This window comes from Papio anubis, chromosome 5 (assembly GCF_008728515.1).
Source record: "Papio anubis isolate 15944 chromosome 5, Panubis1.0, whole genome shotgun sequence".
Taxonomy (NCBI): Eukaryota; Metazoa; Chordata; class Mammalia; order Primates; family Cercopithecidae; genus Papio; species Papio anubis.
Window position 1 is genome coordinate 152,649,013 of NC_044980.1, and position 144,179 is coordinate 152,793,191.

The 144,179-nt window shown below is 42.9% G+C and overlaps 2 protein-coding genes and 1 non-coding gene across 27 annotated transcripts; 2 read left to right on the forward strand and 1 right to left on the reverse strand.

Moving 5' to 3' along the window:
* The first annotated feature begins 1,547 nt into the window (after positions 1 to 1,547).
* On the forward strand, positions 1,548 to 58,180 carry TTC1 (tetratricopeptide repeat domain 1). Of its 3 annotated transcripts, none has more exons than XM_003900456.4 (8): positions 1,548 to 1,655; positions 3,073 to 3,431; positions 27,502 to 27,562; positions 29,041 to 29,153; positions 35,441 to 35,477; positions 41,999 to 42,147; positions 43,588 to 43,642; positions 57,568 to 58,180. In XM_003900456.4, the coding sequence occupies exons 2-8, from the start codon at positions 3,102 to 3,104 to the stop codon at positions 57,699 to 57,701; spliced, it is 879 nt and encodes a 292-aa protein (XP_003900505.1). In that variant the 5' UTR covers positions 1,548 to 1,655; positions 3,073 to 3,101; the 3' UTR covers positions 57,702 to 58,180. The 3 variants fall into 3 exon arrangements, with proteins under 3 accessions (XP_003900505.1, XP_009207767.1, XP_009207766.1); XM_009209503.2 differs by having other exon boundaries at positions 1,562 to 1,652; XM_009209502.4 differs by lacking the exon at positions 1,548 to 1,655 and adding an exon at positions 1,665 to 1,835.
* PWWP2A (PWWP domain containing 2A) lies at positions 53,979 to 118,656 on the reverse strand. 23 transcript variants are annotated; one of them, XR_004183872.1, is made up of 6 exons: positions 117,997 to 118,655; positions 88,282 to 89,246; positions 75,913 to 76,032; positions 72,966 to 73,076; positions 69,932 to 70,286; positions 53,979 to 56,287 (listed from the first exon to the last, which is right to left on the reverse strand). XR_004183872.1 is itself a non-coding variant. In XM_021939933.2 (4 exons), the coding sequence occupies exons 1-4, from the start codon at positions 118,578 to 118,580 to the stop codon at positions 56,235 to 56,237; spliced, it is 1,722 nt and encodes a 573-aa protein (XP_021795625.1). In that variant the 5' UTR covers positions 118,581 to 118,656; the 3' UTR covers positions 53,979 to 56,234. The 23 variants fall into 23 exon arrangements, 6 of the variants coding, with proteins under 6 accessions (XP_021795625.1, XP_021795622.1, XP_021795614.1 ...); XR_002522850.2 differs by adding an exon at positions 84,732 to 84,838 and having other exon boundaries at positions 54,226 to 56,287; positions 69,932 to 73,076; positions 117,997 to 118,654; XR_004183881.1 differs by adding an exon at positions 107,704 to 107,773 and having other exon boundaries at positions 54,226 to 56,287; positions 69,932 to 73,076; positions 117,997 to 118,645.
* Positions 64,886 to 64,987, forward strand: LOC116275098. Its single transcript, XR_004184063.1, has one exon. It is a non-coding gene; the product is annotated as a U6 spliceosomal RNA (small nuclear RNA).
* Positions 118,657 to 144,179: the final 25,523 nt, after the last annotated feature.

Below are 144,179 nucleotides of genomic sequence, written 5' to 3' on the forward strand. Positions count from 1 at the left end.
CACCTCAGCCTCCTGAGCAGCTGATACTACAGATATGCGCCACTGTGCCCAGCTAATTTGTATACACACACACACACATATGTATACATAGAGATGGGTTTTTGCCATGTTGCTCAGGCTGGTCTCGAACTCCTGGCCTCAAGAGATCCTCCCATGTCCACCTTCCAAAGTGCTGGGATTACAGGCATGAGCCACCACACTCAGCCTCCATTTATACTTTTTAGATTCTGGGTGTATTTTTTAAAATTCAGAAATATTAAAACCAAAAATATGATATTTTTTATGTTTTCTTTTAGTATATAAAGCTTTCAACTTACAAAAAATATAACTGTATGCATAACCTCATTTACATGGAAATTCAAAAACCAAGTTTCATACTCTCTCTGAAAAAGTCTCTTCCAGCTATCTATCTCTGCAATAGGTTCTGTGAATTACAGAAAACGAATTAATCTGCTGTCATTGCTGGTTACCTGTCTGGCTACCTTGAGGATGGGTACTATATTTCAATTCTGTGATCCCAGCACAATGCCCAGTGTCTAATAAACATTCAATGAACATTTCTCGAATGAATGTATAAGGCAACCACTTTTGGTCTCAGGGTTCCCTTACAGTCTTAAATATTATTGGCCGGGTGCGGTGGCTCAAGCCTATAATCCCAGCACTTTGGGAGGCCGAGACGGGTGGATCACGAGGTCTGGAGATCAAGACCATCCTGGCTAACACAGTGAAACCCCGTCTCTACTAAAAAAAATACAAAAAACTAGCCGGGCGAGGGGACGGGCGCCTGTAGTCCCAGCTACTGGGGAGGCTGAGGCAGGAGAATGGCGTGAACCCGGGAGGCGGAGCTTGCAGTGAGCTGAGATCCGGCCACTGCGCTCCAGCCTGGGCGACAGAGCGAGACTCCGTCTCAAAAAAAAAATATATATATATATTATTGAGGTTAGTCTGAGTGCAGTGGTGTTTACAACTAACTGATCACAACTAGTTACAGATCTTTTTGTTTCCTCTCTACTCCCACTGTCTGACTTGGCTAGCCCTTAAAAAATAAAAAAGGGCCGGGCGCGGTGGCCTATAATCCCAGCACTCTGGGAGGCCGAGAGGGAGGATCGTTTGAGCCCAAGAGTTCAAGACCAGCCCGAGCAACATAGTGAAACTCCGTCTCTACTAAAAATACAAAAAATTAGCTAGGCGTGGTGGCGCGCACCTGTGGTCCCCGTTACTCGGAAGGCTGAGGCAAGAGAATCGCTTGAGCACAGGAGGTTGACGCTGCAGTGAGTGGAGGCTGTGATTGCACCACTGCACTCCAGCATGGGCGACAGACTGAGACTCTGTCTCAAAAATAAATTAAATAAATTAATTAATAAATAGTGAAACGAACACCACAGAGACATACTTCCTTTTGTCCTTTTGTCTCTTCTGCAGAGTAACGCGAAGTCTTGCCGTAACCCAAGATGGCAACCATCTCTCAAATGTCACGCCGTACAATGACGTCACACAGCGACCATGCCTTTCCTCCCTGAGAGTTTCGCTACATTTCCCAAGATGCTTTGCCGATAGCGACGCTATTAGTCGTCATCGACGGAAGCGCACCTGACTGAGCGGAAGTAGAAGATCTCTGAGGCTAAGAAGGTGGAGACTGGAGAAGCTGTGAGGTTGTGAGTAACCCCGTGGGTCTAAGCCTCTTGGCTGTGAGGAACGAAGCTAGGGAATAATCTGCTGGAAGCGCGAGGCGTCGCTTCCCTAACCCTAGGAGCTCAGACTCCTGTGTTCTTCCAGTAGACCTGGGAGCGAAGAGAAATAAGACATTGCTGTGGAGGCGAAGTCTCCGTATTAAGGTCTTGCTGGTTTTTAAGTTTTCTTGGAACATACTAGGGCGAATTCAGACTCTTGTCGTGACACAAGGGTCGTTGGCGTGATTTTGCTGCGACTAGAGCAATTTACATTTTTGCAAATCTCTAGCAAATTTTTGCAAATATGTGGGCTGCTGATGCTCTGACTCAGCTTCTACCGCAGTGGTTCGCAATTGGCTGCACGTCAGAATCACCTGGGATGAAAAAAAAAAAAAAACAACTCTGATGCCCTTGCTTGACGCCACACTAATAAATCAGAGTTTGGTTAGGGTCTGAGCAGTGGTATTTTCTAAATCTCTAGTGTTCTGTTGGGCAGCTAGGGTTCAGAGTCACCCTTTCTGATGCCTGACTCTGACCCCCACGGTGATTCTGATTCGGGTCACCTGCGCGAAGGTTCCCTTTCCACTGTAAGCTGCGTGGGCTCTACTACACGCATTTGGGTTAAAGTGATCACAGTTTTGGCACGGATTTTATTTTGAGGTATACTAGAAACGTATTCTTGGGTTTCCTGTGGTGGTGCTAAAAAGACGGACCATTGTTTCTTACTCGTGTCTTGGTTATTCATTCTGAATGAAAATTAGGGCTGCTTCCTTTTTCTTGTCACTGTTTTAGTTTCTGCCTAATTTTTGCTATATAAACAGAACGCGAACGGTGGAACGTGGAAGAGTCACATTAAAAACGGCTTCTTTTGTTGCTTATTAGAAGTTCTGGGCCGGGCGCGGTGGCTCACGCCTGTAATCCCAGCACTTTGGGAGGCCGAGGCGGATGGATCACGAGGTCAGGGGTTCCAGACCAGCCTGGCCAAGATAGTGAAACCCCGTCTCTACCAAAACTACAAAAATTAGCCGGTGGCGCGGTGGCAGGCGCCTGTAATCCCAGCTACTCGGGAGGCTGAGGCAGGAGAATCGCTTGAACCCGGACGCAGAGGTTGCAGTGAGCTGAGATCGTGCCACTGCATTCCAGCCTGGGTGACAGAGTGAGACTCCGTCTCAAAAAAAAAAAAAAGTCTAGTACCAGATTTGATCAGGAAAGGGGTCTCAGTTAAAATGACATTTGACATTATTTTTACTTATAATCTATATTTTTAAATAATGAATTCCAGTGAAAGGAAGTTACGGTGTGTTTTTTGGCTGTAATGCAGAGGTTTGTTTAGGTTTAAAACAGAACTTTAAAAAATATAAGCACCATTACATAGCAGTTGTTTTGTTTTGTTTACCCCCAGCTTTAGCGTCACCTCCCTCACTGGACAGCATGGGGGAGAAGTCAGAGAACTGTAGGGTTCCAGAGGATCTGTTCAATGGCTTGAAGGTTACAGATACTCAGGAAGCCGAGTGTGCTGGCCTTCCAGTTCCTGATCCCAAAAGTCAGCATTCCCCGAGTAAGCTGCTCAGGGATGATGAGGCGCATCTCCAGGAGGACCAGGCAGAAGAGGAGTGTTTTCATGATTGCAGTGCCTCATTTGAGGAGGAGCCAGGAGCGGACAAGATAGAGAACAAATCTAATGAAGATGTGAATTCCTCTGAACTAGATGAAGAATACCTAATAGAACTGGAAAAAAACATGTCGGATGAAGAGAAACAGGTAATTATTTTATTTATTGTGCAAGAGCTGCCACTTACACTGCATTTTAAAATGTGATCGATGCTGTATCGTAGACCACCTCATCTGTGGTAAAGAATAACTTGCCCTTTTGTCCTTTTATGGCTTTAGTAGTGTAGGATCTGAGATAAATCGGTGGCATGACAGGGAAACACTGAGTGTGTCTGCTTAGCAAAGAAATTTTCATTATTTTTTGTGAACCTAGAGTTATGTTCATCTTGTACTTCAGGAGTCTGTAACATAACAGTCTTTTTGTTTATTTTCAAAATGTATATATACTTTTTAGTTTTCTGTTATAACCTTTTCTGTGGTTGGCTGCTGAAATTTCTGTAATGAACATTTTTATGTTTATGCTACATTTATGTTTATGAACATTTCCTGTTTATGCTAATCCCTTGTTAGCAAAATATGACTGCCTGAATATCTTGGTGGAGTTTTGGTTGCGGAGGTCTTAAGGAACAGAATTGTGTATGATTATAGCTAGCTATCGTTTGTTGAATGCCTACAATGTGCCACCCACTGACTTAAAATGTTACTTGTGTTTTCATTAATCCTCACAACATGCCTATGAAATATGTACTGTTATTTCTCCTAAGGAAACAACTTGGAGTGGTGAAGTAATTAGCTGAAGATCAAATGCCTAATGAATTGCAAAACTAATTCTCAAATCAAATCTGTTTGATTCCAAAGCCAGAGTCTAATGTAGAATGTAATAACAAAAACATCTGTCTTCCTACAAAGCAGATAGACTAATACAATGTACAATCTCCTGTTTCTTTGCTCTGGGGCCACACCCTTAACTGAGCAAGCCTTCACTTTCGGAGACTGAAGTCCTGCTGTCCTACCTCCTTCTGATTGCACAAGCAAGGTAGTCTCTGAAGAGTTACTGTAATAGCTTCAGTTTGTCTACAAAGAACTTGAATGAGATTATAGTTTATGCCACTAACGAGCTCACTCACTGAACAGGTTGTGATACATTGGTAATGAGTTGAGATAATTAATGTGTAGCCTAAGCCTAACAGTGGGGGTGGGAAGGTAGCCTGGGGTGGGAAGGAGCATCTTCTCTTTCGCTGTCTCCTTAGACACTTTTCATTATCAAATCAGTTAGCTTTCATGTGAACGTGTTCGCTTTTGTGCTAGTGTGCGCCACCAGAACAGGAGGAAAAAGGGGCAAAACTGAGCCAAGTTCATAAACTATCACAGCAAATACAGCTCAAAAAAATTAAGTACTGCTCCATAACAGTATAGCAGGTTTCAGGCTTTTTAGAAACACTGATTATACATCTATGTTATAAAGATAGCAATGCTTTTCTGTTACCTTAATATATTTTGCCCTAAAATTATATTAATTTTCTAGTGCCCTCTGGATTTGACAGTTGAATGGTTTGGCTCAAGGTGTCACAAAGTCTGATCCCCACCTCTAATTTAGTAAAGCCTGTTTTGTGTCTCCTAGGCCAGAAAATCATACTTTCAGTTCCATAAATACTTTTGGGATTTTTTTTTTTTTTTTTTTTTTTTTAAGACAGGATCTCGCTGTGTCATCCAGGCTGGAGTGCAGTGATGTGATAACGGCTCACTGCAGTTTCAACCTCCTGGGCTCAAGTGGATCCTCCCACCTCAACCTCCTGAGTAGCTGGGACAACAGGCATGCACCACCCTACCTGGCTCATTTTTATGGGTGTTTTGGTAGAGACGGGGTCTCACCGCGTTGCCCAGGCTGGTCTCCAACTGCTGGGCTCAAGCTATCATCCCATTTTGGCCTCCCAAAGTGCTGGGATTACAGGCGTGAACCACCACACCTAGCCAGGATAATTATTTTTATTGCCTGTAAGTCATATTCTAAGTAGAACAATACTTTCTTTCACTTTTTTTGCTCCTTTTAAAAATTGAGATATAATTTAGTGAAACAGTAGATCAGTTCTCATGTGTAGAATGCAATGAGTTTGACAGTTGTATTCACCTGCATAACTCACATTTCTATCAAGATAGAGAACATTTCCATCATGTCAGAAACTCCATTTGTGTGCTGTATCAGTCGTTCCTTTCCCAACCACACCAGTCTCTGGTTAACCACTCTTCTGATTCCTGTCTCATAGGTGGTTTTTTTCCTGTTCCAGACTTTCATATAAATATAATTAGACAGTAGTATTCATGTTTAAAACATAAATATTTTCTATTTATATATCAAAGTGTTTTTATAGCTAATTTGAAAATTTGTAAGAATATCTCATAACAGTAACATACAGCAGACTAGTCCTGTTATTTAGAGAAATGTAAGCCACTAACTCTACTTTAAGGAAATAGCCGCTGCATGAAGCCTGTAATCCCAGCACTTTAGAGGCCGAAGACGGGTGTGGATCACGAGGTCAGAGATCGAGACCATCTCCCATAACACGGAGGAAACCCCGCTCTACTAAGAAATACAAAAACTAGCCGGGTGAGGTGGCGGTTTCTGTAGTCCCAGCTACCGGGAGGCTGAGGCCGTGGAGAATGGCGTGGAACTCCGAGTAATGGAGCTTTGCAGTGTGCTGAGATCCGCCACTGCACTGTCGGGCTACAGAGCCAGACTCCGCCTCAAAAAAAAAAAAGGAAATAACCTATGAGAGTACAGATTGCCTTCAGCTAACTGTGGTACTAATCTGTTAGCTGTTTTTATGCTATTTTGATAAATAAATACCTTTTCCGAATTTTCAAGAAGCCAGCAAAACAGATGAAGAAATGTCTTCTGCATATATGGTTTGGCTTTAATAGCTCATCAGGGACAGGATAGTGTTACATTTGAATCTTTTAAAATAGATAAAGTTCAGATAGTTCAACAATGATTAAAAAAAAACATAAATGGCCAAAAAGTGTGAAAAGACTTTCAGCCTCATTAATAATAATAAAATATACAAACTAAAACATTATGTCTCATCTATCGGATCAGAACATTGATCTGATGTTGACAAGGAGAGGATGCTGGAACTCATATACTCATGTTGGGAATGTAAATTGTTATGTCACTTCATGGGACACATACCAAATTTTTATGTGAACATTTCTTTAGATAGAGCTATCAATAGACTTCTACAATGATAGAAATGTTCTACATCCTGCACCGTGCAGTATGGTAGCTGCTAACTACATCAGGCTGTTGAGCACTTGAAATGTGGCTATTACGGCTGAGAAACTGAATTTTATTTTAATTAATTTAAATAGTCACACTGGGTGGCTCACACCTATAATCCCAGCACTTTGGGAGGCTGAGGCGGGCGGATCACCTGAGGTCAGGAGTTCGACCCGAGACCTGCCTGGCCAACATAGTGAAACCCCATCTCTGCCAAAAATAAAAAAAATTAGCCGGGCCTGGCGGCAGGCTCCTGTAATCACAACCACTCAGGAGGATGAGGCAGGAGAATTGCTTGAACCCAGGAGGTGGAGGTTGCGGTGAGCCGAGATTGCGCCATTGCACTCCAGCCTGGGAGACAAGAGCGAAATTCCATCTCAGAAAATAAATAGTCACACAGGCCAGGCATAGTGGCTCATTCCTATAATCGCAGCACTTGGGAGGCTAAGGCTGGAGGATCACTTGAGCCCAGGAGTTTGAGACCAACCTGGGCAACAGAGTGAGACCCTGTCTTTCCAAAAAAAAAAAAAAATTTTTAATTAAAAAATTTTTAAAAGCCTTTAAAAATAAAAATAACCACATGAGGCACAAGCCTATAGCCCTACCACTCAGGAGGCTGAGGTGGGAGGATCCCTGGAGCTTGGGAAGTTGAGGCTGCAGTGAGCCATGATCATGCCACTGCACCCCAGCCTGTGCAACAGAGTGAGAACTTGTCTCAAAATGAATAAATAAATAATTTTAAAATAAAATTGTCACTTGTGGCTAGTAACTACCATATTGGACATGACAGCATTAACCCTGATTCTCTTGTAGCCATTTATTTCAAGGAAATTATTAGAAATATATACAAAATTATATACATAGATGTGTTGCAGCATCATTCATAATTTTGGAAAGCTAGACAATGTTAAACAGGGTATTTGTAGTATAGTAAATATATTTGGTCCTTGTCCCTGGTTCCTGTTACAGAGCCCCTAAAACCCTTGGAATTTTCTGATAGTGTATCTTCTGTTATTCTTAATGTACCCCTTTTGATAACATCTGAGTTCATCCTAATGAGATAACTTTTAGGGTGTGGCCTATCAATAGCCTAAGGACGGGGCCAGTCACCAAAAAGACTAAGTGATTAGGGGTTTAGAGGGTTGGAACTTTTGGCACCACCTACCGAAATCCAGGAAAGGAGGAGGGTAAGTGCTGGAGATTAAGCTCCATTAAAACTTTTTTCTTTTTGTGTTTTGAACCAAGTCTCACTCTGTTGCCCAGACTGGATTGCAGAGGTGCGATCATAGCTCACTGCAGCCTTCAACCTCCTGGGCTCAAGCTGTCCCCCTACATCAGTGTCCCAAGTAGCTGGGACCACAGGCACCCTCCACCACACCTGGCTAAATGTTTTTGTATTTGAAATGAGGTCTCACTGTGTTGCCCAGGCTGGTCTCGAACTCCTGGACACAAGCAATATTCCCATCTCAGCCTCCCAAAGTGCTAGGATTACAGGTGTGAGCTGCTACGCCTGGCTTATAAAAACTCTTGAACAAGAAATCTGATGAGCTTCCAGGTTGATGAGCACATGGAAGTGTTAAGAGGATGGCACCCAGAGAGGGCATGGCAGCTCTGTACCCCTTCTCCCTCTGCCTTTCCCTGTGTGTCTCTTCACCTGGCTGTCCTATATCCTTCATAATATCCTTTATAATAAACTACTAAGTGTAAGTAAAGTGTTTCCCAGAGTTCTGTGACCCAGTCTAGCAAATTATTGAACCCAAGGACGGGGTGGTTAGAATCCTGTGCTAACCATTCAGTCGGAATCACAGGTCACAACCTGGGACTTGTGATTAGTGTCTGAAGTGGGGCCAGGCTTGTGAGACTGAACTCTTAACCTGTGGGATCAGACACTGTCTACCTGGAGATAGTGACAGAACCGAATTGAATTACGGGACACCCAGTTGGTGTCCGCTGGAGAACTGTTTAGTGTGGAAGAAAACTCTCATCTGTTGTCAGAACTATTGGGGGTGTATAGTAGGAGAGAAAAATATGTTCTTCCCAGAGTATTATTTAAATTTTGTTGTTACATTTATGTAGTATACAATGCAGTTGTTAAAGATAAATCTTGACTGGGCATAGTGGCTCATGTCTATAATCCCAGCACTTTGGGAGGCCAAGGTGGGCACACCACTTGAGCCCAGGAGTTCAAGACCAGCCTGGCCAACATGATGAAACTCCACCTCTACTAAAAATACAAAAATTAGCCAGGTATGGTGGCATGCACCTGTAGTCCCAGCTACTTAGAAGGCTGAGGCACAAGAATTGCTTAAACCTAGGAGGCGGAGGTTGCAGTGAGCTGAGATGACGCCACTGCGCTCCAGCCTGGGTGACAGAGTGAGTCTCTGTCTCAATAAATAAATAAATAATTTTTTTAAAAAAATTTCTAAAGGTGAATCATAGGTATTGACATGGGAAGCTGCCTGTAATATAATGTCAAATTAATTAATCATGTTATACAACAGTGATGATTTCTTTTAAGTTAAACTAAACCTATATGAAAGTATGTTTATACATACGAATTTGAAGGGTATACACCAAAGTATAAGCAGTAAGTAACTTTTGAGAGGTACGATTATTAGGGAATTTTAATTTATATATAATGCGATTTTGTAATATTTGCTTTTTTTACAGTAAGCCTATATTACATTATTCCATTTTAAGAATATAAATAAGTAAAAATTGATTCCTTTACAACCAAATGTATGCCCTACCACAAAAGCACATAAAGCCGACCCCTGAGGATTTGGGAAAGAAGTGCTATTCCGTATAGAGTCTATGTATTATTAAAGGCTTCTTGTGGACACAACCAAATAACAATAGCCAAAGTCTGTTAATCAAGCTAACCTCACTTGTCCTGTGGCTGGGAAGATAATTCAGCCTCAAGTACAGTGTCACTTCTCAGCAGAACTCATAAATCAAGAGTAATTGAGGAGGAAAGCAGTTAAGATTTGGTAAAAAGCAGGAAAAGCTCTCAATGGGAGTATAGTGTATTTGTGTGTTTATTTCAGCAGTAAATCCTAACTGTTTGTGAAAGCTTAAATGTAGACATGACTGCCCATAGGAATGGAATTTTAGATAACATTTGAGATGTACTAGGTATGTGAAGCAAATAATTGATTCCAAGAGGCTTGGCTAAGGTGAAGGACAGATGTAGCAGCAGACAAGAATTGCAATAACATTATGATACAAAAAATGCTATCTTAGTGTGTTGGAGCTGCTATAACAAAATACTTTAGACTGGATAATTTATAAATAATAGAAATTTATTGCCGGGTGCGGTGGCTCATGCCTGTAATCCCAGCACTTTGGGAGGCCGAGGCAGGCAGATCACAAGGTCAGGAGATCGAGACCATCCTGGCTGACACGGTGAAACCCAGTCTCTACTAAAAATACAAAGAATTGGCTGGGCGAGTTGGCGGGCACCTGTAGTACCAGCTACTTGGGAGGCTGAGGCAGGAGAATGGCGTGAACCCGGGAGGCGGAGCTTGCAGTGAGCCGAGATCATGCCACTGCACTCCTGGCATGCAGGAGTCGCCTCGGTGACAGAGCGAGACTCCGTCTCAAAAAAAAAAAAATTTATTGCTCGTAATTCTGGAGGCTGAGAAGTTCAAGATCAAGGTGCCAGCAATTTCAGTGTCTGGTGAGGGCCTATTCCTTACAGATGGCACCATTTGTGTTCTTACGTGGCGGAAGGGGCAGGGCAGCTCCCTTCAACCTCTTTTATTAGGACACTAATCCATTCGTGAGGATGGAGCCCTTATGACTTAATCCCATCCCAAAAGGCCCCACCTCTTAATACCAACACAATGGGGATTAGGTTTCAACATGAATTTTGGAGGGACACATTCAGACCATAGCGAGTGTTTATAGTATTAGGACCTGTGGCACATACTGCAGAATGCTGGTATTGATTCTATAAGAAAATCACCTTTTATGGACTGCTTGTCACAGTGCAGTTTCTTAGGACTCATGTGTAAATTTCCTAGGTAATTCATATGCACATGCTGAGACTTGAGGACCACTGTCATGGGCTTTGCACAGTCTTCCTCCATTAAATAGCTATTGAATGAATAGCGTCTTTATCTCCCCCATGAGCGCCAATAATTGGCCTTACAAGTTACAGAAATTTTTTTATCACATTTATTCAAGTAAGATTTGCATTTCTTCCACACACCAGGCATTGTTTGAGGCCCTGAGGGATATAGTGGTGAACAAGACAGAGGGTTTCTGTTCTCTCATTGGGGAATTAGGACAAAATCTTAAGATGAAGTGATGCAGGGTTGGGTTGGAAGGATGGTGCTATGGTTTGAATGTTTCTCCACAAAATTCATGTTAAACTTAATCCTCGATGTGTAGTATTAAGAGGTGGAGCCTTTAGAAGGTGATTAGAAGAATCAGTATCCTTATAAAGTATACCAATAAAAGACTTGAGGGAACCTTGTTGGGCCCTTCTACTCCCCTTTCACCAAGTGAGGATGCAGAAAGAAGGCACCATGTTGAATCAGAGAACAAGCCCCTTACCAGACACCAGATCTGCTGGTGCCTTGATCTTGGCGTTTCCAGCCCCTACAGCTGTGCAAAATAAATTTCTATTATTTATAAATTACCCAGTCTGTGTTATTTGGTTATAGCAACCTGAGTGGACTAAGACAGGTGGAGAGGACTGCTTTAGACTGACTGGTCAGGAAAGCCTCTCTGGAGAGGTGGCCTTTCAGCAGAGCCTGGGGGAGGGTGGCACTGGGAGCAGCCAAGTGTGTGACCATCTGAGAGGCAAGCATTGCAGACAAAGAGAGCAGTTGAATAAAACCCTAAAGTAACAACAACCTTGGTGTTTTGACATGTTCAAGGAGTGGAAGAGCCTATGGCTGAAGCATAAAGATTAAGGAAGAGAGTGGGCTGATAGTAGGCAAGGGTCTGATTATGGAACAGTTCCTAAGCCATGGTAAAGAATTTGAAGTTTGTTCCAAGTGCGGAAGGAAACAGGTGGATAATGTTAAGCCAGGGAGAGATGGGAGGTATTTACATTTTAATAAGAGAATTCAGTTCTTATACAGAGAATGGAGGGGTATGAGGATAGAGGAGGGACATGAATGGAACATTTGAGACCAGTTAGGCTCTAATGCAGTAGCCCGGGCAAAGATAATAGTAGCTTGAACTGTGGATCTGAAGAGAAATGAATGATTTCGGGATGTATTTCAGAGGTAAAGCTGACCACACATTGCAGTGGATTGGATTGGAGGGATGGAGTGAGACTTTAGAATGATTCCTTTTCTTCAGCTACTGGATGGATGGTGGTGGCCTTTATTAATATGAAGAAGATGAAGGAACTTTGAACTCATCCAGGTTCTGGTCATTTAATTCTTTCCTGCAAACAAACATTTTCATTTGTAAGCCAAAATGCAGATTTAGTCATTTCAGTAGGTTTGCTGCCTTTCACTAGTGGTTTGCAAATGGTATTCATTTACACGTACACATAAGGGATCCAAAAGTCTGTTGCATGGTGAACGTGGATTCAGAATGCATGGGATCTGGGATTTTAAAACATTAGGCTCTGAAAATTTTAAGGATTGTTCTTTAAGGTCATTTTCTCTTTAGGAACCATTATCAAAGCTTAGAAGTCTCAGTTTAGAACAGAAGTTATATTTTAGTCTCTTCCCTCTGTCATTTTTCCTAAATTCCACATTATTTAATCTTTTGGATTTCCATGTTTCTGCCACCTTATTGCATCATTTTCATAATCTAATCAATGTTGTGGCTGTGGGTGTGTTTGCAGGAAATACTCTCTTGATTGCTTCCAAAAAGTTTTCAGTAACTTCTTCCATAGTGGCCTGCATAGTCCTGTTAACTTCGTGAGCAACCTTGCTGATTTTGTTGTTTCCCTTTTCTTTCTTTTTTTTTTTTTTTTGAGACGGAGTCTCACTCTGTCACCCAAGCTGGAGTGCAGTGATGCTATCTATGCTCACTGCAACCTCTGCCTCCTGGGTTCAAGTGATTCTTCTGCCTCAGCCTCCTGAGTAGCTGGGGCTACAGGTGTGTGCCACCACGCCCAGCTAATTTTTGTATTTTTAGTAGAGACTGGGTTTCACCATATTGGCCAGGCTGGTCTCAAACTCCTGACATCATGATCCACCCACCTCGGCCTCCCAAAGTGCTGAGATTACAGGCATGAGCCACCGTGCCCTGCCTCCTGCCTCCTTTTCTTTCATTTCTTGTTTTCTTTTGGTTTTTGGTTTTGTTTTGTTTTTTGTTTCGAGATGGAGTTTCACCCTCTCGCCCAGGCTGGAGTACAGTGGCATGATCTTGGTTCACTGCAACCTCCGCCTCCTGGGTTCAAGTGATTCTCCTGCCTCAGCCTCCTGAGTAGCTGGGATTGCAGGTGCCCATCACCACACCTGGCTAATTTTTGTATTTTTAGTAGAGATGGGGTTTCACCATGTTGGCCAGGCTGGTCTCAAACTCCTGACCTCAAGTGATCCACCCGCCTCAGCCTCCTTTTCTTTCATTTCTAATGGGCATCCTTTGGAACTAAGGTGGTCATTTTTACCAACTTCTTAGAGTTACCACTGTTGAACTTAATGCTGTCTACTAACGATTAAATCAAATCCTGGAAGGAGCTTAGATTTCTGATCCCAATTTTGTTTATTTTTATTTTTGTAGAGGCCCTTTCACTTGGCCTCCCAAAGTGCTGAGATTACAGGCATGAACCTCCCTGCCTGGCCTGATCCTGAGTTTAAACCAGAGGAAATAAGGGTTGCTTGCTCTAAAACAGGGGTCGTCAACCCCCGGCCATGTACTAGTACCAGCCTGTGGCCTGTTAAGAACCCAGCCACACAGCAGGAAGTGAGCAGCAGGCTAGTGAGTGAAGCTTCATCTGTATTTACGGCCACTCCCCATCATTTGTATTACTGTCTGAGCTCCGCCTCATGTCATATCCGTGGAAGCATTAGATTCTCGTGGGCTCGTGAACCCTATTGTGAACTGCACATGCAAGGGATCTAGATTGTGGCTTCTTATGAGAATCTAATGCCTGATAGTCTATCACTGTCTCCCATCACCCTCAGGTGGGACCATCTAGTTGCAGGAAAACCAGTTCAGGGCTCCCACTGATTCTCCATTATGGGGAATTGTATAACTATTTGATTATATATTACAGTGTCATAATTATAAAAATAAAGTACACAATAAATGTAATATGCTTGAATCATTACGAACACCCCCTCCCCCACGACCCTGGTCCGTGGAAAAATGGTCCCCCACAAAAGCAGTCCCTGGTGCCAAGAAGGGTAGGGACCGCTGCTCTAAAATATTTGGAATTTAGTGAGGTATGTTTACATTATTTGCTGGTAGAAAATTAAAATGGCATTCAGTATTTCCTGTGTTTATTAAGAAAGGTCACTTTGTGTAGATCAGTGGTTTCCAGACTTTGTTGTGCCTAAGCATCACAGGAAATGTATTAACCATGCAAAGCCTGAGAAGTGTCTGATACCACACACCCACAACCAGGCATCTGCTTTGTTAGCAAGCCTCCCAGGTAATTTCAATATAGGAAGAACTGTGGCCACCCCGTGGGAAACAGATCCAGATGGACACAGATGACTAAGCTTCCAAAACAAGAAGTATTGACCTAACCCATGCATTGACTGCGTCCAACATCGGAAGAACTAAATGGGAGATTTTCTTTTACCCACATCCATTGATCAAGGTCGAAGAACAACTTGTTGGGCCGAATTTAAGCAGTCCTGACAGAAAATTTATTTCTATTAAATTGTGTTTTGGGAAATAGAATTTTCTGATTTAAGAAACAAGGGACTGTTTCCAAGATTAATTCCTCATAGATCAGTCATTTTTTCCTCAGAAGGATAATACCTATTGAGAGGCAGGTTCTAACTGTGGCTTAGATCTAAAGATTCTTCCCTCATGCCTGCCTAGAGGACACGTAAAGGTGACTCGTGGAAAGAACAGATATGTCTTTATATATGTAAAGCAAGTGATATCTGATTTCAAAGAAGACAAAACCAAAAGCTTATTTTTTTAATGATAAGGAATTCCCTTCAGAATAATTTGTAGAAGTGGTGTCCCTAGCTGTTCCAATATTTGCATTCCAAGTGTAGTTTTCTCGTCCCACCTAGATAAGACTAAAGCAGAAGGTTTTGTTGCATTTGCCTCCATTTTCCAGCAATTGAGCAAGTATGTAGCTCTCTTTACTCTCTCTTTTACTCCAGCGATTGATCTCTGGGTACTGTGATTCTTGGGTACTGTGCTTGGCATCAAGTGTATGTTTTATTTTGTAGCAATTACTTCACAAAACTGCAGAGAGCAGCAGAGAGCTGCTGATAGATTTATAATATGGACATAAGCTTGCTGGAGCGAGAGTCTTGGTTTTATCCGTTTGTCTGTTGAGCACATGCTTACCGTAGGATTATTTAAATATGAGATTATTGTTTAAATGTATTTCATGCAAGTTTTTACTATTTAATAATGATAGGTGGGATATACACTTGTAAGCTCCAAGTCAAGTGTGTTTATGTTGTATTCACTGACCTAAAGTAAAATACCCTACTCAGCCACTGCATTGTAGTCTGTTGAAGAGTGGTTTATTTATAAGAGACTAGAGGAGCACTTTCTAACATTTTGCCTTGCTACCCCAGGATTTTAAATTATATCAGTTGAAGTTCTCTAGCTTGGATTTTTGGGTTTTTTGAAGGGTGGTGTTTTTGTTGTCCATTAAAAAATTAAATTCAAGCTACTTCTAATATTTTAAGCAAGTGAATCAATCCATTTGAAGCTCTTAGCACAATGTCTGGCTACATACTAAATATTATGAGTTTTAGCTCATTGAATGAGTTACACAGCCATGGAATCAGGCATCTTTGGGTAATCTAAGCAGATAGGAGTACTATGTTAGTAAATAGGAAATGACAAGGTAAGATTATAGCCAAGTCATGGATATTTGCTTTACAGGAAGAGTCTTCACTTAGCAATATTAGTATACCATTTTTCATCCTAACTAGCATTTAAAGTAATTTGTCTTCTTTATAGAATATCTTCTTTATGCAAAGCAGTTTATGATGTTTATATCCTTGATTTGCTAATTTTATTCAGAAAGGACACTTGTAATAGTTTCCACCCTTATTTCTTTGTTAGTTAAATGAAAATTAACTCACATATGCTATAGATTCAGGGTAATTCTAGAAATTGAGTTATTCATTCAGCAGACATTTGTTAGTATCTGCAATTAATAGACAAAATTGGCCAGGTGCGGTGGCTCACACCTGTAATCCCAACACTTTGGGAGGCCGAGGCGGGCAGATCACCTGAGGCCAAGTTTAAGACCAGCCTGACCAACAAAGTGAAACCCCATCTCTACTAAAAATACAAAAAAATTAGCCGGGCGTGGTGGCATGTGCCTGTAATCCCCGCTACTCAGGAGGCTGAGGCAGGAGAATCTCTTGAACCCTATAAGCAGATGTTGCAGTGAACTGAGATTGCATCATTGCACTCTACCCTGGGCAAAAGAGCAAAACTCTGTCTAAAAAAAAAAAAAAAAAAAAAAAAAAAAAGACAAAATTGGTTTGTTTGGTTTTTTGGTTTTTTTTTTTTTTTTTTTTTTTTTTTAATTTTTTTTGAAATAGGGTTTTGCTCTTTTGCCCAGGCTGGAGTGCAGTGACGCAGTCATGGCTCATTGTAACCTCCGGAGATCAAGTGATCCTTCCGCCTCAGCTTCCCAAGTAGCTGGGACTACGCCCAGCTAATTTTTTTTTATTTTTAATAGAGGCATAGTCTTGCTATGTTGCCCAGGCTGAAGTTTTCTTGAAGAATATGGTTTTCTCTGTCAAGAAACTTATAATTCAGCCAGGAAGACATGTAACTATGCTTACGTTTTTATTTTAGGTAGTTTCGTGTTTTATCAGTATACTCTGTTTGGCATGTAAGTGTCGGGGAGCAATGGGTGGAGCCTTCTCTGTGCTGTGTACATTAGCACAGTGCCTGCACATTATGTGCCCTAAGTTTGTTGAAAAACTGTCATTACTGAGGTAGGAGTTTCAAGTCCTTACTGGAGGCTGTATTTAGCTCTTGAAAGACAAAAATTATTTCCCAGGTGAAGAGTTCTATTTTAACTTTTTATTTTTGAAATAACATTTTTTAGAAAGTAGCAAAAAACAGATTCCAGCTTCCCCTAGTTTTAACAGCTTACATAGCCATAGTGAAGTTATCAAAACCAGGAAATAAACATTATTACAACGCTATAAACTACAGACCTTATTCAGATTTCATCACATTTTCCATGAACGTCATCTTTTCTGTTCCAGGACCCATTGCATTTAGTTTTCATGTCGCCTTAGTTTTCTCTAGTTGATGATAGTTCCTGTGTCTTTTCTTTTCTTTTTCTTTTTTTTTTAAGAGAGACTAGAATAGCCCAAGCTGGAGCACAGTGGCATGATCATAGCTTACTGCAGCCTCAAACTCCTGGACTCAAGTGATCCTCCTGCCTCAGCCTCCCTCATAGCTGGGACTGCAGACACTTGCTGTCACACCCAGCTAATTTTTTTTTCTTTTTTTTTTTTTTTTTAGGACATGGGGTTTTGCTTTGTTGCCCAGGTTGATCTTGAACTCATGTGCTCAAGTGATCCTAGCACCTCAAAAGTAATAATAATAATAATAGAACAACCTAAGTCCTGTGGTCCAAGCCCTTGATTCAGTGAGGAAAGGTTTGTTTTTGTTTTGTTTTGCTTTGTTTTTTGAGACCAGGTCTTGCTCTGTCCCCCAGGCTGGAGTGCAGTGGCATGATTCCATAATCCCACTGTAGCCTCGACTTCCTGGGCTCCAGTGATATTCCCACCTCAGTCTCCAGAGTAGCTGGGACTGCAGGCATGAGCCCCCATGCCCAGCTAATTTTTGTATTTTTATTTATTTATTGTTTTGTTTTGTTTGTTTTGAGACAAAGTCTTACTGTGTCACCCAGGCTGAAGTGCAATGGTGCAATCTCAGCCCACTGCAACCTCTGCCTCCCAGGTTCAGGTGATTCTCCTGCCTCAGCCTCCCAAGTAGCTGGGATTACAGGCACCCGCCACCGCACCTGGCTAATTTTTATATTTTTTATAGAGTCGGGGTTGGATCACGTTGGCCAGGCTGGTCTCAAATTCCAGACCTCAGGCGATCCACCTGCCTTGGCCTCCCAAAGTGCTGGGATTACAGGTGTGAGCCACTGCACCCAGCCTAATTTTTGTTTTTCAATAGGGACAGGGTTTTGCCATGTTGCCCACGCTGGTCTCAAACTCTTGAGCTCAAGCAGTCCACACTCCTTGGCCTCCTGAAGTGCTGAGATTACAGGTATGGGCTACCACACCCAGTGAGATTTATTTTTAACATAGGTCTCAAAATGACTATAGATCAGAACTCTGGAACTAAATAACATGTTTTGGAGCAGTGTCATCCTCTTTTCAAATGCCCTAGTTCTTGACACCAAGGGAATTACAAGTGACTTTTTCTTTAGAACTATGAAGCATATAAGTTCTGTGTGTTCACCTTTTTGCAGCAGTTTCTGTGCGTTACTCAGTTCTATTTCCTGCAAACAATTCTTTATTTCCACACCTGTGGAAGACAGTATGGTCTTGTGGTTAAGAGCATGAACTTTGTTGTTTTGTTTTGTTTTGCTTTGTTTTGTTTAAAAGACAGGGTCTAGCTTCGTTGCCAATGCAACTCCTGGGCTCAAGCGATTCTCCCACCTCAGTCCCTCAAGTACTTGGGACTAAGGTGTGCACCACCTCACCTAAAAACATTAACTTGGAAACGTTACATCTGTCCTAGCTCTATCATTTAACTTGGCATAAAATGGGATCATAAGGATTAAATGACTAGCAGACAAGCGCAATCAGGAACTATTAACTATAGCTATTAAGTCAAAATTCAATGAACATAGACCATAAAATATTTCAGGTCTAGAATAGAACATAGAAGATCTCTTAAAAATCATTTTTAGATACTTGGTTTTCTAAAGGTTGCAAGCGTACATTCCACAATGTTATAGAAGTATGACAACCTCAATTATTTAACTCCTTCAAGTTATGAAGAAAAGTTGTTTGGCTAGGGATGTCGGGGTGAGAGAATTTAGAAAGGAGTACACTGGAAGCTTCTGAGGTTCTGGCAGTGCTCTCTATCTTAATTTGTATAGTAGTTTTGTGAATGTATATTTTGCAACAGTGTACTAAGTGGTACATTTCTGTATGTTTTTCCGTGTGTATTGTACCTCGGGTTGTTTAAGCAATTTCTGATATTGGGGTATTGAAATCTTCAACTAGTGTTGGATTGTCTGTTTCTCCTCTGAATTCAGTTTTTCCTTTATGTTTTTATGGTTCTGCTGTTAGATACGTATACACCTATAATTGTTATATTTTCCCAATTTGTTGACCTTTTTACCATTATGAAATATCCCCTTTTTTGGTCTCCAGTAATATATCTTGTCTTAAAGCCTATTTTGTCTGATAGCACTTCAGCTACTTCTCTTAAGGTTGCTGTTTACACGGTATCTTTTTTTATACTTTTACTTTCAAACTGTGTATGTCTTTGAATGTAAAGTATGCATCTTATAGTCAGCATATGATTGAATCTTGTTAAATCCAGTGTGATAATCTCTGCTCTTTGAGTTGTTTAGTCCATTCATATTTAATCTGCTTATTTATATGGTTGGATTTACATTAGTCATTTGTCTTTTACAAGTCTCATGTATTCTTTATTCCTGTTTCTTTTTTACTGCCTCTTTTTGTATTAGATAATATTTTGTGCATGCTATTATAATACTTTGGATTTTATTAACTGTTTACTTTTAGCTATTTTCTTAATGGTTGCTGTAGGAATTGTAATGCACATCTTTTTATAGTCTACTTTAGTTTTCCGGAATTTTTTTGTTTTTGTTTTTGTTTTTGAGACAGGGTCTCACTCTGTTGCCCAGGCTGGAGTACAGTGGCCGCAATCATGGATCACTGTGGCCTCCACCTCCCTGGGCTCAAGTGATCCTCCCACCTCAGCCTCCTGAGTATCTGGACTACAGGTGCACACCACCATGCCCAGCTAATTTTTGTATTTTTTGTAGAGATGGAGTTTTGCCGTTGCCTAAACTGTTCTCACACTCCTGAGTTCAAGCGATCCACCTGCCTTGGCCTCCCAAAGTGCTGAGATTACTGGCGGGAGCCACTGTGCCCAGCCCTACTTTAGTTTAATACTACTTATTTTCAGTGAACTGTATTGATAGAAGCTTTGCTTTAGCATAGCTCCATTTCCTGTCCTCCACTTTGAACTATCATTGTCATGTACATTATATCAATATATGTTGTAAACCTAACCACTGAGTGTCATTTTATAATCTTTTGTCTTTTAAAGAAATTAAAGAAGAGAGAAAATAACATTAGAGTCTTATATCTGCTTACCATTTCTGGTGTTCTTCATTTCCTCCTGTGGTTTTGAGTGACCATCTACTGTCATTTCCTCCAGCCTGAAGGACTTTAATATGTTTTGTGAGGCAGGTTTCACAGCAGTAAATTCCCTTTGTTCATTGTGAAAGTCTTTATTTTGCCTTCATCTTGAGGTAGTTTTGTTAAATGTATAATCTGTCTTGAAAATTTTTCTGGTTCACCATTTTAAATATATCATTACACTGCCTTCTGCCCTCCACTGTTTCTGGTGAGATGTCAGAAATTAATAGTCTTGTTGCCTTTTATCATTTTTCTCTTGTGGCTTTATTTTCTCTTTATCTCTCATCACTCTTGACACAGTGGTGTCCTCAGATGTAGATCTTTCTAGTCTACTTGAGGTTCACTGAGATGAGCTTCTTGGATCTTTAGATTAACATTTTTCATCAAAATTTTAAAGTTATCAGCCTTTATTTCTTCAAACATTTGTTCTGTTCTCTTTCTTCCCTTCTTCTGGGTCTTCCATTCATGTCAAGAGGGTCCTGTTCATTTTTCTTCAGTCTTTTTGTTTTCATTCTTCAGCTTGGATAATTTCTTCCAATACAATTTCAAGTTTACTTATTCTTTTTATTTTTTGAAGCAAAGCCACACTCTCTGGCCTAGGCTGTAGTGCAGTGGCACAATCATGGCCTCAACTTCCTGGGCTCAGGCGATCCTCCCACCTCAGCCTCCAGAGTAGCTGAAACCACAGGTGCGCACCACCACACATGGCTAACTTTTTTGGCTTTTTGCTAGAAACAGGGTTTCACCATGTTGCCCAGAATGGTCCAAACTCCTGATTCGGGCAGTTCACCCACCTCGACCTCCCAAAGTACTGGGATTACAGGTGTGAGCTACTGCCCCTGGCCTGTCCAGTTTTACAGTTGGCTTTAAGGAAAAGGATTTTGACAACCTCCTTACTTCACCACATCAGAAATTCCACCTATTTTTGAACTGTGTAAATAATTTTTTTTATTTTCAAAAAATAAAATTAAATCAGAAAGGATGAGAAAAAAAACAAGCCTTAAAATTGACTGTAAACAGAAACAAATTACATAACAATCATGAATTGATTATATAGAAAAGATAATTCCATTAACTTTGGACACAGACTCTGACTGCAACAAAACCTTGAACTTTACATAGTAGGTTCATTGTTGGTAATGATATTTGTATAGTAATTTTGGAACTTTTGTTTATTGTAGGATAGAGCAAATTAATAAAGTCACTCTTCTGAGAACCAGAGTTTTCACTGTGGAGGAATGTGAGGAAGAACCCTGTGTTGTTGGATTTCACTTGTATGTGTTCTTTGGACTCATAAGGGTTTCATTTTGTTTAAGATGTATTTCCTGGGTTTCTTCACTGAGAGGGCCTAAAAGCAGTAACACCCTGGTAACAGTGAACACACTGACATCAGATCTTTGTTTCTAAACACTGTTCCACACTAAAAGAATCCAGCACTCAGCTGAATGGGGTGACTCACACCTGTAATCTCAGCACCTTGTAAGGCTCTAGTGGGAGGATCACTTGAGCCCAGGAGTTTAAGACCAGTCTAGGCAACATAGTGAGACCCCCACCCCGCCATCTCTACAAAAAAAAAAAAAAGCCAGACGTGGTGGTATGCACCTATGGTCCTAGATCCTGAGGAAACTGAGGTGGGAGGATTGCTTGAGCCCAGGAGGTTGAGGCTGCAGTGAGCCATGATCTCTTTAGCCTGGGTGGCAAAGCGAGACCCTGCCTTTAAATAAGTAAGTAAGTAAGTAAAAATTGGCCTAGGACTTCTTGGAGATATGGCCAGATCTAGGGTAGGCAAAGTGCAGAATACTACACCCAGAATATTACGTAAACCTGCAACAAAGTTAAATAAACCCAGGTAAAATACCCACGCAGATTCTGGAAGTGGGCTAGGGAGGCTTGAACTTGAAATCCTAGAGAACTCAGTTACCTGGAGCATAGTTTAAAAGGGCCGTATGGGATATGGGTGGGGCCCACAAGAGGGGGCCCTTGACGAGAGACTCTTCTGCCCAGGTCTGAGGGCCAAAAAGCTTCTACAACACATGAAACCATTTAAGCATTAAGTAACACTCCAGATTTTTTGCAGTGCTTTTGTTGTGTTCATAATTTAAAACAATCTCTAAGGCAGAATTGAATTACAAAATTAAAAGCAGTGTGTATAGTATGCATTCAAAGAAAGATAATGTGGGAAAAGAAGTAAAAGGTGGCCCCAGGGAGGAGCTATGGTTTGTACTAGACTTTGAAAACTACAGAAAATTTGGTGTGAGAGAGTTGGGAGGAGAATATGAAAGAGATACTCCATGGAAGGACATGGGGGACACATAAGCAAACAAATGGGATGAGGGAAAAGCATGGTAAGCTTTGAGAGACAATAGTGAGATCAGACTGTCTAGCAAAGAGGACTTGTGTTGCATAGGTTGAGTTGGTTGGAACAGAAGCTTGATGTAGTGTGAACAAGAGATTTCTGAAACTTGATTTTTCTCATCTGTAAAATGAGTCAAGACCTCCATGTCCACCTCTCAAAATTATCTTGAAAAACAAATGAGCTAATGTATGTGACAGCAGATTTTCAGCAGTGAAGCGCTGTACTGGTGTAGGTTGTAATGAATTTTGAATACCAAGTTGAGAAGTTTACAGTTGTGGTAGTAACTTTTCAAATAAGCTCCATTCATTGAGAGCATTGTCTGTTTGGGACTTTCCTTGGCAGTTCCTGTGATCATTTACAATGCAGGATAATGTCACTATTTCCCCCTAAGTTTTCAGTGATGGAGAAGAAAGTACTGAGTAAAGGGCCTTATAAAATTTCTTTGGTTTCCATTTCTATAAAAGTATAATTCAAGATCAGATATTTCCCTGTGAGGCCTCTCTGGAATGTGTTAAGAGGCATTGTGGAGGTATGTAAGGGCTTTAACCACATTAGAAGCTTCTGTTCATAGAACAGAACCTGGAAAGACTCCCCTGATAGTGCTGCAGAATATCAGCACTGCCAGCTCACGTATGTGTGAGTGCTTCTGGCACCTAGCTCGCTAAGGAAGACCCGTACACTATTTATCATATCTAGCCTCGGATTCCAGTAATATTGTACTGTATGCCTGTCATCCTTTGGAGAAAGAATATATTCAGCAGAAAAAAACTCCAGTCTTTGTACTGGGATCATCAATTCAGTCTCGGCACAGCTGGGAAATAGTTCAACTTGCTCCTCAAAGTGCTATTTTTAGCTGTTTCCAAGGAGATGTTCAGCATGATACTGATAATTGCATTACTCTTAATTTGCACAGTCTGTGGAGAGGGAAGCAGCAGTTCTTTTTCAGTGTTTACTACTCAGTGGGCCATTGGGTTGTGAGTTATCAGTTGAAACAATGGGATACCTTACTTAGAGTAATTGACCTCAGCTCACACCTATAATCCTGGAACTTTGGGAGGCCGAGGCAGGCAAGTCACTTGAGGCCTGGAGTTTAAGACCAGCCTGGGCAACATGGAGAAACCCCATCTCTACTAAAAATATAAAAAATTAGGCAGGTGTGGTAGCACATGCCTGTAAACTCAGCTACTCAGGAGGCTGAGGCACGAGAATCACTTGAACCTGGGAGGTGGAGGTTGCAGTGAGCCAAGATCATACCACTGCATTCTAGACTGGGTGATGGAGTGAGAGTCTGTCTCAAAAAAATAATAATAATAATAACCTCAGAATTACATTCTGGAGCCTTTCGCTTGGCTAGGTCAACTTTCAGTCCTTCAAGTTAGAAAGACAAGATGAGGGCTGGGCACACTGGCTCACACCTATAATCCCAACACACTGGGAGGCTGATGTGAGAAGACTGCTTGAGCCCAGGAGTTTAAGACCAACCTGGCCAACACAGTGAGACCCCATGTCTACTAAAAACAGAAAAAAATTACCTAGGGGCAGGCAGTGGTGCTTGCTTATAGTCCCAGCTACTCAGAAGGGTTGCTTGAGCCCAGGAGTTCAAGGTCACGGTAAACTCTTATGGTGCCACTGCACTCCAGCCTGGACAACAGAAGGAGACCCTGTCTCTGAAAATAAAAATAAAGACACGGTGAGTATTTCTCAGGCTGGCTGGCTGGCCCTCAGCACTAATTCCTCTCTGAATACTTGGGTCTTGGCTTTGCCCATTGGGAACTTGATGTTATAAATTTCCCAAAGAATGATTGGTCTCCTAAAACATGAATACACACATACACACTTACTTCACAAGAGCCTGATCTGGCAGTCTGATTGATTCATCTGTGTTCATAGAAGATTCCTAATGAGTTGGCTCTGAAGAGAAGACTATAGATCAGAAAGTAGCTTAAGATTTACAGTTAATGCTAAAGAAATTGTAAACTCCTAAAGGATGGGCATTAAGCTCTAGTGACTTGATGATTTAACCCCTCTGTGAAGAATTTGTTTCTTTTTTTTTTTTTTTTTTTTGAGACGGAGTCTCGCTCTGCTGCCCAGGCTGGAGTGCAGTGGCCGGATCTCAGCTCACTGCAAGCTCCACCCTGGTTCACTTTACTCCTGTCTCAGCCTCCCTATAGTTGGGACTACATGCCTGCCCACCGCCACCGGGCTAGTTTTTGTATTTTTAGTAGAGACTGGGTTTCACCGTGTTACTACAGGATGGTCTCTACCCTGACCTCATGATCCTACTCCGCCTCGCCTCCCAAAGTGCTGGGATTACAGGCTTGAGCCACCGCCCCCGGCCAAGAATTTGTTTCTTAAATAACTGTTAACTGAATTTGTTATGTTGTCTTTGCTTGCCAACATCCAATACCCCTTCCTATTTGGAGGAATTATCTTGTGTTGTGATCTTATTGAGTGGCAGTACCCCCTGTCTCTCACTTCATGCTCTGACAACCAAGGCTTGTGATCGATGCTTGGTATATTAGATGCTTCTGACCAAGACCTTGAATCTAGATTGAGTGAAGCAAAGAAAATGGAATGGTTAGAGTTGATTTGCTACCATCGCAGCCCTGTCCTGGCAAGTCTTTCACTAAAAGACACTCATGCATTCTGTTTCTGCTTCTTAACAAAGCCTCCTTGAGTTCTACCTGCTTTCTTTTTTTTTTTTTTTTGAGACGAGTCTCACTCTGTCGCCAGGCTGGAGTGCAGTGGCACAACTTTGGCTCACTCCAACTTCCGCCTCCCAGGTTCAAGCAATTCTCCTACCTCAGCTTCCTGAGTAGCTGAGACTACAGGCACGCACCACCACACCCAGCTACTTTTTTTTTTTTTTTTTCTTTTTGGTATTTTTAGTAGAGACGGGGTTTCACCATGTTGGCCAGAATGGTCTCGACCCCTTGACCTCATGATCCGCCCACCTTAGCCTCCCAAAGTACTGGAATTACAGGCATGAGCCACCGTGCCCGGCCGAGCTCTACCTGCTTTCTAAGCCTATTCTTTAAGCCTCTCATTGATTCTGTGAACGCTGATGTCTTTCCAGTAAGCCTGCCCCCTAAAGTTTTTTGCTTAAGATAGTCTTTTGCTTGTATCCAATAACCCTAATCAATACAGTAGAGATCATTACAATCCAAGCATCTGTCTTATGGGTAGTACTAGGTAAATATGGCCATGTTCTTATATTTTATTTTTTTCTGAATTCCTTTAGAATAGCCCTTCCCTCAGATACATTATATCTTAAAATGAATTTTTATGTGTATCTGCTATGTGTCTGGCACATAGTACCTATCATAAAAATTGCATTCACTCTATACTTACCTTTTAGTTTCTTCATTGAGATTCGTCAAGTGCTGTGTTTAATCCGCAGTGTAATAATAAGACATTTGGGAAATACCCGGTCTCATCAATAGCATATTGACAAATCTTTTCCAGAGAAAGAATATTTTTACTTTGGTTCCTATATTAGTCCGTTTTCACACTGCTATTAAGAATTGCCTGAGACTGGGTGATTTATAAACAAAAGAGGTTGAATTGACTCACAGTTCCACATGTCTGCAGAGGCCTCACGAAACTTACAATCATGGAGGAAAGTGAAGGGGAAGCTGATGGTTTTAAAGTGTGGCACTTGAAAACCATCAGTTCTCATGAGAGTGAACTCACTATCATGAGAACAACATGGGAGAACCCCGCCATGATCCAGGGTCCGTCCCTCGACCGGTGGGGATATTTGGGTAGGGACACAGACCATATCAGTTCCTAATGCTAAAAAGAACAGTTGTTTAGGTTCCAGGCTTCTCTTGTGCATGAAATACCCTGCTCAAACTGTATTTCCTCCCTTTGAGATTACTTAGTCAGAAGCTTCAAGAAGGAAGAAAGAACTCAGCACAGTGGTGTGCACCTATAGTCCCACCTACTCAGGAAGCTGAGGCAGGAGGATCACTTGAGCCCAAGAGTTCAAGGTTATAGTGTGTGTTGATCACATCTGTGAATAGCCACTGTACTCTAGCCTGGGCAACATAGCGAGACCCTATCTCTTTAAAAAATAAAAAGGGGGGGACTTTGGGGGGATTCTCTCTTTTGGGGGGTTTTGTTGTTTTTATTTTAAAGCACTGTCGAAAGGTGGCAGGCAGGCAGACTCTTCTGGTTTGGCTTGTGCCAGTTATATTGTTAAGATGTCCCAGAAGAAAGTGCACACACTCAGCGGGTGTCTACTTGGCTTTGCAGGAAAATATTCTCTCAGCCTTTGTATTTGATGAGTTTTTGGCCATCTGTGCGAGTTTCTGTGTTGTTTGAATAAGCTAAGAAAAGACAGACTAATTTATTTAGGTTTCTTCACATTTTCCTGTGTTAACCTGCTAACAGTATACTGCCCTAACCCTACAGACATGGCTTGTCCCCGCAAATGTGCTCTCCTAGCATACTGTGTCTCCTTCATGACACAAACCATGAAGGGTTCTTATATCTATAAGGATTAAAGTACTTGTTTCACAGAAAATAATAGCTTATTTTTTATTGAGCCCTTATTTGCTAGTCACTGTATCAGCAGCTTTACATATATTATTACATTAATCCATTAAACAGTATTCCATAATACTATTAAAGCTTCATTTTTGAAATGAAGAGACTAATGCTCAGAAAGATTCTGAAACTTGTCCAAGGTCACATAACTAGTAAGTACTGGAAGCTAGAATTTGAATTTACACTGGTATGTACAACAGTGGGTATGTTATTTAGTTTCATTTCTGAGTAAGTAGAAATTAAGTGATACTATAATTATCATTCCATGCAAAAGCCAGAAACATAGAAAGCAAAAGACATGCCAAGAAAACCTACATTTTTTTGTTTTAAACATCAAGAATCAAATTGATAATTAGCCCGATGGTCATGTGTTTTTTTTCCTCTAACACTGTACAAGGTTTTGGTGAAACTGATCCAGTTCTCAAAAGTCAGACTGTTGCTTATTAAATAGGCTTGTGTGTAAAGAAAGCTCACCTTTTTGTTCACGTATAATAATATTGAGAAATTATGTAATTCTCCGATCTTTTTCAGAAAAGAAGAGAAGAGAGCACTAGACTAAAGGAGGAGGGAAATGAACAGTTTAAGAAAGGAGGTAAGATAACTTTCAGCACTGATAATCTGGTCATCTTGACTCCTCATCCTGTTACAGAGTCTGTGAAGAAATCCCAAAGAACATTTGAAGAAACCCCAAAACCAAACTTCACAACACAATGTTGCTTCCCAGTACCTTGGCATTTTGGATTTTTAAACAGGCCAAATTATTCATCTGATGGTGAGAAGTTACCATTTGTCTCTTGGCACATGCATGGTCTTTCTGTAATCCACTATCCGTTAATCTAGAATCAAGGGTGAAACTCTTGAGGTCTTGCTTTGAAAAACACTAACCTGGAATGTTAAAAGGTTATGTGCTGCGTTGCTGTAAAAACAGAGTCCCCACTCCTCACCTGCTGTGGGGCTGTAAAAGCAGGCCTGACTGCTCTGGTACGGCCTAGGGCTGCCTGTCCTTTGGTTGTTCCTGCTTTCTTTCTTTTTTTAAATTCTCCAGACTGCTTCAGAAGGGTTGCTCTTTTATGTGCCATTGTCTTTGGATGCCTTAAGTAGAGAGATTCTTCATGTCCTGCATTTTCTACATTTGCTTAGAAATAAGTTGGTGGGGTTCATTCTGATAATTTGGGGTAACTAGTTGATCTTAGAGCAAAAGTCTTCTGTCACATCTCAAAGTATATATCCGTCAGAAATCTAGGCGTGTTAAGATTTTTCCCCAGTTATTTTCAGGTTTTTTATTTTTTTCTTTTTTTCCCCAAAAGTTACCCTATTATCTGATTTCAGATTTTAATTTTTTTCCTTCTATTTCCTGGTTTAGTAATCATTAATATTTTTTTCTAATAGAATAAATACTTCTAATTTTGAAAGCATATTTTTTGTATGTTAATATTAAATATTTCAAACCTGAGAAAGGAGTACATAGGCAATTTTCTGTTAGTATCCTGACCATAATTCTCTTTTTCGCCATTTTCTCTTTTAAGGTCTTGATTTAAATATTGATTTTTACATTGTTCCTTTTAGCTCTATCAAATGTCTCTCTTCAAACATTTCACAGATGCCGTTTTAGCCAGGTTGACTGTATGAAAGCACAACAGATTTAATTAAAACAAATATGCTTTTTTTCTTTATCTCAGGCCATGGATCCCAGAGTTTAGTCTCTTTCCTCTCTCTAGGTCTCTAACCTCCTTTGAAAACTCCTTTCTGAATTGCCCAGCCAAATGAAAACTGAATATTGAGGGAATGCCAGGACTCCTGAGTATTGAGGGCTTGTCGCTGACAGCATGTTCAGCTGTCAGTTCACCAAGCACAGTCTGTGAAGTTGGCACAAGTGAGCACTGTTCCTTTAAAGAGAGAAGAAAGGAGGAAGTGATTTTTACTGCCCCGGACTTAATAGACTATGACCATCTTTTAACTCGAAACCTTCATCCTATGAATGGAAAACAGTGCTTCTGAGATCCTGCGGAATATAGTAGTATCAGGAATAAAATCATAATGACCACTCATCCATTATCTTATCATCCTCAGATTATATAGAAGCTGAAAGTTCTTACAGTCGAGCCCTTGAAATGTGCCCATGCTGCTTCCAAAAGGAGAGGTCGATTCTGTTTTCAAATAGAGCTGCAGCAAGGATGAAACAGGTATGTATCTTTGACCTTTTCTTTTTAAAAAGCACATGGACTTGCAGTCTTTTCATACCATAGTTTCTCTCCAAAAACTAGCATAGAGGTTGCTGCCTCCCTTTTCCTGCCCGTATATGTTCCTGATGTAAAGGCCACAGGGAGAATAGAAAATCTTTTGAAAAACTTGAGTGAGATTACTGTTAACATTCCCCGTTAAAGTAGCTGAGTGAATACTTTCATGGAAGGAGGGCTGGCAAGTTTTTTGCTAAACTAGGGCAGGTTAATGAAGCAGTGAACCAAGCAGTGCATGTCCTAGAATAGCTCTAGATCCTTATTTTAGGCCTCTGGAATTCTAGATAAACATGCAAAGGCACAGGGAAACACCAGTGAAAACTCTGGGCTCTAAAGCATCTTTAAAGATGGTTATTCCTAGGATTCTGACTTTTCTGTTCAAAGTATGGACACTTGGAGAAATCTCCAACAGTTGGGATAAAAGGTACCCCTAAATAGAAAATAGGTGTCAAGGAACTTTAAAGACATTTTGTATTTCCAAAGGATTGAGAACCTAGTATAACAAGGTGAGTGTGGAATAAGTGAGAGTACAAATATATTTGTTTTATACCGTGATGGTATTAAAAGTTAGATTTGGGCCAGGCACAGTGGCTCATGCCTGTAATCCCAGCACTTTGGGAGGCCGAGGCGGGCGAATCACGTAAGGTCAGGAGTTTGAGACCAGCCTGACCAACATGGTCAAACCACATCTCTACTAAAAATACAAAAATTAGCCAGGCATGGTGGTGAGCCTGTAATCCCATCTACTCAGGAAGCTGAGGCAGGAGAATCTCTTAAACCCTGGAGGCGGAGGTTGCAGTGCACTACACTCCAGCCTGGGCGACAAGAGTGAAACTCCGTCTCAAAAAATAAGTTAGATTTGTTTCTGATTTGTCTGATTTTCCTATTTAGTCTTCATAATCGTTGGATTGAAATGGGAGTGGTTTGTTTTTTTTTTAAACAATACCACTTTTAAAACTATGGCTACTTACATTCAGAGCGCAAAGGATAGGTTATTTAACATAGCTTTAAGCAACCATGATGCTGACTCAAGATTGGGAGTGGCAGTTTTTTCATTTGTTTAGATCAGATATCTCTTTGGATACTGTCTGAAATTCTCAAATGCCTCTACTACAGTCACTTTAGGTGACAAGGTTTTTTTGTTTGTTTGTTTGTTTTTGAAAGGCCCCAGGGCAGGGATGGGGGTGTGTGCTTGAATGCTTGGACATGCAGAAAGGTTACGGGTTTTTTTACCGGAACTTGTATAGGATTCAACAAAGCGGAGTGTTTTTGGACTATTTCATGCGGCATGAGAGAAGAAATAATTTTAGAGTATACAAACCAACATTTTGTATCAGAGAAAACAAAACAATTGGTTTAAGTTTATTTAAAACAATATTCTTTAATGTATCCCACCAGCAATCAGAATTAACATCTAACAGTTTTTACACCTACCTGGAAAATTCTCATCTTTTGGATTTGCTTCTCCATTTTGCCACATTCTTAGACTGGACATTGTCATTGTGAAATAGGATCAAGGATGCGCCTTCAGTATCGGGGAAATGCACCATACCCAGTTGGTTCCTGGGATTTGGGATTCTTTGTTTCCACAGTTGCCCAAGTTATTGATATTTCTAGGTTTGGGCTGGCATAAATAGTCTGGTTCTTGAGTTAAGAAAATATATGGTCTTGCTAGTAGTTTGTCTGTCACATCTGAGGAAAACTCAAAAGAGCATTGCTCTATGATTGCTTCCTGTTCAAAGAATAGTTTTGTTGGTGAAGTTTTCTGTTCTTTTAAGTTGCATTCTTTTTTTTTTTTTTTTTAATGAGATTGGAGTCTCGCTCTGTCACCCAGGCTTGCGTGCAGTGGCATGATCCCAGCTCATTGCAACCTCTGCCTCCCGTGTTCAAGCGATTCTCCCGCCTCAGCCTCCTAAGTAGCTGGAATTACAGGTGCCTGCCACCACACCTGGATAATTTTTGTATTTTTAGTAGAGATGGGGTTTCACCATGTCGGTCAAGCTGGTCTTGAACTCCTGACCTCATGATCCGCCCACCTTAGCTTCCCAAAGTGCTAGAAAGGCATGAGCCGCTGTGCCTGGCCTTAAGTTGCATTTTTAATACTTTATGAAGACTCTAAAGTGAGAGACTTGATAACTTCTAGGATTAGTGCCCTGACACAATTTAAGGAGCATATTCTAAGTTTTTCAAGGAAATGATGGTTTAACTGCTTTAAGAGGTAAAGACGAAGAATTTCTGAAAGGCAGGTTTGCAAGCTTAGCATCCCTGACTTAGTGCCCCCGGCCACACTTCACATTTCATATCTGGAGAGAGAAAAGGTAACCTGGAGTTAGGGCAGAGTTTCAGCTCTAGGTCTTGCTAGCTACACAAGAGCAGAGCCCTAAAAGAATAGGTTCTCTTTTTCTTTTTTTAACTACTGTCCTTATATATTATATACATTGTTTTATGTGTATAGTTAGATTTGTTTCTCCTTATATATTGTGTACATTTTTGTCCTTATGTATTATGTATATTGTTTTATATAGATAGCTACCTATATATAAAAATTATGAAAGAATGGTAAAGTTGTGATTTGTTTTTTTCCCACACTCCACTTTGGGGACTACCATTGTAAGCAGTAGACAACACCTGGGTCTTCTGAGGTATTAGTAGAGTATGAGTCTCAAGCAAAAGTTTCTGCAAGAAAATTCCGTAATTCCTTGGTTTGAAGAGGACAGTGCACTACAGCTTAATAATCACTTCTAGGCACACAAAGAATACCACCACAACAGCTGTACACATAAATTGTAAAGATTTATTTCTATTTCAGAAACTGTGAAATTATGTGTCTTTGACTTACAGAAATGTGATAAGTTGGAGAAATACTGACATATAAAGTTATACAGATTTCTTTAAAGGACTTCTTAGAGTTTTCAATACTTGAATTGGTATGCTGAACATTGGAAGAGAAATAAAAAAGTTCCCAGATGACCCTGAAACCTTTTTTGTTTTGTATATTGTGGTAAGATACAGATAACATAAAGTTGGCCATTTTAAAGTATAGTCGTGAGTCATTTAACAACAGGCATACATTCTGAGAAATGTGTTATTAGGTGATTTCATCATTGTGCGAACATCATATACTTACACAAATCCAGATGGTATGGTCTACTACACACCTAAGCTATATGGCATAGCCTATTGCTCCTAGGCTACAAACCTGTACAGTATGTTTCCGCACTGAGTACTGTAGGCAGTTGGAACACAATGGTAAGTATTTGAGTATCTAAACAGAAAAAGTGCTGTAAAAATGCAGTATAAGATATTTTTCAAATGGTGCATCTGTATATATAGATATATACACACACACACATATGTGTACACACACACATACGTATACCGTAAATACCATGAATGGAGCTTGCAGGACTAAAAATTGCTCTAGGTGAGTCAGTGAGTGAGTGGTGAGTGAATGTGAAGGCCTAGGATATTACACTATTGTAGACTTCATAAATATGTTACATTTAGGCTTCACTAAATTTATTTTATTTTTCTTTAATAAATTCACCTTAGTTTACTGTGCCTTGTTTTCTTTATCAACTTTTAAATTCTTTTAAACTCTTTTGTAATAGCCTAAAACATAAACATGTTGTACAACTACAAAAATATTTTCTTTATATCCTTATCTTCTGAGCCAGGGCAGTATCTTGCTCTTTTGCCAGGGCTTGAGTGCAATGGCATTGTCATCGCTCACTACAGCCTTGAACTCCTGGACTCATGCAATCCTCCCACTTCAGCCTCCCAAGTAGCTGGGACTACAGACCTGCACTACCATGCCCAGCTAATTTTGTTTGGTTTTCTTTTAATTTTTTTTTTTAATTTTTTTAAGAAATGGAGTCTTGTTGTGTTTCACAGATTAGTATTGAACTCCTGGCCTCAAGTGGTCCTCCTGCTTCAGCTTCCCGAGTCACTAAGATTATAGGCGTGAGCCACCATGCCCAGCTATATCCTTATTCTATATACTTTTTTCTATTAAATAGTGGTTTGTTTTTTCTGGTTTTTTTGTTTTTCACTTTTTAAACTTTTCTGTTGAAAACTAGGATGCAAATACACACAGTAGCCTAGGCCTACACAGGATCAGGAGCATCAGTATCACTGTCTTCCACCTCCACATCTAGTCCCACTGGAGGGTCCTCAAGAGCGACACATACATGAAACTGTCATCTCCTATGATAACAGTGCCCTCTTCTGGAATACTTCCATACTTCCTGTAGGACCTGTCTGAGGCTGTTTGATGGTAAACTTTTTGTTTTAGTGGAAGGAGTGCACTCTTAACATAATAAAAAGTAGTGTATAGTAAATACATAAACCAGTAACAGCCATTTTTTATCAAGTGTTATGTATATGTTATGCTTTCTTTTTTTTTTTGGAGATGGAGTCTCACTCTGTTGCCTAGGCTATAGTGCAGTGGTGCTATCTCAGCTCACTGCAACCTCTGCCTCCCGGGTTCAAGCGATTCTCCTGCCTCAGCCTCTCAAGTAGCTGGGATTACAGGTGCGCACCACCATGCCCAGCTAATTTTTTTGTATTTTTTATAGAGATGGGGTTTCACCATGTTAGCCAGGCTGGTCTCGAACTCCCGACCTCAGGTGATCCGCCCACCTTGACCTCCCAAAGTGCTGAGATTACAGGCATGAGCTACCATGCCCAGCCTGTGTTATACTTTCACATGACTTGCAGTGCAGTAGGTTTGTTTACCCTGGCATCACACCAACATCTGAGTAGTAAGTTATGTCATGATGTTATGATGGCTACTGTGTCATTAGGTGATAGGAATTTTTCAGCTCCGTTATACTCCTATGGGACTACTGTTTTATACACAATCTATCATTGATTGAAATGTCATTATACAGTGCACGACTGCATACAATTCAGTGTATTAAAATACCTTCACAGTGTTATATAGCCAACACCACTATCTAGTTCCAGAACTTTTCCATCATCCTAAAAGGATACCCCACACTCATTAAGTCGTCACTCTTCATCCTGAAACTTTCTTTTATTTTCTGAAACGGAGTCTTGCTTTGTTGCCCAGGCTTGAGTGCAGTGGCGTGAACTCGGCTCACTGCAATCTCCACCTCCTGATTTCAAGCAATTCTCCTGCCTCAGCCTCCCAAGTAGCTGGGATCACAGGCACCCGCCACCACGCCTGGCTGATTTTTGTGTTCTTAGTAGAGACAGGATTTCACCATGTTGGCCAGGTCTCGAACTCCTGACCTCTAGTAATCCTCCCACCTTGATCCTCCATAATGCTGGGATTGCAGATGTGAGCCGCTGCACCCAGCCCTGAAACTGCTTTTGATTGAATCCTGCAACAATTTGGCTGACATTGCTCTGAAATATTCTGCAGAATATTTAGTATTTGCTACATACAGTAGGCATTGTGAGAATATTGAACACTTATTTGAAATAACTTATTTCTGTAATACAAAAATTCCTAATTTCAGGAAAATGGACATTTTAGAACTGCAAGACATCTTATATAACATCCAGTCCACGCTGCTCCTATTTTAAATGAGACAAACTGAGCCCTAGAGAAGGAAAATAGCATGGCCAGTGTTAAAGAGCAGGTTATTGTCAGAGCCAGGACCAGAATTCAGTCTTTGACATCCAGTGTTCTTTCTGCTGTGTCATGCTTCTAGATTCAGAAAGTTCAATTAGTTAAATACTTTGTTTAAGTGTTTTGTATTTTTGTTTGATCAGTGGATAAATTAAGGTTTATAACTGAGACTACCTGACAAGCCACACTGTGTGTCTGTAGATGGAGCATCTGTATACTTTCTGAAATATACAACTTTGGAGTATGATAGTATAACCACTAGCCAGAGAGGAGGGTAATTCAATTATTCACATGTCAGTCATTTGCTCTGATTTAGGTCACAGAGTTTCTCAATGTCAGCATTCTAATGTAAAGTGTCTTGCAAATGTAATAGGTCAGTTAGAACAATCTTTAAAGACACTTTCAGAAAGAAGCGACTTGAATAATGTGTTACCAGGAGGCTTTCAGATCAGAGCCATCCCCACGTAAATTTTGAATTTTGTCTTGGAAGTAACATTCAGGTTTTTACGTAGTTCCTTTGAAAACCATTCTGTATCTCCATAAGCAGTTATTAGTGATCAGATCATGTCATTAAGCCTTTGGGCTATTAAGATAAAACTAGGGCAACACATATTAATACTATTTTTCTTTTTAGGACAAGAAAGAAATGGCCATCAATGACTGCAGCAAAGGTACAGCTTTGTTATCTCACTACATGTTAACATACAGGAGCATTATGTCAGACAGAGGGGCTTTGGGTCAGGTGTGCGCTTGTACATGTGTACCCTTCCTCTGGGGCCTTTCAAGAGGTAGCTTTATAATTCTGTATTTTCAGAGATACTATATAATAGTCATCTTAGAGTAACTGCTTTTGAATGGATAGTTCAGTCAGTTTCTCCTCTACTGGTAAATACATGAAGAAAAATTCTAGCCTGGGCAACATGGCGAAACCCTGTCTCTACCAAAAATACAAAAGTTAGGCAGATGTGGTGGCATGCGCCTGCAGTCCCAGCTACTCGGGAGGCTGAGCCCAGGAGGTTGGGGCTGTGGTGAGCCATGATTATGCCACTGTACTCCAGCCTAGGTGACAGAGTGACCCTGTCTCCAAAAGAAAAAAAAATCAGTGCTATCTTGGCAACAGAATTCATGGAATAGAATTTACCTCCTGTAATTACTTTCTGTTGAGATTCAAATTGAAGATCATAGCTGCTGTTAGAGCATTTGGATCTGTGTATTTTGAGAAGGGGGACAACTGTGATGAGGGACAGTTTCTGTTAGTGAATTGATAGTCTTTTCGGGTGTCATAATTCTTCCAAACCTACTTCACATCATTTTTTTTACCCTTTCAGATTCACAATGAATCAAGCCTTCGCTATATGATACCTAAGTTCTATTAAGATCTTATCATCCCACCAACTTCTATAGCGACACCTCAGACATAGGGTCACTACAGTTTTTTTGTGTTTTGGGGGGTTTTGTTTTGTTTTTCAAAAATTGCCTGACAGGCCAGACTGGTGTCTTGCCTCTAACCAACTTCATGTGGAGAATATACATTATCACTTTGTCTTGCAGCTTAGTCTCAGAAGTTTTTCTAGCAAATCACTATTTTTGTGTTTTCAATTTTTTTAGTTTTTCTTCTTTGGATAATAGTTTCTGGGAGAATTATAGAGTGGAAGAGAACCTTATATGTTATCTAGATCCCCTCTTACACTAAGCGTGTATTCCCCTGCTGTTACCAAAAAGGGATCCTGATCCAGACCCCAAGAGAGGATTCTTGGACCTCTCACAAGAAATAATTCAGGGCAAGACCATAAAGTGAAAAAGCAAGTTTATTAGAGAAATAAAGAAACAAAAGAAGGGCTACTCCATAGGCAGAGCAGCAGTCAGTGTGGGCTGCTCAGTGAAGTATACTTACAGTTATTTCTTGATTATATGCTAAGCAAGGGGTGGATTACTCATGAGATTTCCAAGAATAGGGCAGAGATTTTCCAGAACTGAGGGTCCCTTTTTAGAATATATAGGGTAACTTCTGAATGTTGCCATGGCATTTGTAAACTATCGTGGTGCTGGAGGGAATGTGTTTTAGCATGTTAATGCATTATAATTTGCATATAGGAAGCAGTGAGGATGACCAGAGGTCACTTCAATCGCCATCTTGGCTTTGGTGGGTTTTGGCCAGCCTCTTTACTGCATCCTGTTCTGTCAGCAGGGTCTTTGTGACCTGTATCTTGTGCCAACCTTCTCTCTCATCCTGTGATTAAGAATGCCTTAACCTCCTGGGAATGCAGCCCAGTAGGGCTCAGCCTTATTTTACCTAGCCCCTATTCCACATCTTGGAGCCACTCTGATTCAAATGCCTCTGACACTCCTGTTTTTTTATTTAATTAATTTGCTGCCCTCTCTACTGGCTTTCTTTTCTTTATATTTTGTATTTCCTTATAGTGTCTGAAACTGTTTCTATATTATAATATAGAAGACCACTTCTGATCTGTTACCAAGTTGGACTGGAACTAATTCTGAATGTACTGTTTTGTTTGGAAGAAGTTATTTAACCTATTTCCTTTATGTGAGGATGTATGGGTTTGAGAAGTTTAAATTAGGAACAAGCTGCTGGTTTTCAGAGCTTCTTTCTCTGTAACCAAATAGTGAAAAAATGCCTTGTAAGCGTGATTAGCATGGTATATTGTTAGAAATAGTTCATTTCCATATGAAACAGTTTACTTCCAGCTGCAGCCCAAAGTGTAGGAGCCTTGCCTAGAAAATGAGGGAAAGGAGAAGAAAGTGCTTTCCAGCGAAAGTGTTTTCCACATTTGTTTTTGGATTTGCTTAAACTAATATTTATGTGGTTAGACATAGTCGTTATGGATACATGCATTGTATTCATAGGCAAATTACATTTATATCAATATGGTTTGTTTGTATCGAGAGCCCCCGACATCCCCCACCCTCCACACACACACACACACACACACACACACACACACTCTCTCTCTCTCTCTCTATCTCTCTCTCTGTCTTTGTCTCTGTCTCTGTCTCTCTCCCCTCTCTCAATTGATAAACCTTGGCAAAGAGCTTATTTCTGAGGTCATATTGGAGCTCCAGGGTTTTCATCCTTGACATAAAGTTTAAGTTCATTCTCACCTCAGTCTCCTAAGTAGCTGGGACTACAGGTGCACGCCACCACACACAGCTAACATTTTTATCTTTTATTTTTTATTTTACTTTTTCAGACGGAGTCTCGCTCAGTCGCCTAGGATGGAGTGCAGCGGTGCCATCTCGGCTCCCTGCAACCTCCGCCTCCCAGGAGGCGATTCTTCTGCCTCGGCCTCCTGAGTAGCTGGGACTACAGGCACATGCCACCACGCCCGGCTAATTTTTGTATTTTTGGTAGAGATGGGGTTTCACCATATTGGCCAGGCTCATCTCGAACTCCTGACCTCGTGATCTGCCCACCTTGGCCTCCCAAAGTGCTGGGATTACAGGGGTGAGCCACTGCGCCCAGCTCAAGGTTTGGGGTTCTTTCAGAAAACCTTCTCTTGACCCAATATTCCCCTTCAATTGCTATACCATTTATCTGATCCCTTTCATTGAAATAATTGTCTATACTTGGCTGTCTCTACTTAGTCTTCCATTTTCTCCTTACTTCACTTCCATGGAGCATTTGTTTTATCTATGCCATTGAAACCCATCTTGTAAAGGTCATCAGCAGTTTCATCTTGCTCAATTTAGTAGTTGCTTCTCTAGCCTAACTTTACTTGACCTTACCTGCATTTAATACAGTTTATCATTCCTTTCTCCTTTAAAATTCTCTCTCTTAATTTTAATGAAGTCTATTTGTTTTTTCCCTGCTTCGTTGGCTGTTCCTTCTTACTCTCCTTTGTTAGCTTTTATGTCAACCTCAACATTTTGGAAGTCTCTAGATCTTAGTCCAGCATGGGACTCTCTTCTCTTGTTTTCCCTCGGTATTTTCTCCCGAAGTGATCTCATTCAGTTCTGAAGCTTTAAATACTATCTATAAATTAGCACAATGTAGCCATTCCACCTTGTGTGTGTATTTCAAAACACATTATGTTATGTTTATGTTATATACCATAAATATACACAATTTTTATTTGTTGTTTTAAAAGTTAAATTGACAAGGAAAATGCATGGATTATTTAACCTAAGAAATCAGAGCAACAGGCCGGGCACAGTGGCTCACGCATGTAATCCCAACACTTTGGGAGGCTGAGGCTGGTGGATCACGAGGTCAGGAGTTCAAGACCAGCCTAATCATTATGGTGAAACCCTGTCTCTACTAAAAATACAAAAATTAGCCGGGCATGGTGGCGCATGCCTGTAATCCTAGCTACTCAGGAGGCTGAGGCAGGAGAATCACTTGAACCCGGGAGGTGGAGGTTGCAGTGAGCCGAGATCGTCCCATTACATTCCAGCCTGGGTGACAGAGCAAGATTCCATCTAAAAAAAAAGAAATTGGAGCAACAAAAATGCAATTAAGGGAAACAAAAGGAGTATTTTCATAAAGATAAAAGCCAAAATTAATGAATTTTTAAATATAAAACTAATAAATACATGCCATCTGTATGGCAGAGTTTCTGTCTTCAGCTCTGACTTCTGCCCTGTAGTCTAGTGTCCTGTATCCCACTGCAAAGTTGTTCTTTCTGCTTGGATGTCTGGTAGGCACCTCAGATTTAACGTGCCCAGCCCCCATACACACACAGAACTTGCAGTTCATTTTTTCCATTCTAATAAATGGCATTACCATCCATTCCCTTGCTTAAGTTAAACCCTGGGAGTCATCCCTGATTGTTCTTTCATGCCACATGGCTAATTAATTAATTAGCAAGTTCCGTGGGCTCAGATTTAAAGACAATCTAATCCAGCTGCTCTTTTCCATCTCTACTATTTCCAGCTTAGACCAAGCCAACATCTTCTCTCATCTGGACCACTGCATTAGCTTTCCAGCTGATCTCACAGCCTTCAGTCTTGCCCCAACCCCCACACTACAGCCAAAGCAGTCCTTCAAAAATGTAAATCAGACAATGTCTGAAGCTTGCTTGAAAACTTTCCAGTGGCTTCTCATCACACTCAGGAAAAAGTCCAAACTCCTTTCGCTGGCCAAGAAGGTCCTCCATGGCCTCACATTTCAACCTCTGGTCCCCAGCCTGGTAACATGCCAGAGTTATTCTTGTTGGTCCCTCTTCCTGGCACACTCCTCCTTAGCCTTTGACGTGGCTGGCCTGTCTTACATAGTCCCTCTTCATATTCTGAAACCACTTTCTGAAGTTACCTCATTTCTCGCTTCACTTGCATTTACATGACCTTGTTTTATTTTTCATTTTAGTACTATGACTATTGAAAGTATATACCTGTCTACTCCTGCCTACTAGAATAGCATAAGGCTTCATTGAGAACAAGGACTGTGTCTGTCTTGTTTACCACTATAGCCCAGACATATACCAGGAAGCATGAATTTTAAAATTAAGGATAGATTATGAGAAAAGAAAAAAGTTCTAGAGCCAAGACATTGGGGTTTTTTTGTTTGTTTGTTTTTGTTTTTGAGACAGTATTATCGCTCTGTTGCCGGGGCTGGAGTGCAGTGATGCAGCCTCCACTCATTACAACCTCCGCCTCCTGGGTTCAAGTGATTCTTATGCCTAAGCCAACCGAATAGCTGGGATTACAGGCCCACCCAGCTAAGTTTTGTATTTTTAGTAGCGATGGGATTTCGCCAGGTTGCTAGGCTGGTGGTCTCAAAGTCCTGACCCCAACTAACCTGTCTGCCTCAGCCTCCCAAAGTGCTGGGATTATGGGCGTGAGCCACCGCCGCTGGCCAGCACTGCTTTCTAATAGAAAAAGAAACAACTCGGAAGAAACGAGAAGAAATGCGGTATGTTGAACCAAAACATAGCAAAGGATTATTAGAAGGGCAGCTGATGCTGGATGAAGGAAAAGATACTGTGCAGCAACCACCTCATAGTGCTGGAGCAGTAGTTTGAGGGTTGAAGGAACAGTGAGGATTTTTTTTTTTTTTTTTTTTTTTTTGAGACGGAGTCTCGCTCTGTCGCCCAGGCTGGAGTGCAGTGGCCGGATCTCAGCTCACTGCAAGCTCCGCCTCCCGGGTTCACGCCATTCTCCTGCCTCAGCCTCCCGAGTAGCTGGGACTACAGGCGCCCGCCACCTCGCCCGGCTAAGTTTTTTTTGTATTTTTAGTAGAGACGGGGTTTCACCGTGTTAACCAGGATGGTCTCGATCTCCTGACCTCGTGATCCGCCCGTCTCGGCCTCCCAAAGTGCTGGGATTACAGGCTTGAGCCACCGCGCCCGGCCTGGAACAGTGAGGATTTAACTAGAAATGTAATCTTAGTACTCAAGACCTAGAAAAAAGAGAATGATAAACTCTGCCACCAGACTGGTTTCCCTTAACTCTTTAATTTGTATCTTCAAATTATCTCTCACCCAACCTGGCCAACATGGTGAAACCCCATCTCTACTAAAAATACAAAAATTAGCCAGGCGTGGTGGCGCATGCCTGTAATCCCAGCTGCATGGGAGGCTGAGGTAGGAGAATCGCTTGAACCTGGGAGGGGGAGGTTGTAGTGAGCCAAAATCGCACCACTGCACTCTAGCCTGGGCGACAGAGCGAGACTCTGTCTAAAAAAAAATTCTCTCTCTTTCACTTGAACTCTGTGTTCTGGCCTGTCCTGGACTGGGTAAATGACAAGTGGGCAAAAACCAGGACTTGGAGTATAGACCAGGATATGGCAAACTACAGCCACAAGCCAAATCCAGCCTGCCACCTGTTTTTGATAGCCTAAAAGATAAGAATGGTTTTTACAGTTGTAAATGATTGGAAAGCAAAAGAAAAATATTTCATGATAATGTGAAAAGTATGTAAACTTAAATTTTAGTGTCCATAAATAGTTTATTGGAACACACCCACCCTTTTTTGTTTACGTACTGTGTGTGCCTACGGTCGTGCTACAATAGCATCACCGAGGAGTTGTGACACAGAGGGTCTGTCTGGCCCACAAAGCCTACAGTCTTTACTGTCTTGCTCTTTGTGGAAAAAGTTTTCAAGCATCAGGTATGCACTTGACAAATGACTCTTCCTTTCGTACCCTTGGAGGATGATTGATGAAGGAATCTGATATAGCCAAAGATATGTAGGCCCTTTTTCTTTGTGATAAAAATTATTTCTTCTCTTCTTACAGCAATTCAGTTAAACCCCAGCTATATCAGGGCAATATTGAGGAGAGCGGAGTTGTATGAGAAGACGGACAAGCTAGATGAAGCCCTGGAAGACTATAAATCTATATTAGAAAAAGATCCATCAGTACATCAAGCAAGAGAGGCTTGTATGGTAAAACCTAAATTTTTTTTAATATTTTTCCTTCTATTCTTTGTGTTGCTGCCCAGTGAGTCCTAAATAATCCTTTCAGACTCGGTTAAATTCCATTTCTGTGCTTTTGAGGAGCTTATCAAGATATATAGGAGGCCAGGCGTGGCTCATGCCTGTAATCCCAGCACTTCAGGAGGCCGAGGAGGAGAGATCACTTGAGGCCAGGGGCTCGAGACCAGCTCGAGACACAAAACCCCATCTCTTCTAAAAATACAAAAAATTAGCTGCGTGCGGTTGTACACACCTGTAGTCCTAGCTACTCGGGAGGCTGAGGCAGGAGAATTGCTTGAACCCAGAAGGCAGAGGTTGCAGAGAGCTGAGATCATGCCACTGCACTGCAGCGTGGGCGACAGAGAGGATCATTGAGCCTAGAAGTTGGAGGCTGCGGCAAGCTATGATTACATCACTGCATTCCATCATGAGCAACAGAGTAAGACCTTGTCTCTTAAACAAACAGGCTGGGTGCGGTGGCCGACGCCTGTAATCCCAGCACTTTGGGAGGCCGAGGAGGGCAGATCACCTGAGATCAGGAGTTCGAGACCAGCCTGACCAACATGGAGAAACCCTGTCTCTACTAAAAATACAAAATTAGCTGGGCGTGGTGGCACATGCCTGTAATCCCAGCTACTCAAGAGGCTGAGGCAGGAGAATTGCTTGAACCTGGCGGGTGGAGGTTGCAGTGAGCTGAGATTGTACCACTGCACTCCAGTCTGGGTGACAGTGTGAGACTGTCTTAAAAAAAAAGAAAAATACAAATGAATAAAAAAAGTTAAAAATACAAATATAGCACTGCAAACATCTGATATGTATCCTTTCAGACTTTTTTTCTGTATATATTTATTTGTTAAATTTGTATTGATGCCCTCCTTTAGTGTAGGCTTTCTGTTAAGACCTGGAAATAGAGCCAAACAAAACTTTTTTTTTTTTGAGACAGGGTCTCTGTCACCCACGCTGGAGAGCAGTGGCACAGTCATGGCTCACTGCACCCACCCTCGACCTCCCAGATTCGAGCAGCACTCCCGCCTCAGCCTCAGCTGCGACTACAGACACATGCCACCGCACCCAGCTGATTTTTGTATTTCCTGTAGAGATGGCACTTTGCCATGTTGCCCAAGGTGGTCTCAAACTCCTGAACTCAAGCGATCCTCCCAACTCAGCCTCCAAAAGTGCTGGGAATAAGGGCAGGAGTCCCTGCACCTGGCCCAAACAGAACTTCTGTCTTTATGTAGCACACCCACAAACATAAATACTGGGGTTTTTTTTCCTCCTTTATTTAATAGGATCGTAGACATATGCTTAATTTGATCTTATTTCCACATTAGGATTCTCGTGTTTCTCAAATTCAAAATAAAGGCAAAGGATTTTTTTTTTACCAACCCTTGTTTCTCTTCTTTTCCTCAGAGATTACCTAAGCAAATTGAAGAACGTAATGAAAGACTAAAAGAAGAGATGTTAGGTAAGCTTACTTCTTACTTTCGCCTGATCATAAACAGCTAGGAACCTAGGATGGGGACATAGTGAATACTAGAGGAGGACACAACAGTTAGAAAAAGTTTCCGACTCTGCCTTTACTGTGGGCTTCAGTACCACAGGGCTACTGACTTCTCAGTTATTTTGACCCCAGAAGGGGCAGCATGGCTGAGAGAGGATATTGGCTTTTTCGGAAACCAGATTTCCTTTTTTATTTTCTTGGGAATTGTTCTTGCCTGCAAGAATTTAAGCATAATTCCGTTCCCTGGGATTATGCTTGAATGGAATTAAAAATCCTAGGATACCACCAACCTCGATTTCAGATAACAATTACATAAAAACCGTTGAGTTTCTTCATTGAATCATCACTCCTTGAGGTTCATTAGGATGCAGTCAAGATCATGAGAATTTTTATTTAGAAAATGGCACTCAAAGTCCCTTTAGTGTTTGAGAACACATGAGAGGACAGGAATTAGGAGTAAAGAGAAAAAAGACTGGGGGTAGGGGTAGGGCAAATGGATTCATTTGATCCATGTTTAGTTATTTCTCGTATTTGCCAAAGCATTTTAGAGCTGGAATCAGAGAACCTCCCACGAACAATCTGCTTGAGTAAGAGGAGTGAGGGCTCCTGAACACAGACTTAAGTCTATTCCACTTGTAACCTGTCTGATATTTCGCTGGTCAGGATCTGCCATGTATTTTCCTTTATGAGTATTTTCTAAATCTGTTATTTGAATTACGTTTAATAAATTGCAATCATGTGGCCCTAAAGGAAAAATCATTTAAAATAAATTGGGCACTCACGCCTGTAATCCCAGCACTTTGGGAGGCTGAGGGGGGCGGATCAAGAGGTCAGGAGATCAAGACCATCCTGGCTAACACAGTGAAACCCTGTCTCTACTAAAAATACAAAAAATTAGCCGGGCGTAATGGCAGGCACCTGTAGTCCCAGCTGCTCAGGAGGCTGAGGCAGGAAAATGGTGTGAACCTGGGAGGCGGAGCTTGCAGTGAGCCGAGATCGCTCCACTGCACTCCAGCCTGGGAGACAGCGAGATTCCATCTAAAAAATAATAAATAAATAAATAAATAAATTGGGCCTGCCTGGCATTTATGGCCTTCAGACATCAGTATCCAGCGAATGGGAACAAATTTCCCAAAGGATCATTCTGATAGCCAAGTTGATTGAGAGGAGGCCATTAACCTAGACTATCCAGAGTCTTCTGGCCCCTGCCAGCTAGAGACTGTAAAGATTGCTACTTCAGACTTGGGATAGCTCTGGAGCCCTCCCCAGATTTTTCAAAAAAGGGAGGGGGATGGGGGAGCTTTTCCCTTATTTAATTAAACTTGGCCGGGCAGAGTGGCTCCTGTGATCCCAGTACTTTAGGAGGCCAAGTTAGGAGGATTGCTTGAGCCCAGGAGTTCGAGGCCAGCCTAGGCCACATGGTGAAACCCCATCTCTAGAAAAAATTAGCCAGGCACGTGCCTGCCCGTAGTCCCAGCTACATGGGAGGATCAGTTGAGCCCGAGGGTTCGAGGCTACAGTGAGCGATGATGGTGCCACCACACTCTTCACTGGGCAACAGAGCATGACCCTGTCTCAAAAAAGAGAAGAGGGAAAAGAGCAGAATTTTTCTTACCTATTTTTACTAACAATGATGCTCTATTTTAGCAAAAAAAAAAAAAAGTATTTGCATTTAGTATTTGAATTTCTTGCTAAAAAAGTTGACCTTGTGAATGGCCGTAGTGGATCTGGAAGGCTTTGGTCTCTTAGTCCGTTTTTTTAAAGCCAGTCCAGTGAAGGCACTGGTGCAAACTGAATCTTACTGCCTACTGTTCGTTCCAGATGGAATTAAAACTTCCATTTGTCCTTGTCTTTATAAATTCTAATGCACCAGAATTTTCTGTCTCCAAGGCTTTGAGTGTTTCTTACGTCATTCTCTTCATTTGAAAAAATTCAAATTGAATTCATTTCCTCAGTTGCTTCTAAAATGAATTCACCTGTCATTAGACTTAACCAATTTAAGTTGCTTTGTAAATAATGTGTGTTGTTACACATGTGTAGTTTGAATGGCTAGATTCTTTTCCCTTAATGAGTATAGAAATCATGAATAAGATACTGCTCTGCTCTAGGTGTTACCCCACAGTAGATAACCTAGAAGAGAGAAATCACTCTTTACATGGAATTTCAGCCCCCACAAGAGCTTTTCTGGTGTTCTTCCTCCTTGTTACAGATGAGGTAACTTTGGTTCATGTTCTGTGAGATCCCTGGAGGCTAGACATTCTGAATGCAAATTAATATCACTTAGCAGTTCCGAGCAAGCTTTTCACAGTGGACTGCATGATCTTTCTGCTAGTTCCTGTTAAAATGATGACTTCTATGGAGAATAAGCAGTTAAACATTTTTTAAATCAGGTAGTGTGGGCTGGGTGTGATCACACCTGTAATCCCAGCAATTTGGTGGGAGGCTGAGCCTCCCACCAGCCTGGGTAACATGGCAAAATCCTGTCGCTACAAAAATTAGCCAGATGTGCTGGTGTGCACCTGTAGTCCCAGCTACTTAGGAGGCTAATGTGGGAGGATCACTTGAGCCCAGGAGGCTGAGACTTCATTGAGCCACAATGATGCCACTGCACTCAAGCCTAGGTGACAGAGTGAGACCCTGTCTTTAAAAAAAGAAAATTATAAAATCAGGTAGTGTGATGCCTGTTACAGCTTTTGTTCTTTTTATTCAGTATCACTTTAGCTTTCAGGGTCTTTTGTGGTTCCATACAAATTTTAGGGTTTTTCTATTTCCGTGAAGAATGTCATTGGTGTTTTGACAGGGATTACATTGAATCTGTAGATCACCTTTAGTAGTACAAAATGGGTTTTTATTTAGATTTGTTCAGTATTCTTTAACTTGTTTTTTCTTCCATATCTGCAATTTCGTTTTCATTAGAAAGAAGAGCTATGTACTCCTTGAGAAAAAAGTCCTGATAGGCGTTATTAGTGGGTAGAACAATTATTTGCTTTGCCCTTTCTAGCGCGTCATTTATAATCTTTAGAACAGGAGACCCAGGGTGGCCATTAGTCCTAGTGGCACAGTCCTTGCTGATCACAGAAGATGATCATGATAGCATCAAGACGATCACTTGAGGAAAGTGGTCAGCAGCTGGAGTGGGGGGTTGGGTTTTGTTTTTTTGGGTTTTTTTTGTTTTGTTTTTTTTTTTGTCCTTTTCTCTGGGATAATTAGCCTCATAGCCATAATAACCAAGGAATGTAAGGTTTAAAAGAACTTAAGGGTATATGTGGTTGATAGTGTGATGAGATGGAAATAGAAACCCTGCACATAGCATCCCAGGAGGCTCAGAGCATTTTTGAGCAACTAGTCATTGATGCTTTATTTGCTTTTTCTCTGATGTAATGATTTCACAGTTTTCTTAAATAGCTGGATAACAAGTTGGCTGGGTACAGTAGCTCATGCCTGTAATACCAACATTTTGGGAGGCCAAGGTGGGAGGATTGCTTGAGCCCAGCAGTTTGAGACCAGCCTGGGCAACATGGCGAGACCGCCATCTCTGCAAAAACTTTAAAAATTAGCCAGACGTGGTAGCACAAGACTGTGGTCCCAGCTTCTTGGGAGGCTGAGGTGGATTGCCTTAGTCCAGGAGGTCAAGTCTGCAGTGTTATGATGGTACCACCCTGGGCAACAGAGCCAAAACCCTTTCTCAAAACCAAAAAGAGAAAAGAAAAATCTCATGTGAAACCACAATATAGAAAAAAAAAAATAGTGTTTTATATAAATTCAAATGTATGGTATAGCATATATAATCAGAATAATCAGGTTAGTTTGAGGAACATAAAGATCTGAAGTCAGGTTTCATATGGCAGACACAGCCTTTATGAGTATATCTAAGCCTTTATGGGTATATTTCATTGTTTCAATTTTACAGTATTAAATTTTTTGCTCACATAGGTAAATAGTGTAAAAAAAAAACACACATTTAAAAGTAAAACTGACGAGACACTTTCAGCAACCCTGAAGCTCCTCTGCTCAACTGTAAGATTCTTAGGACAAACGCCCCATGCTACTGCTCTGCCCTCAGGAGTCCCTTGAGAGGTGTGGCTGTGTCACCTTATGGGAGGAGTGCCTTCCTGGGGGTTAGTTCTTTGCACATGAGTCATTCTTTTTGGCAGCCATGCTGGGAGGGCAAGAGATTTATACTGGGATGATGCTACAGGTCTCCAAACAAACTTTGATTCCAAATAGAAAAGGATATAGGGTAAAGACATCTGTCATCATTTGCAAGTTATTTTATCCTGTTTGCTGGCCCAGCCAAGAAGTCTTTCAAGCAAGTGAAATTGTCAATAAAATCTGTATGTACATATTTTTGGTTCTTCCTTGATCTGTCATCTCAGTTTATTGAACTATGAGGTAGCAGATAGAGTCATCTACTTTCTCCAAAAAGTAACATAGACTGCGTGGGCTACTTTTCACATTGTCTAACGGGGAAGCTCTACCCAGGCAGCTTTATCCCTCTAATCACTAGAGATGAGTGTTTACAATTCATTTTTTAATATACGCCCTCTCATCAACATTCTAATCACCAGTTGCAAAGCAAGTTAACCTTTTGGGGCTGCAGCTCAAATATGGTGCCCAGAACATCAGTACCTAAGGACCTGCCAAAAATGCATGATATCAGGCCCTACCCCAGACGTACTGAATCAGAGATTTAGGATGGAACTCAGCAATCTAGTTTTAACCCCTCAAGTGTTTCTGATGCACACTCAACTTTAATGGCCCTGATGAGTTGAGAGACGGAATGTAGAGGCAGCTCAGGTGAGGAGTTAAAGGCCAAAGAAGGGCATGGCTAAGAGGGGCATTCAGCTCTGCTCCGAGAGACACCTCCTGAGCAAAAGCAGCCATGGCACTGAGTTTTATCTTTTCTTCTTTCTGTTGTAGCTGCAGCAGAGAAAAACTAGAAAGCAGACATTTCAGAATGTGTGGTCTTCCAATTCACTAGACTTCAGATCTCAGCTCTCTATTTGGACAAGTTGCCACTGGAGGAATAGAGTCAGTTACATTACCACTTACTGGGTGTGCGGGGGATACCAAGCTTCCCTTGCCCCAGGTCCTGGGTAGGGAGTAGGTCCCAGAACACAAGTATGGCTTGTGTTCTGACCATTCCATGAGATGCTGCTCTTCCTACCTTAACCAAGAGCTGCCAGGTGCCTATCCCCACCTTGACCTAGAGCAGCCACTTGAAACTCACCTACTTCCCTCAAAGAAACCATAGACACAAAGACAGGGCATTGCCCCAGTAATCCACCTTCCTTTCACCAGCACCTGCTGCTGCCCCTGCCCTGGCCACTCTGGCACACATGTGGGCCTTGTTCGTATCCAACCCAGGTTTTCCACTCATACCTTCACTTTCTAGGACATATTCCTGGTCTCCTGATTCCTAAAGTCACTCATTTGTTCACTCCTGGCCACTAGCAATCTGATGAGGGCACATTGTGAACTGAATTAAGAATACCATCTGGAGCCTGGCATGGTGGCTCATGCCTATAATCCTAGCACATTGGGAGACCTATGTAAGAAGATCCCTTGAGCTTGGGAGATCAAGACCAACCTAGGCAGCATATAGCAAGACCCTGTCTTTTCCCAAAAAAAAAAAAAATTAGCCTGGCGTTTAGCATGTGCCTGTAGTCTCACACTTGGGAGGCTAAGTTGGGAGGATTCCTTGAGCCCAGGCGGTCAAAGTGGCAGTGAGCTGTGATGGCACCACTGCATGCCAGTCTGGGCAACAGAGTGAAACCCTGTCTCAAAAGAAAAATAAATATATATCATCTTGTATGAGTGCCACATTCAAGAGCTACATGCGGAGATAGAATTAACATGTCATTGCCAAGTTCAGCATATTCTTCTGGCTATACCTGGACATCGTGTACTTTTCTGCTTTGCAAGTAGTAGAAGGTCCTAGAATCAGCTCCCTCACTGAGGCTCACAAGAAAGACTGACTTGTTACCACCCCTCTTAAAGCTGCTGAAGCCACACATGTAGGTACAGAAACCCAGAGTCTGGTTTTTTTTTCCCCCCCACATTTCTCACACTATTCTACCTGAAACCTGTCATTACAGACTGTACACCTGCAGGATTTTGCACTCTGGCCACATTCCACAAGAAACCAATTCCTTGTTGTGGTTGGTTGTTCCCTTAGTAGAGAATGTCAGTAGATTTTCAGTGCTTTGCTTTTGTCTTCATTTCCTAATTGCTATCCTGAGGCTTCTTAGGAGAATAGTTCCCACTCCTTTGAAAATTCTTGGTAAGGCTTCTTTCAGCCCTCGAATTTACCCAAGGTCTAATACAGGCGTACCTCAGAGATGTTGCAGGTTCAGTTCCAGACCAGCACAATAAAGCGAGTCACAAGAATGTTTTGATTTCCCAGTGCATACTATAGTATTATATAAACGTGACTTCTGTATGCACTGGGAAATCAAAAAGTTGCTTAAAAAATGTTGATGATGAGCTCAGCCTTTAGGGAGTTGTAATCGTTTTGCTGCTGGAGGGCCTTGCCTCCACGTGGATGGCTGCTGACTGATCAAGGCGGTAGTTGCTAAACACTGGAGTGTCTGTGGCAGTATCTTTAAATAAGATAGCAAGGAAGTTTGCCACATCAGTTGATTCTTCCTTTCATGAAAGATTTCTCAGTAGCATGCAGTGCTGTTTGATAGCATTTTACCCACAATAGTTCTTCCAGTATCGGACTCAGTCCTCTCAAACCCTGCTGCTGCTTTATCAGCTAAGGTTATGTCATATTTGGGGGTTTTTTTGTTTTGTTTTGTTTTGTGACACAGAGCCTCATTCTGTCGCCAGGCTGGAGTGCAGTGGCACAATCTTGGCTCACTGCAACCTCTGCCTCCTGGGTTCAAACAATTCTTCTGCCTCCGCCTCCCAAGTAGCTGGGATTACAGACACATGCCACCATGCCCGGCTAATTGTTCTATTTTTGTAGAAATAGGTTTTCACCATGTTGGCCAGGCTGGTCTCCAACTCCTGACCTCAAGTGATCTGCCTGCCTCAGCCTCTCAAAGTGCTGGGATTATAGGAATGAGCCACTGTGCCCAGCCAGTTTATGTAATATTCTAAATCCTTTGTTGTCACTTCAACAATGTTCACAACATCTTCACCAGGAGTAGATTCCATCTCAGGAAACCACTTTTTTTGCTCATCCACAGCAAGCAAATCCTCATTTAAGTTTTATAATGAAATTGTAGCAATTCAGTCACATCTTCAAGCTCCACTCAAATTCTAGTTATCTTGTTATTCTCACCACATCTGTAGCAACTTCCTCCACTGAAGTCTTCACCCTCTCAAAGTCATCCGTGAGGGTTGAAATCAGCTTCTTTCAAACTCCTGTTAATGTTGGTATTTTGACCATCTCAGCAGCCGTAGCCATATGAAGCGTATTTCTTTTTCTTTTTCTTTTTCTTTATTTATTTATTTATTTATTTTTTTGAGACAGAGTCTCGCTCTGTCACCCAGGCTGGAGTGCAGTGGTGCGCTCACTGCAATCTCCGCCTCCCGGATTCATGCCATTCTCCTGCCTCAGCCTCCTGAGTAGCTGAGACTACAGGCGCCCGCCACCAAGCCCGGCTAATTTTTTGTGTTTTTTAATAGAGACAGGGTTTCACCATGTTAGCAAGGATGGTCTCGATCTCCTGACCTCGTGATCCACCTGCCTCGGCCTCCCAAAATGCTGGGATTACAGGCGTGAGCCATTGAACTCGGCCAATGAAGTGTATTTCTTAAATAATAATATTTTCTGAACAGTAGGTCTCAACAATGGGCTTAAAGTGCTTAGTAAATTATTCTCTAAATAGATGTGCTGTCATCCAGGCTATGTTGTTCCATTTCTAGAGCACAGGCAGAGTAGATTAGCATCATTCTTAAGGGCCCTAAGATTTTTGGAATGGTAAATGAGCACTGGCCTCAACTTAAAGTCACCAGCTGCATTAGCCCAACGAGAGAGTCAGCCTGTCCTTTGAAGCCAAGCATTGAATTGTTCTCTCCTGTTGCTATGAAAGTCCTATCTGGCATCTTCTTTCAATATAGTGCTCTTTCATCTACACTAAAAACATGTTTAGTGTAGCCACCTTCGTCAGTGATCTTAGCTAGATCTTCTGGATAACTTTTTGCAGCTTCTATATCAGCCTTTGCTGCTCCACCTTTCTCTTTTATGTTATGGAGACAGCGTCTTTCCTGAAAGCAGCTTCCTCACTTAACCTTGGTAGGACTGAAGAAAGTTAGGGCCTTGCTGTGGCAATCCAAGGTTCTGGCTTAAGGGAATGTTGTGGCTGGTTTGATCTTCTATCCAGACACCTAGAACTTTCTCCATATAAGCAATAAGGCTGTTTTGCTTTCTTATTCCTGTGTTCATTGAAGTAGCACTTTTAATTTTGTTAAAGTCTGGCTCTTCCTTTTACTTGAACACTTAAAGGTCATTACAGGATTATTAATTGACCTAATTTCAATACTGTTGTGGCTTAGGGAAGAGGGAAGCCTGAGGAGTGGGAGAGATACAAGGGAATGGCTGGTCAGAGGAGCGGTCAGAACATACGCCGCACTTATCAGTTCAGTTAGCTGTCTTATGCAGGTGCAGTTCGTGGCACCCCAAAACAATTACAATAGTAACCTCACAGATCATCGATTACAGATCACCATAACAGATGTAATAATAATGAAAAGGTTTGAAATGAGAATTACCAAAATATGAAACAGAGACACAAAATGAGTATGTGCTATTGGGAAAATTGTGCTGACAAACTTGCTCGATGCAGGATTACCACATGTCTTCAGTTTGTGAAAAAAAACAGTAACTGTAGAGCACAAAAAAGCACAGCACAACAAAATGAAGTCTGCCTGTATAAGAATTTGAATTGGGCGTGAATTTTATCCTTTCTACCCTGGGCTCTCTTGATTTGCCTTTTGCTTAGAGAAAAGCTAGAGTTAGCTGCATGCCTTAGTTTCCTGCCTCACAGGAGGAAACGTGGTATTAGGATTCAGTTGTATGCAATTTGTTTCATCTAAACAGAGAAGAAAGTCCCAAAGGAGCTGTTCCATCGAATCCACGCCCGAGTGATCTTAAGGAGATGAAAACACAGCATTCCTAGTTTTGCTCAGGGTAAACTGCCTGGTGCACAGTCAGTATCTCCAAAGAGAAATTATGCATAACAAATCAGTTGGGTTATTGTGATATGCTACTTGGCAGAGAAATTAATATTTATCAACTGAATCCAGTGGCAAGCACTCTGATTCCTGTTTCTAAACATTCTGGTCTAAGCACGAGTAGTTTTGTACTCTTCTCTTTGCCATGGGATCTAGTCTGATAGACGAGATCCTAATAGTTAGGGACATATGGACATATTCAGGCCAAGTGATGGTGCCGCCTGTGCTATAGGTGGAAACAAGGAAACCTCATTGATTAGTGTCCAGATAAGGAAGACAGAATTTGACAACCAGTGGAAAGTGTGGCAGATAGGCTAGTTTGGCAGATGATCCTATTTGGATACAAGGAAGCTGCTTTAGCCTCTGAGCACCCAACCTGACTCTAAACTGCAGGCAGAAAAATGTGTGAGTGTGCATATATTTAGGAGCCTGAGCTCTACTGAAGGCTGTTGCTTCTCTGTCATTGGCACAAACAGCAAAAAGTAAATTTTTCAGTCACTTAAAACTTGTTGATTCGACCATACTGTTTTGCCCTGTTCTTTGTGTTCCACTTACCACACTCTGGCTTCAGAGCCCATCTACCCAAGCACTGTAGAAATTTTAATGTTTGTTCAGTGAATAAATGGCCTCTTTCCCATAATGTAGGACTAACTTTCTGTCAGAACCACCCCCAGGGTCTCCCCTTCTGGTTCATTCTTCATTTTGCCACAGGATTACTAACCCTGAACACTCAGTTCTCAAGCCATCAGAGGCTTCCTGTGGCATGGGAACTGTAGGCTGATGGGCCTGGCTCAGGAGAGCCTGGCAGGAGGCACCTGCCTGCCCCGCTTCAGCCCCATTGGACACACAGCTCGCCTACCTACCTCTGTGCATTGGCGCACACTGTTTGGGCTTGCACTGACACCACCTCTGTCTCATATGGTTGCAGTCCTATGGCCTTTGGTGCCTGGTTCAAGTGCAAACTCTTAGACAAAGATAGACCAAATCTTCTCTTTCCTCCACCCCTTTCCTCTCTTCCTGCCCCAGCCGAAGGAATCTTCCCCTTCCTGACTCTCATGGCATTTTATAACTCAGCTACATATGAGTTTGGTTTTGCGTGTATGTCTTTTCTTCCTTGTCAAATTCTAAACTTGTTTTGGTGTATAGACCATGTCATGTATCTCTGCATCTCTGCTACACACAGCAAGGTGCCACACACATGTAATGAGTACATGTTGGTTGAATTAATCTACATCAGGTGACCTTAGGTCTTCTCTAATGCAGAGACTATTTGTGTGTCTTTTATTACATACCTGCTACCTGCCAGGTATTATATATATATGTAGTCTTGTTTAGAAAGCAGAATTTTGCATTTTCTTTTCTTTTTTTTTTTTTTTCTTTTTTTTTTTCCTGTAAGTGATGGTTGGTGAAATTAATGTGGAATGTTATAAAGGCAGAGATACTGGAATTGAAGGAAAAAGAATAATTATCTATGTGTTAGTCTGGATCATCCAAAAAGCAGATGCCAAGATAGGATTAAAAGTACAAGAGATTTATTGGGGGAAACACCTGCAAGGGAAAATGGGGCTGGGAGCTGGAGGATGTTGGCAGAGCTGGCAGACCCCTGTGGAGGAGGAGGAGCGGGGGAGGGGGAGTTTTCCACTGGAGTGTGGTGTTGAGAAAGTTTCAACAAAGCCATTGGGGAGCCAGCGCTGCCCCTCAGACGAGTCCCTGGCCTGCCCCTCGCATGCTCAGGCGCTGGCTGGAAGCCGCAGGTGGGAAGGGTGGCCTCTGCAGGAACGTGCTGATGGATTTTAGAGTGCAGCCACTGTGTCCCCTGCATTTGGAGAAGTACATCTTCATGACTGCCACACCATAGAATCACACAAGCTAAAAGTTCAGAGGTGACTTGTGGCAGACAGGCCCTTTAGCCAGTTAGGCAAAGTGAGAGCCTGGGAAAGAGAATTCTTCCTCTCTTTGGCAGTTTGAATATTTGCAGTCTTAGCTTGGAATGGGCTTTCTGCACTAGAGGGAAACCTCCTTTCGTGCAGACCAGCCGAAAGCCAAGCCACTGCTGCCTGAGGACACTGCCATCGCTGGAGCACGGTGACATGCCATCATCTGGGACCGATTCCCATCCCCTAGAGCACTGTGGCATGCAACCTCTTCTGAAAAGGCTTCCTCGTGCTCCTGCAAGGTCGGAAAGCACTTCTGGGCACACCTCAGTCTTTTGGGTCTGCCTCCCCACTAGACTGTGATTGCTGTGCATGGAAGCTACTTTTATTCTTGACATCCCAGTGGCTCACATAATAGATGCCAAGTAAAATCTCCAGTCTGTACTTTAAATTGTTTTTCTGGCACTGGAGATGAGCTTGCAATGATCCCTCCATCCACGTAGTGGCCCTGGGCTCAGTGGACCATCCAGAGTAGGCCTGGACCGGAGGCTTCTCCACCATGGAACTGCCCCTCCTCGAGAGTCTGATGTGAGTGGCTCCTGAGAGTCATTCTCACTTCACTCACTCCGTATCACAAGAGCCAAGGATTTCCCAGTACCAACATTTTATTGGGCTGCTTTTGATGGGATTTTCCCCCCACTCCCTGTCCTCTTTTTCCAACCCCAGGACAAACTGCCAGCGTTCCTGGTTGGTGTTGCTAACTCAGGTTGCCCTGAGGCTGCCCTGTCTTACTCTTGCTTATTGTGAGCCCCTCCCTATACACACATGTGCCCGAGGCTGTGCCGCTCCCGTGCGCAGGCACCCAGGGTTTGTGCCGGTGGTTTCCTGACACAAGCAGCAGCACTGAAGATGTGTGTCCCAGGTTTAGGTTTCGGAGGCCTGCCTGGAGAATGGCCATCCCAGGTTCTGGGAGCTTTCTCAATTTACTGTTTCATCCAAAGATGGGTTGGCCTTTCTCTGGACATGGTGAGCTTCCTTGAGCTAGTTCTTAAGCCTGAGACTAAAAGTTCTTACCATGTGTTATTAGGGAGGCCTGGAAAATGTAAAGGCCATGCGTCTTTTTTGCTGTTACCCAGGCTGGAGTGCAATGGCACAATCATGGCTCGCTGCAGCCCTGAACTCCTTGGGCTCAAGCAGTCCTTCTACCTCAGCCTCTGCATAGCTGTGACAACAGGCGTGTTCCCCCACATCTAGCTAATTTTTAAATTTTTGTAGATACAGGGTCTCCCTATGTTGCTCAGGCTGGTCTCAAACTCCTAGACTCACGTGATCCTCCTGCCTCAGCCTCCCAAAGTGCTGGGATTACTGGTGTGAGCCACTGTACCCAGCCAAAGCCATGCATCTTTAAGTGCTTTACCTGGGGTTTACTCTAAGATGGGAAGTCTCAGAGTGAGAAAAGCTGCTAGGAAGTGGGAAGGAGCCTGTGCCTCTGATGATTAGGGATTTCTCTTTTCGTCTACCCCCATTCTCACCTCCACTGGAAGCAGACCTGCAAGAAAAATTAAAGCAGTTTAGAAAAGGTTGAAACTGTTTATTCACCCATCCCCGCCAAAATTTTCTGGAACATTCGTAGTTTCAAATGTTCCTTATATCTTAAAACAGCATAAGAACTGTTAGTTTTTTGTTTTTAAAAAAAAAAAAAATTGTAGAGATGAGCATCTCATCATGTTGCTTCGGCTGGTCTAGAACTACTGGGCTCAAACCGTCCTCTTGCATCAGCTTCCCAAAGTGCTGGGATTACAGGCATGAGTCACCACGCTTGGCAAGAACCGTCGGCTATACACCGTGACTTTTTTTTTTTTTTTTTTTTTTTTCTTTTTTGAGACGGAGTCTCACTCTGTCGCCCAGGCTGGAGTGCAGTGGCGCAATCTCAGCTCACTGCAACCTCTGCTTCCCGGGTGCAAACGATTGTCCTGCCTCAGCCTCCCTAGTAGCTAGGACTACAGGCACATGCCACCACCCTCAGCTGATTTTTGTATTTTTAGTAGAGATAAGGTTTCACCATGTTGGCCGGGCTGGTCTCGAACTCCTGACCTCAAGTGATCCACCCACCTCAACCTCCCAAAGTGCTGGGATTACAGGTGTTAGCCACCACACCTGACTTCTATATCTCACTCAAGTCATGTGTAAATAAAGCCTGAAACTTGGGAAGAGGAGCGTGGACTATTGAGGTCTTATTGAGGTTGCTGTGCAAATGAACAAGATCCCATTTCTAAGAAATGGCTAGTCTGGTATAGAAGCTAAGGATTTGCTTAGGAAAGCAGGAAGCTCTTGAATATGAATCCAAGCTCAGTGGAAATGGACTGAGTTGAATTAAATTTAGCAGGTGGCTGCTGCCGTTCTAGAGAAAAGAGACTTGGAGGGACCTCTGCCCTCACTACCAGGCAGACCTGGCTTGGCAGGGTGCCTTGAGCCTCACTGGAACAGCAGTTGGTTTTCCCAGAACTCATCCCAGAAGCCTGTGTCCTTTGATAGTACTGGCCAGTTAGGACAGGAGGCTCTGATCTCCCAGAGAGAGCCAGCAGGACTCCACTCTCATCTATGGAAGCACAGGCTTGGGGTGGATGGCACTGAAGTGACTGCACTGCTGAGTGGGGAATAGGGGTTGGGAACTCTCCTGGAAGCTTTCATCATATTAAAAGTAGGCATTTCTTTAACTGCAAAGAGATGCTTTTATATTTTGTACTCAGTGGTAAGGCAAGATTAATTGGTGCCTTCCTGCTTCTGTTCATTCCTGTATTCATTTGAGTTTTTGCTTTTACATTACAGGTAAATTAAAAGATCTTGGGAACTTGGTTCTCCGACCTTTTGGGCTCTCCACGGAAAATTTCCAGATCAAACAGGATTCCTCTACCGGCTCGTACTCCATCAATTTCGTTCAAAATCCAAATAATAACAGATAACAAAGATAACAATAGCTTTACAAGCTGACTTGGAATTGTGTGCTGCTTGCTGTTAGCAAGGGGAAAGGCCCTGCCAATGTTTAACTTTTAAAAGCATCTTATCTAAAAGAAAGGCTATCCAGTAGAGCCTAGTGCTCCCTTTTCCCTCTTTTATGATCAGGGTGAAATGTACTTCCTGATGTAATGAACCTAATTTGATTTCCATTTTAAGGTGGTGTCTGTGCAGCTGGTATCCCGGTTCTGGCTGTCCTATGTCCAGGAAGAAGCCCATTTGTCGAGGCTGACCTTCCTTATCCACACAGACACACAGCCCAGCAAAAGCCTCTCCTGAACCAAACAGACCTGTTGGTTGGGAGACTGCCCAGACATGACTGATGACGGGTTCCCGCCTGCCTGTCCCCTCCCTGATCACACAGCTAACGAGGCTGCCTCCAGCATTTCCTGATTTCCTCTGTGGTAATAAAAGCTTTCTGTGCTTAGGTCTGGGTTGGGTTGTGAATTTTGTCACGTAATGACAACTAAGGCAGAAGCCTTCTCTGGCTTTGGGAGCAGTGTTGGTTTCAAGCAGGGTTACTGATAACAGATTCCACAAATCTGCCCAAAGTTTTTGTTGCCTTGTAGATTTATCTTGAAGAGTTGACCATTCTACCATGTACTAGAATTCAGAAAGTCCACCTTACAAGCTGTCTTGGGCCCCGCCAGGTTTGTGTAGATAATTATAAATCTGTTTTTGACCAAATGTTAGTATTTTTAACTTAAAATAGCTTCATCAAGGAATGGTAGTATATGAATCCCAGAACAAAACCATATTCTTTTCAACTACATGAACCCAGAGGTGTCAAAGATAGAATATTTTTCTCCTCATCAGTTGATGCTAGTGAAAAGCTTGCAGTTGCTCTGGTTTGAGTGTCAAAAGCATTGCCATACAAGTTTCATCTTGGAAGTAAATTACACATATAATTCTGTAAGTGACGTGCAGTAGTCAGTCATACTCCCAGTGTTAAGGACTATGTGATTCTTCTGATCTGTTCCTAAAAGCTTTTGATCTTTTTTTTCCTTTTGGTCAAAGTGAACCTCAGAAGAAACTGTGTTAAATCTGGCATCCAATTTTCCCAAAAATGTCTGCGTGAAAAACCATACAAGTTGTATGAATACTGGATGGTCTGGAAGTGAGTGTTGAGTGCTTTCTGTGCAGCCAGCATTATGCTAGACAGTGGTTCTCAATTTTTTTTTTCTTTTTTGAGACGGGGTCTCGCTCTGTCACCCAGGTTGGAGTGCAGTGGTGCGATCTTGGCTCACTGCAACCTCTGCCTCCCAGGCTCCAGCAATTCTCCTGCCTCAGCCTCCAGAGTAGCTGGGATTACAGGCATGTACCACCACACCTGGCTAATTTTTTGTATTTTTAGTAGAGAGAGAGTTTCACCATGTTAGCCAAGCTGGTCTTGAACTCCTGGCCTCAAGGTGATCCACCCACCTCGGCCTCCCAAAGCATTAGGATTACAGATGTGAGCCACCGTGCCCAAACTTTTATTTCAGGAGCCCTTCATAGTCTGCAAAAAAAATTTTAAGAGCATTTCCACTTATGTGCATTATATCAATATTTAGTATATTAAAAATTAAGATAGAAAATTTTAAAGTATTTAATCCCTTTAAAAAAAACACGTTTCATGTTACTATCAATAATTTTATGTCAAGTCAGGAACGATGGATGGTTTATGCCTGTAATCCCAGCACTTCAGGAGGCCAATGTGGAAGTATTGCTTGAGACCAGAGCTCCAGACCAGCCTAAGCAACATAGCAAGGTTCCGTCTCTACAAAAAAAAAGTTAAAAAAAAAAAATTAGCTGGGCATAGTGGCTTCATGCTACTTGGGAGGCTGAGGCAGGAGAATTGATTGCTTGAGCCCAGGAGTTCAGGACTGCAGTGAGCTATGATCCCACTGCTCCACTTCATCCTGGGTGACACAGACCTTGTCTCTAAAAAAAAAAGTTTTAATGAATTTTTTTTAATTTTTATGAAAAAATCTTCCAACTCAAAGACACATTTTAGTGAGAAGAGTGACATTTTTGCAAATCTCTTTAATGCATGGCTTGATAGAAAACAGCAAGAGTCTCACATCTCCTATATTCAGTTTGTCATGAGATCACAGTGCAGTCATTGACAGGATGACAGTGAAAAAAGTAGACCCTTTAATTTTGTATTATGAAAATAGTTTTGGCCAGATAGACACCTTGAAAGGGTCTCCAGAACGCCTGCAGAGCCTTGGACTACATTTTGAGAACTACTGTCAGATTGTGCCTGGAGCTCAATGGCTTACTTAGACTTAGCAAAGTCAGGGCTGAGATTCCTGAAGGACTGTCTGTGTCTCCAAGGAATAGGAAATAGACTTGTTCATCTAGAAACAGCTTTGGTTAAGAGAAGATGCCCGAGACCACCATTGCCGTGAGTGTAGAGATTTTGTTTCTTAGGCTTCGTCCTCCTCTTCCTCTCAATCACACTGAAATCTTATAGGATGCTACACAAGGCCAACATTACATGCTCCCAGTGGGTGGGCCAAGCAGTGCCTTGTCTGGAAAGGAAAGGATGTCAGCAGGTGTGAGTTTGCTTAAGCCAAGGAGTTTTTATCGGGCACTGTTACTTTGCTGCTTCTAACATTTGTAAGAAAAGATATATTCAAACCTTTTGAAAATGTTTGACCATAGAAAATCTTCAGAGTTCAAAAGTAGAAAGTAAGTGTTAAGGTAGGAAGGTGGCCTGTATTTGCCTATTGCTGCTAGAATGTATGATTTTAAAGCTATGGCCAGGTACCGTGGCTCACACCTGTAATCTCAGAACTTCGGGAGGCCAATGCGGGCGATCACCTGAGGTCAGGAGTTCGAGACCAACCTGACCAACATGGTGAAACCCCATCTCTACTAAAAATATAAAAATTAGCCAGGCACAATGGCACATGCCTGTAATCCCAGCTACTTGGGAGGCTAAGGCAGGAGAATTGCTTGAACCCAGGAGCTGGAGATTGCAGTGAGCCAAGATCACACCACTGCACTCCAACCTGTGTGACAGAGCAAGCCTCCATCTCAAAAAATTTTAAAAAGTTATATGATGCTTCCCACCCCCCACCAAAAAAGCATACCAGAATTTACTTTTAAGATAGTAACACTGTGACGTTGTACATATTCTTATTCCAACAATATTGCAATGGGTCAAAATAATTTTTGGAGGCTGGGTGCGGTGGCTCAAACCTGTAATCCCAGCACTCTGGGGGGCTGAGGCAGGTGGATCACCTGAGGTCAGGAGTTCCAGACCAGCCTGGCCAATATGGCAAAACCTCATCTCTACTAAAAATACAAAATTAGCCGGGCATGGTGGCGGGCGCCTGTCCCAGCTACCCAGGAAGCTGAGGCAGGGGAATCGCTTGAACCCGACAGGCGGAGGTTGCAGTAAGCTGAGATCATGCCACTATACTCCAGCCTGGGTAACACAGTGAGACCCTGTCTCAAAAAAAATAATTTTTGATCTTTTAGAATTGCCCTGGAGACTCTGAGAAACATTCTTTAAAATATCTACTATTTCTCATCTGCCTCCTGAGTAGACCATGAGCTCATGAAAAGGGCCACATTTATGTTGTTAATAGTACCAGCAGCTACCACTGTACTAGAGACTTAGTAAACTGATATTAAAGGATATTCCACAAGAGGTGGTTTTAATGTGAACAACCATCACTATTCAAAAGTCTTCTAATTCTGTGCCCTTTTGATGCCTGTTTTTTCAGATTTCTCCTTCACTACTAACCAATATCTGTTACCTCAAGATAAATAGAAACTAATCATCTCCATAAATTTTAAGACCCAGCAAGTAATTCAAATGTCAGCTTAGGAGGCTTGCTTGCTATTTTTTCTCAGCCAGGCACAGGTCCTGTAATCCTAGCACTTTGGGAGGCTGAGGTGGGCAGACTCCTTTAGCTCAGGAGTTCAAGACCAGCCTGGACAATATGGTGAAACCCCGTCTCTACAAAAAATACAAAAAACTACTTGGGTGTGGTGGTGTGCGCCTGTAGTCCCAGCTACTTGAGGGGCTGAGGCAGGAGGATTGCTTGAGCCCAGGAGGTCGAGGCTGCAGTGAACTGAGATCATGCCACTGCACTGTAGCCTGGGTGACAAAGTGAAACCAACCTATCTCAAAAAAAAAAAAAAGGCTTACTTGCTATTTTTCACATTCCAAAGAATGCATGGGAGACAGAGACGACAGCTTGGTGTCACTGAATCAAAGTCAGTAACTTATCTGTGACTTAACCCGGTATTGCCCGAAGTGGCCACCTCACCCTGGAGTTTCTGGCCCTAGTTACTCAAGTAAACTTTCTTAGTAGTGTTATTTCATTAAGTGTGTAGTTCTGGCAAATTTGGAGGGCTCAGCTAGGGTTTCTCAACAGTGAATCCAGTAATCATACCCATGGAGCTCAAAACAACATTCTGTAGGCTGGGCACAGTGGCTCATGCCTGTAATCCCAACACGTAGGGAGGCCAAGGCAGGAGGATTGCTTGAGCTTAGGAGTTGGAGACCAGCCTGGGCAATATAGCAAGACCCCATTTCTGTAATAATAAATACATAATAAAAATAAAAAGCATTCTGTAAAGAAGGTCACACTAAGCCAGTCTAGCCTGTCTTGCGTGGCCATGTAGAATGTCCTCAGATGTTGAACATTCAACCTGGCCTGTAAGCATCTGTCTCCTGGTTTTTAAGTTTTCATTTTTTGCATCTTGGATATTTCCAAGGATTAAAAAATCCCCAACTTTTCCTTTCATTTCAGTCTCCTCACCTTCTCCAGGCCACATTTCCATCAAGTCTTATGTTTTCTGTATATTCCCACACTGTATCCTAACTACTTTTCCAGTTTTCACAGGAGCAGCTTTTCCATTGGTTGGGGCCGCTGCAGGAGGCTTCCCCAGGAAATTGGGATTTCTAAAACAAATTCATACTCATATGGTGGTTTTTCTGTGTAGAGTGCACTGTGGGTTCATTCCTTCATTTTACTCATGGATCCATGCTGTTAAATTTACCTATTTTAAAAATCTCAACCATTTTTCTAAGAACTAGCTAGGTGCAGTGGCTTACACCTGTAATCCCAACACTTTGGGAGGCTGAGGCAGGAGGATCACTTGAAACCAGGAGTTCGAGACCTTAGCCAAGTCAACATACTGAGACCCCATCTCTACCAAAAAATGTTTTAAAACCAAGTCAGGTATGGTGGCACATGCTTGTAGCCCCAGCTAGTTGGGAGGCTGAGGCAGGAGGATCACTTGAGCACAGGAGTTTGAGGCTGCAGTGAGCTATGACCGAGCCACCACACTCCAGCCTGGGTAACAGTGAGAGACCCTGTCTCTGAAAGAAAAAAAAATATGCCTTTCCATGTGTGCTTCCCTTTCATCACAAGCACTGCAGCCAGTTTGTTGTGGTTGGTGATTTTTAGCCTTTTGCTCCTTGCCCCATTCCCTGCAAAACGCCCATCTCACTTTACAAATAACTGTACTTAAGGAGACAGTGTTATACCATGTCTAAGTGTGGAAGCTGGGGAGTTGCTAAGCCTACATGTTATAGATGCTCCTATAACTTTAGGGACATCGTGGCACTGGGCATACATCTGAGCTTCGGCAAAATGACGAGACCTCATACACTGTCCTTCAGAGCTGCTTGGATAAAGCCAAAGACATGAATGTTTGTGTCATCCATAAATGCTGAGAGTTGCAGTTCCTACAACGTTTTATGTAACTAAAAGTAGGGGAGAGTGCTTTAAGAAATGTTGCTGGCCAGGCGCAGTGGCTCACACCTGTAATCCCAGCACTTTGGAAGGTCAACGTGGGTGAATAGCTTTAGCCCAGGAGTTCGAGACCAGCCTGGGCAACATGGCGAAACCCTATCTTTAGTAAAAATACAAAAAATTAGCCAGGCATGGTGGTACACACCTGTAGTCCCAGGTACTTAGGAGGCTGAGGTGGGAGGATCACCAGAGCCCAGGAAGTCAAGGCTGCAGTGAGCCAAGATGGCACCACTGCTTCCAGCCTGGGAGTGAGACCCTGTGTTAAAAAGAAAAAGAGATGTTGTCGGGCTTAGTAGTTATTTCTGGTGCCCCTTCACTCTCTGAACTGGCCTCTGAGACTACTGGTAAGTAACATTTCACTCAACTTTCAAGCTAGGATCTAAGTTGGTGCAGGAAGACTAGGCGCAGGAGCTTTTTAGAGGCATTTTACTGCCTGAATAGATAGTGGGAGGAGAAGCTGGCAGCAAGCGTCAGATGTAAACCTGATGGAAGATATATTTTTGCAAGCATGGTCTGATCCCAAGAAGTAAGCAGGCCTGCAAATCCTTTTACCACCAGTTCTGTAAAACTTGGGATGTCAAAGGGAAAGGCTATGATAACAGACCCAAGAGGACGGCTGTTAAGACAGCTGTGGAAGTTAATGGCTGCTTTAATCTTGGAAAAGATCTTTAAGAGGAAGAGTCCAATAATCCCCCAAGACCAAAGTGCAAATCTGAGACACCACATAGGATGGGAAATATCTCGACAAGCCCTCATCCGTTTCCTCTGCTTGTTATCTGTGCTCTCTCCAGATTGCCCTTGGCTTAAGAGGAAAGGCTGGAGCTGCTGGTGCTCAGCTGCGCAGCCCCCGTTCAGATGCAGCCTTATGAGCCTGCAGCCTGTGGTCACTGCCAGCTGGATTGTATGTTCCTTCCTGTTGTTTTCTGTGATCACTTCCCTTCATTACTGTGCCGGTTCCCTCCCTATGCTCGTCCCTCCCCTTAAGAAATACAGGAGGGACGAGGATAGGGAAGAGAAACTCTTCCTCTAACCTTATCTGTGGCTACTGTGTACTTGATACATACCCACACAATCCTAGTCAACTCTCCTTGAAGTGATTTCAGTTAGGGATTCTTTCCAGCCTGCTTCCTCGGTATTTGATAGTAACAAGCTTAATCCTTCCATCACCTGGATTTCCTTTTAAAAAGTATGTGCGCATTCCACCAGAAGTGGCTGAAAAATATGTTCCTTCAGTGAACTGCACAATTAAATGCTGTACAGGGAAAGGAAGCTATCATTTGCAATCACTTCCTCCTGTTGTGTGCAGAGCTATCCTGACCTCACACTATACCAGATCCATTAATGCCTCTGAAAATGAAAAATTGATTACTGTGCTTGCTTCGACAGCACATATACTAAAATTGGAAGGATACAGAGAAGATTAGCATGGACTCTGGAAAAAAAAGTCTATTAAAAAAATGGATTACTTGCTACCAGCCAGTCCAAGAAGTAGGGTGAAAATAACGTTAGCACATGAGAACAACTGCTTACAACCCTTCAAGGGGCAGTTTACGGGCTGGGCACAGTGCCTCATGCCTGTAATCCCAGCACCTTCGGAGGGCGAGGTGGGAGGATCGCTTGAGCCCAGGAGTTCAGAACCACCTGGATAATATAGGGAAACCCTATCACTACAAAATAAATTTTTTTATGTTAGCTAGGGGTGGTAGCGCATACCTGTAGTCCCAGCTACTCAGGAGGCTGAGGCAGGAAGACCACTTGAACCACAAGGTTGAGGCTGCAGTGAGCCATGGCTGCACCATTGCACTCCAACCTGGGCAACGGAGCGAGACTCTGTCTCATAAATAAATAAATAAATAAATAGCCAGATGTGATGGCAGGCGCCTGCACTCCAGCCTGGGCAACAGAGTGAGACTCCATCTCATAAATAAAACAAAAATTAGCCAGGTGTGATGGCAGGTGCCTGCATTCCAGCCTGGGCAACAGAGCAAGACTCCATCTCAAAAATAAATAAAGCAATCAAAAATTAGCCAGGCATGATGGCAGGTGCCTGTAATCCCAGCTACTCGGGAGGCTGAGGTGGGAGAATCACTTGAACTCAGGAATCAGAAGTTGCAGTGAGCCAAGATTGCACCATTACACTCCAGCCTGGGCAACACAGCGAGGCTCCGTCTCAAAAAAAATGTTAGTTTATGAAAATGAGTGAGAGAGCTCGGCGCAGTGGCTGGACGCACTGGCTCATGCCTGTAATCCCAGCATTTTGGGAGACTGAAGTGGGAGGACTGCTTGAGTCCAGGAGTTCAAGACCAGCCTGGGCAACATGGTGAGCCCCTATCTCTACAAAGATAATTTATTTTTAAATTAGCCAGGCCTGGTAGTATGTCTATCTGTGGTCCCAGCTATTCAGGAAACTGAGGTCAGAGGATCGCCTGAGCCCTGGAGGTCGAGGCTACAGTGAGCCAGGATTGCACAAGTGCACTCCAGCCTAAACTGTGCAAGACCTTGTCTCAAAAACAATACGACTAAAAAGAGTAAGGATGTTCTCTATTTTTACATTTCAAAGCATCAGAATTTTCAATCTTCCTGGCCACAAGTTGGTACTTGTTAAAGCTAGGTTGGGTACACAGGGGTTTGTTTTACTGGTCTACTTTTACAAATATCTGAGATATTCTATAATAAAAACATTAATATCGCCAGGCGGGGTGGCTCATGCCTGTAATCCCAGTACTTTGGGAGGCTGAGGTGGGCAGATCACCTGAGGTCAGGAGTTTGAGACCAGCCTAACATGGTGAAACCCCGTCTCTACTAAAAATACAAAATTAGCTGGGTGTGGTGGCACATGTCTGTAATCCCAGGTACTCGGGAGGCTGAGGCAGGAGAACTGCTTGAACCGGGGAAGTGGAGGTTGCAGTGAGCTGAGAATGTGCCACTGCATTCCAGCCTGGGCAACAAGAGCAAAACTCCATCTCAAAAAAAAAAAAAAAAAAAAAAAATTAATATAAAATTTTCTTCTAGTTGCCCAGTCCTCTGAGATCTGCAAGCTAGGAATACGTGCCATCATACAAAAGTTAAGTTCTATCAGCCAGAACTAGAAATATGATTCCCTGCCTTCTTTTTCCTTTCACTCAAGTGGAAACTTGAAGCTCCCATTTCCCCCTTCACTAAGGCACAACAAGGTCTGCTGCCTCACTGCCAAGGAAGCCCACAGCAAGTGATCTGTGCCAGTGACCCAGTGTCAGCTAGTCTTCATTTCCATCAGTCCCAGCTGCCGGTTCCGCTTGCAGAAAAATATGGCCTATTAAGGTGGGAACCACTACTAGGCACTGGGCTCATCAGCCATCAGTCGTCATGACAGATGTGAAGGGAATCCCCACCCAAAAAGGCTTCTGGAGAAACTCTTGGTTTCAAATGTGAAGAGGTGGATTTGAAGATACTGGAATCTCACTGTCCCTCTGCGGCCTACAGTACCAGACTGACATCCACATCAGAGACATGCCCCCCTGGACTCACACCCAGCAACTGCCACGTGCTGTCTGAGCCAGTGGCAAACAGCTTCCACTCGGTGCCTCCCACTCAAAGTCAGAAATCCACAAACCTGAAACTCCTCAGGGATGGGAGTAAGGGAACAGAGGTGGGGAAAACAGTAATTAAAAATCAAAGCAGTAGGTTTTCCTAGGCTATACACAGTACTTGATCTCAAGTTTGTAAGGCGTAGTTTGATTGCCCCAAAATTAAATGCTGTTTGCAACTTTGCCCATAAACTTAACTGGGAGAAAAGGGCTGATAGTTTCGTAGGGCAGTGTGGTACTTTGATTGGATTCTGAATTAGCATCAGAGGCTGGAGATTATAGTTTCAGCTTGTGCTACAGAAGCTCGTCTGGCCCGTCTCATTTCCTACAGATGTTAAGAAAGCCGAATCTAGGCATGTGAAGGGTCGTATCCATCCTTGTCTTCTGTAAGGCTGTTCTTACTAAAGGCGCTGGCTGTGCTTTTCTGGGCACTAACATGTCAGGCTCTTCTTTTACCTCAGGGCACTCCACAATGATGTTACAGTTCAACTTATGTAGAAGATCGCCCAAATTTTGAGCTGCCTACTCAGGATCTAGAGGACTTAGGCACTGAGCTAAAACAAAACTCAGAAACAGTGGATTATATTCTAATTAACAACAACAAAAATTCCTGGCCCGGCACAGTGGCTGACACCTGTAATCCCAGCACTTTGGGAGGCCGAGGTGGGCAGATCACGAGGTCAGGGGTTCAAGACCAACCTGACCAACATGGTGAAGCCCTGTCTCTACTAAAAATACAAAAATGAGTCGGGTGCGGTGGCGCAGGTCTGTAGTCCCAGCTACTTGGGAGGCTGAGGCAGGAGAATCGCTTGAACCCAGGAGGCGGAGGTTGCAGTGAGCAGAGATCGTACCACTGCACTCCAGCCTGGGTGACAGAGCAAGACTCTGTCTCAAAAAAAAAATTCCTTAAAAAAAAAAAATTCCTGACATCTTCCCAGGGGTTTCAGCCTTGGCTGAGTAGGAACTGAAGAGCTTGGTAAGATGGATTTCTACACCCCATTTTGCCAATGGGGCTACTGTGTGACTTTGCTGTCAAAGGTCATTGACAGAACTGATATCAGAATCTATGTCTCCTACCTCTTTAGACTAAGGCAGGTTATTAGTGTAAAAACATCTTTTTTTTCTTCTTCTTCTTGAGACAGAGTCTTGCTCTGTTGCCCAGGCTGGAGTGCAGTGGCACTATCTTGGCTCATTGCAAGCTCCGCCTCCTGAGTTTACTCCATTCTCCTGCCTCAGCCTCCTGAGTAGCTGGGACTACAGGTGCCCGCCACCACACCCGGCTGATTTTTTGTATTTTTAGTAGAGATGGGGTTTCACTGTGTTAGACAGGATGGTCTCGATCTCCTGACCTCATGATCCACCTGCCTCGGCCTCCTGAAGTGCTGGGATTACAGGCGTGAGCCACCATGCCCAGCCAAAAACGTCATTCTTTGAACATCACCAACCTGCTTTCCCTCCTTTAGACAGCTGCTTCTACAAACTTGCCTCACAAGGAAATGAAAGGGCTAACCCTGAAAGTACTCTTAACACTTAAAGACAATGTTTTCCCACTGTGTTTGGCCAGCTCTCTCTTCTTCTGGCACAGTTTTCCTGAATCATACTCTCCTTCACCCCAAGCTCACTACCTTCTTGGTACCAAAGCAAAGGAATTGTTAAGGCCATGAAATTTCATTCCAAGCCAAGTATGGTGGCTCACGCCTGTAATCCCAGCACTTTGGGAGCTCGAGGTAGGCGGATCACTTGAGGTCAGGAGTTCAAGACCAGCCTGGCCAACATGGCAAAACCCCATCCCTACTAAAAATACAAAAATTAGCAAGGCATGGGGGCAAGCACCCATAATCCCAAATACTCGGGAGGCTGAGGCAGAACTGCTTGAACCCAGGAGGCAGAGGTTGCAGTGAGCCGAGATCGTGCCACTGCACTCCAGCCTGGGCAACAGAGCAAGACTCCGTCTCTAAATAAATAAATCTCATTCCAATTAAGCAAAGATTTGGCAGCATGCTAATCACTAGAGAAAAGGATCCTTAAAAAACAACATATGGCCAGGCACAGTGGCTCATGCCTGTAATCTCAGCACTTTGGGAGGCTGAGGCGGGTGGATCACCTGAGATCAGAAGTTCGAGACCAGCCTGACCAACATGGAGAAACCCTGTCTCTACTAAAAATACAAAATTAGCCAGGCGTTGTGGCACATGCCTGTAATCCCAGCTACTCGGGAGCCTGAGGCAGGAGAATCGCTTGATCCCGGGAGGTGGAGGTTGCAGTAAACCAAGATCACGCCACTGCACTCCAGCCTGGGCAACAACAGTGAAATTCCATCTCAAAAAAAAAGTCCAGGCACAGTCGCTCACGCTGTAATCCCAGCACCTTGGGAGGCCGAGGTGGGCGGATCACCTGAGGTCAGGAGTTTGAGACCAGCCTGACCAACATGGAGAAACCTCATCTCTACTAAAAATACAAAATTAGCCGGGGGTGGTGGCACATGCCTGTAATCCCAGCTATCACGGAGGCTAAGGCAGGAGAAGCTTGAACTGGGAGGGCGGGCGTAGTAAGCCAAGATCGCCGGCTGCACTCCAGCCTGGGCGACAAGAGCAAGACTCCGTCTCAAAAAAAAAAAAAAAAAACAAAAAACCTCTTTATTCAAATAATTTCTTATTCTGAGAAAAGAATCATGGCCAGGTGCAGTGGCTCATGCCTATAATCCCAGCACTTTGGGAGGCCAGGGCAGGAGGATCACTTGAGTCCAGGAGTTTGACACCAGCCTGGGCAACAAAGCAAGACCTAGTCTCTATTATTTAAATTTAAAAAAAAAAAATCCTTTAATTCGAAAAGAGGAAAAAGTGAACTTACGCTTTCTTATGTGAAGGCCAGCATCAGTAAGATTTTCAGTTGCATCTATGGGTTGCATCACTCATTCCCTGCATCTTGTAGGAGTCGTGTCTATAAATATACTGATATACATGACCAGGATCAGTGTGAGTCTCCTGTAGGCCCTCTCAGATAATGAGCACATGAGTTGTTAATCTTCCCTGGTTCTCTCTGTTCCATTTTCATTAGTGAGACGTTTGAGAGAAAAAAGATATTAGCAGAGCCAGATTCCTGTGGTCTCTTTTTCATACTCATTTAGATAAACTGAAATGGGAGAATGTTTGAGATTAAAGCCTTCATGTACTCTGGAATAACAGGCAGCCAAAGGATTGCTTTTCTGAAACAGAAAAGAAAGTACATTGACCTAAGTTGCTGGGCCAGTCCTGTGAACTGTCTATAGGTTTGAAAAGGCTCATTTCTCCTGATAACCAAGTGTTTCTGATTCCTAGGCCAAACCCTCGACCTCTCACTGAATGTGCTGGGCTGTTCAAGAAGAGACCATCTGTCCATAAGGGCAGGATTCCTTAAAATTAAAACAAAGGAAAACAAGACAAACCCAGCAGCAGGCATGTAATTACATCCAACGCTGAAGGGTAGGTTGTTTCTGTCAAAAAGCAGTTATGTTTGTGCACAGGGTCCTAATTAAACTGTTCACCCTTTCTCTATCTTTGGTCATAAAGAGGTCCCATAAAATCTCCTGCAGGTTGTTCTCCTTAGGAAGCACTGCTACTCAAAACAGCTCCCTAAAGTACAGCCAGTGATTGAATTTTAATAGCAAAAAAAAAAAAAAAATTTAAAAACTAACTCCTAAAAAGTAAACATAGTTTTTAAATAACTAAATTTTTAAAAAATCAAAGACTTTATTGGATAAAGGTTACACAACATTCTTTAACATTTAAAACTCTGAGCATACTTAAGATGAGAAACAATTTTTATCATTCAAGTCTACAAAACAAAATAGGCTTATGAAGATTGAAGTACAGACAAAAGGTAGCATGAAGCAAAGCTTAAATATTAAGCAACTAAAGCAATGAAAGTGAAATAGCAACATGGTAGGTCTAGATTTTAAATACCACCAAGTTTCATTTTTTAAAAAAGGAAAATCTGGTTTGCAACAGAACACCTTTGAGAATATGCCATGAGAGAAAAAAAATATTTATATACTTATAACCTGATCTCTCCCAATTCTTTTGCTTTATATTATTACTTCTTGGTCATTTCCATCACTCTACACAAATAAAGAATTCTAAAGCTTAATTAAAAATCTTGATTATACAATTCATGTATAATTCCACCATGGTTTGGGAGTTATCTGGTTCCTGAAGTGAGCCTGAAAGGTACTGCTGGTGTTATGTATCTGAAAGAACAAGACTGACCCAAACCAAAGCCCTAGGCCATATAGGGTAGGGCACCCCTATAGTATAGTTCATGTCATCTTTAGAACTCCCTGCTGCTACAGTTCCTGAGCTGATTTTTTTCTGACTTGATAAAATATATAATGACTTCATAATATGTAATTTTCCAAACAGACAATTGTAGAATGCAATAAAAACTTCAAATTATTTGCAGTATAATTAGAATTTGCATTAAGCTCATTAGACACAAGACTGCCTGCCTCTTCAAGTTGTAAAACAAATCATAGGTGTATTAAATGTTTTCAAACTCACCCAGAACCCTTTGGTAATCCTGAGTCTGGGGTTATTAGGTAATTCCAAACTTACACAGTAACATTATGGAAAGTCTGACTACTTGAGCCAAGTGCTCAGTTACCTGTTATGTTGCTTCATATGAATTTTAAGGGTTTTTATTTTTTGGCATATTTTCCCTTTTTTGTAATAAGTAATCAATATGGATTATCTTTCTGGTTTAAAAAATAAATCGGTATTGCCACTAAAAAACTTCAGTTTTATTATTATTAAAAGTACGGCACCATCAAATATAAAATGCCTTAAAAATGTAGTACTAACAGGTCCATCTGGTTTTCTCATGTTTTCTCCATTCATTAAAAAAGAAAAATTAAGGTTTTTTATAATATTTACCAAAGACAAGAAAAAAATTACAGTCTCTATTAGTAAGAATTCATGCTCCATGCATGAAAAGTTTGACACTGTTTTAAAGGATCCTGTTCCTGCCACTTGTCCCCCAGGGCCAAGTCCTACTGACACCTGTTAGAATTTCTTGCACTTAGGAGGGGCTTTCTGGAGAGAGGTTCACATCAAAATTTAGACGCTGTCACCTTTTTTGAACTAGATAAAACCAGTAAGGATACAGACAATAATAAAAGGCTTTCCAACCCAGCAGAATTAAGAACTAGCTCTTGGAGTATACATTTGCACTCCAAGATCAACACTAGCCTATCCTCTTTGAGTCAAAATTTGAAAGGTAAGAATGTAATTATGAAAATGTGCACAAAATGTTAAATACTAGTGGCAAATAAATATATCTTAATATGTTCTAACAAGCAAACATATATTCAAGATAATACAGCCCTGCTTTATTAAAGAAGGAAAAGATCCAAATTTTGTTTGTGGGGTGGGGTGGGGCACTTTGCCATCCTTTCAGCAGAATGTTATTTTCTGTTGTTTCTACTGGCACCCTGAAGGAAACATTGGCCTTGGCATATGTGACTATTGCTGTTTCATAGAAGAGCCATTTTAGAAATACCTTTGCTTGTATCTGAACTGATTAACCTAAACCTTGGAGAAAGCACAAAGTTTAAGTATGAAAAATAATTCAGCATTTCTGCATCATCCCATGTCTTTTAGGCCTGTCCAAACTGTACTGATAAGAACTTCACATTCAAAAGAATTTACTGTCAGTGTTTCTTCATACATAAAATTCAAGTGAGTTCTTGTGTGTGTAATTCACATCATTTTTCTCCTCATCTCATGCATGATTTATTGCAATAGTTTATTTTTTATAAAATATTCCCTAATACCTTTTCTTCGGTTTAAGATAGGACAATTTGCAAGTGCCCCTTTATAGACTTGTTTTTAACCACTGCCTTAACATTTACTTCTTAGTGCAGCTTTAAAAACTCCAATTTCATTCAGTCCTGATGCTCTGGTGTTCTCTGTGTCATTGTGGTACAGGTCCATGAAACCAGCAGCCTGCTAATGTCTTTGTGCTGAAATATAGTAAAGAAAAGGAAGAAAATGTAGTTAAGCACAAGTAATTATATGAGGAAAAGATGTCCTTGTTGTTTAAGCCCTACATAGACTGTGGGATCACACCTGATTTTTTCTTTTAAATCGGTTAAACCTGACCGATGTTGTTTTAAGAAAACAACTTACTGCCACTCTAAACCAGCAGAAATATTCATGTTATTTCTGAAGTATTATCAGGCCAGTTTCCAACACAAGTAAAATGGCTGTCATTTTTACATAATCAATGTGCACTTGAGTGTTTTTTTAAAAATACTTGCTTATAAATATCTGCCTAGTAACAGGGGAATTTTAACTTTGTTCTTTATATTGCCATTTCACAGTATAATGCTGTGAGAGTCAGTTTAGTTGCTGGGGACTGCTATGAAGCACCAAAGGCCTTCTACTAGCACAGACTAGCCTACAGTTTTAGCAAATTTATAAACAGAGCCAGGCTATGTACAAATCAGCAGCAGGTTACACTGTCCACATACTTGCAGAGAGTAAAAAAAGAAGGGAGTGGAGGGTGCCTCCCCAGAAGTAGACACAGCACATCAGAAGGCATCAAGAGCACCATTTTGATACTAGAAGACAACACATGTACACTGGTTAGGCTGACGAGTATCCCTTGTTACACCAGCAAACCTGATTATCAGCAGAGGCCTCTTCACCATACCTCCAACAAGAAGCAGGACTCTAAGCGCAGTATTTATAAAGGGCAGGGCTTATAAAAATGACTGCTAAATAGCATGACCAGAATGATCAACACTACCAACCTCCCTCTAATACTACGAAGTAGAAAGATGCCCACGGAAACCTTCTACAATCCCTGATTATGCCTCTCAAACCTGGAAACCCAAGTACCAACACGAGTTTCAATTCCAAAAGAGATGATCCGTGGAAAGAAAGATGAATTTTTTGGTCAAATGCATTTTTAAACCAAAAATGGTATTTCAGTGGAATGATAACAGACACAACAAACACAATGCAACAAGGAAAACAGAGAAACCACCCCATCCTTCCCATTATTTAACTTCCAAACATTTCACAGGAGGTATCTTCCCCATGATTGACAGAACTGACTTGATTTTGTGTTGCCTTCTGGTGTTCCCATGCTTCCTTCACTTACTAGATTAAGGCCTACAAAATACATTTCACAGGGTGTTCTATCACGTTTCTCCTCAAGCAATGAAAAGTGACCTCTAGGGACAAATACTACACACATCAAGATGAAAGGTGAATGTAATCCTTGCTTCTGGAAAAAAAATCAAAAACAAAAAAACAATGATTTATGCTGTTTTGAAATTTGACATTCTTGGCCGGGCGTGGTGGCTCAAGCCTGTAATCCCAGCACTTTGGGAGGCCGAGACGGGCAGATCACTAGGTCAGGAGATCGAGACCATCCTGGCTAACACGGTGAAACCCCGTCTCTACTAAAAAAAACTACAAAAAAAAACTAGCCGGGCGAGGTTGCGGGCGCCTGTAGTCCCAGCTACTCGGGAGGCTGAGACAGGAGAATGGCGTAAACCCGGGAGGTGGAGCTTGCAGTGAGCTGAGATCCGGCCACTGCACTCCAGCCTGGGCGACAGAGCGAGACTCCGTCTCAAAAAAAAAAAAAAAAAGAAAAGAAATTTGACATTCAGCTCAGTTTTTACTTTCTAAAACTAAGATACTGTGCTAATATGATTGCAATACTAATAGATTCAGGCTCACACAGAACTTTGGAAGCAAATGTTCCCATTTTATAAACTGAAAGAAAAAAAGGTAAACACCCAATCCCATGTACAATTCCATTTCCTTCTATTTATGACTCTCAATATTTGGCTTCAATTTTAGTGAGGCCTGTTCAAGTTCAGTTAAAATTTATGGCAGGAAAGGCAAGGACTCAAGCAGATCTTACTATTCCTATGAGAGGTGCAGAAAAATAAAAAACACTATTCCCTCAAGAGATACGCATCTTAAGGGTGGCTACCACTCCTACACAGATAAGTGTCCAAAATCCCAGCTGCAATCTCTAATCCAAAATTTGCCATTCTGACCCAGTTTGCAAATTACAGCTTCCATGCAACTATACAGTTCTTCACTAGCTGTACAAACACCAGAGGGTTAAACAGCCTCACTTCAAGGAAGCAATAAAAGTAATAAGTTTCCAAGCAGTGCAAACACACAGAAATCCCTGAACTTTTCCTACCCTATAAGGGCCCAAAATAAGCCTTTTAGGCATTATCCAAAGAGTTATTAATAAATGTACTTAAAGAAATAGACTATATTTCAGCACTATCTTTTACCATCCTCTGGAATTCTGAGTTGCTTTATGTAAATGATAATGGTTTTGAGACTAACTCACTAAGAATATATATACATATATGTTTTCATATATATATTCTTATATATATATATATACAGTTAAGAAGTAATGACTAAGAAGTTTAATGAATATAAAAGTGACAAAAAAAGACTGAGATAGTGAAAAGATAAAAGAAATCCAGTATTTTTGACTTTCCATGGAGACTCAGTTGCTATTTGACATAATTCTGCAAGGTCACACCCAACTTCTACCACCCTAAGAGAATCTGCTCTCAATTCACGGAAGCTCACAGGAGACTCCTGTTTTTTGGCATGGCAGGTAGTATCAATGGAAAGTTATATTCATTCATTAAAACTATCACCTACACAAGGCACACCGGCTACCAAGGTCAATGAAAACTAAAGAAAAAGAACTAATGAATTCTTTTAAGTCTAGCCTAATCTACTTCAGGAATGATCAAGTGATGACATGATGCCCTCTTCACTTTGTGGCAGGGCTTAAAACAGACAGACCTGCCCGTTTCACTGTTAACTTCAATGCTCCCAGTCTGAATCCACAGTGGTCTGTCAGACACTGTAAGGGAGCAGCAGGACTCGTCACTGTCTGATGTAATAGCTGCCATTTGTTGAGACCTATGGTAGAAAAAACCAAGTTAACAAAAATAAAGCATTCGAGTTTTTTTAATCCATCCATTTTACCAAAAATAGTTTTAAAATAAGACCAAAATTCAGGTGAATTTTCATAACAAATTTATTCTGGATAACGTGCTGGCTTCACAGAAAGAGAAGCTTTGGTACTAAATGAAAACAGACTTGAGAGCCGTGTAGACACAACAGCCTTGGCCCAGAGAGGGCACTCTCTGGCTCAAGTCAAATCCGCAGCAAGATGCCATGGGGCACACCAAGATTCTGCCCTCCAAGCAAACTTACAAATGAAAGGGGAAATGCTAACTCACACTGGGTGTTCCTAACAAAAATTTCTTACTAATCTCACATTAGCCTAGTGCTGAAGAAGTCCTGATCTTCTCAGTCAGTATTCAGAGATAAGGCTGAACCTGTCATCCCTGTCCACACTATATAATTAATGAGCTCAATGACTTTTTTTTTTTTTTTGAGACAGAGTCTGGCTCTTGTCACCCAGGCTGGAGTGCAGTGGCGTGATCTTGGCTCACTGCAACCTCCACTTCCCAGGTTCAAGCGATTCTCCTGCCTCAGTCTTCCAAGTAGCTGTGATTATAGGCGCCCGCCACTACACCTGGCAATTTTTTTATATTTTTAGTAGAGATAGGGTTTCACCATTTTAGCCAGCCTGGTCTCAAACTCCTGACCTCAGGTGATCCACTCACCTTGGCCTCCCAAAGTGCTGGGATTATAGGCGTGAGCCACCACACCGAGCCCCTTGTGACCCTTTTTAGCAAAATGACCAAGCACTGCCTGAACCCCTTTCCGCTTTAATCCCAATAACCACACTTGCATACTATTCAGGACCTAAATTTACTGTGTGAAGTAATACCTCATTAAAATAACAGTTATAACAAGATAAGCTTTTTGATGACACTTAAGCTTTCAAAACAGACTTCAAATACTAAGCATAATTTAAATGAAGGACTGCTATCTTAAGCCTAATTTTTAAACATATTTGCTTGTTTGCTTACTTTCCTAACTATAAATAAAAAACAATTCACCTATCACATCAATGTAGTCAACTCTGGGATCATTAGTTAGATAACATCCAGTCTTTATAATCATTGTTTTTTTTAATCCTAAATTAAAATTAGAAGCAGCAGTATATAATGAAAACCTTATAAAAGGCTTTTCTGACTCATCGAAAAGATTTTGTATACAACTGATCTAGAAAAATAATTCCCTCTGAATTTTAGCTCAGGGGAAAATAATTTTTTAGGTGAGATTTAATAATGAGGTATTTATCCTTTTGTTCATGGAAAAACTTAAAATACTATCAACTATAACCCAACAGCAATCACAAAATAAGGGAATCTGAGTGCAATAAAGAAATTATCTTTTGAACCTCTCCCTCTGCATTAAAACTTGTTAGGTTTCAGCAATCATTCTAAATCTCCTTTTCAACTTTAAGCAAGGAGAGCCAAGATGTATCAAAGAATGATCTCATCTTTCCCTGTGCAATTCCTCACCTGCAACCCCCTGAAATGCCAAAATATTAACAAGCCAGTCCCTGGTCCACAGTGCCTGGCCTGTGAGTCCTTTGTGCTAGTGTTTAAGATAATCTTCCCCTCAATGCTTTTAGGGCCTCGAGGCTTTTCTTTAGAAATTTACCACTAGTACAGGATATCCATTAGGAAGAGCCAAGGAGACCCAGCTGTGACGCAGTAAGTGGAGGGAGAGACCTATGAAAAGGCGGCAATTTCATCGGAAATTACTTATTTTGTCCTTTGAGAGAAAAGTTTAAGTGCAACAATGGCAACTATTCTTGGGAAGCAGCAGAACTGTAACAGGGCAAATCAGAACAGGGTAACCCTCAATCTCCCTCTTAGTGTGCACGAAACAAGTAGAGCTTATGCTCTTAAAGAAAGCCCACAATTAAAAACTAAAATCTTAAGAGCATTGACATGTACCTATTATCTCACTGAACACTCCAAATGCATTTTCTTAATACAGTAAAGCATGATGCAACATGAACAAGCAGGAAAAGCATCAACAGTATCTCCTCTTACAATAGCCCTTCTGGCTTTCTAATCTTAGTGCTATTTTTCTAACCAGCTCTTTTACTGGAGTTTTAGACAAACTGCACGTACTTCTTCCCAGTATACCAGGACGCACACCAAGATGTGCCACTCCCAGCCAGATTCCTTGCTAAAAACTAAACTGTTGCGGGAGATGACAGATTTGTGATTAAGAACATCCCCAAAATGAGCCATGGGTAAAAATGACTATCCTCGGGAAAATATGGCCACACCACACACAGATCAAGGCCTTGGAATGTGTGGCATTTCCCTCCTAGAAAGAGGAGACAATCTACTCAATCATACGAGCAGCAATAAAAATGAAAATGTTCAAATCCTTTTTCACCATACTGCAAAACATTAAAACAGTAAAATGCTATGGTCCCAGGGAAACACAGCATCTATGCAAATCAGCTAATTTACCCAAAAGCTGACAAATGTGGCTTTGTAGTTCTAGCACATTTGTGAAGTTCTCCTAATAGGACCTCCACTACATTGAGCCCTACCAGCTCAGATACTTCTCATGTGTCATGGAAAGGATTCGGGATGTGCAGGGCATCTGAGATGGTGATCGGTCATTAGGACATGTCTGAACCAGAATTGCTCATCATTCATTCACAAGAAGACAATCATTTCTCCCCATGCCAGGCCCTGTGCTTGGCATAAGGGAGAGTAGAATAGGAAAGTGAGTACCAGATCACTGAAATTTGTGTGTTAAATAAATGAATGGGGCAAGAGTTGAAATATGTTAACACAGGTCTCCTTTAACCATAATCTTCATGACCTTCGATTCAGTTAACCTCTACAAATGCCTATTAAAACCAGTGAGTTCATGCTACTTCCAGAGATTTGTGAATAATCATACTATGATTCTCGAAATTTTCAGGTACGAATAATATTGTTATAACATATTTTCATTTATACTGAGTATACGCTGCAGAATGATAGTATCAAAAGCTACCAGAATTGACTGTGCAACACAAAGTGATTGCAGTGGTAGTAATGATAGCAAGTATTTACACAGCCTCATGCAAGACATTTTTTTATTGCTTTAAATATTCTTTTAAATTCTCACAATTACCTTATGAGGAGATACTATTATTCTCCCTATTTCACAGTTGATGATATTGGGAGTAACCTGCCTAAGATCACATAATTTGTAAGTGGCTGATCCAAGTCAGGCTTTGAATCCAGCAAATCTGGCTCAAGAGCTTGTACTTTGAGCCATGTGCCTGAAAAGTGAAAGAGAATGGTTTTTTGCTCAATAAAAGCCTGCTATTAATCACTACTGTTGCAAAAATCTTTTTTGTGTTTTTTTTGAGACAGGGTCTCACTCTGTCGCCCAGGCTAGAGTGCAGTGGCACAATCATGGCTAACAGCAGCCTCAGCCTCCAAGGCTAAAGTGGTCCTCCCACCTCAGCCTCCCAAGTAGCTGGGACTACAGGCACGTGCCACCAAGCCCACCTTATTTTTTCGTTTTTGTAGAGACAGAGTTTCACCATGTTGCACATGCTGGTCTCAAACTCCTGGACTCAAATGATCCTCCTGCCTCGGTCTCCCAAAGTGCTAGGATTACAGGCATGAGCCAAGGCGCCTGGTCCTAAAAATGTTAATGAATGCTTAAACTCACCTGCATCACTGGCAAGTCATATATATACTCCTGAGTATCCATTTCTATCTTTTACACTCAACTCGATGACATTCTCACATTACAAAAAATTTTTCTGAGGCAATAAAAAAATTCCATCATATTTTACCTGACACTCCTAGGCTTTTTCAATAGCTTTTAAGTGAATCTAAATGAGATTTAGATTACTAAATTAAATACAAAATTACCTTAAATAGTAAAAAACAAAAAAAACAAAAACAAAAAAAAAAGAAAAAGAAAAACAAGCCGCCCTTGCTAAAACCTGATATGCATTTTATTTATTTCTATTTTTTTTGAGATGGCGTTTCGCTCTGTTACCCAGGCTGGAGTGCAGTGGCACAATCTTGGTTCACTGCAACCCCCGCCTCCTGGGTTCACGTGATTCTCCTGCCTCAGCCTCCTGAGTAGCTGGGACTATAGGCACCCGCTACCACGCTCGGCTGATTTTTGTATTTTTAGTAGAGACAGGGTTTCGCCCTGTTGGCCAGGCTGGTCCTGAACTCCTGACCTCAGGTGATCCAGCAGCTTTGGCCTCCCAAAGTGCTAGGATTACAGGCATGAGCCACTGCACTCAGCCCCTGATATGCATTATAAGTACAAGGTTTTTATTTGAGAAGAGGAAAAAAGTGTGATCATAACAGGCTAACACTTCAGTTATGAAGTACTTGGCTTTTCCTTGTAGATACTGACAACCAGGATAGAAAAAATTATGAGAAGTTTTAATGATGGCTTCTGGTTAAGACTCAGATTTCCAGGCAGTATAAGGAAGTAACTGCCAACATTTTTTTTTTTTTTGAGATGGGAGTCTCGCTCTGTCACTCAGGTTGGAGTGCAATGGCACGATCTCGGCTCACTGCAACCTCTGCCTCCCGGGTTCAAGCGATTCTCTCGCCTCAGCCTCCTTAGTAGCTGGGATTACAGGTGCGCACCAGCACGCCCATCTAATTTTTGCATTTTTAGTAGAGACAGGGTTTCACCACGTTGGTCAGGCTGATCTCGAACTCCCCACCTTGTGATCTGCCTACCTCGGCCTCCCAGAGTGCTGGGATTAACAGGCGTGAGCCACCACGCCCGGCTGTCACATGTCACATTCTTTTTTTTTGAGATGGAGTCTCACGCTGTCACCCATGCTGGAATGCAGTGGTGCGATCCTGGCTCACTGCAACCTTTGCCTACTAGGTTCACGCCATTCTACTGCCTCAGCCTCCCGAGTAGCTGGGACTACAGGCACCTGCCACCACGCCCAGCTCATTTTTGTATTTTTAGTAGAGATGGTGTTTGCCCATGTTGGCCAGGCTGGTCTCGAACTCCTGACCTCAGGTGATCCGCCTGCCTCGGCCTCCCAAAGTGCTGGGACTACAGATGTGGGCCACCGTACCCAGCCTTTATAACTGTCACATTCTTATGATACAAAGAAACTTCCATATTTAAATAATGACTGTTTTCAACTTTTTTTTTTTTTAGACAGTTTCACTCTTGTTGCCCAGGCTGGAGTGCAATGGCATGATCTCGGCTCACTGCAAGCTCCACCTCCCAGGTCAGGTTCAAGCAGTTCTCCTGCCTCAGCCTCCTGAGTAGCTGGGATTATAGACACGCGCCACCACACCCAGCTAATTTTTATATTTTTAATAGAGACGGGGTTTCACCATGTTGGCCAGGCTGGTCTCGAACTCCTGACCTCATGATCCACCCGCTTCAGCCTCCCAAAGTGCTGGGATTACAGACGTGAGCCACCACACCTGGCCAGAATATCAGAAATGTGAAGAAACAATATTTAGCTGGGTGCAGTGGCTCATACCTGTAAACCCACCACTTTGGGAGGCCAAGGCGGAAGTTACTGTTTGAGCCCAGAAGTTCAAGACCAGCCTGGGCAACATAGTGAGACCCTGTGTCTACAAATAATTTTTTAAAATTAGTCAGGTGTGATGGTATGTGTCTGTGGCCCCAGCTAAGAGGCTGAGGTAGGAGGATCGCCTGAGCCTAGGAGGTCGAGGCTGCAGTGAGTCATGATTATACCCCTACAGTCTAGCTTGGGCGAGAGTGAGACCTTGTCTCAAAATATATAAATATATATATATTTAATTCACCTTTAAACTGAGTTTGCAATTGGTCTGTTTTCAACATCAAAGCTTTATGGGCTGGGCACAACGGCTCACACCTATAATCTCAGCACTTTGGGAGGCCAAGGCAGGCAGATCACCTGAGGTCAGGAGTTGAGACCAGCTTGGCCAACATGGTGGAACCCCATCTTCCTGCCTCAGCCTCTGGAGTAGCTGGGACTATAGGCATGAGCCACCATGTTCAGCCTCATAAATAATTTTTTTGTCAATTCTGAATATGGAAATCATTTAAATTAGTAATGGAATTAAACTACTTTCCAAGTTTTATATACCATCACACTTTTTGCCATATTTTAATAATATGTATACCATTTTTTTGAAATTTGCTTGCTTTTTCCACTTTTTATGTCAGTAAAGTTAATGGAAAACAAATATGCCTTGATATAAAAGTTTACATTACTGGAAGGCAACAGTTTTAACCAAAACCAACTAACTACTCGGTAAGTACAGTCACACTAATTCACCTAAAATTTTGGCAGTTACAGTTCTTAAAAATGGAGACACTGGCCGAGCACGGTGGCTCATGCCTATAATCCCAGCACTTTGTTAGGGGCCAAGACGAGAGAATCACTTGAGCCCAGGAGTTTGAGACCAGCCAGGGCAACAAAGGGAGACTTTGTCTCTACTAAACATTTTTTTAAAATTAGCCGGGCATGGTGACACGCACCTGTAGTCCCAGCTATGGTGGGGGTAGGGGGCTTGAGGTGGGAGAACTGCGTGACCCCAGGAAGTCAAGGCTGTGATCTCGCAACTGCATTCCAGCCTGGGCGACAGAGTGCGACCCTATCTCAAAAAAAAAAGTTGGGGGGGGTACCAATTAGCACTGTAAGCTACAGTCATTTCCTTGTATAGGACTACAGATTGATCAGGAAGGAATCCTGGAAGTGGGGCAATGCCAGCAGCATATTCCAATCATACCACTGACCAAGAAAAACACTCTTATAACTTAATTTCCAACACCTTCTAGAAAATGCCATCCCAAATTTAAAAGATTTCTATCAAAACCAAATTACAGATGGAAGGTGGTGATAGTTGAACAACATTGTGAATGTATTTAATGCCATAGAACTGTATAATTAAAAATGATTAAGATGATAAATTTTACATCTATTTAACCACAATTTTTCAAATACCACACAAAAAGATCACAGTGCTCCATTAATATAACAAGGAGAAAGTGATTTCCACACAATGCCACAAGGAAAGGCAAAAAAAAAACCTGTTTGGATCTATAAATGTTAGGTTTCTTACTTGAGTAAAGATAAGACAGAGAGTTGTTTATCTTATGTTAGTGTCAATTATCCATGGTAATGACACCAAAATACCCTGGAAAATTAAAATACACAGATCAGCTATATCACGGTGACTTTAAACTTCCTATTCCTTCATTGAAAATGGCACAACAAAGCGTATTACTATTAGCTAATGCTTTCATTTTTTAATCCTGTTCATTTGTTGAATGAAGGAATACAGTAAATCTACACAAACTGTATATCTGGAATATGAAGGGCCTATTAACTAAATCAGAACCAGGTAGAGGTAACTAATGCACCCTCGCCGTTTTATTTTCTCCTGGAAACTGGCATGGCATCCTGTTTCTGAATTCCCTTACATCCAGCATGTTTTTTGTTTTGTTTTTTGAGACAGAGTCTCACTCTGTCACCCAGGCTGGAGTGCAACCTCCGCCTCCTGGGTTCAAGCAATTCTCCTGACTCAGCCTCCTAAGTAGCTGGGATTACAGGCATATGCCACCATGCGCAGCTAATTTTTGTGTTTTTAGTAGAGACGGGGTTTAGTAGAGACAGGGTTTTGCCATGTTGGCCAGGCTAGTCTTGAACTCCTGACCTCAGGTGATCCACCTGCCTCAGCCTCCCAAAGTGCTGGGATTACAAGCATGAGCCACCGTGCCCGGCCATATCTGGCATTTTTTAAGAGATTGTTTTAATAGCTGTAATATAAGAACAATACCAAAACAAAAACTACATTTGCCTCAACTTAGAAAATGAGTCTTCATTCTCTCTGGAAAATTCCCTATTGGAGGCCATCACTAGGCACAAATTCCTGAATCAAAACATTAATTTTTCTAGACATCTGCCCATCTCTTCAGCTGTAAGTACTAATAAAAGTGAAAGCATGCAGCACAGACCATAGAAAATTCCCAACTTCAAAGGGAAAACCTAATTTTAGATACAAATTACAGACTTAAGGTATTTCCAATTCCCAATTCAGTTATTCTACAGACTTGTGACCTTTTCAACATAACCAATTTTTAGAAAAGTACAACCTGCTTAAATAGGAGTGTAACTCAATTTAATATTTTGCAATTTAGATACTCCAGCTCACTAATGAAGATATATTCATTTAGTTGATTTTAGTCCCTGTTCTTTGCCTCCAGTCTGTTATCACATCAAAATTCCTGCTTTTTCAACTTAGTACCGATCTACAGTTACTATTTACAGATTTCTTCCCCATCAAAACCATCTGGGGACACACCACCAAGTCATACAAAAAGGCTTCAGACTAGTGAATCCCACTTTCTCTACCTCACTGATATATAGGGTTTTTTCAGAGACAGGGTCTCACTCTTGCCTAGACCAGAGTGCAGTGGTGTGATCATAGCTCACTGCAGCCTCCAACTCCTGAGCTCAAGCCATCTTAGCCTCCCAAGTAGCTAGGATACAGGCGAATAGCTGGGACTATAGGTGTGCACCACCATGCCGGGCTAAGTTTTTATTTTTCTGCAGAGATGGCAGGGGGGACAGGGGTCTATGTTGTCCAGACTGGTCTCCAACTCCGGGCCTCAAGCAATCATCCCACCTTGGCCTTCCAAACTTCAAGGAATATGGGAATGAGCCACCGCACCTGGCCTCTCACAGATAATTGTTTGTGGTCTTTGGTTCCACATCTGTAAATGAGAGTTGAATGGATGTTCCTTCCAAATGATTAGTCAGCTTCCTGGTCTATAAATTCTAGAAAGTAAAAAGGGAAAAATACTCTGATGCTTTACATTTCTGAGAATTTCCAGAAATAAAGACATTCTTAGCTTTCACAACTCTTCCTTCACTTGGTTTCTCCCTTTGCCAATCCTTTGTTTTAGCCACGACCGTTATTTAAGCCGCAGATTTGGTCTAAGCCAGTTTACTCCCACTGCAAAGGGAAAAAAAATACCCACTTCTGTTATCTCCATATCAAGAATAAGTGCCTTTTATCATTTCAAAGAGAAATATAAAGTGGCTATAACTACCCAATTCAACTATATCTCCATCTGCAGTAGATACTGGACAAATGTATCTAAGACATTTCCATTGGAACAAAAGTTTTTAATATTCAGCTATTAGAGTTTAGAATACACATTTAAGATTAGAGAGATCCTTTAAAACTTGCTTCCCTACTGAAACTACAAATGAAATATGCCAGACTGCCAGTTTAAAGCAAAGGGGTCATTTGGCATAATATCATTTGTGATATGCTCAACCTTTTCCTCAAAGGTGTGTTCTACAAAACTGAATGTTATTTTATATTCAACAATCATGATTTTTTTTCCTTTCTTCTCTTTCCCCATGGCTTCTGAAACAAATCAAATTTGGTTTATGCCACAAGAGCACATTTACCAAGCACTTGACCATATTAGTAATGTCCACTTCAAACCACTGTTAAGATAAAACTCACCCGGATCATTACACACAGCCTTGGAATTACATGTTTTGGTGATTTTTAAGTCTTTCTGAACTTTAGATTTCAAACTTTTAAAAACACCTGAATTAACAAGTTCATTAATCTGAAACAAATACTTGGAAAATCTTTTAGGATAGTTCCTTATAACTTCTCAACCACACTGTGAATTTCAATCAAAGAATTTTTTTTTTTTAAGTATAGTTGTTTCTGTTTGCAGGAAAGAATATGTTCTACTCAAGTGAAACATGTTTTTAAATTGTGTGTTCATAATAATCAAAAAGCATTGAGTTCCCCAGAAGAAATTCCACTTGCTTTTGCAGAAATTCGTAACCAGTTCATAACCTTAAGAAAGCTGACAAGACTATTGATTTTCAACCTCCATTAATCTTTTCATTATGCGTTCCATAACTATTTCAAATTGGATTTAGAAATCCACAAAAACTGCTAACACTTTTAAATTTCTAAAAGTATTGAAATTAGATATCCAAAAGTTGTTAAGACACAAAACGTATGAAAGCAACTTTAAAAATCTTGAGATAAACTTGCCTCCACAGCAAATCAGATATATTTCTCACTACTAATACAAAGCTAAAAATGGAAAATAAGAAATCAAATCTTAGGGACAGATGGACCATGTAGAAAAATAGTAAGCTAAGTTACTAGCCCCAAAAGCAGTGATATATGAGGCAGAAAACCAAACAGAAGAGACCGGTTGTAATTACCCAAATGTAAAAAAAGGAAGCATGTGATGAAATATTAAGGCTAAAAATTAAAATTCACACATTTATGAGAAATTGGCAGGAAGGGGGTATCAAATCTAAAAGCATTATCAAACCTCTATACTATAAAATCTTATTTTGAGAATATACTGATTCATCTCTCATTATTTGAAGTTTTCTTATCTCAGATAATATACTCCCTGATAGGGCAAATAGCAAAATAAAAGTTTGATTTTTTCATCTCTTCTAAACACTCTTACAAAGAATAATTTTCTACCATCTTGAAATTTTTCAAAGCTTTTTGAGAAACACACACAAATAATTTGGATTTAGTTGATTTTATTTAGTTTTTTTTTTTTGTTTTTTTTTTTTTTTACATTTCAAAGCATTACACAATTACATTTTCTCATTTTCTGACCTGCAAACAGATACCTTAAACGGAAATTATTTTGTTTTAATTATCAAATTAGGTACATCCAAAATGCAACAATTACACATATGACAATTAATTCACAAAGTGTAATTTTACTGGGACATATCCTAAGAATTTAGGAACAGCCAGTCAGGAGAAATCTGACCAAATTTAGCAATCAACTATTTACAAATCCAAAATCAAACCTATCTAAACTCCCAAACCAGAAGCTTGAAAGTCTTTATTAAATCCCCACCAGACGAAAGACAGTGATGACTAACACCTATCCAGTCTTGACAGTTTTAATCCCAAACACTGGGCTATTTCCCCAGTCTGTAACTGAATAGCAAGCATCTGTTTATCAAACACCTAACCACCTAACTTTTACACCATTATGCGCATAAGAAGGCTAAGTGTTCATTATTTAAAAAACAAGTAGTCATTAAATATCCACACTATTCCCCCAGCTCACCAAGCCCTTACTGCAATCCCAAATATGCAACCTGTGTCACACAGTGACAGGCTATATTTCATATATATATGTATATATATGTGTATATATACAGTATTAGGTACAAATGGCAATTAACAGTCCCTACAAAAATTCAATTTCAGTTGAGGCTATGGCTCCTATGCCTTGGGATGGTTTTGAACTTCAAAACTGAAAAATACTGCTAAAATCTCATTTCCTTAACACAAAATTTGATTATATGTTCAGTTTAAGCTTCTCAGTCTAAAAATGGCTATAAGGTAAGTATTAAAAAGCCAGCCAACTGAGTGCAACTTCTCTCTCCAATCCGGCCAAGCTATTTCGTAGAAATTATTCCTAACTAGACTAGAAAATCTGTGGTGACTTCCAATGGTCTTGCCTACCTTACTGTCCATGTTCACGTTTCAAACTGTGTCAACAAAGCCCGCACTTCGGGGGTCAGCTGCTTGGCAGCCTTAGCGGCCTCTGTGATAGCCTTGCGATACAGGCCCTTTCTCTTCTTATTAAAGCGTGACTGGAAGTTTTCTAAAAAGGGGGAGAGTTGTGAAAGAGCAAGGAAAGATGTTGTTGGAGACCCAAACCATGAAATACGGGCCTCCTGTCGGACTAAAAGGCCGTTATCTTTCCGGCTCACAGTTATAGTAAGAATACGGGCTGGCCACCAAGGGAAGCCATATATCTTGGCCCAAACAATGTCCCCTACACATATGGTCCTGCCATCTGGTGTGACGCATTTAGAGACGTTTTTGGAAAAGACTTTCATTTTCAAGGAATTACTGAGCTTTTTCTCTTCCTTTGAAGAGGAGGAAGTGGAGGAGGTGGAAGGTGCATGCATACTGCCTGGAGGAAAATCAAAGCTTTCAGAAGAACTACACTCAGAGTTGGAAGATTTCAAATCATCTGTGCTATCAATGCTACACACTGAAGCACTGGAGGAGTCAGATTTCTTTTGATTTAGGGTCATATAAACAGAGATATTGTTTTTGCTGCCCTTTTTGCCCAATGTCTGTGGTTCATCCTGCTCACCAGGCACATGCACTTCATTTGTGTCCTGAACCTCACTGCTGGCCTCTTCAGGGCCTTTTGAGGGACTCTGATTTTCTGAAGGGGCCTCACCTGCTGAGCGGGTAGAGGTGCAGCGAGACTGGGGCTTGGGTGCCATCTTGCCACTCCGCATTTTCTCAAGTCCTGTCTTCAGAGAAGAGTCATTTTCTTCATTCCTGTACCTCTGTGGTTTTAAACGAACCCGGGGTGGAAGGGAACCTGAGCTAGGATTCTGATATCGACGTGTGAAATGGACTTTTGAATGTGCGTTTTTGGAAGTAGAGGTTTCATTTTGCTTCTTTTGTGCCTTTTCTTTGGCAATTTTTAACACTTCCCGAGCTTTCACATGATCCATGTTCTTACTCTGGAGAACTTTTTTAGTACTTAACTGAGCTTTTGATGTATTTGCCTGAGCAGAAACTTTTACGACTCTGCCTCTGCTGTGAGCAATATTTGAAACCTTAACCACAGCATTTCTTTTCTGGCTTTCATTTTGGTTTTTCCCATCCACTTTATGGTCAGTTTTCAGTTTTTTGTTCACAGTAGTTACACTTTCATTTCTCCGTTTTTTATCTTCATATTTAGAAGAGTCACTTGCACTACTACCTTTTCGAATTTCCTTTTTTTCAGCAACAACACTGTTTTTACATTTATCACACAGAACTTGCCTGGGTCGTAGTTTAATAGCATTCATTATTGAAGTGGGTTCTTCCCTGTACATTTTTCGTTTGGGTCGCTTAATTTTCCGAGGAGGTGGCTGAGGTATTGATTGGTTATATGTGTCCCTGATAAACAAAGGGGGAGGATAAGGTGCTCCTTCATGGAAGAGAGGTGGTGGTTTGGAAGTCCACAGGCTTTCAGCCAAACTCAGCTCGGGATGCGGGACAGGAGAAGGGTCATCAGGAACAGCACCATTTGCTTCACACTTGACTTCTGTCCCTTCTTGGAATGTATTACTTTGGAGCTGCATGGCTTCTGGTTTATCCTTATATTCCCTTTTGGGAAATACTGTCACAGGGATACCATGGGGCCCAAACCTTTGAAAGAAATGGAAGAAAAAAAGAAGACATTAAGTTAACATCTATAATTCAATTTCTTAAACGTAAACAACACCTGATGCTTACTTACATAACCTTTCCCGAAAACTACTTCATATTAAAAAACAAGAACACAAAAATCTACTATCTCTTCCCCCAAAAGTCCAGAGACCTTCATTTCTTTAGGTCCTACATTTTTGGTAAAAACAAACAGCTGCCCTAAGCAATGCAAGAATAGTTGACTATACTTAAAATAGGTATTTCCAGTATTGAATCAGAAACAATGTTTTCTCAGACAGCTTTATGTTAAGCATCACATATATTTCATTCACTGAACCATATACAACATTTTCAGTAAATGCAACTACAACTTTTGTGAAACACACATATATTTCTTCCTCTGGTTATAACAGCTTTCAAAACTTCCACAAAGCAAATTCAGCCTTAACTATCCAAAGCTATTTAATGAGTAAAATCCCATCTCAACTTTATTGGTTAATCACTGAAGATTCAAAGAAAGTTGCTCTTCTACTCTTGCATCCTAACTAGTTACCTATTCTGTCTCCCAAAACACAAAAATATCAAGAACTCAGATACTCAAACTACTTCCGAAGCAAACAGTTACAGAGCTGTGGCTTTCTAACTTTTTAAATCATCTCATATTAAGAAATATATCTGCACTGCAATCCAATAAAAACACTTATGAATGTATACATGCATCCATATATACATAAATACACAAACTTAAGCAAAAGTTTCACCAAGTACTTAACTGTGTATTTTGTGATACATAATTTCTTTTCTACTCTGGTCTACTTCATTTGTTTTAAGGCTAGTCAGACCCATTAAACTGATTTGAAAACTGTTACGGGTCCAGACCCTGTTTGCACACCACAGTACCTAATACAAATCTTTAAAATTCTCAGTTTTTAATAACCTTATTTGACAGAGTTAGAAATAACAGTGTTTTAACGTGCCTGGGCTGAATACCAAGAACCTGATCCTTAAAATAAACCTTAAAATAAACTTGCTATACTAAGTTTTCTTCACATAAAATCAAATCACGCTACCAAATAATTTCAGCATATATGTTAGCATGTTGACTGTATGCACTATTTGATTCCAACAGTATCTAATACAATACAACTGTAATGCCAGTCCTGTAAGGCAAAGAGCTTAGACCTAAACCCAAAGATTGGCTTCGGGTAGTCAGTCACGCGGAACCTACAAAACTAGATGCCAATGTTAAATATGTCTGTTTTTCTACATTACAAATCTTCAGTGTCCAGATTCTCCAAAATGTTAAAAAAAAAAAAAAAAAAAAAAAAGACAGGATCTCACTCGGTCATCCAGGGTGCAGTGCAGTGGTACCATCACAGCTCACTGCAGCCTCGACCTCCTAGGCTCAAGCAATCCTCCCATCTCAGCCTCCCATGTAGCTGGGACCACAGACACACGTCACCATGACTGGCTAATTTTAGTATTTTTTGTAGAGACAGGGTTTCACTCTGTTGTCCAGGCCAGTCTTGAATGACTGAGCTCAAGCAGTCTGCCCGCCTCAGCCTCCCAAAGTGCTGGGATTACAGATGTGAGCCACCGTGTCCAGCTGGAAATGTCCTTATGCTCCCAAAAAGGTTCAGAATACCTTTGCTAGGAAGAACTCCGGATATTAGGTACTAACAGCTGCAGACAAACCTAAACGTGGGCAGGATTTACAAAGAGCCAGCATACACCAGATACTATTCTAGCACCTGAATACTTTTTTCCCCAAAGTCTTTGTTAGCCTGGCTACCACAAACCAATAACTTACAGCAAATACTTACAAAACATAAAAAGGAAAGGCTTTTTTACCTACGGTAGGAAAAGATTAGGTCTCGGCTAGTCCAAAAAGGAAAGGTACCCTCCTATTGTATCAGACTGCACAGAAAGCTGCTTTCTCCATTCTAACTTCTGGTAACCAAGTGTTTGCTTCCTGACTACTTAACTCAAAGTAACTTTAAGCATTTAACGCTTTCTTACACAGTACACAGGAGCTCATTAACCACTTTTTCAAAAGATGACAGGACAAAAGAGGTGCTTGTGTTTTAATGTAGAACCAACATAAACAATGTGACTTATTTGATGTAATACCACTACTTGCATTAACAATAACATTTTCTAACTCATAAGAAGGCATCATTTTGCCTCCATCACACATTCACATGATGTTTCAATAGCTGAATAAAGAGAAGTGCCCTTCCTCTTATTGATTTATAAAATTTTTTTATAGAGACAGAGTCTCACTCTGTCACTCAGGCTGGAATGCAGTGGTGCAATCATGGATCACTGCAGCATCAACCTCTTGAACTCAAGCCATCCTCTCACCTCAGCCTCCCGAGTAGCTGGAACTACAGGCACCTGCCACCATACCCAGCTCCCTTCCTTTTATTAGGACTAACTAAACCATACTTACCTTAATGTTTGAGGTGAATTTTCACAGCTATCTTTATCAACTGTTTGTATCCTCTAAACTCATTTTTGCATGTGTAAAATAAAACACTATTTCCGACCTTAAAGGATTCAGATAAAGATCAATAGGTCAATACACGGCAGCCATTTTCCTTGGCTAAAATTTACTTTATTTAATTTGCTTCATGTAAGTGATTTAATCTTATTTTCAAACTAATAACCTAAAGCCTGATGCAGTGGCTCACGTCTATAATCCTAACACTTTGAGAGGGTGAGGTGGACAAATTGCTTCAGTCCAGGAGTTTCAGACCAGCCTGGGCAACACAGGAAGACTCCATGTCTCTACAAATAGAAAACTTAGCCTGGTATGGGGGTGTGTACCTGTGATCCCAGCTACTTGGGAGGCTGAGGTGGGAGGATTGCTTGAGCCCGGGAGGTCAAGGCTTCAGTGAGCAATGTTCGCACTATTGCACTCCAGCTTGAGCAACTGAGTAAGACTTTGTCTCAAAAAAAAAAAAAAAAAAAAAAAAGGCCGGGGCAGTGACTCACGCCTGTAATCCCAACACTTTGGGAGGCCTGAGGTCAGGAGTTCGAGACCAGCCTGGCCAACATGGTGAAAACCCGTCTCTACTAAAAATACAAAAATGAGCTGGGTATGGTGGCACGCACCTGTAGTCCTAACTACTCGGGAGAATTGCTTGAACCCGGGAGGCGGAGGTCGCAGTGAGCCGAGATCACACCACTGTACTCCAGCCTGGAGACAGAGAGAGACTCCGTCTCAAATAAAATAAAAAGAAATAAAACAAATACAAAAACAAAAAACACCTAATAATTTACTAGAGGTTTCTTTGGTGGGGGGGGGGGTTGTTTTGTTTTTTTGAGACAGACTCTCACTGTCGCCCAGGCTGGAGTGCAGTGGCGCAACCTCAGCTCACTGCAACCTCCGCCTCCTGGGTTCAAGCTATTCTCATGTCTCAGCCACTTGAGTAGCTAGGAGTACAGGCACATGCCATCACGCCAGGCTAATTTTTATATTTTTAGTAGATGGGGTTTCACCATGTTGGCCGGGCTGGTTTTGAACTTCTGGCCTCAAGTGATCCACCAGCCTCAGCCTCCCACAGTGCTAGGATTACAGCGAGAGCCACTGCAACAAGCCAATTTTGCTAGAGTTTAGGGTCCTTCCCATATATTTAATTCATACTCTCAATGCAAGTATGGCCCAGCCAATTACTTTACAGCTGTTTATATCAAGTAATGGAATCTGATATGTTTATCTTTATGAAGTTCAGTAAGAATGTTACTATTTCGCAACTGGATTGTTTTTCTTCTTTGCTGTTCCCACATAAGCATACAAAATACCCAAGTGTTAAACGCTTTTAATAACATAGGGAAGAAGCACCTAATTGTATAACGATGAGTGAAAACTGTAGTGAAAACTACAAAGAGGGGGAAAAGAGGAAATAAAACTGGTAATTGTGTGTGGGTAGTGAATGCCTAGCAAAGCAGAAAAATGTATCTAAATAATAATAAAACATCCTCAAAGGACCAAAAAGATAAATCACTTTAAGAAGAAATGGGGATCGCTTCATCTCAGTAATCCTGCTGTCACCCTTACACAGATAATACCTAAGGCAGTGTTACCAAACTAAGGATGGAGACACTAATTTTGAAATCAATTTCAGGGGTCACACTATGATTCAAATAAAATCAGAGTGTAAAAGTAGAAGTAAATATCTGTAACTGCAATGAATCTGTTTCATACATGTATATAAGGATATATGGATAAGAATATAAAGCAGAAACAAAACTATGGTCCCTTAAAAACCCTAATTTCTCCCAGCCTGACCAACATGGTGAAACCCTATCTCTACTAAAAATACAAAAATCAGCCAGGCGTGGTGGTGCACGCCTGTAATCCCAGCTACTCGGGGGAAGGCTGAGGTTGCAGTGAGCCGAGATCATGCCACTGCACTCCAGCACTCCAGCCTGGGTGACAGGGCAAGACTCCATCTCAAAAAAAAATAAAAAATAAAAATAAAAATAAAACCCTAATTCTTCAAGTACAATCTGAGAAAAATTACATCACAACTCCTCGGAGTGTTTGCAGTGGAAATTCCTAAGCCCTGCCCAAAACATAAATCATAAAACTTTCCTACAGTGGAACTGGGATCTGGTATTTTAGCAAGCACCTTGGCTTTAGCTTTTCCTAAGGGAAGACATTTATGTTTCATGTGAATGCTCACCAAGATTTTATTGAGTAAGTGTTTAGGTGAAAGGCTGACTGGTATCCTTTGCTTTAAGTTTTCCAAAAGAACTTTCTACAAATACTCCCAAAAAGTTGAGTAATAAGATACTCTACCCACTTTGTACAGCATAAAGGCATGTGTTAATGTATTAGTGACTCCTAACCCTTATCCACTTTCAGTCTTTAACTACTACCCAAAGATTCTAAAGTAAAACAATTCAGGTATTATGGCTTAATTAAAAATATTGCAACTGTCTGCAAATCTGTAATTCTTTGAAAATAAAACTTTCTGTGAATGTTATTCAACAAAAAAAATTCTTTTTCATTTAATAGAGAAGCGGTCTCCCTATGTTGTCCAGAGTTAGTCTTGAACTCCTGGGCTCAATCAACCTGCCTTCCATAGTGCTGGGATTAGAGGTGTGAGCCACCACAGTCGGCCTCAAAATTCTTTTAAAGTAAATATCTTCTTAATAATTTAGGAGTAAGTGCCAAAAAAAAAAATGTGTTTTTTTGTTTTTCTTTTCGGAGACAGAGTCTCACTCTGTCACCCAGGCTAGAGCGCAGTGGCCTGATTTCAGCTCACCGCAACCTCCCCCTCCTGGGTTCAAGCAATTCTCATGCCTTGGCCTCCCAAGTGGGTGTGTGCCACCATGCCCAGCTAACTTTTGTATTTTTAGTAGAGATGGAGTTTCGCCATGTTGGCCAGGCTGGTCTCAAACTCTTGGCCTCAACTGATCGGCCCTCCTTGGCCTCCCAAAGTATTAGGATTACAGGCGTGAGCCACTGCACCTGGCCAGTGTCAAAATTTTAAGGGGGAAGAACACTAGGGTTTAATAGTTACTTTGTGTTGCCAGGCACAGTGGCTCACACCTGTAATCCCAGCGCTTTGGGAGGCCAAGGCAGGCGGATCACCTGAGGTCAGGAGTTCAAGACCAGCCCGGCTAACATGGTGAAACCCTATCTCTACTAAAAATACAAAAATGAGCAAGGCATGGTGGTGCACACCTATAGTCCCAGCTACTGGGGAGGCTGAGGCAGGAGAACAGCCCTGGGACACAGTGGCTGCAGTGAGTCAAAATATCGCACCACTGCATGCACTCCAGCCTGGGCGACAGAGTGAGACTCCATTCTCAAAATAATAATAAAAATAAATAAAAATTAGCGAGGCGTGGTGGCACATGCCTGCAGTCACAGCTACTTGGGAGGCTGAGGTGGGAGAATCGCTTGAACCATGATTGCACCACTGCACTCCAGCCTGGGTGACAGAGACCCTGTCTCAAAAACAAAACAAAAAAAGGCCATGAGCAGGAATGGTGGCTCATGCCTGCACCTTGGGAGGCCAAGACAGGAGGATAGCCTCAGGTCAGGAGTTCAAGACCAGCCTGGTCAACATATCCAGATGGTATCTCTACAGAAAAAGGAAAAAGAAAAAAAAAATAATACCCAGATTCACTTTTTATTTTGAGCCAATGATTTTAGAAACTACCTTGCCTTACAAACAGCAGCAGACTAAATCACAGAAGAGGTAAAACTGAAGCAAGCTTCTTGTGGTTCATATTTCATCTCTTTGTAAGACTGGTTACGATGTCAAAGTTTAACCTGAGAAAAAAATGAAACAGCTAAATGCAAAAGAAAATTTTACCACAGGCCGGGCGCGGTGGCTCAAGCCTGTAATCCCAGCACTTTGGGAGGCCGAGACGGGCGGATCACGAGGTCAGGAGATCGAGACCATCCTGGCTAACACGGTGAAACCCCGTCTCTACTAAAAAATACAAAAAAAAACTAACCGGGCAAAGTGGCGGGTGCCTGTAGTCCCAGCTACTCAGGAGGCTGAGGCAGGAGAATGGCATGAACCCAAGAGGAGGAGCTTGCAGTGAGCTGAGATCCGGCCACTGCACTCCAGCCTGGGTGACAGAGCAAGACTCCGTCTCAAAAAAAAAAAAAAAGAAAAAGAAAAAAAATTTTACCACAAAAAATTAAAAATGGAATTATAATACAATCCAGGAATCCCACTTCTGGGTACATATCCAAAAGAATTGTAAGCAGGATCTCAAAGAGATATTAGCCAAAAGGTAGAAGGTGGAAGCAACCCAACTGTCTACTGACATATGAAAGGACAACAACGTGTGAGCTAGACAGAGATATATAGATATATAAATATATTATACAAAATAGTATTTTCAGTCTTAAAAAGGCTGAAATCATAGACCAGGTGTGGTGGCTCACACCTATAATACCAGCATTCTGGGAGCCTGAAGCAGGCAGACTGCTTGATGTCAGGAGTTCAAGACCAGCCTGGCCAATATGGTGAAACCCTGTCTCTACTAAAAATACAAAATTAGTGGAGCATGGTGGTGCATGCCTGTAATCCCAGCTACTTGGGAAGTTGAGGCACAAAAACTGTGTGAACCCAGGAGGCAGAGGTTGCAGTGAAAAGAGATCATGCCACTGCACTCCAGCTGGGGTGACAGAGTAAGACTCTGTCTCGAAAAAAAAAAAAAAAAAAAAAGGAAGTCATGGCACATGCTACAACATGAATAAGTCTTGAGGACATTAAGTAAGCCAATCATAAAAAGATACTGTATGAATCCACTTACATGAGAAGTATCTGAAGTAGTCAAATTCACAGAAGCAGAAAGTAGAATAGTTTATAGCAGGTGGAAAAGGAGAAATGGGAAGCTGTTGTTTAAAAACTATTGAATTTTAGTTTTGCAAGATGAAAAACTTCTGGAGATCTGCTTCACAACACTGTGAATGTACTTAACACTATTGAACTGTATCCTTAATGGTTAAAATACATTTTGTTATTTTTTTTTTTTTTTACAATTTCAAAAGCCTTTTAAAAATGTGTATCTAAGGTAGGCATTCCCATAGTCCAAGGTATTTAGGAGGCTAAAACAGAAGGATCACTTGAACCAGAGTTCGAGGCCATCCTGGGCAACACAGAAAGAACCAACCATTTAAAAAAAAAAAAAAAATGCGTGGCTGGCCATGGTGGCTCACGCCTGTAATCCCAGCACTTTGGGAGGCCAAGGCAGGCGATCACCTGAGGTCAGGAGTTTAAGACCAGCCTGGCCAACATGGCAAAACCCTGTCTCTACTAAAAATACAAAAAGTAGCCGGGCGTGGTGGCATGCGCCTGTAATCCCAGCTACTTGGGAGGCTGAAGCAGGGGAATCACTTGAACCTGGGAGGTGGAATTTACAGATCGCACCACTGCCCTCCAACCTGGGCAACCAGGCGAGACTCCACCTCAAAAAAAAAGACAAAAAAAATGCAGCTAAGCACGGTGGCTCAAGCCTGTAATACTAGCTACTCAAGAGGCTGATCACTTGAGGCCAGGAGTTTAATTAAGTCCAGCCTGGGCAACATAGCAAGACCTGATCTCAAAATTAAGTAAAAAATTAAAATATGAAACAATGAAAAAAAAAAATGTATATCTAGCTAAATATAGAGAGGAAAGTTTTATGAAAAGCAATACATTGGCACAGTAAAGAATTATTAGTGCAAGGGAAACAGTAATTACATAGTGGAGAAACAGTACAACACCCTAACCTGAGAGAGAATCAAAGTTTACATTGCCAATGAGGGCACATGGCTATCATAGGCCTGCAGATGTGGTGTTCCCGAGAACACAACATTCCCTGCGTAACCTAACCCTCTCAGGAGTAGTATCTGGCAAATCCAAATTGAGGAACAGTCCTTATTACATAATTGCTACATAATTATGTTGCAAGTAAATGTAATACATAATCATTTACTAGAGAAGAAAAAACACATTGAAGGAAATTTCTATTGGAAAAATTGAAGAAATAATGAAACGTGAGATACAAAGTAAAGTATTCTATCAATGTTTCTTTAATTTGAAAACTATACTGTGGCTACAGTTTTCCTTTGATCTTAGAAAAGAAATGCTCAAGCATAAGTAAAGGAGAATGATGTCTTCAACTCAGCCTCAAACAGTTCAGGAAACAAATTTATTTACATAGAGAATGACAAATTAAATGTGGCAGAATGTTACAAATGACTCTCTCTAGAAAGAGTTTACAAGAATTCCCTGCTATGTTTTAAATTATCTAAAAATAAGAAGCTAAAAAAGTAAAAAGCATGAATTCAGTTTACTTAGTTCCACCAATACTTCTATGCAAAGAAAGCACACAAAAAAGAAAATCTATCCCACTTAAGTGCAAATGCCAGCAAATTCACCTCAATTATCACTAAGCATAACTCTATATGAAACATAGTGAGACCCCCATCTCTTAAAAATAAATAAAATGCTTAAAAAACAAGTATGCTAACTGGTCTGATGGTATAAAACAGTCTCAACCCTAGGTCACAGCTTCAGTAGGTGAGACCAGAATGTACCAGTCAATGCTAAATGAGGTTACAGTCTTCAGAAGGAAAGAAATCACCGTGGATTAGTGATCAGGAAATGGGCTTTGCAGGGAATGGGAACTAGAAAGGCTCAAGCAGATTAAGTGAAGAGCAAAACAGACAGTGGTAAATGGTGAAGACTAGTTATCCATTCTGAATATTACTAAGGATTCAGAGGCTTAAATAAGCAATAAAATAAAGGTGATCCACTGGCAGAAAAAGAGGAGGGCATGTTGGTGAGCATACCTGAGTGGAGAGGGCTGTCAGTTTAAGAGTGTGATAGATGGAGAACAACCAGTCTCTTAATAAGAAGGCTGGATGGGAGGAGTAGCTCACGCCTGTAATCTCACACTTTGGGAGGTCGAGGTGGGTGGATCACTTGAGACCAGGAGTTCAAGACCAGCCTGGCCAATGTGGTGAAACCCCACCTCTACTAAATATACAAAAAAATTAGCCGGGCCTGGCAGTGTGCGTCCATAATCCCATCTACTCAGGAGGCTGAGACAGGGGAATCGCATGAACCTGGGAGGCAGAGGTTGCAGTGACCTGAGATGCACCACTGTACTCCAGCCTGGGCAACACAGTGAGTCTCTGTCTCAAAAAAAAAAAAAAAAAAAAAAAAAAAAAACTAAAAAAGAAAAAGAGGAGACTGGCTGAGAGTGATAGTGATGGCTCATGCCTATAATCCTAGCACTTTAGGAGGCTGAGGCAGGAGGATCACCTGAGGCCAGGAATTTTGAGATCAGCCTAGGCCACATAGGCAGACGCTGTCTCTTTAAAAAATTAGCTGAGTGTGGTGACACACATCTGTGGTCCCAACTACTTGGGAGGATGAGATGAAAGGATCGCTTGAGCCCAGAAGGTCAAGCCTGAAGTGAGCCATGATGGCACCACTGCACTCCAGGCTGGATGACAGAGTGAGACTTTGCCTCAAAAAAAAAAAAAAAAAGAGAGAGAGAGAGACTAGCGAAGTCTTCTGTCTAGTGATGTGGATTAAATGTGTCTAAATTACTTTGTTAAAAACGTGACTCAGGCACGGTGGCTCACACCTGTAATCCTAGCACTTTGGGAGGCCGAGGTGGGTGGATCACCTGAAGTCAGGAGTTCAAGACCAGCCTGGCCAACATAGCAAAACCCGTTTCTACTAAAAATACAAAAAAATTAGCCGGGCGTGATGGTGGGTGCCTATAATCCCAGCTACTCATGAGGCTGGTGCAGGAGAATTGCTTGAACCTGGGAGGCAGAGTTTGCAGTGAGCCGAGATCACGCCACTGCACTCCAGCCTGGGCAACAGAGAGAGATTCTATCTCAAAAAAAAAAAAAAAAAAAAAAAAACTTAAGCACAGCTATTCTAGTCTGATCCCATCATTTAAAAATTACAAAGAAGAACACAAAAATAATTTCCTTTCCATTATATTCTCAAATATGAGCCCTTTTCCATAATGTTTAGAAAGCATACTGGTGGCCAGGCGCTGTGGCTCATCCCTGTAATCCAAGCACTGCTGGAGGCCAAAGCAGGAGTATTGTTTGAGCCTAGATGTTCAAGACATTGTCATTACTAAAAATAAAACAATTAACCAGGTGTGGCGGCACAGGCCTGTAGTCCCTGCTATTCAGAAGGCTGAGGCAGGAGGATCACTTGAGACCAGGAGTTCAAGGATGCAGTAAGCTATGATCATGCCACTACACTCCAGCCTGGGCAACAGAGACCCTGTCTCTAAGGGAGAAAAAAAAAAAGAACAGGCCGGGCGCAGTGGCTCACAGCTGTAATCCCAGCATTTTGGGAGGCCGAGGCGGGCAGATCATGAGGTCAGGAGATGGAGACCAACCTGGCTAACACGGTGAAACCCTGTCTCTACTAAAAATATAAAAAATTAGCCAGGCGTAGTGGCACGCGCCTGTAGTCCCAGCTACTCGGGAGGCTGAGGCAGGAGAATCACCTGAACCTGGGAAGCAGAGGTTGCAGTGAACCGAGATCACGCCACTGCACTCCAGCCTGAGCGACAGAGACTCCTTTTCAAAAAATAAAGAAGAAAAACGGAAAAAAGAAAGCAAGCATGCCAGAAGGGGACTGTAGGGACAAAACTTACCTACTAAAAGACTGTAACAATTTTCTCATAAGCCATCAGCCCCCAGGTGTTAATGAGAAAAAAAGATTAAGAAACACCCCCACCCTCCACTGTGCAAGCAACTGTTACCTCATTCCCTAGTAAAATTTTGTCATTCTTCCAAATTAAAAGGGGAAAGTAGGCCGGGTGTGGTGGCTCACACCTGTAATCCCAGCACTTTGGGAGGCCAAGGCGGGTGGATCACAAGGTCAGGATATCGAGACCATCTTGGCTAACACGGTGAAACCCCATCTCTACTAAAAATACAAAAAAAAAAAATCAGACGGGCATGGTAGCGGGCGGCTGTAGTCCCAGCTACTCAGGAGGCTGAGGCAGGGGAATGGCGTGAAACCAGGAGGCAGAGCTTGCAGTGAGCCAAGACAGCGCCACTGCACTCCAGCTTGGGCAACAGAGTGAGACTCCATCTCAAAAAGATAAAAAAAGGGAAAGTAACACTTCACAGGTATTATCTGAAACTTCCACAGATCCTTTCAAAGCATTTTAAAGATGCTCCTATTAAACTGTAGGCCACAGAATAACAGGATGCAGGTTCAGTGGATATTCAAAAGCAAACCCATGTTAAGTGACTTCAAAAGCTACTGTCGGTCAGGCACAGTGGCTAACACCTGTGAGCCCAGCACTTTGGCAGGCCAAGGCAAGAGGATCACTTGAGGTTAGGAGTTCGAGACCAGCCTGGCCAACATGGTACAACTCCGTCTTTACTGAAAATACAAAAAAATTAGCCAGGCATGGTGGTGCACACCTGCAGTCCCAGCTGCTCGGGAAGCTAAGGCAGGAGAATATCTTGACCCCAGGAGGCAGAGGTTGCAGTGAGCCAAGATCACGCCACTGTATTCCAACCTGGGCAACCAGGTGAGACTCCATCTCAAAAAAATAAATAAAAAGAAAAAACTACTGTCACATTCATCCTATTAAGAGTTCTGCCACTTAGCACCTAGTTCATAAAAGTAATAATAGTTTGGCTGGGCACAGTGGCTCACACCTGTAATCCCAGCACTTTGGGAGGCCAAAGCAGGCAGATAACCTGAGGTTAGGAGTTTGAGACCAGCCTGACCAACATAGAGAAACACACAAAAAATTAGCTGGGCATGGTGGCACATGCCTGTAATCCCAGCTACTCAGGAGACTGAGGCAGGAGAATCATTTGAACCCGGGAGGTGGAGACTGCAGTGAGCCGAGATCATGCCATTGCACTCCAGCCTGGGCGACAAGAGCAAAGCTCCGTCTCAAGAAAAAAAAAAAAGTAATAATAGTTAATACTTATATAGCACTTGCTATATACAAGGCATTATTCTAAATGTGTAATTACATTAATTGATTTAATCACCACAGCAAACCTATTAGTAAACTACTATTACTGTCCCTATTTTATAGCTGAAGAAACTAAAGCACAGAAACGGAAAGTGACCTTCCCAAGGAAGGCGATCCAGTGGCTCTCCCAGTAGAGCCAGTATATGTATCCAGGAAGTGGCCCGAAGTCAGGTTCTTAACCACAGTCTCCCCTCATTTCATTAAGTTACTTAACTTCTCTTCACCAAGAGAGAGAGGGAGCTAACAGGTCTGCATGCTCTTGTCTGAATCCTGAAGTGGTAGACAGGCTTCAGAATTCACAATTTTTCTGATTTTCAGGAGATAATAAGCATGCCATTATCAAGCATTTAATGTTTCAGCACTGAAATAAAATGAAAGCATACTAAATGGGATGGATAAATAGGGAAAATAGCCTTACATCACTGCAGGTCAGGTTACGTTTTATCACCAAAAAAGAAACAAAAGAAGTTCAGTTTTCAGAACTTTTTGTATTTTCAAATTGTAGTCAACAATCTTGATAGAATTTTCAGCAAGATTAAATAATACATATACATGAGTGCTTATACCATAGGGTCTAGAACACAGTAGGTGGGCAAAATATTTGGTAGCTATTATATTAAAATGTATTTGATTTTATTTACTGTATGGCATTGGATAATTTTTTAATTAAAAGCTCCAAGTATTACAAGGGCAGTCTGCAGAGTACTCAAATAGATAGGGGGTGGGAGGGAAGAAGACTTTAGCAATATTAAAAACAGTGTCTTATAAAATCAACTGGTGTGGAGAAAGGCTGAAAAAATAAAGATATTTCTGACCATAAGAAAGTACTCAATCTTGGCCGGACACAGTGGTTCACACCCGTAATTACAGCACTTTGGGAGGCCCAGGCAAGTGGATCACTTGAGGCCAGGAGTTCAAGACCAGTCTGGCCAACACGGTGAAACCCCATCTCTACTAAAAATACAAAGAAAGTAGCCAGGTGCAGTGGTACACACCTGTAATCCCAGCTACTCGGGAAGCTGACACACAAGAATCACTTGAACTCAGGAGGCAGAGGTTGCAGTGAGCTGAGATCGTGCCACTGTGCTCCAGCCTGGGCAACACAGCAAGACTCTGTCTCAATAAAAGAAAAAAAAAAATTACTCAATCTTTAAAAAAAGTATATTTATCAATCTTCTTTTATAAATCACAGGCAGCTCTGGAGAGGAAAAGTTTAAACTCTAATAATTTACATTTTAAGCTCCCAACCACATGCCTTCAAACAATCCTCTAAAAAAACCTTACCTGTATAATTAAGTTTGAAAATAAAAATGGAAACAACTAGATAGAAAACACTTATGCTTCAGTCTTTTCAAAAGAAAAAATAACATCTGTACAGTATTCAAATTATTTAACTCCCTAAATGGAAATTCCTTTTTAAATAACTATCCAAGAAAATTATAACAGTCACAAAGTGGGCAAAATATATATATATATGAAATATATATATGTATTTTTTTTTTTTTTGAGACAGAGTCTCACTCTGTCACCCAGGCTGGAGTGCAATGGCGCGATCTTGGCTCACTGCAAGCTCCGCCTCCCAGGTTCACGCCATTCTCCTGCCTCAGCCTCCTGAGTAGCTGGGACCACAGGCGTCTGCCACCACGCCCAGAAAATTTTTTTTTGTATTTTTTAGTAGAGATGGGGTTTCACTATGTTAACCAGGACGGTCTCGATCTCCTGACCTCATGATTCACATGCCTCAGCCTCCCAAAGTGCTGGGATAATAGGTGTGAACCACTGCGCCTGGCTGCAAAATATTTTTAAGATCAGACAATCTTGATTTCAATTTTGTATTAATACATCACTTACAGCAACCTACTTGACATTTTCCAAATAAATTAAATGCGGTATAAAATAATCTTTTTTATGGGAGACCAAGGTGGGAGGATCACCTGAGGTTAGAAGTTGGAGACCAGCCTGGCCAACATGGTGAAACCCCATCTCCATTAAAAATACGAAAAAACTAGCCAGGCATGGTGGCACACATCTGTGGTCTCAGCTGCTTGGTAGGCTGAGGCTGAAACAGGAGGACAAAGCAGACTTGGGAGGTTGCGTGGGGCAGTCTCTGCTCAGATTTGAGTGACAGATGACTCCATCTTAGAAAAGAATCTTCGGGATTTTACAACGTTTTGTTTGGTCGCTGATCGCCGCCATTGAATGTCGTTGTTAACGACCGAAACGACTGGTGTTTCATTTGGGCGAACGCGTTGAAACAAACGCATCCAGCGCTGGGCGGATGGTGGATCCGAGATGGGAGCAGGATGTCAGCTGTGAACCGTCTAAAGGCCGGCGATGGTGGCAGGCGCCACCGCCGTTATGCTGAACGGGCGGAGGGCTGGGGACGCGGGTGACCGAAGATCCAGCCACTGCACTCCGGCCTGAAGGCGGCAAGCGAACTCCATCAAAAAACTCGAAACTGACAATTTGTATTTCCCTCTGCGCGAACAAGTGGGTTTCACTACTGCCAGGTCCAGGCCAATCAAGGCAAAACAGCATGTTATCAACTTAAGATCCAGGACCATATAGAAGAAATATGATTTCCAAAAATGTCCAAAGTTCACTATATTGAACTGAAGAGTAATTAATGTTTACAACAAATAGCTGTTGCCTGGGTGAGTGAGGAACAGAGAACTCTTATTTCTAACTGCCAGGTTAACTCCCCAGCAAAACCATAAACTAAGTGGTATGGCAAAATATAGTTAAGTACATTTTAATTAGAACAAGGTTTTCAAATCCTAGAGAATTGTGTATCATTCAAAAAGCCCTCTTGAATATATCTACTATTATCTAACATTTAGAATTTTAGGCAATTTTGCTTAAGTAACCTCTGAGCCTTGGTGTCTATCTATGAAATGGGGATTAATAGAATTTACTTCAGCAGATTTGCCAGAATTAAATGAAACAATGTAAACAAAGTATTTGGCACAGGACTTAGCATAGAAATTGAAAATACATAGTAGCTACTATAAAATACAGAAACTAAAACGTGGCAACCTTCTTAGATGGTAGAAATATGCAGGAAAAAATAAAAATTTAAAACCTCATACAGGCCGGGTGCAGAGGCTCACGCCTGTAATCCCAGCACTTTGGGAGACCAAGGCGGGTCATCAATTCAGGAGATCAGAGACCATCCTGGCAGCTAACAGGTGAAACCCGTCTCTACTAAAAATATAAAAAGTTAGCCGGTGAGTGAGCCTGTAGTCCCAGATGCCCAGAGAGGCTGAGGCAGGAGAATGAAGAACCGGGGAGGCGGGCTTGCAGTGACTCAGATCAAGCCACTGCATACATAACCTGAAGCGACAGAGTAAGACTCCATCTCAAAAAAAAAAAAAAAAAAAAAAATACATTAAAAAAACAAGAAATATGCAAAAAAGTGAAATTAGTATTATAGGGATTATGAGTTTTGGGTTTTGAGGCGAGGTCTCCCTCTGTCATGAGCTGGGTGCAGTGGCGGATCTCCCAGCTCACTGCAAGCTCCACCTCCGGGTTTAGGCCATTCTCCTGCCTCAGCCTCGAGTAGCTGGGACTGAGTGCCATACCTCACCCGGCTAGTTTTTGTATTTTTAGTAGAGCTTGAGTTTCACAAATGATGCTCAGGATAATCTCGATCTCCTGACTTCCTAAATGATCACATCGGCTCCCAAAGTGCTAGAGATAGTAGCAAGCCACAGCGCCGGCCGGATACTCGAGTTTTAAAGGCTAAAAATCCACTATTCTATAGTAAACCAACTGCACAAAATTGGTTCAAGGGTAAAGAAATGAAAATAATGGGCTACTTAAACTTATAGATTCAGGAAATCATTTGCAAGACTAATTACCAGCTCTACAATAAGGATTTAGATCAGCCACCCAAGCTGCCCATCCCCACATATGATAGACTGCTTAGTTTGCAGTGGGGAGATCTCAGCTCACTGCAACCTTCACCTCCCGGGCTCAAGTGATTCTCATGTCTCAGCCTCCCAAGTAGCTGGGATTACAGGTGCATACCACCATGCCCGACTAATTTTTTTTGTATTTTCAGTAGAGACGGGGCTTCACTATGTTGGCCAAGCTGGTCTCGAACTCCTGGCCTCAAATGAGCCACCCACCTTGGCCTCCCAAAGTGCTGGGATTACAGGCATGAGCTACCATGACCAGCCTTAACTGGAAACCTTTAAAATAGGCTTAACAAATTGATTGTTCTATTAAATACTTTGGCAAACTACCCCCTAAAAATCAGTTATCTCCAAATGGTCCAAGAATCTTCTGTGTCAGAATCACTTTGTTTAAAATGCAAAATGATGGAATGAAGCTCAGAAATCTATGCACATTTGTTTTGACAACCACTGCCCAAAAGTGTTTAGTAAAGGCATTCTATATTAAATCTACCTAGAACGTAACTTAATCTCCAATTACTTTCTTGCAATACCTGCCACTACCGCAAGCTTCTATTCTCCTGGTACTGTGTGTCTGAATTTACTCAAGAATTTAGGGAAAACAGGATAAATAAATACCAAGAAATAATGATGCACTTTATAGACAAAAATAACTACTAATACATCTTTCATTTTTTATCAATACGAAATTAACTCAGCCATTACAGTGAAGATAAGCACATAATATATAAACTCTTTAGCAGTCCCCACAGAAAACCTGATCTTAGGAAGATTAGACCTTGTTTCAACAAGAGCTTTACTTTAAAATAGTACACAGTAAAGTACAGTCTTATTTACAGTAAGAGGTTGAAAACCTCATTAGAAACCCCAAGTACAGCCAGGCGCGGTTGTTCACGATTGTAATCCCAGCACTTTGAGAGGCTGAGGAAGGCAGATCACGAGGTCAGGAGATCAAGACTATCCTGGCTAACATGGTGAAACCCCATCTCTACTAAAAATACAAAAAATTAGCCAGGCGTGGTGGCGGGAGCCTGTAGTCCCAGCTACTTGGGAGGCTGAGGCAGGAGAATGGCGTGAACTTGGGAGGCGGAGGTTGCAGTGAGCCGAGATCGTGCCACCGCACTGCACTCCAGCCTGGGCGACAGAGAGAGACTCTGTCTAAAAAAAAAAAAAAAAAAAAAAAACCCAAGTCCAGGCCGGGCACGGTGACTCATACCGGTAATCCCAGCATTTTGGGAGGCCAAGGTGGGCGGATCACCTGAGGTCAGGAGTCCGACAGTAGCGTGGCCAACATGGTGAAACCCTGTCTCTACTAAAAATACAAAAATTAGCCAAGTATGGTGGCAGGCACCTGAAATCCCAACTACTAGGAAGGCTGAGGCACAATTCTCTGTTTGAAGGCGGAGGTTCCAGTGAGCCAAGATCGCACCACTGCACTCTGGCCTGGGCGACAAAAGCGAGATTCCATCTCAAAAATGAAAAAAAAGGAAACCCCAAGTCCAATAAAACATGCCTGGGCCTAGTTTGTATATAACACATCTAGTTAGTGTATAAAATCTACTTTTAAGTTTTATTTTTAATTCCATAATTTATTAAAGGATTCTTTATAATTTTTTTTTTTATTTTTATTTTTTTCTAGAGTAGCCTCTCCCTAGACAGAGCAGGGCTACCCCATAGACAGAGTGGCCTGGAGGATTCTTTAGACTCAGAATGAAACCAGGTTTAATGCCCAACTAATAATCACTTCTGAAAAACATCATATTAATGCAACATGCAATGGAAGAGCCCACTCTCAACACATACTGCACAGTAGTGGGCGACCTAAAGCTGTATGAGTCAGGGAGTGACTGGCACTTGCCTCTTCTCTGTTTCACTGTGTAAAGCCTTTATTGACATCTTGGCATATAAGCAAAATAATCACCAAAAAAATATTACTTGTAATGTACCACAACACAATCATTCAAGCATACTACTCGAGGGCCTAAGTTCTCAACCTGGACACTGTAGTATAAGCTACTGATACCACTACTCACTGCTTCACCAGAATGGCTGTATATTTTTCCCACCAAAAGAAGGGCTATTGCACCATACGTTTCATGGTCTCTGTAAAGAAAAGAAATCGTTGTCTTGGTTTATATTTCCTCCAAAAAACAAGTAAATTTTCCACAAATTGCTTTTAAGAACTTAGTGAAAACTGAAGTTTCCTAAGAAAATCATCAATTATTTTTAATGCAACAGTACCCCCGTGTATACACACACAGTCGGTATTTGTAAAAACATCAACTCTGAAATAAACAGCTAGCTACACCCTTTAATACACACATACCACAAAATTAAAATGCACAAGTATTTTTTTAAGAGATGGGGTCTCAGTGTGTTGCCAAGGCTGGTTCAAACTTCAGGGTTCATGTGATCTTCCTGCCTCAATCTCCCAAAGTGCTGGGATTACAGGCAAGAGGCACCATGCCCAGCCATACAAGTTTTTATTTATTTTTTTCTTGAGATAAGAGTCTCACTCTGTCACGGAGGCTGGAGTGCAGTGGCCCGATCTCAGCTCACTGCAACCTCTGCCTCCCAGGTTCAAGCAATTCTTGTGCCTCAGCCTCCTGAGTAGCTACGATTACAGGTGCACACCACCACACCCGGCTAATTTTTGTATTTTTAGTAGAGATGGTATTTTGCCATGTTGGCCAGGCTGGTCTCAAACTTCTGGCCTCAAGTGATCCACCCGCCTCAGCCTCCCAAAATGCTAGGATTAGTCATGATCCACTGCACCCGGCTACACAAGCATTTTCAAGCATAAACCTTTACTTCATGATTCCTTGTTTCCTGTCACGTCTCCCCCTCCCCCCCAAAAAAAATGATTCAGAAAGACCTTTCAGGATTTTCCCCTTTTTTTCCTCCCATTTAAAAGCTTCTGCAGTGGCCGGGCGCGGTGGCTCAAGCCTGTAATCCCAGCACTTTGGGAGGCCGAGACGGGCGGATCACGAGGTCAGGAGATCGAGACCATCCTGGCTAACATGGTGAAACCCCGTCTCTACTAAAATATACAAAAAACTAGCCGGGCGCGGTGGCGGGCGCCTGTAGTCCCAGCTACTCGGGAGGCTGAGGCAGGAGAATGGCATGAACCCGGGAGGCGGAGCTTGCAGTGAGCTGAGATCCGGCCACTGCACTCCAGCCTGTGCGGCAGAGTGAGACTCCGTCTCCCAAAAAAAAAAAAAAAAAAAAAAAAAAAAAAAGCTTCTGCAAGAAGATTTTTAAGGATTTCCAGGTGGCTTTGTAACTATGAGAAGTGAAGAACTACCTCTTCAGAAGCCTGGGCTGAAGGCTTTTGCTCTTTGCAAACAGTCTCGAGAGGTTCAATTTTCTTATGTTTGCAATTACTAAACTTGGGACTGTGTTTAAGATATAGATCTAAAAGTTTGCTAGCAGGTAAGATATCCATAATCATTTCTACTGACCCAAAACAAGGAGAGGCTTTTAAGAGAGGCCTTGATAAGGCTGTGGTTCTTGCCCTTTCAGTTTGTTCCTAAGGGAAAATAACTATTTTAAAACAAGAAATTGCAAGAGGATGCAACTGGGAAAAAATGTATATATGTCCAGAACGTAAAAACTTCTACAAAGTCCATGGATTAACAGTAAATTGCAAGTGAATAAAAGTAACAGCAGAACTATGAACAGATGAAAAGGACAAGAAAATCAACCAATTGCAATGTTGAGCTTTATTTGGATCCTAATTTGAAAACTGAACAGTCTTGAGCTATTAATTTTGACAGTCCCTTTCTTTTTTTCTTCTTTTTTTGAGTCTTGCTCTGTCACCCAGGCTGAAGTACAATGGCACAATCTCAGCTCACTGCAGCCTCCACCTCCCGGGTTCCAGTGAGTCTCTTGCCTCAGCCTCCGGAGTAGCTGGGATTATAGGCACACACCACCAGGCCCGGCTAATTTTTACATTTTTATAGTAGAGATAGGATATTAACCATGTTGGCCAGGCTGGTCTCAAACTCCTGCCCTCAAGGGATCCACCTGTGTCAGCCTCCTAAGATGCCAGTCAACAGTCTGACATTCTAACAGTGACTGAATATTTGATGATATAAAAGAATTATTGGCCGGGCGCGGTGGCTCAAGCCTGTAATCCCAGCACTTTGGGAGGCCGAGACGGGCGGATCACGAGGTTAGGAGATCGAGACCATCCTGGCTAACACAGTGAAACCCCATCTCTACTAAAAATACAAAAAATTAGCCGGGCGAGGTGGCGGCGCCTGTAGTCCCAGCTACTCAGGAGGCTGAGGCAGGAGAATGGCGTAAACCCGGGAGGCGGAGCTTGCAGTGAGCCGAGATCGCGCCACTGCACTCCAGCCTGGGCGACAGAGCGAGACTCCGCCTCAAAAAAAAAACAAACAACAACAAGAATTATTGCTATTATTTCAGGTGTAATAATGGTAGTAAGATTGTTGTTTTTAAAGTCCTTATCTTTTTACATATCTGCACTGGCCAGGCGTGGTGGCTCAAGCCTATAATCTCAGTACTTTGGGAGGCCACTACGCCCGGCTAAGTTTTGTATTTTTAATAGTGACAGGGTTTCATCGTATTGGTCAGGCTGGTCTTGAACTCCTGACCTCAGGTGATCTGCCCACCTCGGCCTCCCAAAGTGCTGGTATTACAGGCGTGAGCCACCACGCCTGACATTTTTTTTTTTTCTTAACTCGCCAGGCACGGCGGCATGAGCTTCTAATCCCAGGTACATGGGAGGCTGGGGTGGGAGGATCGCTTGGGCCCAGGAGTTCAAGGCTGCAGTAAGCTATGATCACACCACTGCACTCCAGTCTCTGTGATAAAGTGAAACCCTGTCTCTAAATAAATAAATAAAATAATCATTAAGACAGTTTAGAATCCTGAAGGGATGCTTATTATATGTCAAAATTTAAAAAGCTAAGATTAAGGACAAAATGAGAACAGGAAAACCCAAACTAAATTTGTGGGGTTAATTGATTATTCTCCTCTGCTAGCATTTAGACTATTGTCATTAGACATTGCTAATGAGCTCTGAAGCAGGCAGGTAATTTAAACGAAGAGAGCTGGGTATAAAATATAAAACAACAGTGGCCGGGTGCTGTAGCTTACGCCTGTAATCCCAACACTTTGAGAGGCTGAGGCAGATGAGCCTGGGCAACAAGGCAAAACCCTGTCTCCACCAAAAAGACGCAAATTAGCCAGGCATGGGGGCATGCACCTGTTGCTGCAGCTATTTGGGAGGCTGATGTGGGAGGATTGCTCCAGCCCAGGAGGTTGAGGCTGTAGAGTGTGCCATTGCATTCTGGCCTGGGTGACAGAGCAAGACCCTTTCTCAAAAAAAAAAAAAAAAAAACGGAAAAAAAAAAAAAGAAAAACCAGTGGAGGAGCACAGAGTAAGCTAGAGAATGCATGCTTCACTTAAAGGCATCCAGTTTTTTTCCTTTGTTTGTTTGTCTGTTTTTGAGATAAGAGTTTCACTCTGTCGCGCGGTGGTGCGATCTCGGCTCACTTCCAGCTCCACTTCTCGGGTTCACGCCATTCTCCTGCCTCAGCCTCCCAAGTAGCTGGGACTATAGGCGCCCGCCACCGCGCCCGGCTAATATTTTGAATTTTTAGTAGAGACGGGGTTTCACCATGTTAGCCAGGATGGTCTCGATCTCCTGACCTCGTGATCCACCTGCCTCGGCCTCCCAAAGTGCTGGGATTACAGGCGTGAGCCACAGCGCCTAGCCCCAGTTTTTTTTTAGACAGAGACTCACTCTGTCAACTGGACTGGAGTGCAGTGGTGCGATCTCTGCTCAATGCAGCCTCCACCTCCCAGGTTCAAGCAATGGCCCTGCCTCAGCCTCCTGAGTAGCTGAGATTATAGGTGCATGCTGCCACGCCCGGATAATTTTTTGTATTTTTAGTAGAGACGGGGTTTCGCCATGTTGGTCAGGATGGTCTTGAACTCCTGACCTTAGGTGATCCACCCGCCTCGGCCTCCCAACTTGCTGGGATTACAGGCATGAGCCACCATACCCGGCCAGGCATCTAGTGTTAAGTAAATACAATGCTAAACAAAATCTGATTTTAACCAGATACTAAAAATATCCTCAAAATCACTGTGTCATTTATGGGCCAAAGAAAACTACCTAGAAGACAGAAAGGAGGACGTAACAAACCAGGATGGTACAGGGAAAACCAGGCCACCTGGTCATTCTGTTCATTTTACGTATAAATTGAGGCATAAAGTTTGTTTGCTTGTGTCTAAGTGAACTGTCCAAAGCTAAATCAATTAGCCTAAGAACTAGGAAATGGAGCTTAGTAAGGCACAATGATTTGCCCAAAGTCACAGTGCTAATAGGAGAGGCTAGTACCAATATTAGAAATTAAAGCCCAGGCCAGGAGCAGTGGCTCATGCCTGTAATCCCAACACTTTGGGAGGCTGAGGCGGAGGACTGCCTGAGGTCAGGAGTTCGAGACCAGTCTGGCCAACATGATGAAACTCCGTCTCTACTAAAATACAAAACAATGAGCCGGTCATGGTGGCGGGCGCCTGTAATCTCAGCTACTCAGGAGGCTGAGGCAGGGGAATTGCTTGAACCAGGGAGGTAGAATTTGCAGTGAGCCAAAGTCACGCCATTGTACTCCAGCCCCGGTGACAGGAGCGAGACTCTGTCTCAAAAAAAAAAAAAAAAAAATTAAAGCCCAAGCACCCTAACACTCTGTCCAGGTCAATAATTTACTATTTAGTACCACTTTCTTTTCTTTCTTGAGTTATATGTGTTCAGCTCCTTTTTTTTCACAGAATGATTCTCCTCAAAAATGTGTTCTCCAACCAAGTAAGTCTGAAAATAATGCAAAAAATAATAATACAATAGGGAAGGGAAGCATTTCAAATGATTACAAAAGCAGACTCTTAGTCATCCACACACATATTAAATCCTGTGTTCTAGACTCAAACACCTTTTCCACACAGTAGATAGCTCTTCCAATTTTACAAAGACATTTCTGTACCATGCATAATGTCAGCATAAAATATGGAAGAAATTTATAAAAGCAATAACTAGCCCTTTTGAAGACTGAAGAAAAGCACAAATACATTACACATTTAGTCTCCCAAATGTTAATCTCACTGGAGGCAAGAACCAAAACTTCAGAGCTTACTATGTATTCCCCAGTATTCAGCTAAGGAACTAGTGGAGTCTCCAGAGCCAGGTTTCACGGCTTTTACCCAACTAAAGAATCTGCTTGGCTCCAACACCCATATCCTTTATATTATTTCCACACAGGCAATGAAATCAAGAGAAGCACTAACTTTCAGAAATATGCAACTTTCAGAAACATGCCATTCTTTACTTTCTGCTTAAACTAAAACTTAGCCCAACTGGCTTTCTAATATTCAAGTAGAAAAAGCAGAGGTTTTAGAATGGGATCAACCTACATTTGAATCCTTGCTTTGCCACTTACAAGTTAACTGGCCAAATTAAATGAGCTTCCATTTCCTTCTGTGTAAATTAAAAACACTACCAAGGTTATTAAAAAAACTAAAGCATGAGGTACAATGTCTGGCATATAATGGGCACTCAGTAGAAAGCTCCTAATTTTTTACCTAGAGGTTGAATTCAATGGCCAATTCAAATAAGATACAAATTACTTTAAAGCAACTGATGAATATAGCCTTAGTAGAGTCTAAAGTATCTTGGCTGGGTGCAGTGGCTCACGCCTGTAATCCCAACACTTTGGGAGTGTAGAAATGGGAGGATGGCTTGAGGCCCAGAGTTCAGACCTGGCGCAGTGGCTCATGCCTGTAATCCCCAGCACTTTGGGAGGCTGAAGCAGGAGGATCACTTGAGGTCAGGAGTTCGAGATAAGCCTAGCCAACATGGTGAAACCCCGTCTCTACTACAATCCCTTGAATCCCGGAGGCCGAGGTTGCAGCGAGCCAAGATCACACTACTGCATTCCAGCCTGGGTGACAGAGCAAGACTCTGTTTCAAAAAAAAAAAAAAAAAAAGTTCAGGCCAGGCGCAGTGGCTCATGCCTGTAATCCCAGCACCTGGTGGGATGATCACCTGAGGTCAGGAATTCAAAGACCAGACGGCCAACGTGGTAAAACCCTGTCTCCACAAAAATATTTGCCGGGCGTGGTGGAACATGCCTATAATCCCAGCTACTCGGGAGGCTGAGGCAGAAGATCATTTAAACCCAGGAGGCCGAGGCTGCAGTGAGCCGACATTGTGCCACTGCACTCCAGCCCGGGGAACAAAGTGAGACTCAGTCTCAAGAAAAAAAAAAAGAGTTCAACCAGCCTGAGCAACATGGTAAGACCCCCATCTCTACAAAAAAAATTTTTTTAATTAGCCAAGTGTGGCCAAGTGCAGTGGCTCACGCCTAAAATCCCAGCACTTTGGGAGGCCAAGGCAGGCGGATCACGAGGCCAGGAGGTCAGGAGTTCGAGACCAGCGTGTCCAATATGGTAAAACCCTGTCTCTACTAAAAAATACAAAAAAATTGGCCAGGCATGGTGGCATGCACCTGTAGTTCCAGCTACTCAGGAGGCTGAGGCAGGAGAATCACTTGAACCTGGGGGGCGGAGGATGCAGTGAGCAGAGATCGCACCACTGCACTCCAGCCTGGGTGACAGAGCGAGATTCTGTCAAAGAAAAAAAAAAGAGCACAAACTCAGTAGCCCTGGGTTCCAGCCTAGTCTCTGAAACAGACTGGCAGTCATGTCTCTATGCTGGATCTCAAGGTTTCGTTTGGATGAAAATGTAGCTGGCTGGCTGCAATGGCTCATGCCTGTAATCCCAGCATTTTGGGAGGTCAAAATCAGAGGATCGCTTGAGCCCAGGAGCACGAGACCAGTCTGAGCAACATAGTAAGACCCCCATCTCTACAAAAGATACAAAAATGGGCTAGGCATGGTGGCTCATGACTGTAATCCCAGCACTTTGAGATGCCGAGGTGGGCAGATAACCTGAGGTCAAGAGTTAGAGACTAGCCTGGCCAACATGGTGAAACCCCTGTCTCTACTAAAAATACAAAAATTAGTCGGGCGTGGTGGCGGGTGCCTGTAATCCCAGCTACTCGCGAGGATGAGGCAGGAGAATCACTTGAACCCAGGAGGTGGAGGTTGCACTGAGCTGAGATCACACCACTTCACTCCAGCCTGGGTGACAGAGTGAGACTCCGTCTCAAAAAAAGGGAAAAAAAAGTTAGCCAGGCGTGGTGGTATGCACTTGTAGTCCCAGCTATTTGGGAAGCTAAGGTGGAAGAACGCAGTGAGCTATGATCCTAGCACTGCACTCCTGCCTGAGCAACACAGCGAGACCCTACACTTCAAAACAAAACAAAACAAACAAAAAAAACAATCTCCTGGATCCATCAGTAAACCCCAAAACTGCACATGAAAGTGTGCAATCAATATTAGTGCAAATTACAAAATATACTGGCTGGTCCGTTTTCCCGGATTAAACTATAAAAAAAAGGAAATCCAACTAGTCAATCATTAGTCCAATAAGAATTCCTTGAATTGCTATATTTTAGAGTCACTGTGTTTTATTTCCTCAACATTTCCACAATTATTTTTTTAAGACAGGGTCTCGTTCTGTCACCCAGACTGGACTGCAGTGGCATGATCTTAGCTCACTGTAACCTCCACCTCCGGGGCTCAAGAGATCCTCCCACCTTAGCCTCCCAAGTAGCTGGCACCACAGGCACAAGCCACCATGCCCAGCTAAGTTTTATATTTTTTTTTTGGTAGAGGCAGGGTTTTACCATGTTGCCCAGGCTCCTCTGGAACTCCTGCACTCAAGTGATCTGCCTGCCTTGGCCTCCCAAAGCACTGGGCGCCTATAATCCCAGCTACTCAGGAGGCTGAGGCAGAAGAATTGCCTCAGCCCTGGAGGCAGAGGTTGCAGTGAGCCGAGATCGCACCACTGTACTCCAGCCTGTGTGACAGAGCAAGACTCCGTCTTTGAAAAAATAAATAAATAATAATAATAATAATAGGATCCTTTCACTTCAGAATATTCAAATGGAAAAGGTTCATATTAGGAATAGCTCCTCCAATAAAAGAAATTGCTGTTTCTAGGCACTGATAGCAAGAGACCAAAACTCAATTGCAATTCTCTACCAAAGAAAATTTTTAAAAAATAAAGCACTAACACAATGAGCACTTATCCATTCCATTTCCAAAATCAACTTACCTTCTGCACCTTCCTTTTGCAGATTTGAAATCCAGATTCTCACACAATCACTGGCCATCTCTTCTGTTTCATTCAACAGCATACACACCACTGAGTGTCTCTCACTATTAAATACATTAACAGTCCGAGCGAGGTGGTTCATGCCTGTAATCCCAGCACTTTGGGAGGCCGAGGTGGGTGGATCACCTGAGGTCAGGAGTTTGAGACCAGCCTGACCAACATGGTTAACCCCATCTGTACTAAAAATACAAAATTAGCCCCCAGTTACTTGGGAGGCTGAGGCAGGAGAATCGCTTGAATCAAGGAGGTGGAGGTTACAGTGAGCTGAGATCACACCACTGCACTCCAGCCTGGGCAACAACAGCAAAACTCCGTCTCAAAAAAAAAAATAAGTAAATAAATAAAATACATCAATAGAAAGTACACTCACCTTATTCTGCTTTCTAATTATGAAAACAGAAGTGCAGGCCGGGCGCAGTGGCTCATGCCTGTAATTTCAGCACTTTGGGAGGTCGAGGCAGGAGGATCGCTTGAGCCCAGGAGTCTGAGACCAGCCTGGGCAGCACAGCAAGACCCCGTCTCTATTAAATAAGTAAACAAACAAACATAAACAGAAGTGCAAATGCCCTAATCCAAAATTATTTTTAAAAAAGATACTTGAGGCCTGGCACGATGGCACATGCCTGTAATCCCAGCCCTTTGGGAGGCTGAGACAGGTGGATAACCTGAGGTCAGGATTTCAAGACCAGTCTGGCCAACATGGTGAAAACCTGTCTCTCCTTAAAAAGTACAAAAATTAAACCAGCGTGGTGGCGCGCACCTGGAGTCCCAGCTACTTGGGAGGCTGAGGCTGGAGTCTCAGCTACTTGGGAGGCTGAGGATGGAGAATCGCTTGAACCCAGGAGGCAGAGGTTGCAGTGCGACGATATGGCACCACTGCACTCCAGCCTGGGGGACAGAGTGAGACTCCGTCTCAAAAAAAAAAAAAAAGATATTTGAGATTAAATAATACAGAGTAACTGCTCTCATCTTCCCCCCGCAAACACCATACTTTAATATGAAATTTTAAATGGCTTTTTTCCCCAAATGGGAAAGAAGGATTCCTGTGTCTTGATGGGAAAGCAAGCAGTTTAAGAGTAAAACATACTAATAAGCCATGGCAAACAGGTGAGATACCATCAGAGTGTTCGCTATTGTAGGAAACAGAATGGAAAGGCGTGAATGGGAGTCTCTGCACTTCATATCTGCAAAAGAAGAGAATAAAAAGGTTAACTCCAGATTTAGAACAGGTTTATTCCCCTGTTTAAAGCAGAGCCCAAAAACATTTTAAATCAAAAAATGAAAATGTGCTGGTTAAGCCAAATTTGTAGATGAACTCAACCTTCTTGTCCTTAGTATATAAACGGTATCCCAGGTGTTAGAAGTTATTTGAACATTTTTATGCTACACCACCTTGACATTAAAGGATTTTTTTAAAATCTCCAATCTCTTCTTTAAACTTTTCTTAAAACTATCATTAAAATTAGCAAAATATGCTTCTCTATTGAATGGTTAACCTAACGGGAATGACTTCTAACTGTAAGAATCACAGTTAAAAGGTTCATTTTAACAAATGCTCTTCCCCCTGTAAGGAGTGACAGGTAACCTTTTGGGATCCCCAATGTACACACCCCTTTCTCCAGCCCTGCTAAAGTTAAACGTTGATTTGAGGACAGACAAGTGCCTCCTCGCAAGCAATGCCTCCCTCCCCCTGTCCAACACGCCGTTCTCTGCAAAAATCCATCTGCATCTTGCATTAACCCACCCGCCCAGTGCCGGTGAGTCCAGGCCAAGTCGCAGAAGGCCAGGAGTGAGGGGTGAGACCTGTGAGCCCATCTGCACCCGCGCCCTCCCACCTGGTGGCACACCTGCCCCGCAGGCGCCCACCTGGGGCCGGGACCGCCCTCTCCCGGTCTCGCGCGCCTGCCCCACTCGGAGCGCGCGCCACGCGCCGCGCAGGACCAGAGGGCGGGGCCCCGGGCAGCAGGGAAGCGAGGGCTCGGGGAGAGGGGGCCGCCCGGGCTCACTCCCTCCCTGGGGACCCAGCGGACCGGAGCGTGCTGGGGGCGGGAGCGGTACCTTTTGGACAGATCCATGAGGACCCCGGAGAAGAGCTTCTCCCCGAGGCGGAACGACACGACGAGCGCGTCCTCAATGATGTGGTCCAGCGTGACCCGCACCTCCGAGCCCGGGATCAGTTGCGACACCGTGGAAACCCCGCCCGCCGGCGGCACGAGCGCCGGGGCTACGGGCTGAGGCAGCGGCGGCTCCTCGCGCTCCTCGGGTGCCGGGGGCTGCTCCGGTGGCGATGCTGGAGAAGGTGGAAGTTCGGGCCCTCCCTGAGGCGCGGCTGCAGCCGACTCCGCCACCCTAACGGACAGTTTCTCCTCAGCCTCCAGCTCCGGCCCCGCCGCCTCTGGGCTGCGGGCGAGCTCCCCCGGCGGCGGCGGTGGCGGCGGGAGCGGCGGTTCGTCGGCCTGAGGAGCGGACTGCTGCCCGTCGGTCTCGCCATCCGGCACAGACGCTTCAGTGGCCGTGACCGGGAGGGGGTCAGTGCCGGCCTCACTGCCGGGGATGGGCTCCATCTCCGGCTCGGCCTCGCCGGCGCCCCCCTCCCCGGGGGACGCTGCAGTCGCTGCCGCCTCTGCAGCCACGGCCGCCATTTTCTTCCTGGCTTCTCCCTCCTCCAACTCCGGCTGCAGCGGCGGCGGCGGCGGCAGCGCTGCTTGGTTCCCTGGGCCTTCCCCTCCCTCCCGCGAACACTTTCGTCCCGCCCTTTCCCTGATGCTCGTTTTTGGCACCTCGCCATTGGTTCCATTCTACACCCCTCCCGCACTTGTGATATTCCATTGGCCAGGGGTGGACGTCTATCATCTAGTCAGTCCATCCTTCCCACGCAGAGTAGGAACTTCTCATTGGCCAGATGTGTTGTCAAGTGTGGAATCTGAGTGGAGGAATAGGGGGCGTAATCCAAGGGGGCGGGGGAAGTCACAAAAGAGGAGCCATATACTCATCGCCTCTTGCTATTGGCTGGAAGAGGAAATAAAGTTTTATGGTTGGCTTACGCTCCTGCCCATTATCAGTCAGGTCTTCGGAGGTGGGAGAAAGGAGGGAATCATGTGGCGTGCTACTTCTTTCAAAGGCGCCGAGGGGAGGAGTAACTAGGGATGCGGGAGGGGAACCGCTTCCCAAGAATCTCTGCGCAGAGATCCTTAGAATAAATGTTATTTCTAGGCGCGGACTTCTTGCGACCGCGTGTGGGCACGACAGGCTTCTCTGGGAAAGACAACTAAAGTTTGAAATATAATCCTACCGACACTTTTTGAGTGCCTACTATGCTAGTCACTGCACAAGGTGCTGGGGAATAGAATATTCAAGACGTTCTCCATAACCTCATGGCAGCTAGCTCACGGCAGCCACTCCAGCTGCCATAAGGAGTACGAGGAGTGTTTTCCTTGACTTCTAGGAGTACGATGAGTATTTTCCTTGACTTCTCTCCACTTCCTAGGAACAAAGCACCTACTTACTAACATTTCAAAAATAGGAAAATGCTCATGAAAGAGGAGAGACACCATCCTCACTGGATTAAACTGATGACTGTTCCAGAAAAGAGTCTTGAGACATTGCTGGACTGATATGTGAACACTGCTTGTTCTCTCCAAATACACTGCAAAGTGGACGCACCTGATCCCTGCAAAAGCCTTTATGTTTCCTGGCTTCTCCAATGCCAAGAGAAGAAGCTCTCTCACTTCAGTGTCCTAACGCCCCTACTTCTCTTACTCCCACGTCAAGTCTCTTCGTTTGTTATCTCTGGAAGAATCTACTGAACCTATTTCTCTCAAATGGCACCTCAGAGTCAGCCTTTTTTCTGGGAGAATGCCTACAGGAGAGAGGGAAGAAAAGCTGCTAGCATTGAGAGTAAAAAAAATAAAGTCCTGAAGAATAATTACAGCTAGTGTCTTTTAAGTACCATGTACCAGGCACTAATACAAATACTATAGCATATCATCTCAATCCTTAAAATTTCGAGGCACAAAGAGGGTGCCCAAGGTTACTCGGCTGGTAAAATGCATAGTCAGAATTTCGGTTTTACACGGAAAAGACTGAAAATAGCAATAAACAAATATCACCATATGCTCTGCCTATTTCAAACCAAGTGGCTCTTGGGGAAAGGCCAGTAGAAGATCCCAATCAGGGAAGTTTCAGAATATCATTTAAAAATACACACAAAAAAAATGTATTTAGTGTTCATTTTGTACCAGAGATTTTCCCAAAAGCTCTCACTTAAAATCCTGTGACTTAAATCTTCTCCTGCTTTTACAGATGAGGAGGCCAAGCCTTAGCCATGTTAAACATCCTAAGCAGGCCAAGCGCAGTGGCTCAAGCCTGTAATCCCAGCACTTTGGGAGGCCGAGGCAGGTGGATCACCTGAGGTCGGGAGTTTGAGACCAACCTGACCAACACGGTGAAACCGCATCTCTACTAAAAATACAAAATTAACTGAGCGTGGTGGCGCATGCCTGTAATTCTGGCTACTTGGGAGGCTGAGGCAAGAGAATTGCTTGAACTCGGGAGGCAGAGGTTGCAGTGAGCCAAGATCTGGCCATTGCACTCCACTCTGGGCAACAAGAGTGAAACTCCATCTCAAAAAAATGAAAATAAAAAGATAATAAGATCTTAAGGGTCACACAGCTAGCTAACAGCAGATCCTATCTAACCTGGGTCCTTCTAAGTACATGACTTTCACTCAATCATTCATTCAACAAAAAGTTATTTCCTTCAGACTAGATACTTGCAGTAAACAGACATAGATTCTGCCTTATAGGGTTTTCACCATAATACTTTGTCTATAGCTCACCATAATCAACTAATTAAACACAACATATAGTCTATGAAATGCCTAGCCCCTAAGGTCTCACACTGTGTAATCTCCCATAGGGAGAAAAATATAGTTCGGGTCCTGGGACCTGATTACCTCTTGTAGTAATTCATTACAAGATGCTGCAATGAGTAATTTACATTTCAGATTCATAGCAGATTGTGGCATACCAAGCCACTGTCCTAAGCCACCATTTCATTCTGTAACTCAAGAGTTTCTACTGGCTCCCAATGCTCACATGGAGTGTACCTTCTTCTGCTTGGCTTTCAAAGCCCTCTCTGTGTTCTCACCTTACCTTTCAAGGTCTCTTTTCCACTACTCTTCAAGCTTCCTAATACTAGAAAGATTTGGTCATATATTGTTCATTCACTTATTAATTCATTCAACAAATAAATATTAAAGGACTACTATGTTTCAGTGACTGGACTAGTCAGGCAGAAGGTATGAAATAAAGAATACAAAAGATATCACTTGAGTTCAGGAGTTCAAGACCAGCCTGGGCAACACAGGGGTTTCACTGTGTTGCCCAGGTTGGTGAATATATATATGAAAGATTTAGTAACTGCCCTCCTGAGGATTATTTTTCTAGTTGGGGAACTGGAAAATGAGCAAACAATGAATAAACAAGATGATCACAGACGTGAGAAATAAACAGGGTGAGGGAATAGAAGTAGCTGGCAGAGGGGCTGAAAGGTGTCTCCTTTAGATAAGGTTGTCACAAAAGCCCTCTCTGAGGACTGGACATCTTAACTAAGATGCAAAGGAGAAGGCAGCCAGCTATTGACATTGCTGGATGAACATTTGGATCAAAAGGAACGGCAATTGCTTGAAGTTCTGAGGCAAAAGAGGGTTTGGCTTGTTCCAGAAACAGAAGGAAGACCAATCTGGTTGAGGAATGAGCAAGAAGTTGAGTAGATGAGGTTGAAAAGGAAAACAGGACCCAAATAATGTTTTGTATTGGAGATACCAAAGCAAGGGATTCTGCCCTCAGGGAGCTCCAAATCTAGTGGAAAGCCTGGGCCAGCCATAGTGGCTCATGCCTGTAATCCCAACATTTTGGGAGGCCAAGGCAGGAGGATTGCTTGAGCCTAGGAGTTTGAGGCTGTAGTAAGCTATGACCATGCCACTGCACTCTAGCCTTGCAACAGAGCGAGACCCTAGCTCAAAGGAAAAAAAAGAAACCTGGCTTTTACATTTGCTTTTGTAATCTATTCACCTCTGCATTCAGCCTCCTCCTGACATGGAATTGGTATGGAGGATGCCCTTGATATTTGTTTAATGGATGGCCACATGATATTTGTGGCTGACTAGGTGATTGGATGGATGGTTGATGGACTGGATAGATAGTTGGAGAACTGGACAGATGGTTGAATAGATGGATGGATGGTTGGATGAATAGATGAATGGCAGGGATAAGGAAACCAGCTGATTGCTGAAACAGATCCTCACTCTCATGAGCATACTTTCATCTCAAGTTCTGCAAGATACTATAGTCTGGTGGCTAAAATTCAGTTGAAGTAAATAAACCTGTAACTGGCCAGGCTCGGTGACTCACGTCTGTAATCCCAGCATTTTGGGAGGCCCAGGCAGGCGGATCACTTGAGCTCAGGAATTTGACAAAAGGCTGAGCAACATGGCAAAACCCTGTCTCTACAAAAAATACAAAAATTAGCCAGGCATGATGGTGTGTGCCTGTAGTCCCAGCTACTCAGGAGGCTGAGGTGGGACAATTACCTGAGCCCAGGAGATTGAGGTTGCGATGAGCCATGATTTCACCACTACACTTCAGCCTGGGCAACAGAGTGAGATGCTTTCTCAAAAATAAAAAATAAAGCCAGGCGCGGTAGCTCATGCCCTTAATTCCAGCACTTTGGGAGGCCGAGGTTGTTGGATCACCTGAAGTCAGGAGTTCAAGACCAGCCTGTCCAGCATGGTGAAACCCCATCTCTACTAAAAATACAAAAATTAGCTGGGCATGGTAGCACAGGCCTGTAATCCCAGCTACTGGAGAATCGCTTGAACCCTGGAGGTGCAGCCGAGATCACGCCACTGCACTCCAGCCTGGGTGACTGAGCAAGACTCGGTCTCAAAAAATAAAAAATAAAAATAAAAAATAAAACTGTATCTGACTCCCCAGTCACCCTCTGACTACCTATATGATCTGAGCATGATCTTAGGCAAATTGCTTAACCTATTTCTTCATTCGTAAAACATCGTAATAATAACTACTTACCAATAGAGTTTGCTAGGGGGGTTTTTGTTTTGTTTTTCAAGGCTGAGTCTTGCTCTGTCACCCAGGCTGGAGTGCAGTGGTGCAATCTCAGCTCACTGCAACCTCTACCTCCCAGGTTCAAGCAATTCTCATGCCTCAGCTACCAGAGTAGCTGGAATTACAGGCACCCACCACCATGCTCAGTTAAGTTTTTGTATTTTTAGTGGAGATGGGGTTTTACCATGTTGGCCAGGCTGGTCTCAGACTCCTGACCTCAAGTGATCTGCTCACCTCAGTCTCCCAAAGTGCTAGGATTACAGGCATGAGTCACTGCACCCGGTCTGTATTTTTCTTTTCTTTCTCTCTCTCTCTTTTTTTTTTTCTTTTTTTTCTTTTGAGACAGTCTCACTCTGTCACCCAGGCTGGAATGCAGTGGCATGATCTCAGCTCACTGTAACCTCCACCTCCCAGGTTCAAGTGATTCTCACACCCCAGCCTCCCAAGTATCTGGGGTTACAGGTGCCCGTCACCATGCACAGTTAACTTTTGTACTCTTAGTAGAGATGGGGTTTCTCCATGTTGGCCAGGCTGGTCTCAAACTCCTGACCTCAGGTGATCCGCCCATCCGCCCACCTTGGCCTCCCAAAGTGCTGGGGTTATAGGCATGAGCTACTGTGCCCAGCCTGGTCTGCTTCTTTATTTATGTAGCATATATAAACTGTTTAGCGTAGACCTTCAATTATAGTAAAAATACTTCAATAGTTGTTAGCAACTAAGTCCAAAAACTCATTCTTATTCTCGTATCTGTGGTTGATCATACTCAAGGGGTGTTGATCCTCAATAACCAAACTTGAGTAAGCCTAAGTAAAAACCCAAACACAGGGTATTGGTCCCGGGAGAGAAATAACTGTGGCTAAATATGGCTTAGTGGTTTTCTCTGGGCCTGGTTTCTCAGGAAATAGAGTTATAGACAAAAGATAACATGGAGAACATGGCCATCAAACCATGGGGGCTGAGTGAATTGCTCCTCCTGTTCTGGGCCTATTTCTGATGAGATAATCAATATTTCTCTTCTAGGGCAGGCGTGGTGGCTCACGCCTATAATCCCAACACTTTGGGCGGCTGAGGCGGGTGGATCACCTGAGGTCAGGAGTTTGAGACCAGCCTGGCCAACATAGTGAAACCTTGTCTCTAATAAAAATACAAAAATTAGCCACCTGGCGTGGTGGTGGATGCCTGTAATCCCAGCTACCTGGGAGGCTGAGATGGGAGAATCGCTTGAACCTGGGAGGCAGAGGTTGCAGTGAGCCAAGATCACACCATTGCACTCCAGCCTGAGTGCAAAAAAAAAGAAAATTCTCTTCTAGAATTAGATTACCTGCTCCCAGGCCAAGGCTGTGATGGATAACTACTGACAATTATGTCATTCATCATCTCTGCCTGTGTGTGTGTGTGTGTGTGTGTGTGTGTGTGCACGCGCGCGCGCGCGTCAGTCAGTAGTTCTCAATGTATCATGAATAGGGGGATCTCTCTGAGAATCTGCTAAAAAGTTATTTTGTGCATATTACATGATTTTTTTTTTTTGAGACAGAGTCTTGCTCTGTCACCCAGTTTGGGTAATTCTCATGCCTCAGCCTCCCGAGTAGCTGGGATTATAGGCACTTGCCACCAAGCCTGGCTAATTTTTGTATTTTGTATTTTTAGTAGAAACAGGGTTCCACCATGTTGGCCAGGCTGGTCTTCAATTCCTGACCGCAAGTGATCTGCCCACCTTGGCCTCCCAAGTGCTAGGATTACAGACATGAGCCACTCACTGTACCTGACCGATATTATTTATATATGGTACAAAACCAAACAAAACAAATTTATGCTGTTTGAAGTCAGGATGGGGTTACTCTTTTTTTTTTAATTTTTTTTTGAGACGGAGTTTCACTCTGCCGCCCAGGCGCTATCTCGGCTCACTGCAAGCTCCGCCTCCTGGGTTCATGCCATTCTCCTCCCTCAGTCTCCCTAGTAGCTGGGACTACAGGCACCCGCCACCACGCCCAGCTAATTTTTTGTATTTTTTAGTAGAGATGGGGTTTCACCATGTTAGCCGGGATGGTCTCAATCTCCTGACCTCGTGATCCACCCGCTTTGGCCTCCCAAAGTGCTGGGATTACAGATGTGAGCCATGGCACCCTGCCCAGGGGTTACTCTTGATAGGAGATGAGGGGGAGCAGCACAGCTAGTGACTGAAACAGAATATCAGTGGTGTTTTCCGGGGTTCTGATACTTTCTCATTCTTGATCTGGGCACTGGATATACAGGTATGTTCAGCTTGTAATAATTCATCAAGCTCTGCACTTATGTGTACTTTTCTGTAAGTAAATTGGTATCAGTTATCTATACCTGCTAGTGGTCTTAGTGTCTCAACAACATGCATTTATTTCATCAACATGTCTCAGGGTGAGAAACCCAGGCAAGGCTTAACTAAGTCCTCTCTTTCAGTCTCTCACAAGGCTACAAATCAAGGTGTCAGCTGGGGGTGTGGTTTCATCTGAAAGCTTAACTAGGGAAGGGTCCATATGATGATTAATTTTATGTACCAGTTTAACTGAGCCAAAGGGCACCCAGATTAAACCATATTTCTGGGGTGTTGAGAGGATGTTTCTAGATGAGATTAGCATTTGAATCAGTGGACTCAGTAAAGTGGATGGCCCTCAGCAATGTGGATGGGCATCATCCAATCTGTTGAGAGGCTGAACAAAGCAAAAGGCAGAGGAAGGAGGAATTCACTCCTTCTGCTGCCTGCCTGCCTGCCTGCCTGCCTATTGGAGCTGGAACATTAGTCTTCTCCTGTCCTTGGACTGGGATGTACATCATCAGCTTCCCAGATTCTCAGGCATTTGGACCTGGATTGGAATAACACCAGGCTTTCTTGGGTCCCCAGCTTGCACATGGCAGTTTATGCAACTTCTCAGCCTCCACAATCAAGTGATCCAATTCCTTATGATAAATTTCTTCCAAAATATATATATTTGGGCATATGTATTTTGAAAGTCCATTTCCAAGGTCACTCACATTTTCATCTACAGCAAGCTTGTTCAACCGGTGGCCCATGGGCCACATGCAGCCTAACACAAATTCGTAAACTTTCCTAAAACATTATGAGATTTTTTGCGTTTTTTGGTTTTGCTTTGTTTTTTTTTTTTTTTTTTTTGTTTTTTTTTGTTCTTCAGCTATTGTTGGCGTAGTGTATTTTATGTGTGGCCCAATTCTTCTTCCAGTGTGGTCTAGGGAAGCCAAAAGATTGGACACCCTTGATTTATAGGATTCAGTTCCTTGGTGACTGCTAACCAGAGGCTGCCCTCAACTAATTGCCACATAGGTCTGCTCCACAGGACAGCTCAAAACATGCAACTTGCTTTATCAGAGTAAGCATACAAGAAGAGCCAGAGGAAAAATTGGTGTAAGCAAGAAAGAAGTCACAGTATTTTGTTATCTGATCTTGGAAGAGGCATTCCAGCACTTTTGCTGTACTTTGTTCAGAAGCAAGTCACCAGGTCCAGCTGTTTACAAGGAGAGAGGATTCCTCGAGGGCATGTATGCCAAGAGGCAGGAATCACTGACAGCAATTTCAGAAACTGATATCACACAACTTAAAAGTTTGAAGAAATGAAAACAAAACATTTCAGATGGGCCAGGCACAGTGACTCATGCCTGTAATCCCAGCACTCTGGGAGGCTGAGGCAGGTGGATCACCTCAGATCAGGAGTTTGAGACCAGCCTGGCCAACATGGTGAAACCCCATCTCTACTAAAAATACAAAAATTAGCCAGGCGTGGTGGTGGGTGCATGTAATCCCAGCTACTTGGGAGGCTGAGGCAGGAGAACTGCTTGAACCCAGGAGGCAGTGGTTGTGGTGAGCCCAGATCACGCCATTGCACTCCCGCCTGGGTAACAAGGCAAAACTCCATATCAAATAAATAAATAAATAAAACTTCCTGCTCTATATGGATACCACACATCCCTTACCACCTGCTTCTGATAACAGAGTCTCACTTCACACCACAGGTGAAAGAGCCATCATATTACAAAGGTAAATCTCAATACTAAGGACAATCTCCATAATAAGAGCCAACATTGATCCAGCGATTTATGAGCACTTACTATGTACCAGGCAGAGATAGCCACCAGATGAGCTTGGGGGAATCAAGTAATAAAATAGTCATTTCTACTTCAATAGTTGCTGTGAAGTTTATGTTAAATTAGATCACACATGTGAGCCAGTAACTTTTCTCATTATGTTTTCCAAGGGTCTGGAGGCCTGTGTAGGAGTGTGGACATCATCTGGTTCAGCCAATGTAAATTCTGAGCCAGGAACTGGGGCCCAGGCACTGGTCTTAGCATTTACTTCATAGCCATTCACTCCCAAGCAGCTATTTCCCTGTTTACCTCCAGTTGTTCCTTTGACTACATAGACAAACACAAAATGACCCGAATATTTAGCTCTAAGTTGCTTTGGTTCAATTTTATACCAAATTCCTATTCTCTACCTTATTTGTACTTGTTTAGTTTTAGAACAGCAGAGATTTTTTAGGAAGGTATGTGTGAACAGTTCTATATAGAAAAAAATCTTTGTGAGACCTGCCTTGTTCATCTCCGTGCCTCCAGTCCTAGTACAGTGCCTTGCATATGATAGGTCTTCAAAAAAAATATTTGTAGGAGGCTGGGCATGGTGGCTCACGCCTGTAATCCCAACACTTTGAGGCCAAGGTGGGCAGATGACTTGAGGTCAGGAGTTCAAGACCAGCCTAGCCAACATGGTGAAACCCCGTCTGTACTAAAAATACAAAAATTAGCCAGGGGTGGTGGCACATGTCCGTAATCCCAGCTACTCAGGAGGCTGAGGCAGGAGAATTGCTTGAACCCAGGAGGCGGAGGTTGCAGTGAGCCGAGACTACACCAATGCACTCCAGCCTGGGTGTCAGAGTGAAACTGTGTCTCAAAAAAAAATGTCAGGCATGGTGGCTCAAGCCTGTAATCTCAGCACTTTGGGAGGCCGAGGTGGCTGGATCACCTGAGGTCAGGAATTTGAGGCCAACCTGGCCAACATGGTGAAAACCCATCTCTACTAAAAATATAAAAATGAGTTGGGTGTGGTGGAACATTCCTGTAGTCCCAGCTACTTGGGAGGCTGAGGCAGGAGAATCACTTGAACCCGGGAGGCGGAGGTTGCAGTGAGCTGAGATCACACCATTGCACTCCAGCCTGGGTTACAGAGCGAGACTCCGTCTCAAAATACACATACATATATTTGTAGGCCCAGTACAGTGGTTCATGCCTGTAGTCCCAGCAACTTGGTAGACTGAGGTAGGAGGACTGCTTGAGCATGGGAAGTCGAAGCTGCAGGGAGCAGTGATTGTGCCAGTGCACTCCAGCCTTGGCTACGGAGTGAGACCCTGTCTCAAAATAAAAATAATTCATAGAATTTATAAACAAATGACCAAATAAGTAAATGCTTATTTCTAAGTGGTAGGATTAATGTGGAGTTTCTTTTCTTTTTGGCCATCTACATGTCTCAATTATCCTAATTTTCTAAATTTTCTACAGTGAACATGTATTTCTTAGGGGGGAATCTTCGAATTGCTTTTTTGGCAAATACACACATAAATAAGTGAATAAAATAGGGCCTGGGTCGCCTTGTAATAGGAAGATCCCAAATGTGGGTTTTCTAGACAGCGTGTGCAGAAAAACAGGCGTGACTGGGTTCCCCAGGATCTGATGGGTTGCAGAGACAAGAGAGTTCCCAGATGAGAAGCCAGATCTCCACCAGCCTGGACATTTTGTTCTCCTTTGGGTCACGACACATTCTTTTCTTGCGCTGGTATCTCTGCTGGGTGAAGGAGAAAAGCAAGTCCCAGGAGAGTTTTTCGTGGACTTTAAATGATTCATAAGGCGCCTTCCTCCTCCAGCGGAGGCGAGGCCTAGGTCTTGGCTGTCTTTGTGGCGTGGCAATGGAGATGGTGCGGCTCCCACCCCCGCCCTCAGCCCCCGCCGACCCACCCCTGGCCTGGGAACCTTGAGAAGCAACCCCCTTCCGTATGAGCTGGCTCCTGTATTCAAATCCGAATTCCGCCCAGACCCAGCCCACTCCATCCAGCTCTGTGGATGCGGACTAGGAAGGGAACAGACGAAGCCAATTTAGTTGTCCTTTCTTTGTTCCCATGACCTTGAGGCACTTAACTCAGCGGAGCTCGCGGTGCGGGGAGCCCGGCAGAGCTCTGGAATGAAAGGCAGGAGACCTTGGAGGGCTCTTGGAGCCTGCACTCTTTCGTTCGGCTTTGGTCACCATAGTGACTTCTGTCTGAAGCATCAACCCTGCGGTTATTGCTCGATATTCATTCACAATAAGGCCACCCCTGAGTTTTCCGCCCACTGGGGGACCGAGTACCACGTGCATTGGAGTCACAAGGCGGAGGCGCCCGGGCCTTTAAACGCTGTGTGTCAGGGAGGGTGGGGCGGGCCGACGCTGGGCACAGCTCAAGTGTCAGAACCGGGAGGAATTCATATTGTATCTGGTCCTCTTCCCTCAGCTTACAGAGAAGGGACTTGCTCAAGGTTTCTTAGCCCTTCCGAGGGACAGCAGGGACTAGAACAGGCACCCCCGTCTCCTGGCCTAGGGCTCACTGCATTCCATCACTCAGGGCCGTGCAGGGCCATTGTCCTGGTCCAGGTTTTCTAATTTCTTGAACTCTTGGGCTAAGCACGGGGCTCACAGTTTCCATGAGTGTCACTAAAGGTGATCGGAATTGATGGTAATCAGCTCATAAACCCTTAGTGAAAGGCCTGAACTAGAACTCCCTTAGCCAGTCAAAAGACTTCTAGTTCCGGTACAGATTTGCAAGTAAATTAGCTCATTTAATCCTCAAAATCACCCTGCAAGGTGACTATTATTATTCCTTTTTAAAGTGAGAAACCTGGGACTTCAACGTGTGTTTGAATAGCTCAACTTGGAGTCCAAAGTGAATATGAATCCTCACTCCAGCCCAGGGGACAGAAGGAGACTCCATCTCAAAAAAAACCCGAGGTGAATGTGAATCATGTGAATCCTAACTCTGCAATTTACTAATGATAAAGAATTGCCTAAGAACTCATTAATAAAGGCACTGCCTTCTGACTCAGGGAGATCAAGACCTACCATTTCCTTGCTGTGTGACTTTGGAACTTGACTTCTCTGAGCCTGTTTGCTCCGGCTGTAAAAACAACATAACAATAGAACCTACTTCATAGGATCATTGTAAAGATTAAATAATGTGTGTAAATCACTTAGCACTGTGCCTGGCACTTCATAAGTAGATTCTATTATTTCAGTATTTAAAAGTCAAAGACAAAAAGAGAAAGTCTGCATCCCACTGCCGGACTCACCCAGAGCCCAAGGGCTTCCTTTTTGTCAGCCTAGGAACCAAGTGCTTGGAAAAAGGACATTCCAGGGTGAGTAAAGTGAATTGGAAAGATTATTTTCATAGCTTGATTTTTGGGTTTTTTTTTTGTTTGTTTGAGACGAAGTCTCGCTCTGTAGCCCAGGCTGGAGTGCAGTGGCGTGATCTCGGCTCACCACAACCTCTGCCTCCCAGATTCAAGCAATTCTCTCCATTCTCCTGCCTCAGTCTCCAGAGTAGCTGGGATTACAGGCGCACGCCACTGCACCTGGCTAAATTTTTGTATTTTTAGTAGAGAGGCGGTTTTGCCATATTGGCCAGGCTGGTCTTGAATTCCCAACCTCAGGTAATCCGCCTTCCTCAGCCTCCCAAAGTGCTAGGATTACAGGTGTGAGCAACCGCTCCTGGTGATTTTTGAGTTTAATTAGAGACTCAAAACAGGAAAAGAAAGGAAATAGTTGAGTCAGTGTCTCTCTATAGCTTAGCTGTCAATACCCTCCAGAGCTATGCTGCCCAACACAGTGTCCACCAGCTCTGTGTAGGTATCGAACACATGAAATATTCCTGTCCAAAATGAGATGTTCTGTAAGTATAAAGCACACACCAGATCTTAAAAATATTTCAAAATATCTCATTGGCCTGGCCTGGTGGCTCACGCCTGTAATCCCAACACTATGGAAGGCCAAGGTGGGTGGATCGCTTGAGCTCAGGAGTTCAAGTCCAGCCTGGGAAACATGATGAAACCCCATCTTTACAAAAAATACAAAGAAAATTAGCCGGGCGTGGTGGCGTCCACCTGTAAGTCCCGGCTACTTGCAGGGCTGAGAGGGGAGGGTGGTTTGAGCCTAGGAGGTCGAGGCTGCAGTGAGCAGTGTTTGTGACACTGTACTCCAGCCTGGACAACAGAGTAAGACCCTGTCTCAAAAATAAAACAGAACAAAACAAAGCATTGATTTTTAAAAATATTCATTACATATTGAAATATTCATTACATATTGTATTTTAAATAAAATACATTATTGGCCGGGCACGGTTGCTCATGCCTGTAACCCCAGCACTTTGGGAGGCCAAGGCGGATGGATCACCTGAGGTCAGGAGTTCAAGACCATCCTGGCCAACATGGTGAAACCCCGTCTCTAATAAAAATACAAAAAAAAAGAATTAGCTGGGTGTGTTGGTGCATGGCTGTAATCCCAGCTACTCGGGAGGCTGAGGCAGGAGAATCGCTTGAACCAGGGAGTCGGAGGTTGCAGTGAGCCTAGATGTGTGCCACAGCACTACAGCCTGGCGACAGCGCAAGACTCCGTCTCAAAATAAATAAATAAATAGGCTGGGAACAGTGGCTCTCCCCTATAATCCCAGCACTTTGAGAGGCAGAGGCGGGCAGATCACCTCAGGTCAGGAGTTCAAGGCCAGCCTGACCAACATGGAGAAATACCCGTCTCTACTAAAAATACAAAGTTAGCCAGGCTTGGTGGCACATGCCTGTAATCCCAGATACTCAGGAGGCTCAGACAGGAAAATCGCTTGAACCCCGGAGGTGGACATTGCGGCGAGCTGAGATCGCACCATTGCACTCCAGCCTGGGCAACAAGAGTGAAACTTCCTGTCAAAAAATAGCTAAAGAAATAAAATTAAATTAAAAACATTATTAAAATTACTTTTACCGATTTCTTTTTATGCTTTTAATATGGCTACCAGAACATTTTCAGTTACATGTATGGCTTATGTTATTTTGCTACAGGACAGAGCTGGTGTAGAAAAATCTGATTCTAGGCCGGGCGTGGCAGCTCATGCCTATAATCCCAGCACTTTGGGAGGCCAAGGCGGGTGGATCACCTGAGGTTAGGAGTTGGAAACCAGCCTGGCCAACATGGAGAAACCCTGTCTCTACTAAAAATACAAAAATTAGCCAGGTGTGGTGGTGGGCGCCTGTAATCCCAGCTATTTGGGAGGCTGAGGCAGGAGAGTCGCTTGAACCCGGGAGACAGAGATTCCACTGAGCCAAGCTCGCACCACTGCATCCAACCTGGGTGATAGACTTAGACTCTATCTCAAAAAAAAAAAAAAAAAAAGAAAGAATGAAAAAGAACAATCTGATTCAAGCTTAGCCAGCCTGTGTTGGGCACCTCTGCATATTTCTCTCCTTTAGTTCTTTTTTTTTTTTTTTTTTTTTTGAGATGGAGTCTCACTCTGTCACCCAGGCTGGAGTGCAGTTATCTCGGCTCACTGCAACCTTCACCTCCCGGGTTCAAGCAATTCTCCTTCCTCAGACTCCCGAGTAGCTGGGATTACAGGCACCCGCCACCACACCAGACTAATTTTTGTATTTTTCGTAGAGACAGGGTTTCACCATGTTGACCAGGCTGGTTTCGAACTCCTGATCTCAAATGTTCTGCCCACCTCGGCCTCCCAAAGTGCTGGGATTACAGGCATAAACTACCATGCCCGGACTCTCTCCTTTAATTCTTACAACACTTTTGTCTGGAAGGTGTTGTTTATCTACATTTTGTTCCTGAAAGACGAACTTGGGGATGCCAACTCTTCATTGTGCCAGGTAAGGTCACTAAAACCCCCCTATTATTATGTACTATTATTATTTTATTAAAAATATGAGTTTTTTTCTTTTTTTCTTTTTTTTCTGAGAGGGAGTCTTGCTCTGTTGCCAGGCTAGAGTGCAGTGGCTCACTGCAACCTCCGCCTCCCAGGTTCAAGCAATTCTTCTGCTTCAGCCTCCCGAGTAGCTGAGATTACAAGCGCTCACCTCTGGCTAATTTTTGTATTTTAGTAGAGACAAGGTTTCACCATGCTAGCCAGGCTGGTCTTGAACTCCTGACCTCAGTTGATTCACCCACCTCTACCTCCCAAAGTGCTGGGATTACAGGCATGAACCAACCCGCTCGACCAAAAAATCACTTTTAATACAAATAAAATTTAAAAGGTCAACTATGCAAAACAGTGCTTTGCCCAGGTAAGAGCAGTTGACATTTCTTTTTGAGATGGAGTCTCACTCTGTTGCCCCCCAGGCTGGAGTGCAATGGTGCCATCTCGGCTCACTGCAACCTCCGCCTCCCGTGTTCAAGCAATTCTCCTGCTCAGCCTCCTGTGTAGCTGGGACTATAGGTGCCTGCCCCACGCCCGGCTAATTTTTTGTATTTTTAGTAGAGACAGGGTTTCACTGTGTTAGCCAGTGTGGTCTTGATCTCCCGACCTCGTGATCCACCTGCCTCGGCCTACCAAAGTGCTGGGATTACAGTCCTGAGCCACAACACCTGGCGACATTTCTTAAGAACTTACTACCCTGCAGGTACTAGGCTAATTTATGCTTTGTCCTATTTAGTTCTGTATAACCCATGAGGCCAGTGCTATTATTATCTCCATTTAACAGATGAGGAAACTGAGGCTCTGAGAGCCACTTGGCTAATAAGGGGGAGCTGTGGGATTAGTACCCACATCTGATAAACTCTAAGGCCTATTCTCTGTAAATTCTTCCTCCCCGTAATTGCCCCAAAGAGTGATTGGAGTGTGCATTTGGGTAAAATTTGATGAGATTTTAATTCTTTTAGAATCTTATTATAGATTCATACCCTTTCCTCACTCTCCTCACCCCACTCTGTTCTTGAATTTGGGAAAAGGTAATTACAGTTGAAGTGACACAAGTACTTAAAAGGAAATCAACACATCTGCCTTCATTCTGCATGAATATGGAAGAGAGATTTCCATCTACCCACCTTTCTCGTTTTCCCTTCTGATGGGAAATGTCAGGAAGTTCTGGTGCTTGAACCCAGCACATAGAGAAAACTCCAGTGCCCCATATCCAGTGGAGGCCAAGGCTATATATATTAGGGCCACTCCAATGCTTCATCTGCGTCTTCCAGACGGTGTTCCAGGCCCTGGGAGACCAGGGTAGGCCGAGGAGTTACCACTCCACTTCCTCCTCTTTCCCACAGGACAGAGGATTTAGGACTGAGCTTACCGTGTCTGAGTTAAGTTAAAATGTATGTATTCATTTATTTCGAAACAAAGTCTTGCTTTGTTGCCCAGGCTAATTTTTAAATTTTTTTCTGTAGAAATGGGGTCTTACAGCCGGGCACGGTGGCTCACACCTACAGTCCCAGCACTTTGGGAGGCCGAGGTGGGTGGATCATTTGAGGTCAGGACTTGGAGACCAGCCTGACCAACATGGTGAAATCCTGTCTCTACTAAAAATACAAAAAATTAGCCAGGCGTGGAGGTGCATGCCTATAGTCCTAGCTACTCAGGAGGCTGAGGCAGGAGAATCCCTTGAACCTGGGAGGCAGAGGTTGCAGTGAGCCGAGATTGCGCCACTGCACTCCACCCTGGGCAACAGAGTGAGACTGTCCCAAAAACAAGCAAACAAAGAGATGGGGTCTCACTATGTTGCTCAGGCTGCTCTCAAATTCTTGGGTTCAAGCAATCCTCCTGCCTCAGTCTCCCAAAGTGTTGGGATTACAGGCGTGAGCCATTACACACGACCACAATTTGATTTCTGACTTGTCCACCTCCTGGCTCACTTTCAGAAGCTCAGCCCTCAGGGAGATCATGCCAGTCTTCTTTTTTTGAGACAGTGTCTCACTTTGTTGCCCAGGCTGGAATGCAGCAGCATGATCATAGCTTCCCTAATTCCCCATCTTCCAAATCTGCAACTTCAGGATTTGAATTTGGAGGTGGAGAAGGTTAATACTGAGCATGTTTCCCCTTCAGCGTTAGAAGTCAGGCATGGGCTGGGCGCAGTGGCTCACACCTGTAATCCCAGCACTTTGGGAGACCGAGGTGGGTGGATCACTTGAGGTCAGGAGTTAGAGACCAGCCTGGCCTACATGGTGAAACCCCATCTCTACTAAAAATACAAATATTAGCTGGGCGTGGTGGCAGATGCCTGTAATCCCAGCTACTCAGGACGCTGAGGCAGGAGAATCGCTTGAACCCGGGAGGCGGAGGTTGCAGTGAGCCAAGATCGCGCCATTGCACTCCAGCTCGGGCGACAGAGTGACTCCGTAAAAAAAAAAAAAAAAAAAAAAAAAAAAGAAAGAAAGAAAGAAAGAAAAGAGAAGTGACTTGCCCAAGGTAACACAGCCAGTAATGGCTGAGCCAAGGCTCCGAAACGGATTTGTCAGACTCCATAGCTTAGAACTGTGATCTAGTTTCTTCAAGGTCATATCATAACTAGTAAGTGATGGAGCCAAATTCCAACTGAAACAAAAAGGAAAGACCATGCTCTCCCCCAGGAAACTGTAGAGATTATAAATGACAAAAATAGGCCAGGCGCAGTGGCTCATGCCTGTAATCCCAGCACTTTGGGAGGCCGAGGCAGGTGGATCACCTGAGGTCAGGAGTTCGAGACCAGCCTGGTCAATATGGTGATATCTCGTCTCTACTAAGAACACAAACAATAGCCAGGCGTGGTGGTGGGCACCTGTAATCCCAGCTACTCAGGGAGGCTGAGGCAGGAGAATCGCTTGAACCTGGGAAGCAGAGGTTACAGTTAGCCAAGATCATGCCATTGTAGTCCAGCCTGGGCAACAACAGTGAAACTCCGTCTCAGTAGTTCAAAGGAAACTTCCTGAGAAGAGAATTTGATTTGAAAATGTCTCCAGTCTACCTGGCATGGGATATAAGAAACATTTGGCAATCTGCAGTGGGTCAAGATTTCTATAATAAATCATTCCCATTGCCGATCTTACCAAAAGAATATTCTATTGTTATATAAGAAAGCTAACAAAAATGACTGCCATGTTTGGGATGTTTACTACATGCCAAGGACTACATCAATAAGCATTTCTTGTATATTAATATCATTCCATCTTTATGATAGCCCTATGGGTAGATATTATTATTTTCATTCTATACATTAAGAAATTGAGTCTCAGGCCGGGCGCAGTGGCTCACGCCTGTAATCCCAGTACTTTGGGAGGCCGAGGCAGGTGGATCACGAGGTCAAGAGATAGAGACCAGCCTGGCCAGCATGGTGAAACCCTGTCTCTACTAAAAATGCAAAAAGTTAGCTGGGTATAGTGGCAGGCACCTGTCATCTCAGATACTGGGGAGGCTGAGGCAGGAGAATCGCTTGAACCCTGGAGGTGGAGGTTGCAGTGAGCCAAGATCGCACCACTGCACTCCAGCCCCAGTAACAGAGTAAGACTCCGTTTCAAAACAAAGAAAGAAATTGAGTCTCAAAGAGGTTAAATAACTTGCTCAAGGTCACCCAGATGGAGGGTGGTAGAGCCAGAGTTCAAAATGACAATGCTATCGTTTTCATCCCTGGCTAAGCATGAGAAAAATGAAGATTATCAGGCCCTACTTAAAGTCACCAACTTGAGATTTCCCAGGGATGTGGCCCTGGGATGTATTGAAAAGTCTCCACAGGTGACCTGAAGCCCACCAAAAACTGAAGACCTAGCCCCAGTTAGGCCTTAACCCAAAACTCACCCTTTTAACTTCTCACCTGCCTGGACCCAGTATTAATCATATTAGTCGCTGTTACAGAAGAATGTCTGTTTGGTAAAACCACTGACAGCCCTTGTGAAGGCTTTGGTTCAGTGATCAGCTTTCAAGATGCAAACTTTGTCCTTCGAATAGTGGAAAATAGCATGTAGGCTTAGAGATTCCTTTTTTTTGAGATAGAGTTTCACTCTTGTCACCCAGGCTGGAGTACAATGGTGAGATCACAGCTCACTGCAACCTCTGCCTCCCGGGTACAAGTGATTCTCTGGCCTCAGCCTCCCAAGTAACTGGGATTACAGGTGCCCACCACCACGCCTGGCTAATTTTTGTATTTTTAGTAGAGATGTTGGGGGCGGGGTCTCACCATGTTAGCCAGGCTGGTCTCAAACTCCTGACCTCAGGTGATCCACCTGCCTCCGCCTCCCAAAGTGCTGGGATTACACGTGTGAGCCACCATGCCTGGCCTAGGCTTAGAGATTCCAACAGGAAGGGTCTCAAAAGCCCAGATGATCTAATATCTTCAGAGCCAAGGAACATGCCTTTCACTCCGCCTGGAACATTATGCCCTCTCCTCACCCCCTTAGCGACTGTCAGATCACAATTTCCTTACCTAGCCATAGGAAGCATGTACTCCCACATAGCTTTATTTGTGTGTGATTATTTACTTCTTGTTTCCTTCTTCACTAGACCAGAGAACAAGGAGCACATCTTGTTTCGCTCATCTCTAAACGCAAGCCCCATGCGTACGATATAGAAGGCACTCAGTCAGGAATACCTAATCTTTGAGTACCTTCTTCTATGCACCAGTGACTGTGCTGAGCAGTTCATATGTGTCATCTCACTTAATTGTTCCAACAGTCCAAACCTCATTTCACAGGTGAAGAACCCAAGGTGTAGAAAGACGAAGTGGTCACTTAATTTTTTTTTTTTCTCATCTTTTAAAAATTTTATTCTTCAGGCCGGGCGCGGTGGCTCACGCCTATAATCCCAGTATTTGGGAGGCTGAGGCGGGTGGATCACCTGGGGTTAGGAGTTCGAGACCAGCCTGACCAACATGGAGCAACTCCATCTCTACTGAAAATACAAAATTAGCCAGGCATGGTGGTGCCTGCCTGTAATCCCAGCTACTCGAGAGGCTGAAGCAGGAGAATCACTTCAACCCAGGAGTTAGAGGTTGTAGTGAGCTGAGATCTCACCATTGTACTCCAGCCTGGGTGACAAGAGCAAAACTCCATCTCAAACAAACAAAAAAAAATTATTCTTCAAATGATAAATTTTTAAAAAAATTATAGATTCAGAGGGTATATATGCAGGTTTCTTACATGGGTATATTTTATAAATCTGGGGTTTGAGCTTCTAATGAACCCACTACCCAAAGAGTGAACATCGTCCCTGGTAGGAAGTTTTTCATCCCTTGCTTTCCTCCCTCCCCTCTCTTGGAGTCCCCAGTGTCTGTTGTTTCTACCTTTAGGTCCCTGTGTACCTTTTGTTTAACTTTTTGTTACCTATTTGGTTTTCTGTTCCTGAATTAATTTGCTTAGGGTAACAGGCTTCAGTTGTATCCATGCTGCCGCAAAGGATATGATTTCATTTTTTTCTTTTATGGATGTGTAGTATTCCATGGTGTGTATGTATCGTATTTTTAAAATTCAATCTATCATTGACAAACAGGTTGATTCCATGAGTTCGCTACTGAAAAGAGTGCTACAATAAATGTACAAGTACAGGTGCCTTTTTGATAAGATGATTTCTTTTCCTTTGGGTAGATATCCAGTAATGGGATTGATGGGAGAATGGTAATTTTTTTTTGTGGTCTTTTTTTTTTTTTCAGACAAAATTTTGCTCTAGTTTCCCAGGCTGGAATGCAATCGCACAATCTCAGCTCACTGCAACCTCCGCCTCCCGGATTCAACCAATTCTCCTGCCTCAGCCTTCCAAGTAGCTGGGATTACAGGCATGCGCCACCATGTCTGGCTAATTTTTTGTATTTAGTAGAGACAGGGTTTCACCATGTTCGTCAGGCTGGTCTCAAACTCCTGACCACAGGTGATCCACCTGCCTCGGCTCCCAAAGTGTTGGGATTACTAGCATGAGCCACCGTGCCCAGCCTGTTTTAGTTCTTTAAGAAATCTCCATACTGTTTCTCATAGAGGTTGCACTAATCTACATTCCCATCAACACTGTAAAACTGTTCCCTTTTCTCTGCATCCTCGCCGTCTGCTATTTTTTGACTTTTGTTTTGTTTTGTTTTTTGAGATGGAGTTTCACTCTTGTTGCCCAGGCTGGAGTGCAGTGGCATGATCTCTGCTCACTGCAACCTCCACCTCTCAGGTTAAAGCGATTCTCCTGACTCAGCCTCCCACATAGCTGGAATTACAGATGTGCCCACCACCACACCCGGCTAATTTTTGTATTTTTAGTAGAGACAGGGTTTCACCACTTTTAACCAGGCTGGTTTCGAATTCCTGACCTCAGGTGATCCGCCTGCCTCGGCTTCCCAAAGTGCTGGGATTATAGGCGTGAGCCACTGCGCCCAGCCTATTTTTTGACTTTTAAATAGTAGCCATTCTGACTGGTGTGAGATGATATCTCATTGTGGTTTTAATTTGCATTTCTGTCATGATTAGTGATATTGAGCATTTTTTCATGGTTGTTGGTTACTTGTATATCATCTTTTGAGAAGTGTCTGTTCATGTCCTTTGCCCACTTTTTAATTTCGTTCCTTCCTTTCTCTCTCTTTCTCTCTTTCTTTCTGACGGAGTCTCGTTTTGTCACCAAGCTGCAGTGCACTGGCACTATCTCAGCTCACTGCAACCTCCGCCTCCCAGGTTCAAGCGATTCTCCTGCCTCAGCCTCCCCAGTAGCTGGGATTACAGGCTTCTGCCACCACGCCTAGTGTCTATGAGGTTTTTATAGTTTGAGGTCTTATATTTAACTCTCTAATCCATCTTGTGTTAATTTTTGTGTATGGTAATAAGTAGGGGCCCAGTTTCATTCTTCTGCATGGCTAGCCAGTTTTCCCAGCACCATTGATTGAATAGGGGGTTATTTGCCCATTGTTTATTAGTGTCAGCTTTGTTGAAGATCAGTTGGTTGTAGGTGTGTGGCTTTATTTCTGGATTCTCTATTCTGTCCCATTGATCTATGTCCTTATTTTTGTACCAGTGTCATGCTGTTGTGGTTACTATAACTTTGTAGTATAGCTTGAAGTCAGATAATACAATGTCTCTGACTTTGTTCTTTTTGCTTAGGATTGCTTTGGCTATTCAGGCTCTTTTTTGGTTCCATATGAATTCTAAATTCATATGTTTTTTCTAACTCTGTGAAAAATGACATTGGTAATTTGATAGGAATTGCCTTGAATCTGTAGATTGCTTTAAGCAGTATGCCATTTTAATGATACTGATTTTTTATGCTTAAAAGGCTCAATATCACGAAACTGGTAAATCCAGGCTGGGCACAGTGGCTCATGCCTGTAATCCCAGCACTTTGAGAGGCTGAGGCGAGAGGATCACCTGAAGTCAGGAATTTGAGATTAGCCTGGCCAACGTGGGGAAACCCTGTCTCTACTAAAACTACAAAAATTAGCTGGGCGTGGTGGCATGCACCTGTAATCCCAGCTACTCAGGAGGCTGAGGCAGGAGAATTGCTTGGGCCCAGGAGATGGAGGTTGCAATAAGCCGAGATGGTGCCACTGCACTCCAGCCTGGGTGACAGAGCAAGACTCAGTCTCGGAAAAACAACAACAACAACAACAAACCCAGTAAATCCCAGGCAGTCCAACTCTAAAATTTAAACACTCTATGAGTTCATATTAGGGTGGCTGATAAATGAATGGTTTAACGAACGGTCTGTGAAGCAGCCACACCCACTTAGCAGCCAAGTCTGATTTACCTGCAGAACAGAGCTCATGCCTGACCAGGCAGGGCTGATAAGAGTGTCCAGGCAATGTGGCTTGAGCACTAGCCCTTAGAGAGATGCAAGAACCCTGGAAAATAATGGGTTTTTGGGGTAACCTTGAAAATACATCCTGGCTTCATCATTTATCCTTTGTGGGGCTCTCTCTGGACCTCAATTTTTCAATCTGCTATGTGGGTTAATAATTACTGCCCTCAAGAATAGTATGAGACTGGGCATGGTGACTCATGCCTATAATCCTAACACTTTGGGAGGCCAGGCAGGAGGATCACTTAAGCCCAGGAGTTTGAGAGCAGCCTGGGCAACATAGTGAGTCTCTGTCTCCACAAGAAAATTTAAAAATTAGTCAGGCATTGCCAGGCATGTTGGCTCACACCTGTAATCTCAGCACTTTGGGAGGCTGAGGTGGGTGGATCACCTGAAGTCAGCAGTTCAAGACCAGCCTGGCCAACATGATGAAACCCCCATCTTTACTAAAAATACAAAATTTAGCTGGGTGTGGTGGCAGGCGCCTATAATCCCAGCTACTCTGGAGGCTGAGGCAGGAGAGTTGCTTGAACCTGGGAGGCAGAGGTTTCAGTGAGCCAAGATCGCTCCACTGCCCTCCAGCCTGAGTGACAAAGCGAAACTCTGTCTCAAAAAAAAAAAAAAAAAAAAAAATTAGCCAGGCGTGGTGGCAGGTGCCTGTCGTCCCAGCTACTCAGGAGACTGAGGTGGGAGGATTGCTTGAGCCCAGGTGGTCGAAGCTGCAATGAGCCATGATTGCACCACTGCACTCCAGCTGAGACCCTGTCTCAAAAAAAAAAAAAAGACAAAAAAGAAGTGTTGTATGAAGAAGATTAGATGATCTGAAACAACCAACCACAATGCATCATAACATCATACCTGGCTGGCAGCAGGCATAAAACAGATTTGTTTCCTTTCTTTAATGAATCTCTCCCTCTCTCTCCATCTCAGTCTGAAGTCTCTTCTAATAAGGCTCAGCTGTAGCGAACGTTCTCCAGCTGAGGTGCAAAAGCAGCTATGACCTTTGCTCACATCTGCCTCCTCCCACACCAGACACTTCTTCCTGTCTATTTCTAGCTCATTGTTCACCAAGGTCCTTTCCCCTTTTCCAAGGTATCTAGGATACAGGCTTGTTAGGCCTGGCTTCCAAATCCCCTGATGTGGCCAAGACAAGGCCTTAGACAAGTGGACACAGGGGAAGCTGAAAAGAACATAAGCAACAGAAAAAAATGTATCCTGAGAGTGGGGGTAAGGCTCACAAAGCTACTATCCCATGACGGTAGCTCAGAAGCAGAAAGATGAACCAGTCAGGCTGGAGAAACCTGAACCAAGTCCCAGTGGAGAGGGCCAGGGTAAAGAGGAGCAGGGAATTAGCAGCAACCCTTATTCTGTGAGCAAAGCTAGGTTAGATTTATTTCCTTCCTTCCTTCCCTCCCTCCCTCCCTCCTTCCTTCCTTCCTTCCTTCCTTCCTTCCTTCCTTCCTTCCTTCCTTCCTTCCTTCCTTCCTTCCTTCCTTCTTTCTTTCCTCCCTCCATCCCTCCCACCCTGCTTCCCTCCTTCCCTCCTTCCCTCCTTCCTTTTTCTTTTTTTGATGGAGTCTTCCTCTGTCGCCCAGGCTGGAGTGCAGTGGCGAGATCTCGGCTCACTGCAAGCTCCGCCTCCCGGGTTCACGCCATTCTCCTGTCTCAGCCTCCCAAGTAGCTGGGACTACAGGCGCCTGCCACCTCGCCCGGCTAATTTTGTTTTGTATTTTTAGTAGAGACGGGGTTTCACCGTGTTAGCCAGAATGGTCTCGATCTCCTGACCTTGTGATCCGCCTGCCTCTGCCTCCCAAAGTGCTGGGATTACAAGCGTGAGTCACCACGCCTGATCGCTTGCTTTTTGCTTTCTTTTCTTTTCTTTTCTTTTCTTTTCTTTTCTTTTCTCTTCTTTCTTTCTTTCTTTCTTTTCTCTCTCTCTCTCTCCCTCCCTCCTTCTCTCTCTCTCTCTCTCCCTCTCTCCCTCCCTCCCTCTCTCTCTCTCTCTCTCTCTCCCCCTTTGTTTCTTTCTTAAGTAGGGACAAGATCTTACTATATTGCCCAGGCTGGTCTCGTACTTCTGGACTCAAGCAATCCTCTCACCTCAGCCTCTTAATGTGCATGAGCCACGGCGCCCAGCCTCTTGCTTGTTTGCTTTCTCTTTCTCTCTCTCCCTTTCTCAATCTCTCTTTCTCTTTCCCTCCCTCCTTTCTTTCTAGATAAAAGTCAGGCTTTTCTGTTTGTTCGTTCATTTGTTTGTTTCTTTGAGATGGAGTCTCACTCTGTTGACCAGGCTGGAGTGCAGTGGGGCGATCTCAGCTCACTGCAACCTCCACCTCCTAAGTTCAAACGATTCTCCTGCCTCAGCCTCCCGAGTAACTGGGACTATAGGTGCACATCACCACACCCAGCTAATTTTTGTTTTTGTTTTTTTGAGACGGAGTCTTGCTCTGTCGCCCAGGCTGGAGTGCAGTGGCGTGATCTCCACTCAGTGCAACCTCTGCTTCCCAGGTTCAAGCGATTCTCCTGCCTCAGCCTCCTGAGTAGCTGGGATTACAGGCATGTGCCACCACAGCCGGGTAATTTTTGTATTTTTAGTAGAGAGGGGTTTCGCCATGTTGGCTAGCCTGGTCTTGAACTTCTGACCTCCGGTGATCTGCCCATCTCGGCCTCCCAAAGTGCTGGGATTACAGGCATAAACCACCACACCCAATCTGTATTTTTAGTAAAGATGAGGTTTTACCATATTGGCCATACTGTTCTTGAACACTTGACCTCAAGTGATCCACCTGCCTCGGCCTTCCAAAGTGCTGAGATTACAGGTGGAAACCACTATACCCGGGCAGTATTTTTTAAAGGACTGAATGATTTGGGACCTCAGGTGACCTGAGTATTAACTGGGATCCATGACAGGCTAGGAAGGACATTGTCTTGTTAGGGGCAGGCTGTTGTCGCTGGGATGCAGTGGCATGATTTTGGCTCACTACAATCTCTGCCTCCCAAGTGTAAGTGATTCTCCTGCCTCAGCCTCTGGAGTAGCTGGGACTGCAAGGGTGCACCACCATGCCCAGCTAATTTTTTGTATTTTAGTAGAGACAGGGTTTCATCATGTTGGCCAGGATGGTCTCGATTTGCCCTCCTTGGCCTCCCAAAGAGCTGGGATTACAGCATGAGCCACCGCGCCATGCCTGTTGTAGCATTTTTAAGCACAAGGAAAAATCAGAATACAATGTAGTTTCCTATGGGTCTTTGGGAGAGAGAAAACTTCCTGTTTAGCAATGCAAGCAACTGGCAGAGCCTTACCTGCTAGGGTAATGGACCACTTGACTTTTGAAGTCAC

What these genes read in the sequence shown, in the direction of transcription:
- PWWP2A (XM_021939922.2), bottom strand. Translation starts at nt 118,580, where the DNA reads ATGGCGGCCGTGGCTGCAGAGGCGGCAGCGACTGCAGCGTCCCCCGGG. An exon ending in CTCATGGATCTGTCCAAAAG is followed by an intron (nt 89,247 to 117,996) that starts GTACCGCTCCCG and finishes TTTCTTTCAAAG; the next exon opens with GTTTGGGCCCCATGGTATCC.
- TTC1 (XM_003900456.4), top strand. Translation starts at nt 3,102, where the DNA reads ATGGGGGAGAAGTCAGAGAACTGTAGGGTTCCAGAGGATCTGTTCAAT. An exon ending in TGAACAGTTTAAGAAAGGAG is followed by an intron (nt 27,563 to 29,040) that starts GTAAGATAACTT and finishes TATCATCCTCAG; the next exon opens with ATTATATAGAAGCTGAAAGT. An exon ending in CATCAATGACTGCAGCAAAG is followed by an intron (nt 35,478 to 41,998) that starts GTACAGCTTTGT and finishes CTCTTCTTACAG; the next exon opens with CAATTCAGTTAAACCCCAGC.